The sequence below is a fragment of the Thamnophis sirtalis genome, unplaced genomic scaffold (genome assembly GCF_051295495.1).
Source record: "Thamnophis sirtalis isolate CommonGarterSnake01/CBP01778 unplaced genomic scaffold, rThaSir2_p1.2 scaffold_5, whole genome shotgun sequence".
In the NCBI taxonomy this organism is placed as follows: domain Eukaryota; kingdom Metazoa; phylum Chordata; class Lepidosauria; order Squamata; family Natricidae; genus Thamnophis; species Thamnophis sirtalis.
Window position 1 is genome coordinate 102,424,306 of NW_028261385.1, and position 125,137 is coordinate 102,549,442.

At 41.1% G+C, this 125,137-nt stretch overlaps 2 protein-coding genes across 5 annotated transcripts; both read right to left on the minus strand.

The window, feature by feature from the left end:
* Nucleotides 1-2,531: 2,531 nt before the first annotated feature.
* On the minus strand, nucleotides 2,532-52,494 carry LOC148045506 (stimulated by retinoic acid gene 6 protein-like). 3 transcript variants are annotated; one of them, XM_087716327.1, is made up of 18 exons: nucleotides 51,564-52,494; nucleotides 35,978-36,056; nucleotides 34,756-34,856; nucleotides 32,653-32,783; nucleotides 30,234-30,354; nucleotides 24,650-24,698; nucleotides 22,947-23,072; nucleotides 20,315-20,385; nucleotides 19,077-19,188; nucleotides 16,310-16,442; nucleotides 12,818-12,893; nucleotides 12,090-12,171; nucleotides 6,363-6,411; nucleotides 6,152-6,269; nucleotides 5,427-5,546; nucleotides 4,314-4,477; nucleotides 3,993-4,142; nucleotides 2,532-3,368 (listed from the first exon to the last, which is right to left on the minus strand). In XM_087716327.1, exons 1-18 carry the CDS (start codon nucleotides 51,575-51,577, stop codon nucleotides 3,262-3,264), a joined length of 1,803 nt encoding a protein of 600 aa, XP_087572453.1. In that variant the 5' UTR covers nucleotides 51,578-52,494; the 3' UTR covers nucleotides 2,532-3,261. The 3 variants fall into 3 exon arrangements, with proteins under 3 accessions (XP_087572453.1, XP_087572451.1, XP_087572452.1); XM_087716325.1 differs by lacking the exon at nucleotides 51,564-52,494 and adding an exon at nucleotides 46,742-46,979; XM_087716326.1 differs by lacking the exon at nucleotides 51,564-52,494 and adding an exon at nucleotides 43,969-45,689.
* Nucleotides 52,495-57,595: 5,101 nt separating this feature from the next.
* On the minus strand, nucleotides 57,596-116,605 carry LOC106545793 (stimulated by retinoic acid gene 6 protein-like). Of its 2 annotated transcripts, XM_087716328.1 has the most exons (18): nucleotides 116,436-116,605; nucleotides 105,238-105,313; nucleotides 104,260-104,360; nucleotides 103,210-103,340; nucleotides 91,514-91,634; nucleotides 87,954-87,999; nucleotides 85,647-85,772; nucleotides 72,371-72,441; nucleotides 71,247-71,358; nucleotides 69,970-70,111; nucleotides 65,150-65,225; nucleotides 64,377-64,458; nucleotides 62,798-62,846; nucleotides 62,587-62,704; nucleotides 61,575-61,694; nucleotides 60,529-60,692; nucleotides 60,220-60,369; nucleotides 57,596-59,593 (listed from the first exon to the last, which is right to left on the minus strand). In XM_087716328.1, the coding sequence occupies exons 1-18, from the start codon at nucleotides 116,447-116,449 to the stop codon at nucleotides 59,487-59,489; spliced, it is 1,806 nt and encodes a 601-aa protein (XP_087572454.1). In that variant the 5' UTR covers nucleotides 116,450-116,605; the 3' UTR covers nucleotides 57,596-59,486. The 2 variants fall into 2 exon arrangements, with proteins under 2 accessions (XP_087572454.1, XP_087572455.1); XM_087716329.1 differs by lacking the exon at nucleotides 85,647-85,772.
* Nucleotides 116,606-125,137: the final 8,532 nt, after the last annotated feature.

Consider the following 125,137-nt stretch of genomic DNA (forward strand, 5'->3'; position numbering starts at 1 on the left):
TTTTATGCCATGTTTTTTGTTTATCTTTAGTTAAAGGTTAGTTGATAGTGGAATTTATAATTCCAGGTGGGGAGTGTGCTGTCCCAGTGTGCTGTCCCAACAGTATATAGCTAATTTAGGAATTAAAAGCTGTCTCCTTTAAGAAACTACCTCATGGGAAATGTAGTCCCATAACATGTGACCACATCTGTGCTCCCTGATTGGGCAGTGGGGTACTCTGCCCGGGAAATTGATTTATTACTGGGCACTCACTGAATCGCCATCGGCACTACCAGAAGCAGCTTTGCACCAGCAGCATGGGTTAGAGGAATTAATGTCTTTTTACACTACGTGATGGGACAGATCATGGAAAGTCAGAAGAATCTTAACACTGAACTGTAAGTTTTGCTATTAAGGATGCCTGATAATAAACGTGATCTGAAAGATATGCCCAAGCGTGGAGTTAACTGGCTGCCTGAGCAGAAACTCATTGCCCGGAGCAGAACATCTATGGAGTGGATTGGGGTTGATCTTCAACAGCATCTGAATGGCATATTGAATTTCCCTGATCCTGCTTTACAGCTTCTGTATATAAGAATCATATTATGGCATATGCACATATTCCTTCAAAGTTCACATCTTTAATACAGTGATAGACCTTATAGATCTTATACTGAAGGAGGATGGGGTACACAAGATAAAAAGTATAAAGGATACAACAAAATCTAATTGAAAAGAAAAAACAATGCTAAAATTTATAAAAATAATATATTTTTTAAAAATCTAAAGGGAGGTGTAGAACTATTAGATCAATATGAGGAAACATACAATTTAGTATATGGCCAACTCAATCTATCACAATACAAAGGACTTTTGAATAACTAAATGCTCATTTAGACTAGTGCAAGGCATAGGTCATCTGACAGATTTTAAGCACTGCTGGGGAAAGCCTGGCAACATTTTATTGTTAGCAGGGTTATTATCTGAAAGTAGCAGGGAGCTGTAATTTGGGTATTTATGCAATAATGGTGAGATGAGCCAAGTATGAGTGTGTCTATAGTATCGGCAATTGGAGATGTTCTCTTCCTTCTACAGGGTCAGAATTATAGGAGCCTGTCTCTCTAGGTAGGGGATCTTCCTGTATCGGCTTTCAAGGACATCTGAGGGGAAGGTATGACATTGTGCCAAAATAGGGGCCCTTTGGTGTTTAGGTACTTTGAGGTTAGTTAAGTGTGCCATAAGGGAGGCAGAGTGCATTGGTGCTCAGTGCCTGCTACATACTGTTTAATGAGTGCTTTGGCGTGATCATCTCCCATGCCAAGTAAAAGACCTGGACAGAAGAGCAAAGCTGAGATTTTAGTTGCCAGAGCCTTCTTCCATATGGACTCAAAATCATTCCTCATAATTAATGGAAAATTAATGGCCAAGGAGAAAAGGGTATAATCTGATTCAATTGTTGAGTACGGTCATTCATACTGAACTTTCATGAGGCCTGTCTCCAGCTTCACACTGGTATTACAGACATAGTAGTTGGGGACTTGAACAGTTGTCTTACAAATTTGGATTTAATGGTGCAAAATTGGAGAAGGGACCCAGATATACACATTAGATTTCCTCTCACCCCAAAACATTCTGTCAACGGATGTTCAAAATGTTTATTCTATCTCAAACAGAAAGCTGCCCCCAGTAACATTCATTAAAAGCAGCTTTGGAGAACCAAACTTCCTACTGCTTTCTCTGGAAAGTCTGCTAAACTCAGAAAGTCTCAGCTGTGACCAGGGGGGCATTTGCCCAGGTTCGCCTGGTGTGCCAGTTGCGGTCCTACCTGAATCGGGAGGCCCTCACAACAGTCACTCGAGCCCTTGTGATCTCTAGGCTGGAATACTGCAACATGCTCTACATGGGGCTGCCCTTGAAGAGCACCCAGAGACTTCAGCTAGTCCAGAATGCGGCCGCGCAAGTGATCGTGGGCGCACCACGGTTCGCCCACATAACACCGATCCTCCGTGAGCTGCGCTGGCTACCTGTCGATCTCCGGGTGCACTTCAAGGTCCTACTCACCACCTATAAAGTGCTCCATGGTAGTGGATCTGGCTATTTGAGAGACCGCCTTTTGCCAATTACCTCCCTGCGTCCCATCAGATCGCATAGAGCTGGCCTCCTCCGTATTCCATCCGCCAGTCAGTGCCGACTGGCGACTACTCGGAGGAGAGCCTTCTCTGTTGCGGCTCCGACGCTATGGAACAATCTCCCCGTGGAGATCCGTACCCTCACTACCGTCCAGGCCTTCCGCACAGCCCTCAAGATCTGGCTAGCCCGTCAGGCCTGGGGATAAGTTTTTACTTTTGCCCCTCCCGAATGTCGAGTGAATGTTGTGTTTTACTGTTTAATTTATTCTCATTCACATTTCTTTTTGTATTTGTCCTACACTCCCTTTCCCCTTTTATTGTAAGCCGCCCTGAGTCCCCTCAGGGAAAAGGGCGGCCTATAAATGTATAATAAATACAAAAATACAAATACAAAATAAACAAAATCCCAGCCTGATTTCCAACTTGGGGATACACACAAGCTTTTAAGGCTAATAATTTTTATTCGATATTTTAAGACAAAGATAAAAAAAATACCAAGAATTAATATAAATTATAAAAGAGAGAGGGGAAAGGAAGAAAAGGAGGGAGGAAGGAAGGAAGGAAGGAGACAAAGGTGCAACAATAAAAAATGAACCGAAACAGAAGTGGCTTCCAATTTTCTTTACAGTAATTACAAGCAGCAATACAAAATTACCTCTTAGTTTATGATTACAAGGAGAAAAATGTCTCTTTTTATCATTATCTATTTTTTAATCATCAAAACCATAAATTACAATTTCTTTTCATCTGTTCCAAGCAAAAAAAAAAAAGTTAGGAGTTTCCAATCAATAGTAAACGTTGATGTTGTCTTTTCACTAATTAAGGAAGTTAATTTCGCCATCATTGCAAATTCTGTCATCTTCGCCAACCATTCCTCCGCTGTGGGTTATGCTGAATCTTTTCCTTTTTGCATATATACTAATCACACTGCAGTTATCATAGAGCGGAACTGGGATTGAATACAGTACAGTAACATAATAAATGCTCGCCATGCTGCAAGTGTTCATTTAGGAAACAAATGAATATGTCAGCAAGCCCCTCCTGATCACAACTTGGATCAAACACTAAATTGTTGCTGACCACAGAGGCACCTAGATGCTCTTAGCAGATTGAGCACACATTGTCAAAAAGAGAAAAGATTTGATCCATCCACTTAATAAGAGAGAGGTTTTAGCTTCCGGACTTTTTGGACAGTGGGGTTATTCAGAAGTGTATAGAGCAGGAACCATCTTATCCTGGCTTTGCTAGACAGTCTGGGAACTAAAAAAGGAAAACAACATTAATTTTTGCCATGTTTAGTGGGCCATTGCATTTCAGTTCATCCCTTTTTTGCCAAAGAATTGATCTTAATGCATTTTGGAATTGGGGGGGGGGAATTGCAGTTTATATATTTTTTAACACAAAATATAAAGCTTTGGGGAGAAAGGAAATAGATCAATACATCATCTCTAGAGTCTTGCACAAGTGTTATATCTCACTATCTTAACAACTCCACCCTGCAAAAAAATGCTACACCCTCAGATAAACAAAATTTGGAGGTAGTGATGTCTGAACAGATAACAAATGTCTGAACAGATAACCTTCAGTAAGCTATTCCTGAAATCCAGTGTGCATGATAGCATAGATACCTGAAACGGAAACTTCTAATAAAGTATATGGACATAGTTTTATCTTCATAATAGAAGCCTGTGCAAACTTTCATCAAACCGTTGATGAAATGGAATGTTTAGTTATGGAGCCCACCTTCACGAGTTCTCCAAATGAAAACAATCTGCAGTGTTCAGAGCTTCTTCCCCAGAAGTGAAGATTCTATTTTAACCTGCCCTATATATTCTATATTGCTTAACATCCCAACAGGCCATGTGGCCTCTGATTGAAGCTTACCTATTTCCAAAGGCTTACACACAGAGGAGTATGAATCGGCAGACAGCCTTTTCTCTTTGAGTTTGTCGCAAAGGATTTGGCAGAAGCACACAAGGATGGGGTTTGTGTGATAGTGGTCCAGAAAAAGCATTCCAATCCAAACTGTGTAACCTGTAGAAAAATCATGAATATTTCTTTTTTGCGTGTTAAATGCAGCTTCTTGTTCTCCCATCCCACCCACTCCCTCCAAGGCTTGAAACAAAGATGCTAATGAGTGGAAAATCCAATTCTGTTATGTAAAAGTAAATAAGGTCTCCTCTGCAAAGTACTTCAAATGCTTACCTGCATCACATTGTTCATAACCTTTTGGCATTACTGGCCTATCTATCCGTCCAACCAGCCAGACTCCAAGAATGATGCTGCGGGCAAGTCTCATCAGACAGGAAGTTAAGCCAATGACCACCGAATGGAAGAATAAAAAATAACTGAAGTTTACGAAGACTCTCCTGCAAAACAAGAGGCTACCACTGAGAAGTCTTCATGTTTACTCTCCAACTATGGAGGCAGAAATAGATAAATTTGCTTTTGAACTCAGTCGTGTGCTCTGTTCGAATTTGGAAGCAGATACTTCTCCCAATGAGCTTTTACCAAATAGGAAAATTCAGTAGTTCTACCTAGCGCTCAGTTGAGGAAGTATAATAAGCTGTACTTGTAAAAGTTATAATATTTTACTGAGCCCATGAGAAGATGAATAAGGTTTATTTACAAGTCCCACCAATTGTAGTTGATGAGATACAAACTGGTGTACCAAGATATAATGCAAATATATGAACAAATTTCACTGAATTGCAATTAGTCTATAAATTGCAACATTGGCACAATATTAAAAGATTTTTCTATAGAATAAGATAAACCAATAATCAACAGATAAAGACTAGGATAAAAAGAAAGGTGATGAGAATTATATTGTTAAATCTTCTCTAGTTTTCTCCATGCAATATTCAGCATGAAGAAGCATTTGAACCTGTTTTCTCTATAGCTTGAATCAGCATAATACAAATACCACATAGTTCTTCTGAAACTGTATTTTTGTACTTAATTTTTCTCCATTGATCTTTTAACTTTTTCCTGCCAAGATTATCTCATAGTGACTGACAAATGGCAGAATTAGAGGCTGAATTAGATTAGCTTCCCTGATTAATTATTTCCAAATAATGTTTTTATTTGTGTAAATACGAATCCTGTCTCACATTTTCACATCCCTTCTTTTTTTCCACATCTTTTCCTGGACAGTCATTTTAAAAATAAGGAAAAAAGATACTCTAGAGTATCTTCCAATAGACACTGCTACAATATGTTTATCGGAAGCATCATTGGCTATCAATCCCAGGTGCTGTACAATGGAAAAATTATATTCACAGGATAGCAGTAGATATATCACCCTCTAGCACTGACCTGTTATCAAGAGCCAAAGGCTTTTGACTGTCAGTCGGTGACATTTTTGGCTGGAGAAAAAACCTGGCACCTGTGAGCACCTGCATCTTCTTGATCACTAGGACAATGACAAATGTCAGGCTGAGAGATAGAAAACAAAGAAAACAACATTGCATTTTATAACCAAACTAAACCAATCAAAAAAATATAAATAATATTGAAAGGATTGTGTTTAGCTACCATCCTCTTACTCTGGGATCCAACATTTTTATGTTCATCATTTTGAATCCCTTGGTAATCAATTCTATACAATTTCCAAATTCAAAAGTAAAAAAAAAAGATTAAAGGTGGAATCCTATGAACATAGTACAGAACTTCATATGAAGGAAGGCAAGGTTTTGGGGTCATTTGTACTATGCATTTCTTCCTATCAAACTAACAAATGGTACTTCAAATGATACAACATCTCATTTCTGACTATGAATATTTCTGCAATTGGAGCAGCAGAACAAGGAAAATCACCTGCTCTGTACATATTTTTTGGAGGATGTTCAATTTCCTTCTTTGTTATCCAGCTAATGAGGTGGATGCTGCTCAAAATTCCCCAATCCCACCTAGCCAGATTATCTTCTAGGCTTTGATACTATTCAACAAGAGTTGATTATGTGAATAATGCTCACATTTGCAGCCTGGTCAATTCTGAAAAGCAGGGAGACCAAACTGTTATTGTGACTGCAGGCACTTACATCACAGTTCCCCATTTGTTTAAAAGCTCCATCCATTCGCCATGTATCATGGGTAAAATCAAAATATACATAAGTATCATTCCAAATAACAACTGCGTCAAATGCATGATTAGATATCCTAGAAAAGAAAATTTACAACTGGTTAACAAATGAGGAGAATTAGAAGCTCCCAATAACTTATTCCAATCCTTTTAAGACAGTGTTCACATACCCCACATTATGTATGCAACTTGGAAAGAGATAAACTTTGATAGTGCTACCTGTTGGTATAAAAAGAATAGGAGAACTCAGTTAGGAATTCACAAACATACAAACAAAATATACAATATTTCCAGGAAATCTAAAAGATGTATTTGTAAACCGCAGAACTACTTCTGTATAACTTACACAAACCAATACTGTCAGCATAATGTCTTAGATCAGTCTAAGGGATAGAAAATATGATGCAAAACCCTGAGATGCAACTTCTTTCTACCCATTTATTTTTACCCAAATAAAATTCCAAAAATAGAAGAAATCCACAAAGGAGAAAAATAACCAAAGAAATATGGATGAATTCTGCAGAAAAGCTACTTTCTGCTCTTCTATTTATAGTTCTGTCTTGTATTTGTAACTGACATTATCCTGACAGCTTGGCTCAAGAATGTGCTTTGTTTTGAAAACTAGTTAAAGGCAAAGCGGCTACAATCTATTTGTTTATGGGTTATTAAACTGATTAGATGAAAGGGGCCTGGTGTTGGAGGAGGGCAAACAAATTTCAGATGATTAATTGATTAATAGCTACCCAATGAATTAATCTCCAAAGAGACTTATAAAATGGATACTTTTACACTGGGAGAACTGGTACAATCTAGTGGAAAACCGGCTAGCTCTGAAATATTCCCACTTCCAAGAGCTTGTCAAAAGAAAGCCATGAACAAGTCTCTTGCATTTTCTGAAGAAACAATAATGGAACCAGGCTTTTTTTTTTCAATTTTCTCTATCTTTCCATTTAGGAAGAGGAGCCTTCAGTTCTGGTTGACTACAGTATATGTACATCTTGTGGTATGTTTGAGTTGCATATCGGTATGTTGACCCCTGAAATAAGCACTTATTTTCGGGAAGGTCTTATTATTTTTAAGATGCAGGAGGTGGCGAGCGTGGTCACCTCATGGCTGCTGCTGTTGTATTGCAAAATTGGGCTTATTATCCAGGGAGGTCTTATTTTCAGGGAAACAGGGTATCATATTTGTAATTTAACACCAAGACTAAAAGCACCCATCCAACTTTTTATTACCATTTTCAGGGTTAAACCCTGCCATTTCTTTTATCTGTTTGAACTGTCTTGTTTTCTCCATTTCTCTATTCTAAAAGTATTGGAAAAGACTGAACATTCTGAGAGTTATAGCCACAACAAAAAGAAAAAAAATATTGAGGAGCGGTGATGACGTCGCTACGACATGACATGCAATCTTGGAGCTCCAGGATTGCTGTCGATATCTCTGCTGCTGGATGGTCCTTTTGGACCTAAACCATCCCATGGAGAGGGTTTTAGAGAAGGGCACGTCTTGTTGATCTCAGGGACATTGCAAAGTCCCTGATTGATCCAGGAGAAGCTCTTTTTTCCAGCGAAAGAGAAGCAGCCATTAAAGCTGCAGAAAGTTGGGACAGCCCCTGAATGAAAGAAAAGCAGGAGAGAGAGTGTCGAAATGGTGAGGTAAATTTTTACTATTAGAGAAGAAAACACACAAAAAGACTTAGAGTAAAATTAAAATTGAAGACAGAAGAAGAGAGCAAGCAGTGAATTAAGCCTGTATTAAACTTAGTGTGTTATCTTTTTTTAATTTTGCTTTTTTATGGATGGAACTTTTATAAATGCCTCTTACTTTTTAAATTGGACTGGTTTCTTTGTTCCCTCTTCTTCTATTTTTCCTCTTTTTTTCATATTTGTAGATTATGATTGTCTTTCTTTTCTTTTTACAATGCTCAGCTGGATTGTTTGCTTTTAAGCCCTTTTTTTTCTTTCTTAAGTGCGGAATTTAAAGAGAGAGGTAGAGGCAGAGGAAAAAGAAGCAACACTGCCATCTAGAGACTGGAGGCTTGGAAACATCATTTTTTAAATTTCCTTTGAACATTCAACTCATATCTAATACTTCAAGGCTCTTAATTTTGTTTATTGAAAGAGATAGTGGGAAGAATACGTATTGTTTATGCAGGTGCTCTTCTGGAGTACTGTCAAGAGCTGGACTGGAGTGAAGAGAAAATCTTGACTTGAAAGATTATAGTGAACTTGTTTGAAACTTAACAAAAAAGCTTTGGATGTCTTAGTGGAGTGTTTATAACCTGGAAGAATGGTGCAACATGAAGAATAAAAAGAATTAACATTGCAAATGATTATGTTTGAATACAAATAAGTACAAAAACATTGAAAAGAGGATGGAGAACATAGAACAAAAAACAGACAAAATAGAGAGAAGAGCTGGGAACATTTATCAAATGATGATGAAATTTGAAGATAGAGTTTAAAAAATTGAAGAAAAATATGAACAAAGTGATAAGAAAATTGACAGCAAATTCAGCATGGTTGGAAATGACAGAAGTGGAATGTTGAAAGGAGAGATTAACGAACTGGAACTCTCAAACCCCAAAACATGGAAGAAGAAAGGGGAGAAATTCTGGCAGAAACAATGAGATAAATTTTGTCAGAAGCACGATGATAACCAAAGGCAAGTGGATGGAAGGAACAGATGGAGGGTTTTGAGTCTTTACAAGATATGCAAGGAACAACAAGGTGCCAAGAGAAGTCCACATAAGATTTATCAAGAAAACAATTAGAATACAAATATCACAAATGGCAAGAGATATAGGACTGCACTACTACTGGAAGGATACAGGATGAAGAAATGAAATGTTAGAATAAAAAATAAGTTAAACTGAGTTAAATTTAGAGTATTATGTATAAAATAAAGTAATAATAGTTATAGCTAAATAAATGATTATTAATAATAATAATGCATATATGTATACTAGATTGATAACATGAAATTTTATATAAATTGTAAGTGAGGAATATGGAGAGGATGCTTAAAAGCTTTGTTATAAAAGATAAATAATTCTATATAGAATAGAATATAAAGATGTAATACTATTGACTGAATTCAGGATGATTTAAATGCCATAATATAAATTTATCTTAAATTTAGAATATTTTACATAAAAATCATGCAATAATAGCTATAGTCAAATGAATCTTTAATAACCATAAAAATTGTATACATATATATTAGAATGATGATATGAGTTTTTATGTAAATTGCAAGTGAAGAGTATTGTGAGAAAGCACAAAAGTTTTGTAACCAATTGACACACTGTAAGTCATTAGAGAAGTATTTTTATTTTGTGTGTGTTTACGTCTGTATGTTTTTTGTTTTTCTAAAAATAAAAAAACTTTTTTATTAAAAAAAACCAAAAGAATATTGTTAATAAAAGTTAGCCTAGACCACTTGCCCTGCATACCCAGAGAGTATTTTCCAATGTGATCATCTTGGTGATATGTCCCCAACCACACTGGTTTTCCTAAATCTTTTGATGGCTTTTGTTACTATTGACAGCTTTGAAGTAATTGAACTTGCTAAGATCTGGAGGCCCTTGGTTCTTAATTCTTCAGGCACTATCAAAAGTATACTGAGGGATTTCTGCTCAGGTCTTTGAGTTCTCACTCTGGAACAACCTGCCAAAATTCTGGATGGTCTCCAGAATTTGTTAATATTAAGTAAAAATAGTTCTTATATAGAGCCTTTGGTGACAGGACCATCAGTTGTGGTACAACCTAACAACAACCTTGTACTGCTGAGCTGATGTATTGCAATGCATCAAGTCAGCAGTGCAGGGTTGTTTCAGGTTTCAGTTTCAGTTTTCACTTTATTTGTATGCCGCCCTTTTCCCTGGGGGGACTCAGGGCGGCTCACAGTTCAAGAGGGGGGGGAAGGACAAACAATTTACAACATGAAAACACTACATTATTTAAGAACACAACAGTCATACAATTCGAGTGGGGTTAGAGTCTTTAACCCCAGGCCAGCCGGGACAGCCAGATTTTAAGGGCGGCGCGGAAGGTCTGGAGGGTGGTGAGAGTCCGAATCTCCACGGGGAGTTCGTTCCAGAGGGTTGGAGCAGCCACCGAGAAGGCTCTCCTCCGGGTAGTTGCCACACTGGCTAGCTGATGGAATTCGCAGGAGGCCTAATCTATGCGATCTTATCGGTCTAGTGGAGGTAATTGGCAGTAGGCGGTCTCTCAAGTACCCAGATCCAATACCATGAAGGGCTTTGTAGGTGACAAGTAGCACCTTGAATCGCACCCGGAGATCAACAGGTAGCCAGTGCAGCTCGCGGAGGATAGGTGTTACGTGGGTGAAACGGGGTGCACCCACGATCGCTCGCGCGGCTGCATTCTGGACCAGCTGAAGTCGCCGAATACTCTTCAAGGGCAGCCCCATGTAGAGCATATTGCAGTACTCCAGCCTAGAGGTCAAAAGGGCACGAGTGACTGTTGTGAGGGCCTCCCGGTTCAGGTAGGGACGCAACTGGTGCACCAGGCGAACCTGGGCAAATGCCCCCCTGGTCACAGCTGACAAATGATGTTCAAAAGTCAGCTGTGGGTCCAGGAGGACTCCCAAGTTGCGAACCCTATCTGAGGGGCGTACAATTTGACCCCCCAGCCTGAGAGATGGAACACTTGGCCAATTCGTGGGAGGGAAGCACAGCAGCCACTCGGTCTTTTCTGGATTGAGCACAAGCTTGTTAACCCCCATCCAGTCTCTAACAGCCTCAAGACCCTGGCTCATCACGTCCATCGCTTCATTGAGTTGGCACGGGGCGGACAGATACAACTGTGTATCGTCCGCATACTGGTGGTATTTTATCCCGTGCCGTCGAATGATCTCACCCAGCGGTTTCATGTAGATATTGAAAAGAAGGGGGGACAGGACTGAACCCTGCGGCACCCCATACGTTAGGGGCCTAGGGGTCGATCTCTGCCCTCCGACTAACATCAACTACAACCTGTCCGAGAGGTAAGAGGAGAACCACCGTAAGACAGTGCCTCCTACCCCACCTCTTCCAGCCGTCACAGAAGGATACCATGGTCGATGGTATCGAAGGCCACTGAGAGGTCAAGGAGTACAAGGACAGAGGAATGCCCTCTGTCCCTGGCCCACCAGAGATCATCGGTCAGTGTGACCAAAGCGGTTTCGGTGGAGTAACCAGGCCTGAAACCAGACTGAAAAGGGTCTAGATAATCTGCTTCATCCAAGGTCCGTCGGAGTTGGAGGGCCACCACCTTCTCAACAACCTTCCCTAAGAAAGGGAGTTTGGAGACTGGACGATAGTTTTTAAAAATAGCTGGGTCCAGAGAAGGCTTCTTGAGGAGGGGTCTCACCACCGCCTCCTTAAGAGGCCGTGGAAAGGATCCCTCCAACAAGGAGGCGTTCCTGATTCTCTGGAGCCAGCCTCGTGTTACCTCCCTGCTGGTCGAAACCAGCCAGGAGGGGCACGGATCCAGTAAACAGGTGGAGGCACTCATCGCTCCCATGGCCTTGTCCACTTTATTAGGGGTGACAAGCTGGAACTCATTCCAGAAAGTCTGAGCAAGACCCTCCCTTGGCATCTCTGCTGGTTCTGTCCAAATGGAGTCCAGGTCTGTCCGAATCTGAGCGATTTTGTCCGACAGAAACTGAGCAAACTCCTCAGCTCGACCCTGCAAGGCATCCCCCGTTAAACTTGGTTAAAACAAGGTTCAAATTGCCCCCATTAAAAATCAAAGTGCCCCCCTGTGGGGAGTGGGCCCCACATTGGGAACCACTGGCTTAACCTAAATAAAAGGCCATTTACTGTATGCTTTATTTTGCCTTGTAGACCACAACCCCAATCAGTAGTAATTTTTTGAATGCTGAAAACTCACCACACTTTGAGCAGATGAAACTTTCATAGATTCTGACACAAATAGGTACCTTTTGCCTGCTCTCAACAATTTAATTTGTTTTCTAGAAGCAAAAAAATATAAATATAAATCTATATATACGCATAAAGGCAGACATGTACATACACATATATATACAATACAAACACTTTCATAAAATATATTGATACCTATGAAAAGGAATGAATCAAAAATATGAATGATTTATCTTGAAAGATTGGAGACGTAATGAAGTCTATTAAGGGTAACAAGAAGTTCTGAATGTGAAATAGACCATTATTTAGTAGTACTGGCAGAATTCCAACCAAAAAGGGAACAATGAGCAACATTTGGGAACCATATGTGAATTTTGTAACAAGCAGAAGATGCATATTTCTTCAGCTGGTCATTGAGAAATGTATTAATATGAGAAATAAAATATATTATACATTTCTTGACCAAGATAAAACATATAATTGAGCAAATAGGCTTGAATTATGAAAGTAGAACAATCTTCCCGTTTTCATAATGCTCTTCCCCACACCCATTACTATCCATCGTTATCCATGCTGATATATTAGCTTCTTGTAAATAGTGGAAGACACAGTATGAAAATGATACTATTCATGACTTTTTACAAAAGTGGGAAACAGTGTCATAGATATTTTCAGTCACCTAATCACAGCATCCATGTTACATCGACACAAGAGTTGCATAATCTATATATGTACCTGTAGCAGACTAAGATGTTAAATGCATATCCAATGCATGTGGCAGAAGAAACAACAGTAGTAACAATAGAAATTCCTATAAAACAAACAAATATAATCTTAATTCAGAGATGATGCCCTCAAAATACTTCTCACCACGGTCTAGTGAGGTAGTCATGGTAAAATTCAAAATTTCCAAAGTGTCTATAAACATTCTTCAGTCTCTTTTCAATTTGTTTTTACTGTTACCAAATAATGGTAACATCTGGACACAGGTAAACTGATCAATTTCTTAACTGTCTGTGTCTTTTTGTAATTTTGAAATGTTATAATGTTTTGTTTTTTGTTATTCAGTTTTAGATATAGACTTTATTCACCAATAATAATGTTTAGGGTAGATTATTTAATATTCTGAACAATGCTAGCTAATCAGATGTAGTTTGCCAGCTATTGGGGTAGATCTGGATTCATTCAAATCCAAATCAAATTCTACACTCAGCTGTAGAAACTCACTAGTGTCTGTGGGCCAACTGTCATCTCTCAGTCCAATATATTTCACCTGATGGCAGCATGGGTAATAAAACAAATGGAGGGAACACTAACTACTCCTTAAAGAATGACAGAATATTAATTTAACAAATATAAATAATGTAAATGTTGTTGTAAATGTTTGTGTAGGTCTTCTCATTTGTCTAGACCAAGAGTCTCCAACTTGACAAATTTATCACCATGGGTGGCTGTGGAATTCTGGGAGTTGAAGTTCCCAAGTCTTAAAAGTTGCTCAGTTTGGAGAGCCCTAGTCTACACTATAACATAAATGTGACTTTCTAAACCTGAAACTTTCTAATCTATCTCTAGAATAAAAAAAGGTCTGAACGATGAGAAGAAAAGAAGTCCTGCATCAGTTCCATGGCTATCAGTTCACATTCTGGATCCTAGAGAAGTCAATCAACACATCCCAGGAGCAAACATGGACAAGAGGTTCTTCAACCACTGTTATTCCCTACGGGTTGTTACAGAAATTGGCAAAAAAAAGAGAGATCTCAAATTACAATCCCATGACCACAGGATTTTGCACCAAGTCATAAATGTAAGCCAAGTGCCAATCACCCAAATAATGGTAATATAAGTACAGGGATGATGTGATAGTCATAAGTGTGAGTACAGTTGCAAGTCACTTTTTCCAAGGCCATCGTAACTATGAATGAACAATGATCAAGGACTACCTGTAATCAAAGTCATCCAAAATCATGACTTCCCTTACCTGTTTTCGCACAAAGATAAAAGCAGAGAACAATTCTAACTCTCTTATCATTTCTGTTGCCTTTATTTGCTCTTCTGCTGTTGCTGCAATCATTTCTAAACACTTTACTCATGCTAGAAAGGCCAAACAAACACCTGAGTCTTTTAGGGAATGAAACCTACTAAGGGAAAAAAAAAATCCTGATAAGCTAAAAACTCCTTACAACTCATTTTCAGGTCAATGCTACAGCCATAGGTTTTGAAAGGCAATTATATTTTGCTACCAGAATTGTATCCACATAGAGCTATCTAACAGAGAATAGTATAAGAGTATCTATTACCTCAAACACCAAGGAAATCTGACATAAATAGCTCTGTTGAACATTTGCTAGTCATTGTGTAAGGACAAAAATAAACCAGCCTGATGGCTGTAGCTAAACAGCAGAAATTTCTGGTGCAGGTAAGTACCGTATTTTTCAGAGTATAAGATACACTAAGGTTTTGAGGAAGGTAGGTACGTAGAGGGAGAGGGAGAGAGAGAGAGAAATACAGTAGATAGGGAGGGAGGGAGTAGGTAGGTAAGTAGGTAGATAGAGGGATAGAGAGAGAGAGAGAGATACAGTAGGTAGGTAGAGAGAGAGAGAAAGTAGGTAGGTAGGTAGATGTTTGCAGGTGTAATTGTCCATGTGCTGGAGAAGGAAATCACTGACAATCTGCAGCACCTAACTTTGTTTCTGCTGGCACAGCACTTGATCAATGTAATTCTCATCAATCAGTTAAAGAGCTTTCCAAAAGGAAAAAAGTTTTTGCACTCTGTAAACCTCCCAAAAACCTCCCATTTTTCATGAAAATGGGCCCGTTTTGTTTTTTTTAAAGGCATGAATAGCCTTGGGGGGGCTTGCAGAGTGCTCCTGTGGGGGTGGGGGTGGGCAAAAACTAGTAAAAATTGGCCTGTTTTCCGCAAAAATGGGTCCAGTTTTGGTTAAAAAAAAATTGCATGCATAGCCTTAGGGAGGCTTGTAAAGTGCTGGGGGCGCTGGGGGGGCAAAAACAGCCTGGTTTTTGCTCATTTCTGTCCTCTCCAGCCCCCAGAAGCTCTCTGAAAGCCTCCATAAGGCTATGCATGCAATTTTTGTATACACAGCCATTTTGGTTAGCACCCAGATTTTCAGGCTCGTTTTTGAGGAAAAAAGATGTGTCTTATACTCTGAAAAATATGGTAATTACCTTATACTACTCTATATCTTCTTTCTTTCATCCCTCAATTTTTTAAATATAATTGCCATTTACCTTAAAATATATACAATACATTTTAATTATTCCCTGCCAGCATGGATATTGCAAAAAGAACACATCCTCTTCCTTCCAGCTGGAAAATGCTACCATGTTTCCATGAAAATAAGACAGGGTCTTATTTTCTTTTGACCCCCCAAAATAAGCACTTGGCCTTATTTTTGGGGAGGTCTTATTATTTTTGAGGTGCAGGAGGCAGAAATCATGATCAGCTCATGGCTGCTGTTGTGTTGCAATATTTTTAGGGAGGTCTTATTTTTGGGAAAGGACTCGTTTTAGTGCATGCACTCTAAAGCCCAATTGGGCTTATTATTCGGGGAGGTCTTATTTTCAGGGAAACAGGGTAACACAGTAGGAAATGTGGATGGGAAAACTTAAGGAAAGAAATGTATCTTATTTTGGGGGGTTGTCAATCTCTGACCAGAGCACAGGACTATGAACTTATTTATTTTATTTGTATGAAATTCATATTTTTGCATTCAGAGCCCTTACAGCAGTGGGTATAGAGGGCCAATGGAGAATATAACATCTCCTTATGAGAAGCCATTTTTCTACTCTACTGAAGAAATGTTGGCCTTCTCCTTTTACCTCATTCAACTTAGTAAACCATGCTGGGTTTCAAAAAGCAAGGTGATTCTGCACAAAGGAGAAGTTTCTTTTTTTCTTCAAGTTCAATTTTAGAGATTTGAGGTTCTAGCCCTTCAGAAAGGGCATTTTCTAACCTAGCTGCTCCTCTTCCCATTAAGGAAAGAAAGTATGGATGTACAAGAGCTACTGGCTGTTTTTTTCTTCTTCAAGCAATATCAGGTTTTTGTTTAGGGATAACATTATTAGAAATTTGTCATTCTCTTTTTCAATGTAACTGGTACATTACACCACCCATCAAAAAATAATGCTATTTTATTTATTTTAAATATTTTAAAATAAAATATTCTATTTTCTATTTTTAATATTCTATTTTAAATATTATGCCTTTACCTTCTAAGACACGAATAAACTCTTCAATGACTTGGACCAATGATTCACCTGCCAAAGATTCTTCTAACGTACTAAGCAGGACTCTGAGTAGTTGGATAATTATATTGATCATAATAAATTCAAACCCAATAAACTGGAAGACAAATGAAAGATAATGAGGGATAAAAATGTCTGAAGTGAAAATTATAAGATAATAATAGATAACTTTAGGAACTCCTATTAGGTCAGAATGCATTCACAATTGACCAGTAGACCTTCACACCTACAGTAATTTAAGTTGGGGGAGATCTGTTAGCTAAACCCCTCAACAGGAATAGATCCCATCTGTTAAGGTTCAATAGCAAGGGAGGAATTTGCTGGAGACTTTTTATATTTTTTTTTCTCCCAGAAGCACAGACTCACTATGGACAAAGAAAGAAATAGATCTTAGCTGCCTCCACCCTGTATTTCCCAAATCACAGGAAGGGATGCAGACCTCTAAAAGTAATGAGCAACTTGATTGATTGTCATCACTCTTGATTTTATTTCGTTTATGCTCAGGGCAAATCATGCAAAGCTAGCTTCTTCTCTGAATTCACCATATTAATCATCATCTTAGATGAAATTTCCTTTGTTGATTAAGAGAAAATGTTCCTTTGTTCATACTTCCCATCCTAGAGCCTCATCCTTTCTTCAACTCTAATGTTTATTTTTATTTACTGTTAATATACTCTAAAGACTAGTTTACAAAGATAGTTTGGGTGCCAATTTTTGTTGTACATGTCATGAGACCTATATCTCTCCAGATAGGCTCATTCTGCCCTTGTGGTCCACAACAGGCAGAAAGGGGAAGGCATTGTTTTCCTTTTGCCTTGTTTCTACCATATAACCTGACCAAGGACAGGAAAAGATGTGGCAACACAAGCTAATTGAGGATCATAATTACTGAATCTCCCCAGACTATCGTGGTTGGTGGGCAGGAAGAATCTTTCTATAGGAATTGTTTCTGTGCTACTTCAAGTAAATAACTTGGCTTTGTTGTGTTCACATAGCTTATATTAATACAAGATATAATATTAAAATACAATATAGTTTGTGTCTTAACTATTACATAACGCCAAGTAATGGTGATTGTCAAATACAAGAAATATGATTATTCAGCAAAGCATGTTTAAAACAAATGTTGCTTGGCTTGATGAATGAACTTAATGTACAACAAATAGCATTTCACATGACTACTACAATCTTAGATTAAAGCTCTATGAGAATATATCTAGAAATTAATTTCTAATTGATCTTTCCTTTAACAAATAAAGTTCTATTTCTAGAAGTTTATCCTCTTATTCACCGCTTTCCCAAAATAATATCTATCCCAAAAATAAGCCCTAGCATGTTTTACATATGCTCCTAATATACGCCCTACCCCCCCCCCAAAGAAAAAGCCCTACTTAAGAGCTTGGACAGCCGGCTGGCCACTCATTCAGTCTGGTTGCTCATGGTGTCATGGCCACAAGGCAAAAGGGGATGGAGCTGCCCCACATACCCTGCACTGGCTTACCTCAGAGCCCCCACAGCCAGACCATCTAAGTCCCTACACCTGCCTTGCAGTAGCAGCACTGGCAGCCATGTGCAGCAGAAGCCCATGTGGCCACTGGCCACTTCTTTTGCTTCCTCACTGCTACAACAGAGCAGGAGGCTGAGTGGTGTGCTGCGGCTGTGGGAGCCCTGATGTAAGCGGGAGCCAGGTACATAGGGCAGCTCCACCACCCTGCCTCACCTCATGGCTGTGAGACTGGCACTTCACTCAGCCTCCTGGTCCGTTGTGGCTTTGAGCAAGCAAAAGTGTCCTATAGGCACCCAAACACTTTTTACTTGGAGAACTGACGTGGACTGGAATCTTCATTTCCTTGCAAAAGGGGCGCTTAAAAATAGAGCGGATGACTCCATTGTTAAATCCCCCATTTGCAAGGAAGCAAAGATTCCAGTCTTTGTCAAAGTCTTGGTTTGGGCGAAAAGTGTCCCGGTGGTGGTGGAAAAGAGCAGGATAAAGGCACAGCAAAAACTTTTTATGACCAGAATGAAAATTTCTGAGGTTTGTGATCTCGTGAGAGTTCAAGCACTCAGTTTCTGCAAAAGAGGATAGGTGCTTGAACTCACATAATATTACAGCACCCAGGAGCTTCCATCTCATCTCCTCTCAAGGGCACAGAAATCGCAGCACAAAGGAGATAGATCTTGTAAGGTAAGGGAGTCTGGCATGGCAGGATGGGAGGGGGAAGCATAAGATGGTGGGTTTGGGAGGCCTGTTCCATCACTAGCCCCCTCCCCCCAATGACCTTCCCCACCCTGAGATACCTCATGAGCACTTAACAAACCACACATTTGATTAACCAATGTGTGGGCAGAAAGCAGGGAGTGATGTCACTCAAGGTATGAGATTCACTCCTACAAATCCTTGAGGTACAAATGGAATAGTCAGGCTCCATTACATTTGCAACTCGAGGACTACCTGTATAGCTTCACTTGAGAAGGAGAAGAGGAGAGACTATAGTATAGTATTCTAATATGCCTATATTATCGACTACTTGGGATAATTTAAATATTAGAATTTTGCTCAGCATGCAAAATATAGCATGCATTACAGCTTAGCTTCAAAGATCAATGCCTGTTCTTTGGACTACAGATAACAGCTGATCCCCAGAATGCATTTTAGTTCAAAGATGATTTGATTGGACCAAAAGCAGCAGTGACTTCCTTGCTGAAAGCATCATGCACTGCCTTGCCTTACCATGTAAAGACATAGGAACATAACGACAATTGTGCTGATTATTCTGGTGGGGAATTTAAAGTAGGGGTCCCACTGATATAGCTTTCTCTGAAACCAGTTTTTCTTGGGATTCCTGTTGGTAGATAAAAATATAGGGGTGTTACGTAACAAAAAAAATCAGGTCATTCTCCAAAGCTGCTTTGCATGTGATAGAAGAAAATCAATTTCCTTTATTTCTCTGGATTTAAAATTCTCATTGCTATTTGGCCTAGTTCTATCAATAGAACCCTTATTGTGATGGTCTTTATCCCTCAATGGAGTTGGATTGTAGATGATGGGAATTTATGAATGATAACAAAAACAATGAACAGGATATGGGTGACCAACATGCTCTATTTTTTCCTAAACTATTTTTGCACAGTATCTCCATTTGGGAACTTCCCTCCCACCTTCCAATAAGCAAAGTCAATGGAGAAAATGGTAGGGAAGTTTGCAGGTTGCTCTGGTAAGTCACTTTCATCCTCTCCTTCCATGGGCCACTCATACATATTCACCCACACAGCAAAAGCCACCCCAGGCCTACTGCATTTGCACCACATCTTCCTTGCTTTCTGGCCTGATTTTGGTCCATTTGAGACTCACTCAACAACCTGCAATCCTCATTTAATGATGGCAATGGGAAGTGCTGGATTGTTATTGCTAAGCAATGCAATCATATGATATCATGCTTTACAACCACATGACTCAGTGATGGAAATTCCAATTCCAAATTCCAATTCCAATTCCAAGTCATTAGTTGAGGACTACCTATAAGCAGCATTTTCAAAATATTTCTCTCTTCACCAGAATGCCACCAAGAATCAAAGCTTCAAAACAACACACCACTTTGCCAGCAAGATATTGTGGGTTTTGCTGAGGATCCCAAGGGATCATAGGTTAACAGGTTTATTCTAGGGTAAGCTTTTCAGCAGTACAGCCCATATACTCACAGGTATAGCTGCATCTGATGTCTATACTCAATCAAATCAAATCTTAAACCAGAATACACTTGTTAACCATTTAGAGATCCATTAGAGATTTCAGATGCTTTTCAGCTAATGTTATCATTTTATGGAATATGAGCCTAGCTATTGCTCTATCGGCAGAAGGATTTTGCTCATATTGGTATTAGCCAATTACCTGACACTGGAAAAATAAGAAAAAAGAATTATCAGAATACATTAAAGCAAAAATGTCTCCAAGGATAAAATGATCCTCACCCAAGCACAGGTTTTCTCAGCAATTGCTGGACATACTGCGACTGGTATTCTTCCATAAGAGAATCTTTGTCCTGTATTGTAAATAAAACATCTTTACACATATTCCCAGGAATTACAAACAATGTGTGAGAGAGGGGGGGAGAGACAGAGACAAAGACAGAAACGGAGAGACAGAGAGCACTTTTAGGGATTAAAAAACCCAAATTAGATACATAATATTAACCCAGGTTTATTTCTGCTAATGCATATAAATGACAAAGAGAATGGGTAGACCCACTGCAGATAATGCAATGTGCCTGGTTGAATTGTTTATTCAGAACATATCAAGCCACTTTATGTATCCTATTTTTCAGACTATAAGACGCACTGGTGTATAAGATGCACCACGATTTTGAAGAGGTAAGTAAGAAAAAAAAGTTTTTGTCCTCCCTGGCCCCCAGGAGCACTCTGCAGGCTTCAGCAGGGCTGGGATAAGGCAAAAACACCCCTGTTTTTCACCAAAACGGGGAAATTTTCCCTTCCCCCAGTCCTGCTGAAGCCTGCAAAGTGCTTCTGGGGGGTGGGGGAAGGCAAAAACACCCCTTTTGTGAAAAACGGCCCATTTTTCACCCATTTTTCACAAAAATGGGATGCAGGGCAGGGCTTCAGGAGGCCAAAAATGGCTGTATTCAGTGGGGGGGGGGAAGATGCATCTTATACTCCCAAAAATACAGTCTTATGCTTTTAACTCATATCTCAGGAAATTCATGGAAGTACAGAAGACCTTAAAGCCACAAAAGCAAAAATGGCAGCAACAGAAATCAAGGACACAATGAGCAGAGCTTATTTTAAGAACCCACAGGCTTCTGAGTGTGATTATAAGATCTAATAAAAATATTAGAATGGATGTTTAGCCTGGATTATAACTGTGAGGCCATGCAATAATTTCTGCTAACATCTTTTCTGTTGCTACCATCTGTATTATGGAAGGTTTAATATCAAAAAAGAATAAAGTCATATAAATGTTGCCTGTTTATTCAGGGCATTGTTGAAAGAATGCAGAAGGTGAACATTTTGGAGGAGGAGAGGAGAGGAGATGGGAAAAGGGAGGGGAGAGGAGGAGAGGAGAGAATTTGCCATGTATGATCAGACCACAAGGAATTTGCCTTCAGTGCATAAGCTCACAGTCTATAATAGGTCATAGATCAACAACAATAATTTATAATAGGTCATAGATCATAAATCATAATGATTAATCATAAGTTACAAACAACAATTGATAAATCATAATAAAACAATAGGAGAAGATAGTAGGAAAGATGAGAAGATGAGAAAAGATGAGAAATGAGACAGTGCTGTGGAAATTAAATATTCAGCAGAGTGATGGCACGGTGGGGTGGGGGAAAGGATACAACTATCTTTATATCGGGTTGTATAGTGGTGTCCTGAGGGGAAAAGTTGAAATAGATTATGTCCAAGATGGGAGGGGTCTAATATTTTTTCAGCCCTGTTTCTAGTTTGTGCAGTATACAGATCCTCAATGGAAGACAGGTTGATGGTGATTGTTTTTTCTGCAGTCCTAACGATCCATTGAAATCTGTACCTGTACTGTTTGGTTGCTGTGCCAAACCGGACAATTACTGAGGTACAAATGGCAGACTCAATAATTCTCCTGTGGAACTCTATCAACAGATCCCTAGGCAATCAGAGCTTTCTAAGTTGACGCAGGAAGAACATTCTTTATTGTGCCTTTTTAATGATGGTTCTAATGTTAGGTGTCCATTTCAAATCCTTGGAGATAATAGAAACTAGAAACTTGAAGGTCTCTACTATTGATAGAATGTTGCCTAATATTGTATGAGATGGTCGAATAGGAGAGCTTCTTCTAAAAACTAATACCTGTATCATCTCTACAGTTTGTTACAGCTGCACCACAGGACCAGTTAATTTACCTCTTGTCTGTATGCAGACTCATAAGTCTCAAATGAGACCAATGACTTGTAGATGATAGAGCCACCGGTCTGTGGTCAACCTCCAGAATTTTCCAGCCCACATGAGAAACACTATAAGGCTCAGAAAACTGTCAAGAATTGGGGAGTATGGTTAAATCTTAGAAGACATGAGAATACCTGACTATGGAAATCAGTTATTAAGTCTTCCAAAAATGTGGAAATTTTTGACCCAATTTGATATGTTACCATTTTTATGCTTCCAATGCTGATTTTAGGCAGGGCAATTTTTAGTTATTTTCATTTTATTTTACTGTGATTGTAGATCATCACAACTGTACTTCTCTAGGCAGTTAATAAACCTAAATAAATCCAGAAAACCATAATAACAGTCATTAAAAACAGTGAAACTAGCAGATAGCAGGTGACGCATCATCTCCATTTCCAAAGTCTTGTAGAAGCAACCATCTTTTAACTAATTTAAATGGCCAAAATAGTAAAAAAGGGATATGATTGCCAGACATGTTCTTGTTTCTTAAATCAGTGAGTCTGGTTTAATATTCAGCTTATTTCACAATTCTTTTTCTAGATTTGTCTTTGGTATTCAATTGCATTTAAAGAACTTTCATCTCATTGGAGTTCAATCAAATAATCTAAATAAAGTTATTAAAAGAGAGGACTTCAGTGCTGCTATAAATACTCACATTTTGGTTCTGTACAGATGAATTTCTCACTGCTCTCACAAAAATACAAAGGAAACGTCCTAGCAGAAGGAACAGGAACAGCACGGATGGCCACATCAGAATTGGGTCACTGTACGTTCCAAAATGCTATGCATGGAAAGCAAAATTACCCACAAAGTTGCAGATGAGCCACTCTTCTTCCTTCCCTGTGTACATTCAACTTAAGTTATGCAGTAAATTAATTGTAGTGAATGCTGAAGCTTGTCTTGAGGTTCATACCAGAAATCTTGGGTCTTTAGAGGAAAGACTTTATTCAGTCGCAAAGACCAAGTTTGTTCTAATCTTGTGGTCTAATGGGAAAGATCTTGCCAGTCAGCATATAATAGCAAGATGATGGACTACTGATCTGTCTTCATGTAAACTCAACTATGGAGAACAAATTTACATGCTGGAAGAGTATATTGCAGCTTTGTCAAATCTGGAATCCTCAAGATTTGTTAGATTAAAAACTCCCATATCTTTCAGCCAGCATAAGTGAAGACATGTTATTGGTAGACATGGGAAATTGCAATCCAACTCATGTAGATCCAAGATTGGATCCAGGGAAGGCAAGGATAGGTACATGAACAACTGTACACATTTCAGAGACATTGCTCACTAATACTTCACTAATAGCCAATGGTTGTTTGGTATCAGGAATTCAGTCAGCATTTATGACCTCATTCATTCAGTGAATCCAGTCAAAAACTCACCTGTAGGGAGAAATTTCATGACTTTCCATGACTTCTTCAATGTTATTGCCTCCCTCAGTATACTGAACCCATGTACTTTTTGTTTGAGCACTTGCTCCTTATGCATAAAGGCTTATGGTCCTGGGGGACTTCAACCTGCCTACGCTTGGTGAACGCTCTGATGGGGCGCAGGAGTTCATAGCTTCCATGACAGCCATGGACTTGACCCAAGTAATCCGGGGTTCAACTCACTCAGCGGGTCACACACTTGGCCTCGTATTCCTTTCGGAGCAGTGGAGGCGTGATCTAGAGTTGAGGGGTATTAAGGTCTTGCCCTTGTCATGGTCTGATCACTTCCTATTGAGGCTTGACTTTCGGAAGCCAATCCCCCACTGTAGGGAGGAGGAACCGACTGAATCCATGTACTTTTTGTTTGAGCACTTGCTCCTTATTCATAAAAAGCACAATAGATTTTCTATAGGCCTAACCTTAGCTCACACCACTTTTTCTTTTTTTGCACGGTGCTCAGGGTTTTTTTTTCCAGCAGCAAACCAGTAACCTGCTAAACTTACATTAGATTGATGGACTGAACATCTTAAGTCAGGGGTGTCAAACTCAAGGCCTGTGGACTAGATACAGCCCATGGGGTGCTTAGATTTGGCTAGAGGGCCTGCCTTGGAAATAGTGAAAAACTGGCCCTCGGTGCCTCTGACAGCGAAAACAAGGCTCAGAAGGACCACACATGGTTCACCCAGGCTCCATTTTCAACTGCAACAGCCTCCTGGAGCCCTCTGCCAGTGAAAACTAAGCCCCGTTGAAAACGGAGCCTCAATGAATGACCTCGAGCTGGCCACACTCCATCCCCCAGCCCTTCCCAAGGTCAAACACTACTCAGATGTAGTCCTAAATGAAATTGAGTTTGGCATCCCTGCCTTAAGTGAACCTCCAATTGCCATAATAAAACAGTAATAATTGTCAAAAATAAATACATACAGCTTCATCACCGGGGCAGTCTAAAATGTCGAAGATCGTGGCAACTGCCCTGTAAAATACAAGAAGTTATTAGTTTCATAACTTGGCAGCCAAAGTTATAGAATAGATACATATGGTACATATTTTTACTACTTGTTAAACTAAATCTCTGATGCACCATAGTCAAATCAGATCCAACCTCAACATCATACATCACTTTCATACTGTTTCTTTGATTTCTATATTATTGGTGAAATCTGATTAGAAAATTTCAGGAGTTAACCGCTAATACAATTGGAAAGTTTTGTATGGAAAAGGACATTATTGCATGAAAACAGATCTTCACTGGCAATGGTAAAGTTAAAGGCAATCCATACCCCTTTCTTGACAGGCATGGTGGTTCAGCTGCTTAAAAGACACCAAAGAAGATCTATACCCTAGCACCATGTGACAAAATGAGCTCCCGTCACTTGCGTCAGCTTCTGCCAACCTAGCAGTTCGAACACATGTAAATGCAAGTAGATGAATAGGCACCACTTTGATGGGAAGATAACAGCACTCCATATTTCACTGGATGCTCTGCACTGTGGCATGATGTCATGCTGACCATATGACCATGATAATCTTCTTCAGACAGTGCTGTCTCAATAGCCTGGAAACAAAGATGAATGCTCTCCCCTAAAAATCAACTAACGACTAGCAGAGTAAAATCTTCAGGGAACTCTTTACTATTTTTTTTTATCTTAGAAGCTAGTGTTTCCAATGCAACTTTCATCTCTTAATCCTCACCATTAGATCTCGCTACCTTTTCAGCAATGTAGAAAATAGGGAGATGGTGGAAGAGTTACAATAGTTTATTGCTTTGATTTTTCCCGTGTTCTTAGAAATTTTTTTTTTAGTACATTCCATCCAATATGCTAACTTATTTACTGATATCTGGATATTTGTGTTATAATTATATGATTTGCATATGATCACTACATCTATCTTGATTTTCTTATTGGCAGTATATGTTTGCTATGAACTTAATTTCCCTTTGACTTCTGTACTTCTGTATTTTCACTGATCATCCCAACTGTTTCTATTCTTTGACACCAGGGATACTATGAGCCAGCTGCTTGAGCAGGGTCCACAGTATTGTCTGGGATGCTATACATTCTCTTCATTACTTATTTTCCTTGTTCTGGAAGGTATTCATGTATACCTGGAAGGTATGTATTCAAAAGACAGCAGTATATGTATGTGTATATGTATACATGTGTGTATGTGTATGCATGTGTCTAAATATCTACATGTATATAGCACATGTGTGTGTTATGTATGTGTGTGGGTAGATATATACTTTCGAGAGAAGGCAACAAAATTTCATTTTTAATGTGTGCCAGTGTGCTTATAGTAAAAAATGACAACAAAGGTTATCTTATCTTATCTTATCATCTTATCTTATCTAAAATTAAAGTTGTTAAGACCCCTTGCCTTAATAACTCTTGGCAGTATGAAAAAATTCTCCCTCTCTCTCTCTCTCTCTCACACACACACACTTGCTAAACACATATATTTGCTAAACACACACACAAAACAAATTAACTACAAGGACAATTGCCTTGATTATCAAGATGTCATTCTTCCTGCATATAGGTTCATACTTTTTGAACAGTTTATTTATATATTTTCACATTACATACATAAATGCTTAGTGAACAGCACATTGGGTGGATCAATTTATTTTAATACAATAATACTCTTCCCATTCCTAATTTCTACTTCTATTATCCAACCATTTATAAAGCAAGTCCCATGTTCAAAAATACTCTGTATCTTCTTTTTCTTTTACTTTTAATGTCAATCTATCCATTTCTGGATAATTAATTAATTTTAAAAAATTAATTACATCATCATCTTCTGTGGATGTTTCATTTTTCCAGTATTGTGCATATACAATTCTTGCTGCTAAGACATGTAATATTATATCTAGATTCATACTTTCCAAATATTATACCTAGCAAGAATATTTCTGGATTTTAATAAGTTCATACTTAAATGTTGTGATAGTGACATGACAGCATAATTTTATAGCCAAGTCTTCTAACAACTGCAATCAGGGTTGTAGGTAGAGAATTATGACTATATGTTTATGTATCAGAAGCAGAGTAATAGTAAAGACTTGCTTGAATGCAGAAATTGGAAAGTACTTACACTATATATGCAAGAAAACTCAAATGAAAGACTCAAACTTTGAGAAACTGACTACAAAGTTCTAAATTCAGGCTGCAGGAGTTGGGGTAAATAGGAAAAAAGCCCATACCAATGTTGCCATTTGATCTATAACACAGCCAAGCCAGAAGAAAATGAATTTGACTACCTAAGGACATCCTAATCACATAGGACTAGCCCCATATATTTCATGCATTAAAAATATTTAAGATGTTAGGAGATGGTTAGCATATTTGATTAGGAAGAAACAGAAATCTCGCACTATATTGAAAATACATTATAAAGGGAAGGAAGTGTATCAACAGGATGAGATTCATAAGGCCTTTCCTGAATTTTTTATAGGATTGTACACGAATAATACAAAGTTTAGATATAGATAGATACCTGGACAAAGAAAAAATACCCATAGTTAAACACGAGCAGAGGGAAAAATTGAATCAATCAATAACTTCGGGGGAAATTATCCAAGTAATTAAACAGCTAAAGGCAGGGAAAGCACCGGGTACAGATGGCTTGACAGTGGCTCATTACAAAAATTTACAATTAGAAATGGTAGAACCCCTTAAGGAATTATTTAATAAGATCCAAATGGAAGGGAAGGTACCCCCATCTTGGAAGACAGCCTTCATATCCCTGATACCTAAAGAAGATCAAGATCTTAGTCAACGAAATTATGACTAAGAATAGCAGCAGTGAAAATGAATGTTTTGCCTAAGTTTTTATTTCTTTTTCAAATGATACCAATACTTTAAAAAGATGCAAATTTGCTAGAATGGCAGAAGGGCATTAACAAATTTGTTTGGGCAGGGAAGAAGCCGAGAATAAAACTAAAAATAATGCAAGATGTACATGAGAGAGGAGGTTTGAAATTGCCAAACTTAAAACTACATTATGAAGCAGTAATTTTATCAGAAATCAGTGACTGGATTAATTTAACAGATGATAGAATACTTAATATCGAAGGGCATGATTTGGTATATGGTTGGCATGCTTACTTGCTATATGACAAAAAGGTGGATAAGAATTTTAAAAGACATATTTTAAGGAATGCTCTACTGCGGGTCTGGAAAAAATATCAAAACAGTACAAAAACAGGATGTAACTACATACAGACAGCTTCTCACCCTAGAAAGAGGTGTATTACAATTGAAATCCTTGAGTGCATTAAAAGAGGAAAAGGTAATTCAAACATGGTTTCAGTATGGGCAATTACAGGCCAGATGGAAAAAAGATAAAAAAATTGGCTTTGTGCAAAATGAGGACAATTTACTAAAACAAATTAGGGATCATAGTCAAATGCATATAAAGAGACTATATAATGTATTAATAGAAATGGTTTCGGAAACAGAATTAGTTAAAGATTGCATGATAAAGTGGGCACAAAATTTTGAAGAACCAATAATGTTGTATACATGGGAAAAGATATGGGTAAGAAATGTAAAATTCACGCAAGCACAAAATCTGAGGGAGAACTTTTATAAGATGTTTTATAGATGGCATTTAGATCCTAAAAAACTGGCTTGCATGTATCTGAACTTAACCTAAATGGTGGAGATGTGATTGTGTTGATGCTACATATTACCATATATGGTGGACTTGTAAAAAGGTTAAAGTATTTTGGATAAAAATATGGTGGATTATGCAAAATGTTCTTTAAAAAAGGATAAAGTTTACCCCTCAGTTATTCCTGTTAGGTATAATAACTGACTGTACAGTTATAGAGACTGACTTGATTCTGCATTTAATAACAGCAGCAAGACTGTTGGTGGCGCAATACTGGAAGAAGGAAAATTTGCCTACTATTCAAGAATGGACATTAAAAGTAACAAACCTAGCAGAGATGGCTAAAATATCAGCATATCTCAAGGATCACTCAAATAAGAGATATAAACTGGAGTGGAGAAGATGGATTGAATATATTCAAAATAAATATGAGACTAAGAAATTCCAGATAGTTTATGACTGAAGAAACAAGGAATGATATAATCGGTTTAGAGTTAACCTAGCAAAGAGGAGTTAAAGCTCAAATGAAAGATGATACTAACTTTCTTTAAGTTTATTTTAGAATATCTTTGTTAAAGATTTATACCCTGTATTGGTTCTGGGAAGTGGGGGGGGGAGGTTGAGGGGGCTCAGGTGGGGAGGGCAGGGCAGGTAAACATTTGTAAAAGTTTTTTTCTCTAAAATTTTCAATAAAAAAAATATTTAAGATATTTTCCGCAACTATTGGTTTTGCCACCCCCAATGCCCCACTCCCCACTCATTCTGTTTAATAGCAAATTACTCATTTGACCACAACTAGAGGATCTATTCCTTCCTTCCTTCCTTCCATCCTTCAATACATATATACATACGTACATGCATCCCTCTATCTTCCTCCCTCTTCCTGGCAACTGTGTGGACAATTCCATGCAGTTTTCTTGGCAATATTTTCAGAAGTGATTTACTATAATACTGTAGCATTGAACTAGAATCAATTACCCAATATCACCCTACTGGCTCCATGCCTAAAGAAGACTAGAACTTACGGGTTCATTTTTTCTAGCCCAATATTTTTATTCACCACACCAAACTGGCTCTCCTTTTCCTGAGAGTACTTATTGTTAAGTACATATTGTTACTATTGCAATAAATTAAGTGCTGATTGTTTTGCCCCTCAAATTTAAGGCTGATTTAATATGTAGTGATTCCTTATCTTTAAGAGCAAAGAGGAAAAAATGGTAGGTTGGATTACTGGAAACTTAGCACCTCTAAGGGATTATTTTATATCATCCCCCACCATCAATCTTTAGTTCATAACCCAAAAGCCTTTTGCCCTTTCCTGATTCTCCAGAAAAGGGCTGTTTGATTGTCAAGTTTCAGAGCAGGGAAAGTAAAATGTAGATCTGGAGGTACTAATAGTACCTAAAATAAAATATTAAGGATTCTAGCTTTATAGCAAACAAGAAATCAGAAGAGAGGTTCCACCTATTCCAATTATTTTGCTGAGACCAAAAAAAAGCTTATACATATTTAGGTTTGTAAACTCAGAACAACTCTGGAATTCACATCAAATTCTGAGATTCAGAATTGTTTATTTTAAGGTTTCCTTCCTCTTCTGATTTGTAACTTTTAGAAATTTAGTTATTGGATTTTAAAAACAACTAACCTATGGTTTAGTATCTCTGCTTCACAGTCTATTGTGATTATTTCTGGAAGTTTATTGTGATTATTTCTGGAAGTTATGATCTGGAAGAATGTCCACAGTTCTACTCGCCTGAAAATCATTTCTAGATAATATTTTTAGTATGAAATCACTTTATTGTAATGTCCCCTGTTATACCAAGAATTGGTTCCCACATCTTTTCTGAGAGTCACTCTCATTCATGAGTCTTGTTAAAATTCTGCTTACCAAGCTGCTGTGTAAAGAAATCCCAAGATTGCTCCTACAACTTCATGTTTTGTTAAAAGACAAACAAAGAAAGGGTATGAGGAGATGCCCACTTCAAAAGCTGTGAGGAGGATCCAAAATACTGCAGAAGAAAGGGCATAAATATATATTTATTCTATTGTTCAGCAGTGAATGATTGGTAAACCTGTTATGACAGCCATTGACCAACCAATATGAAAGAACAAAGAACATGGAATTGACAACAGTAATTAGGCAACATGTATTGTTATTAGCTCTTTAAACTTTGCTGAATTTTATGGACTAAAAAACCATTTTTGCATCACTTAGAAAAATGATATATTTTTGTCAAAAAGAAATATTTTAAATAAAAGAAATCTCAGTGCACTTTGAGAATTTTGTTTGTGAATGAGAGTATGATCAAAAAGGGTAACCTTAACTGATAAGTAAATGTTTTTAACCAGATAAAGTTCTCCAGTAATTCCAGCTTTCTGAACGAGTACCATGTTTGGCACAGTCAACAACTTGAAAAATATGACATAGAAATCTGTATCACAGGCTATCTAAAATGGCTGTGTTAGTTATATGGTTTCAACTGGACATGAGCTTTTAGCTACAAATAACTTTAAGGTTGTAAGTATAAATTATGCATCATTCATGAAAGGATAGGATTTTACAGCTGAGGCTGAGCTTAAGGTATTCTGAATTACTTAATCCAAATGAGCACGCCATCTTCTCATAGTTTGAAAAACCACTCTAAATATTTAAAAGTTTTAACTTATTCTATGATATACACATTTAGCTGACATGTTTCATGTTTTGGGAACATTGAAAAATTGGAACAAATTATCTTGAATACTCTAAATAATTGAATATTTCTCACTGTTACCTATCTGTCTCCTGGTGGTATTTTTGAATGTTTGGATATTCCTCAATGTTTATTTTCTGTTTTCTTTCTTTTTAATAATTTGCACATTATTTTGTGACATTGGGGGTGGGAGTCCTAATAAAATTACCAGCCTCCTGTGGCGTGATCATTTAGATTTTATTGATGGTGATCTATACTATCATGAGACTATAGTATATTGCACAATGAGTTGGGACTCATAAACATATGCAATGGACAAGTAACACTTAGATTCATATACACCAAACCATAATATGGTTTAGCTATGGCTTGACATGATGCATAAATCTAGCCAGGATACCTATAAGTCACAGCTTAACATTATATGTGAACTAGCTCAATAGACTTCTTCAGGAAAGCATGGTTAAAAACATTATCCTTATGAGTGAGTGCAATTCTCTGCTCCAAATGTACCTGAAAATGCTAGTGTATAGGCAGACAATGCAGATAAGTATCCACAAGGAGAATAAAATTATATCTTGCTTCTTTCTGCTAAACTCCTTGATCATTTTTATAGGGTTCTAATATATGTGGACTATTAGAGAATTCCTTAGAACACCATAGACGGACAAGAAAACCAGCAAAAGTATCAGCAAAAAAATCAATTTAGAGTTCTCATTCAAGGTGCAAATGACCAGGCTCAAATTATCAAACTTCAGACACATTATGCAAACACCTAGCTCCATAGAGAAGGCTCTGATGCTGGGAAAGGTAGAAGGAAAGAGAATAAGAGGACAATCACTAGCAAAGATCCGTCATAATGGCGATGAGTGCACAGGTGGGAAACTTGAAAGATCAGGCTAGAGACAGATCATCCTAGAGAAGACCTATCTGTCTTGGAGTAAAAAATGACTCGAGGGGACATAATCAATCTATCTATGGACATAACCATATAGCCACCATGAAACACATTTAATTGACAAGAGTCTTTTTCTATTTTTAATATCATTATCACCTATTAGGCTTTAAAACTGAAAGTCAGGAGAGAGGAAACATTGTGTTGGAAGGAAGAATTTGAAGAAAGAAAGTGAAGAAGAAGTAAATTATCCATTCCACTATTTGTTGGTATTTTCCTATCAAGAACTCTCTAACCCACTCCAATTATAAGTTATTTGCTTATACCTATGGTTTGACACGTTGCAGATGTTAGGGCCTTATCTTCAGTCCCAAATAAGAATGCATGATCCTAGAAACATATTTAATGTCATAGCGTTACAAGGAGGAAGGCTTTAAATGGCTGTGTATTTATCCTGGGGACGCCTTGCCTACTCTTACCATCTCTAATGCTGACACTGAAGCTATTTGCCACTGCCTTCATAACTTGTCTTCTTGAAGATCATATTTGGTTCTAAAGTCTAGCCTTCACTGCACTCCTGAATAAACTAATTGTCTGCAATCTGCAATTGTTTGCAAGATAACCTTAGACTGAAAAATAGCTAAACAGAAAAATGGGAGAATACAAAGAGACAGAGTTTCTCTACTATTCTCTTATCACTTGTTAATCATGAGTTTTACCTTTAGCCAATTCAGGAAGTCCCTCTGGAAAGAAGTCTTTATCAAATAGAAACATGACTTTATCAGCAGTAGCACCAAATGCAAATGCCAAAGACCATCGGTTGTTGATTGAGCTGTGAAACTCCATTGGGCTGTAAAAATAATGAAAAAAATTCTTTTAAGACATTGAGACCCTTTCCAAAAAAAAAGATGTTGAGACACTAGAAAAAGTGCAGAGAAGAGCAACCAGGATGATTAGGGGACTGGCGACTAAAACACATGAAGAATGGTTACAGGAATTGGGCATGGCTAGTCTAGTGAAGAGAAGGACTAGGTAGACATGATAGCAGTGTTCCAATATTTGAGAGGCTGCAACAGAGAGGAGAGGGTCAACCTGTTTTCCAAGGCACCTGAAGGCCGGACAAGGAATAATGGATGGAAACTGATCAAGGAGAGATTCAATCTAGAAATAAGCAGGAATTTTCTGACAGTGAGAACAGGCAACCAACTTTCCTTCAGAAGTTGTGGGAGCTTCATCACTGGAGGCTTTCAAGAAGAGACTGGATTGCCATTTGCCAGAAATGGTGTAGGGTCTCCTGCATGGGGGGGGGGGTTGGACTAGATGACCTACTACTGCAATGCGCTCTACATGGGGCAGCCCTTGAAGAGCATTCAGAGACTTCAACTTGTCCAGAATGCAGCCGCACAAGCGATTGTGGGTGTACCTCGATACACCCACGTTACACCTATCCTCCGCGAGCTGCACTGGCTTCCAATCGGTCTCCGGATACGCTTCAAGGTGCTAGTTATTACTTATAAAGCCCTTCATGGTATTGGACCTGGGTACTTGAGAGACCGCCTGCTGCCAATTACCTTCCAAAGACCCATTAGATCGCACAGGGTCGGCCTCCTCCGGGTTCCATCCACCAGCCAATGCCATCTGGCTACAACCCCGGGGAGGGCCTTCTCTGTTGCAGCTCTGGCCCTTTGGAACGAACTCCCCACGGAGATTCGGACCCTCACCTCTCTCCTGGCTTTCCGAAAAGCCGTTAAAACCTGGCTGTGTCGGCAGGCCTGGGGTTGATGAGTTCCCTTCCCCTCTTGACAGGTGTGGTTGTTGGTCGTTTTAAATGTCTATCTTGTATTTGTATGTGCCCCTTCCCGTTTGAGTTGTTCGCCGCCCTGAGTCCCTTTAGGGAATAGGGCAGCATATAAATAAAATCAAACTTCAAACTTCAAACTACAAGGTCCATTCCAACTCGGTTAATCTGTTGAATCTGTTAAACTATAGAGTTAAATAGTTTCCAGTCAATCTTGAACTAATGGAGAATTACACTGGCTTGAAATTACTAATCCCAATAAAGGAAAATATTTGTAGTTCAGAGTTGAAATGAGTTCTTGGTGCTCTCGGATGATAGTGGTACTGATGATGTTACTTTATTTGCATAATGAAACATCTGCAAGAAAATAACCAAACTCAGAGAGTGCCAAGGACACAGAATTACTAATCCTTTATCTTAGCATTGCCTTCCATCCAAGTTAAAGGAAGTCAAAATTTAACAGTTTTTAGGCAACTTGAAGCTCTCCTTGAATGGTGCAGGTATAAGGAAGAAAAGAGTTCTTAAACATTTGTACAGCAATAAAAAGTGGAGTTTATCTTACATCTGATGAACTGGTGATAAGTAAAGGCAAGGTCATAGGGACACTGCAGGAAAAAAATGAGACTCCCTGTCACATGTTTGTGATGTAGTTAGATGCAAAGCAAAGTGTACTATGCCTCTCTAGATGTGCTTGATTACAGTTCCAGTGATGGCTTCCCATCTGATTAGGGTTGATATGAGTCAGATAGAGGTCACAATTGCCTTAGAAAGTGTTTTTCCTTTACCTGCTTCCAATGCCATGCTAAATAAATAAATGCCTGCTTTGGAATAATTAAATGTGGTTTTCATCACAAAATATAAATATGCAAGAGATATTTGACTGAATCACTTTATGTTTTAAGTCAAGGGCCTAAAGGACAGCTTTAGGAAACTTCAATTTCTTGCAGTTTGGGGCTACAAGTCCCCAAACTTGTATGTCACAGACTGCAACTCAGAAATGGCCAGCATGTATTGTCCAACTCACAGCAGTAACCCACAACGTCTTGGACATTTGGGATATCTGTCATCAAACCAGAATCTTTTTGTTCTCTTTTCAAGACATGCCAGAATCAAAATGATGACAACCTGCAGGAACAGGGGAAAAAAAGATTAATATTATGAAGAAGAACTATGATGAACCATAATGATACTAAATCTTCAGTATAGAAGATATTAAGGTGCCCAGCAATTCCAAGCTTGATACATGTTTTATCAGCCAATACAAATCAAAAGTATTTTAGAATTCTGAGCAAGCACTCATCCTTCAAATCTCCTTCCAGATCCACCGAGTAGAATAAGTTTTACTTTGCCTAGTGCCATGATAATTTATCAATTATCATTTCTCTCCTGCTACAGGGTAGGAGAGCTCTGCTTTTCACATCTGTAAACACAAGCACCCATATGTTCCTTTGTAAGTTCGTTCTTGGGACAGTGAACATGTAGATAAATGTAAGCTTTGCCTTGACCTAAAGGCAGCCATCTTCAATCCAAACATGAGAGCCAGTTTGGTCTAGTGGTTAAGGCACCAGACTAGGAAGCAGGAGACCATTGAGCCCCTGATGTAGCCATGAAAGCTAGCTGGTTGATATTGGGCCAGCCCCTTTCTCTTAGCCCAATCCACCTCATAAGAGTTATTGTTGTTGTGGGAAAAATAAGAGGAAGAAGTGGATATGTTCACCATCTTGGTACAATGGTTAGAATACAGTACTGCAGACTACTTCTGCTGACTGTCAGCTGCCAGTTCGAATTTCACCAGGCTCAAGGTTGACTCAGCCTTCCATCCTTCTGAGGTTGATAAAAGAAGGGCCAGATTGTTGGGGGCAATATGCTGACTCTGCAAACCACTTGGAGAGGGTTGTAAAGCACTGTAAAGTGCCTATATAAGTCTAAGTGCTATTGGTATTCCTATCTTTGTAAACATAATAATGGTGGGATATAATAAATAAATAAATAGATAGATAGATAGATAGATAGATAGATAGATAGATAGATAGATAGATAGATAGATAGATAGATAGGCATACATTAAACAATTGCTCCACTCTGCAGCTAGAACTTTTTTTGCTGAGAATAATAGCAGTTGCATCTGGATTACGCATCCAGAGTCTGTCGGCTTTGGAAATGCTTTCTCTAATAAATCTAAGGGTGCACTCATCAATCAGGACAATCTAAGCATCCAATGGCTGTTAGATTATTGGTCTACTTACTGATGGAATAAGCGAAAAATGTAGATAAGTAGATGTTTCAACTGAATGTTTACAAGTATCATTTCCATCCAAATGGTTCCTGTTAAAGACACATGATGAAAAATACAAAATTTGTATCTGTACATTTTATTTTTAAAACTGCAAACTGACATTCATACACAAGGGATTCCAGTTATTAATTTACATTTGTTTTCACTTTATTTACATGAAGCAGATTTATAATAACAATAACATTAAAGGACAAAAGCGTAAGAACTATTCAGCCACTGACCAAAAGGGCATGCAGCTTTCATTAATTCAAGCACTGAAACATGTTTCATGTTAAGAGCCAAATTCTCCCAAAAACCAGAATCAGGGCCTACTCAAAGGATCTGAAAGGATGACCATATCCAAATAGATCAAAGTACCAGTTTGATTCCTAACCTTCCCAAACAAAATGCAAAAAAAGAAAAAGAAATAGGATTCCACTATAATTTTCACATGATTTTTTTTCTTCAAATTACGAGAAACCAAAATATAATAATGCCATTGGAAAGAGAGAAAAAATACTTGTTTCTCATATTGTGCCAAGTCTTGGATTTATTTTTACTGTAGTTTATTGAAAAGTCACATGCCACACTCAGCCATAAACCATGATTTCTAAAGTCTATGGTTGGGATATATTTTATTGCATAGCTAAGCTATAAACCCAGACATTTATAAACCCATGACCTAATTAATGAAACAAACCAGGGGTGGGTTTCAGCCGGTTCGCACCAGTATTGGTGGTTGGTGAAATTTAGCATACGTTCCCGTACCACTTCTTCCGGAGGCCCAGTACCAGAACGCTCCCTCCCCTAACCCCATGCTCACTCCCCCTGCCCATCTGGTCACTACTCACTCGCTCACTCACTCGCCCTGCCCGTCCACACTATGCTTGCCCTGCCCACCCGCTTCCTTTGGCCCCCCCAGCCGAGGCTCTGAGACTGCAGGTGGCCTGGGAGGTGGGGTGGAATGCTGCCCATCTGTCTGCCCCCTCTAGAAGCAACCAGGCAGGCCCTGGGACAGTCAGCAGCCCACACACCACTGCCATGTGACCGCTCTGGGGGTGCAGCACCTGCCCGGATCTGGCTGCAGTCAGCAACAGGACACAAAGGACAGGCCATCCAGCAGAGTGTTCTGAAGTTGGTGAGTTGGCAGGGAGGTTGCATGGGGCTGGAGGCAGCATGGAGGCAGGACATCACAGCCACCCTGGGTGCCTGCAACGGGACATGGCAGCAGCTAGGCGGCTGCTCCTTTGTGCCCGTTGCCAGCAGCAGTTGGCTTTCTCCTGCCAATCCTTCCTCTCCAGGAGTCCGGGAGGGCGCTGGGTCAGTCAGCAACCCATGTGCCACCACCATGTGATGCTCTGGGGTACAGCGAGGAAGGATCACTAGGAAAATGCCAACTGCAGCTGGGAGTGTCCCAAGGTCAGTGGGGTAGCGGGGAGATTGTGCGGGACTGGACTGGAGGCGACAGGAAGGCAGAGGTCGAAGCTATACCCCCGTACCAGTGAAAAAAAGAATATTCTGCCATCCTGGAACTGTGCTGCGGGGTAAGGAAAGCAGGTCTTGGGAGAGACCTTCCGTCCCCTCCAGAGAGCCCATGTCGAAAGAGAGGAGGCGGGCTGGTTTGAATGTGGGCGAGCAGGCAGTTTAGTGGCCAGCCTTCTTTGCTAGTTCAGGTGGGTGGAGAAAGGAGGCATGCAATAGCCAAGGGTGAAGGTGCTCCCCTTCACCCTTGGTGACAGGGGTGCTTTATCACAAGCCTCCTTTCTTTCTCTGCCTGCCTGAATGAGCAAAGAAAGTGCTGGCCCCAAACCACCTGCTCGTCCGCATTCAAACCAGCCCACCCCCTTTTCTCTCCCAGCATGGGTTCTCTGGCGGGGGAGGGAAAGTTCTTTCCAAAGACTGGCTTTTTTCCGGCATGGCGGCGATGGCAAGAAGTGGCTGTCAGTGAAGCTCTAAGCAATGGCTAGAGTCCCGCCACTGCACCGGATTCAGCAAAAGCGGCTCCAGCAACAGCAGGATTGTTGCCATTGCATGCCTCCTTTCTTTCTCCACCCGCCTGAGCAAAGAAGGCAGGTCACTAAACTGCCCGCTCGCCTTCATTCAAACCAGCCTTCCCCCTCCTGTCTTTTGGCAAGGGCTCTCTGGAGGGGGAGGGAAAGTCCCTCCCAAGACCTCGCTTGTCTTGGTGGCATCCCAGAAATAGCAGCTGAGAGAGGAAAGGGTGTTGGTACTTAGCTGATACTCCTATTCTCATAGTGGGGGAGAAGTATCCAGGATGGGTTAACTTCATCCTCGTTGGCTTTAGAAGGCAGGGCTTAGCAGTGAGAAGACGGAGTTTCAGGCTATTCCTGAAATTCCCCTATTCCGAAGGATTTTTGGACGGGTCTTTGGACCCTAGCTGTCCCGGAGATGACAGTGAAAGGTGAGGGGAGACCCAGTGACCTCAGAGACGTTCGCAAAGTCTCTGGGGGGGGCTTGGTATTAACCCCTCCTGCCAATTCCTTTTTGGATTAGCTGTATGCTAACTGAAACTGCAGGTTGCCCCTAAGAATGGTAGAAGTGATGTCATCTGGTAAGCTGATTTTATTATTCAAAGAGAGACGGTCCGCACTAAAAATTTAAGCTAATCGAAACCAAAGAATGGAAGAACTTAGCGGCGAATTGGTCTTTTTTTTTTAATGGATTTATGGCCGGTGGTTACTTTATTTCTTAAACACTTCAAGGAATTCTTCGACATTCCCCCCCTTGACTCTTTCTAAGTGGGTTGTAAAGCTAACCTTCTACTAATTAGCCCTTCACGATCTGACACTTTTATTGCTTGGCTGTGTTTAAGATCAGATAAGAACGCACAGCTTCCAGCGTGTTTTTACTTGCAATTCTAACTACGACACAACATGGCATCGAAATATATTTCTAAGGGCTCACTTCAGATTCTTCTTTCTGCATTTCGAAAGCTGTTTGATTCATTCCAAAAATTTGAAAAAAAAATTGGATTACTTGACTTTAAAATATGAAGGAAAAGGTGAGAACGTTGAATGTTTGAATGTTCCTGAAATACAAGTGGAAAATGTGAGAAATGACGTCTGGTCTATCTCAGAGGAAGAAAGGAATGCCATGCTGGAAAGGGGGGGAGCTATAAAGAAGATTCATTTTAAGAGACAGAGCGCAGGAGAAATGAAAACTCCACCCTTGAGAATTAAAGTCAATTTGAAAAGTTTTACAAGCCTGGGACAACATTATTATCTCATCAGTGACATTCTGAGCAAAAAGGTGCGAAGATATCCCTGTTTGGACTTGCTTATAAAAACATTTGGTAAATTTATTCAACGAATGGCAATAGGATTGAGGAGATTTTGCTATTGGAGAGACATAGGCTGACAGATGGAAGAATACAACTTAAAATTAGCTAAATCTGATTACTCTTATTTGTAATAGATATAGCTGAATAATAATGGATATTGATAGTAATGTATATAATGTGGAGTTGATATGATAAATAATAATTGGATATGAGAAAGGAAGGTTGGAAATACTTTTGGGCTACACATAAATAATAACCTTTATATTACAATATTGTGATAATCACAATAATTATCACTACTAAAAAATAAAATAAAATATATACAGTTAAATATTAATTAATATGGGGAAAATGTTATGATATATGATACAACTACAAAGAAGGGAGAATGATAATAAATTATATTGCATGGAGGATGGAATTCTTGGTATTAAATATTATGGTTATTCAGTTAAAATAGGATATGAGGATTTGATGTCAGTAGAGGATTTTACAAACAAGTAAATGAAATGTCAGCATGTAGTTATGAATTAACTTTTTGGCATAGTTAAGGTTGAAAGACATTTAAATAATTGTAGTTAACTAGAAGTGGAGGTATAATGATGTCAATATGGTAAACATTTGAGTTGAGATATTTGAATTAATATGAACTAATATATATATATATATATATATATATATATATATATATATATATATATATATATATATATATATATATATATATATATATATATATATATATATATATAATATAAACCTGTGGTTTTTTTTTCCTTTTTCCTTTTTTGTTTTTTTCCTCCCTGCCTTGTCTTTTGTTCTTTTTGTCTCCTTTGTTTTTGTCTTTTTTGTTTTTGTTTTTGTTTTTGTTTTTTGTTTTGATTTTTTCTTTTCCCACTGGTGTGGGCATGTATTGTTTAAGATGTTTATTATTATCAATACTTTCAAATAATAATTACAGTCAAATGAAAATGGATATATGACAATGGTGATATGTATGAATATCTGAGTTAAAATACTTGAGTTAATATGAGTTATGTTTGTTGACTGTGGAGGAGATGTACCAAAGTTTATTTGTGACTGACTGATACATTTTCTATAACATGTAAAGAAAGATATTGTACTTGTTTTAAATTGAAATAATAATAATTAAAAAAAAGACTTTAATAAAAAAAACTTCATCCTCGTTGATTGGACTGAGTCCAATAAGCTCTTTAGACCACGCCCTAGTCACTAGGTAATACCCAGTTTCGACAAACAACTCTGTCAGACTCGATGTGCCATCCACTCTTAGACATTGATGTAGTTTCAAACCTTTATTTGTTCATGTATTTCTTTAACACTCTAGATATACAACCAAAACATAACATTTCCAAACATTATAACTCATGGAGGGGCTGGATACTTTCCCCCCACTATAAGAATAGGTGTATCAGGTAAGTACCAATACCTTTTCTCCATAGTGAGGGGAGGAGTATCCAGGATGGGACCTACCAAAGCCCACACGTATCTAGGGAGGGTTCACACCTGTTGTATATATCAATGTAGGTCTATGCTCAACCCTATGCCTGGAGAGACGTCTCTCCCACTTTGTGCACCACCTGCAATACCCTACGTCCAAAAGCTGCCTCCGCCAAAGCGAAGGAGTCCAATTTATAATTCCTCACGAATGGTAAGGGATGTGGCTGTCCTACAGATCTCAGTCAAGGAGGCCCGCGAGGCCCAGGCTGCTGACGTGGCCGCACTTCACATAGAATGTGCCGTAATAGCCTCCAGAGTTTGCAGCCCTCGTGCTTGGTATGCGGTTGTAATACAGGTCCGCAACCACCTGCCTATAGTGGTGGAGGTTACCTTGTTTCCCAGGGACTCCGGCTGGAAGGAAACGAACAAGGCCTCTGACTTTCTGGTTGGCAGGGTTCGTTTGAGGTATATCCTCAGCGCCCTCCTCACATCCAAGGTGTGCCACTTCCTCTCCAAGGGATGAGAGGGGTCCAGACAGAAATTGGGCAATATCAGCTCTTGTGATCGGTGGAAACAAGAGCACACATGGGGTATAAAGGAGGAGTCCAGTCGTAGGACCACTCTGTCCTGGTGGAATACACATAAATCTTCCCTGACAGACAGTCTGAAGTTCAGTCCTTTCTTTGCAAGTTTGTATCCATAGTTCATCTTCTTCAAAATGATTGTCAGTGGTAGCATTGAGAGTATAAAAAGTAGGGTGAAAGGGAATCGCCTCAGAAAATGCCTCATTTAATTTCAACTTCACCCTGTACTTCTTCATTAGCTATAAGCTTCATTTTCCAGAGGTTCATTGAAGTTTCCATCAATTTTTGTATGTTGCTGCTGACGCCAAAGATTTTCAGGCATTTCTTGATTCAGCTATGGGGAACTGAATCAAATGCTTTCTTATAGTCTATCCAAGCCATAAACGGGTTAGTTCGTCTTTTCTTTGAATTCTTTAGGATTAGTTTGTCAATCAGCAGTTGGTCCTTTGTTCCTCTTGAATTTTTGCAGCATCCTTTCTGTTCTACAGGAAGCAAGTTATTTCTTTCCAAGTATCCATAAATTTGGTTTGCAATGATACCAGTAAGGAGCTTGTATGTTGTTGGCAAACAGGTGATTTCAGGATCCTTTTCTTTTTCTTTTTGGATCAAAAATATCCTTCCAGTTGTCATCCAGTGGTCCATCCAGTGGTCTCTGTTCTTTGCCCGGTTCAACTTCAGAGTGACCTACATCCCGAGTGATTTTTGAGCAGTACCAATCCATTCCATTCTTTCCTTTCCCTTTTTGTCCTTCTTCTATCTTCCTTTCCTTTTCCTTTTCCTTTTCCTTTTCCTTTCCTTTTTCTTTTCCTTTTCCGTTTCCGTTTCCTTTTCTTTTTCCTTTCCCTTTTCCTTTCCTTTTCCTTTCCTTCTTTTCCATTTCCTTTCCTTTCTCCTTTCCTTTCTCCTTTCCTTTCTCCTTTCCTTTCTCCTTTCCTTTCCTTATTTCCTTTTCCATTCTTTTTTCTTTTCCCTTTCCTTTCCCTCCCTTCATCCTTTCCTTTCTCCTTTCCCATTTCCTTTCCTTTTTCCTTTCCTTCTTTTCCATTCCCTTTCCTTTCTCTTTTCCTTTCCTTTCCTTTCCTTTCCTTTCTTCTTTCCCATTTCCTTTCCTTCTTTTCCATTCCCTTTCCTTTCTCTTTTCCTTTCCTTTCCTTTCTCCCATTTCCTTTCCTTCTTTTCCATTTCCTTTCCTTTCTCTTTTTATTTCCTTTCTCTTTTCCTTTCCTTTTCTTCTTTCCCATTTCATTTCCTGTCCCTGCCCCTTCCTTCCCTTCCTTCCTTCCTGGGGGTCTGAGGGAGAGGGAGGGGATCCTTTTCCTCCTTGCTCCCCTCCCCAACATCTGCTCTGATGGCAGTTATGGCCAAAAAAAATTCAGGTGCTCAGGCATGAAAATGTGCCGCTCAAACACTATACTTTTATGCACACACTGAAAAAAAATTAGAGGGAACATTGACTCTCACCCAAGGTTCCAGCAACTTCATCAATCACTTTTTCTCTATTAGTAAGAATTAGGATGATGGTAATATAATAAATATCTGAGTTAAGATATTAGAGTTAATATGAATTATATTTGATGATGGTGGAAGAGATGCACAAAAGCCTTTTGTAACCAACTGATACACTTTCTACAGTATGTAAAGAAGGAGGATTTGTATGTTTGCTTTGAAAATAAATATATATTTTTTTAAAAAGAATTAGGTCCAGTAAAATCAGACTAAGTGAGGCACGCAGTTCTCCTGCCTCATAGTAGAGGGCGCTCATTCTTCCTGTGACTCAGCAGCAGCAAAGTAAGTGACAGCCACAGAGTGCAACAACATCAAGGACAACTTTCTTCCCTGGCCATGATCGCCATCGAGACAGAAAGACTTTTAAAACTAAAAGAAGACAATGAAAAATTCTACCAACAAGTTATAGATATTTTTGCTCAGAAGGAGCGGCGGATGGACTTCATTTATAAGTAAAGGTAAGACCCATAATAACTTCACTTTTTTTCTATTAAATGTACTTTTTTGTGTGCTACAGTATGTGTAAAGAATGCTGATATGAGACTTTAAACATAACCTGTTAACTGCTGCCAATCAAATATTGGATAAGATAGTTTGTAGGATTTTAATGTTTGTAAAACTGATTGTGATGACGTCAGTGCCTCACCAGCCATAAACCTCACCGCATGTCACTGCTGCTGAGTTTGTCTTCTAGTTGATATTAGGATAGTTAGTCTCTCATTACTATTGTAGTACGTTTTCTACATACATTTGTTAATTGATGAGCAAAAAGTTCATCTTCTGCTTGGTTGGGTGATCAAGCAGTGTCATTTTTTTTCCTTTTATATTGACCCATATGATTTCAAGGAGGTTTCCATCCTTGGCTTTGTGTATTTCTGTAGAGATGTAGTGATCTTTTATATATAATACAACTCCACCTCCTCTTTTGGTCTGCTTTTTTTAAATAGTTTGCATCCTTTTATCAGTAGATTCCAGTCATGATATTTGCACTACAATGGTCAATCTATTGCAACAAAATGTTGTTATCTGTAATTATGTTACTAATCAAGTTGATTAGAAAGTGTCTAATCTAGCCTTGACTGTAAAGTTAATCCCAACACTTCCCATTACCTTTCTTGACCTCGGCCACTTTGAGATATGTGGACTTCAACTTCCAACATTCCACAGACACCACAGGTCTTGAATATCTTTCTTTTTTTAAAGTTTGGTTCTCCAAATCAATTCCACCTGGATTTCTACTTACCCAGTTCCTATTATAAGTGATTTCAAAGTAACTTTTCATTCCACTTAGAAGCAGGATAAAGTCTGTTTTGCAAAGCATTCCTATGAAAGAATCTTGGAAAGAGGCCAATATTGTTTTACTGCCAAAGGAAGGGCAGGACTTAAAAATCTGCCAAGGTTGAACAACAGTGCCTTCAGCTGCAAAATGTCAAGAAAATCTGTGATTTACTGCTGAGATATGGCTGGAGAATCTGGCACAACTCAACCATAAATAAAAAATGTGGATGTGTTTCTAGACATACAAATGAGAAATCAAAACAAATATATTCCTTTTGGGGAAAGATGAAAATAATTGCATGAGCTTTTATTTAATGTAATAAATTCTGTCCCTAAACAACTGAAGGTTCCTCCCTTGCAGTTCCACCCATGTGAAATGAATATGAGGGGTGGGGCACACAGGGACAAAATAGGAAGTCCTACTTTATCCTTTGCAATTCTGGATGCAGACATAGCAAAATGAGCAGCCTAAAAAAACAGGTCACGTAATGACAGCTCTAAGTTATGATGGGCTTCAAAAAGATGACTTGTGACCTGTCCTCCAAATTATGACTGACACACACACATGGCCACGAATATATGATCACATTGTGGGTGCTTGGCAACCATTTAAACCATTTGCAATGCCTCATTTAAATCATTTGTAACCACAATTTTCAGTGTTTTGGATTTGCAACATTCATTGGATAACCTGGTTCACTTAGGGATCATATGGTTTGCTTAATGACTATACAATTTCCTTACTGACCATAGTAACTTGCTTGATGACCATTGTTAACTCTGCAGCTTAACAACTGCAATAACTTACTGGGCTCAATTGTGGTTGTTAACCGAGGACTAACTGCAGGCAGTAGAAATTGCCATTCTGCAGGCAGCTTATGATGGAAATGACGATTCCTTCAAGGTCAATCCTGCAACTCTGCCTTTTATGGACATCAAGCTTGATTGAGCCTCAATTCCTAATCAACTTTTGGATTTCCTTTTTTTATTATGGTTGGAGAGTTTAGGACTCTTCAGATCAGCTAGATTTTCCTGTATTCATCATGTTAGTCTTTTCCCCCTTAGCAGAAGGCAATGCAAGATAGATGTTTAAACACCTTTGAAATATATGTAGTATTGGATTGTACAGCAAAAGTGTACTCAGAATATAGATTTCAAAAGTTATAATGGATTAAGGGCCCAGATTGATTTGGAAGTGAAGGTAGTCCTTGACATATGGCTATAAATTTCTGTTGCTAAATTAAACAGATAAGTGAAGTTTGCCTCATTTGTGACTTTTCTTGCCTCAGTTGTTAAGTGAATCACTGCATTTGTTAAGTTACTAACACAGTTGTTAAATGAGTCTGGCTCCTCATTAACTTTGCTTGTCAGAAGGTTGCAAAAGGTGATCACATGACCCCGGGACACTGCAATTACCATAAATATCAGTCAGTTGCCAAGTATCTGAATTTTCATTTTTCTGGCCATGGGAATGCTGCAACGGTTGTAACTTTGAAAAATGGTTCATAAGTCACTTTTTCAATGCCATTGTAACTTTGAATGGTCATTAAATGAATTGTTTTAAGTCAAGGACTTCCCTTATAGCTTTGATTTAATTAGAAATAATTATCCCACAAATGATTTTTATCATATGATTTTATGATAAAGGGACCTTGAAGGCTGTACACTAGAGGGAGCCACAGGATAAAGAATGGAGCAGATTTCTATAAATTGTTGTATATTTTTGGCCAATCTGTTGCTTATAAAACAGATAATCTCAATAAAATGGACCAAGCATGTTGTAATGAAGTTACAGATCAAAAATAAGATTCAGCTGATAATTTTGAAATTATTTTGAATATAACTCTGGATTTGGGGATTTAACTGTGATATATGGAGAAAAATATAGACATACAAATTATTCCTTAAAAGGTGGTGCACAACTCTCAGGAAATGGATGAATAGCTATACAAAAGATTTTTGCTAAGGTCTTGGATGATTTTCTAGAAGGGATAAACAAAAGGACACAAGTTATTTATTGAATATACTAAAGCTGTTGTTTTAAACTTTAAATGTTAGTTTTGAAAGACCTATAGCTACAAAAACGAACAAAAAAATTGGGGTTCTTTCTGAAGGGATTAAAAAGTGACACCCTGAAGCATTCAGGGAAGATTTATCAAGTTGGTTTCATTGATCAATTTCAGGGTTAAAAGAGGAAAATAGTTATATCTGGATTCTCTTATATTTAGAGAGGATGAGAAGCTACAGGTAGTCCTTGACTTATAACCATAATTAGGAATTTCTGTTGCTAACTAAGTGGCTGTTGTGAGTTGCACCAGAGTTTATGACTCTTGGCATGGCTATTAAGTTAATGGATATTAAATGAATTCAGCTTTCCCCATTGACTTTGCTTATCAGAAGGGAGGGGGGTGCTACAAATGGTGATTGCATAACCATGGGATTTTTCTTACTAGAAAGCTTAGCAAGTTGATATTATTTATAAACTAAAGAACTATATCAGTGGTGGGTTGCAGGCGGTACGCCCCAGTACAAGCATACCGGTGCCTTCCAGGAGCACTGGGTATCATTCCTGTATGGTGCCCACCCATTCACCCGCCATCCTTACCTGTATTTAAGCTCTTTGGCAGTTCTGTGCATGCTCACGGAGTGTACGGCACTTGCATGACGCTCCGCCAAGCAGCTGGAGCATTGCAGAGGTATCACAGAGTGTCGCGGGAGGTAGGGACGCATGTTCATGTGGTAGCCGCCGGGCCCTGTTGTACTGTACCAGTTGCACCAGGATCCTGAACCTACCACTGAAGTATATATTGTTACATCATATACAGTTGCAAGAAAAAGTATGTGAACCCCTTGGGATTACGTGGAGTTTTGCATGAATTGGTCATAAAATGTGCTCTGAACATCATCTAAGTCACAACAATAGAAAAACACAATCTGCTGAAAATAATACTACACAAACATTAGATGTTGCCATGGTTTAATTGCACATAACATGTAAACATTCACAGTGCAGGGAGGAAAAAGTATGTGAGCCCCTAGCCTAATGACTTCTTCAAAAGGTAATTGGAGCCACGAGTGAGCCAACCTTGACTCCAATCAGTGTGATGATATTGGATGTGTTGCTGACAGCTGTTCTGCCCTTTAAAAACACACACTTATTTGGGGTTTACTGGTTTCAAGAAGCACTGTCTGATGTGAACCATGCCTCACAGAAAAGAGCTCTCAGAAGACCTATGATCAAGAATTGTTGACTTGAATGGAACTGGAAAGGGTTACAAAAGTATCTCCAAAAGCCTTGATGTTCATGTGTCCACGGTAAGACAGACTGTCTACAAATGGAGAAAGTTTAGCACTGTTTGCTACTCTCCCTAGGTGTGGTCGTCCTGTAAAAATGACTGCAAGAGCACAGCGCAGAATGCTTCATGAAGTAAAGAAGAATCCTAGAGGGTCAGCTAAAGACCTACAGAAATCTCTGGCACATGCTAACATTTTTGTTGGCACATCTACAATAAGGAAAATATTAAACAAGAATGGAGGACATGGGAGGACACCACGGAGGAAGCCATTGCTGTCCAAAAAAAATATTGCAGCACATTTGAAGTTTGCAAAAGACCACCTGGATATTCCACAGCACTACTGGCAAAATATACTGTGGACAGATGAAACCAAAATTGAGTTGTTTGGGAAAAACACACAACACTATGTGCGGAGAAAAAAAGTCACAGCACATCAACATCAAAACCTCATCTCCACTGTAAAACATGGCGGAGGGAGCATCATGGTTTGGGGCTGCTTTGCTGCCTCAGGGCCAGGACAAATTATTGTCATTGATGGGAAAATGAATTCCAGAGTTTATCAAGACAGTTTGCAGAAAAACGTACGACCGTCTGTCTGCCAACTGAAGCTCCGCAGAGGATGGGTGATGCAACAGGTCAATGACCCAAAGCATACAAATAAGTCAATACAAAAATGGCTTCAACAGCACAGAATACACCCTCTGGAGTGGCCCAGTCAGAGTCCTGACCTCAACCCGATTGAAATGCTGTGGCATGCCCTTAAGAGAGTGATTCACACCAGACATCCCAAGAATATTGCTACACTGAAACAGTTTTGTGAAGAGGAGTGGTCCAAAATTACTCCAGATCATTGTGCAGGTCTGATCTGCAACTACAGGAAACATTTGGTTGAGGTTATTGCTGCCAAAGGAGGGTCAACCTCCTTATTAAGTCCAACGGTTCACATACTTTTTCCTCCCTGCACTGTGAATGTTTACATGTTATGTGCAATTAAACCATGGCAACATCTAATGTTTGTGTAGTATTATTTTCAGCAGACTGTGGTTTTCTATTGTTGTGACTTAGATGAAGTTCAGAGCACATTTTATGACCAATTCATGCAAAACTCCATGTAATCCCAAGGGGTTCACATACTTTTTCTTGCAACTGTATCTATAGACACTGTAAAAATGTGTATGGTTTAAAAAAGAAACCTAACTCATTATAGAAAAACAAAAATATATGGTGAAGAGACGTGGGGACGGTTTCATATATTTAATAGGTAGAAAGCAATATGAAAAAGAAAAAAGAGGGGAGAAACAGGGTATGGGGAGAGGAAGGCAGAAAAACCTCTATAAACTAAAAATAAAGCAAAATACTTAAATATTGTCTCTCTATCTATTTGATTAAATTTTATTTCCAAGATCTTAAGAAGTAATTATTTGGCAAAATGCCACTATACTTCAAAGTAATTTGGACAGAAGCATTAGATTCAACATTAGATATTACTATATAATTGTTTCTGCTTAGCTCACCAGATGAACTCATGTGGAATCATGATTTCTTGTAGCACTGCCTGCCCTGTGGAATAACATCCCTCTGAAAATATGTGAATCAGCACACTTCCTGTTAGCCTTTGGTAAGGCCCTTAACACCAGGCTGTTCCCCAAGGCACTTGGGCCAGAAACTGAAATGAGCTCAGCTGCTTAATACTAGTTTTTATAAACTGAGATTACTGTTCTGACCTTGAGCTTTGTGGTCTGGATTGTTAAAGTGTTGTTTTAACAGGGAAAACCACCTAGAGTCACTGCTGTCAGATGTATAGCTAGATCAATGATTGGTTGCTTGATTGATTGGTTGACTGATTTATCTAACTAACCAACTTTACAGCTCCAGTATATTAGTTGGAGTATTCGCATACTTATTTCAAGGTGCAGAAATGGCATTCATTATGTAAGTGGCACAATCAAGCTTTCAGCAAAATACTATGGCAGAGCAATCAATGGAGATAATTTGCATTGGAGGGGATCTATGAGTAAAAGTGGCACAGAGCTACTTCTCATTGCAAAACAAACAGGGCTTGGTTCACGCATTAAACTCAAACATATACTTTAGAATTGGGCAATACAGCTGAATGGCTCATGACTTGTTTCCTAGCCTATCAAACTTCCTCAGTCCTATCTGAACATCAACTAAACCCTTCCACATAACAATTTTCACTTTCACTGGCAATAATAATAATAATAATAATAATAATAATAATAGCAGAAGGTTTTTTAATCTGATTCTCAGGGAGAAAAGAGGCATTTTGGCAGTTCCTCATTTCTTCCATCAAAGATGTTTTTTTCTGTCTATTCAATTATATGTGAGAGGTTGTCCATGTATGAGTGTACAGCTGTGATGGGGGGAAATATGGGTATTTTATTTTATTAAGAAAATTTACATAGCCGCCCAACTCAGGATAGGTGACCCTGGGAGGCTTACATTTATTTAAGAAAATCTACTGCATAACAAAACCCAGGGCGGTGTAGTGGTTAGAGTGCAGTACTTCAGGCTACTTCTGCTGATCACCAACAGCCAGCAGTTTGGCAGATCGAATCTGTAAACTGCTTAGAGAGGGCTGTAAAGCTCTATGGAGCTGTATATAAGTTTAAGTGCTATCGCTAATGCTACATGTAGTCTTCAACGTACAACAATTGTTTTAGGGACCATTCAAAGTTGCAGTGTCACTGAAAAAAGTGCTTTATGGCCATTTTTCATACTTGCGACAATTGCAGCATTCCCATGGCCACCTTTTCAAAATTTAGATGGTTGGAAACTGGCTCATACTTATGACTGGTGCTGCAGTGTCCTGGGGTCGTGTGATCAGCTTTTTCAACCTTCTGACAAGCAAAGTCACTTAAAAACCTTGTTGCTAACTTAATATCTGAAGTTGTTCACTTAACAGCTGTTGCAAGGAATGTTGTAAAACTAACTTATCATTAACAAATGTTTCATATAGGATCATAAATGTTGGGCTCAATTGTGGTCGTAACTCAAGAACTACCCGTACCCTTCTTTCACAGCATAATTTTCATGGGCTTCAATGAGTTTGGTGCAATGCATCACTTATTATCCTTAAATTATCCTGGTTTTGCTATTGGATAACTTGTTTTTCAAACTCTTTCTTCTAAAAATTACTCTTTTGTAAATCTTTTAATCAGCTTGAGGATCTTGTGAATTGTATTTGGAGCCAGACTGGGGGGGGGGCACTGTTTTAACCCTGGTGAAGCTAAATTTAAGCCTGCTTCATCAAGGGCTAAGAATGGAATTAAGGCAATCAAGAGGCCCAACAGAAAAGGAGAGGGGAAAAAACAGGGTGCCAGAGCCTATTCATGCTCTGGCTGCTGCAAATGCGCCAAGGCCCAACCCTAGGATTTTCCTGGAAGATAGTCAAACTTAAAATAGAGATAGTAGTAGTGCATCGAATGTCACACTAAGATAGTGCTGTATTTTGATAGTGGGGGAAAACTCCAAGTCTCTGACAGCCCTTCTCCATTTTTCCTAAAAAAAAAAAAAAAAAACCATCTGTACCCTCCATTAGGGGGAAACACAGGAAAGAGTTAAAAGCCTCTCCCCTCCCCTGAATTGTTTCAATTACCCGCAAGCGGCGGGGGGGGGGGAGAGACAAGCAGAGAGACAGACAGGGAGAAAAGCAACATCCTCCCCTCCGCTTTTATTTCGGTAAGGACGTGCTGACCGTTTAACTAGATCTCAACTACACACCCTTTGTGGATTTGGGAGGCAGCTATTTTGTTTCCCCTCGCTTTTCTCTTTAACCTCCCCCCGTCCCACAAATTCGTTCTTTAACCGGGACGGGAGGCCGTGAATGAGGCGTTTCTTGCTTCAGATGCACAAGTGGCCTTAAAGCGCGTTGCCCCCCGCCCCTCAGCCGCGAACCCGACAGCAGAGCGAAGCCCCCCCCCCCCCCCGCCTTCAATGTCCCGGCCGCGGGGACTCAACCCAAGAGATACAAAGGAGCAGATTTGCAAAGGGGCGGCTGAAACTCGCGACGCGGTTCTCCTTCCCAGCTTTTCTCACTAACGGACAACCGCCCCAACTTTTGGAGTTTACTCCCCCTCCAGATCTGCCTCGGTCGCACCGTCCACTTACGCGTCGTCGGCCATGGTCTTGCAGAAAAAGGCTGGAAGAGGAGATGCACGATTGCAAAGGGAGACGCGGACCGCTTTTCTAAAGTTGGGTTAAGGGAGCCACGCTTATAAATCCGAAGTTGGTGCGCTCCCTGCCTAGCTAGCAACTTCAAGCTCTTGCTGCCTTCTTGACGTTCAAATGGTCGCTTCGGGCGGAGTTCCAGTCAGCCGAAAGAAGCTAGCGGGGCGTAGTCGGGTATCTTTGATGGAAGCGATTTCCTCTTCCCTCCGCCCGCTGCGATTTCAACGCAAGTTGATCCCCGGAGGGAATCGTGGGAAGGTCTGGCTGCTTCTCCACGGGCGCAGAAACGCTCCCGCACCGTTTTTCGGCCTCCAGATGTACCCGGCTGCAACACCCCATCATCCCCCAGCCACGTACAAATCGTTGTGGACGTTCTCGGCAGGACGGACAAATTTTTATTTTATTTGTTTATTTAGCGGATCTAACTAAAAATCAAAACATACGCACACAGTCTCATTCCAGCGCGCTAAAATAAAGATTGCAGAACTATAACAAAACCATTAAAAAAAAAAATGTTTCTACTGGAAGGAAGAGGGATGGGCTTTAAGCAGGAATTTCAAACATCTTTTTTTAATTGCTTTTAAATATAATAACAGAAAAAGGAACATAACACAAATAACAATTTTTAAAAAGTGAAAAAATAGGAAAAATGCAAAGTATACCATAAGAGTAATAATTCTGTATAGACGTATCTAAATATTATTAAAGTACATATATACAGTATTTATTTCTAACACATTTGTATATCATTCATCTTTAATCTACAGTGTCAATGAGTTCCATATTTCATATTTGTCCATACAAAGTCTACATCTACAAGCTATCTGTTGATAGGTGGCAAGTGTAATCAAGTTTTCATTCAGTGAATGGACCATATGTTTATCTTTCCAATGCTACAGTATCAGTCTTTTGGCCATAGCAGGGGCAAGGAGTATCCATTTACATTATTCCAGTTCTCAAATTCCATGTAATAGGAATATTTTGAAATTTTAACATTTGTTGCATACTTATATTTTTATAACCTACTATTTTCCCAAAATAGGACATTGTAAAAACATGCGCCTTAAAAAAAGCATTATCCTTATTACATCTCCAATAAAATGCTTCCTTAGATCTTTAAATATTATTTTTGTTATGTAAGTCATACTTTACAAACTAACTAAACTCACCCCACAAAACATCTTAAACAAAAAAGAGTCAGGAGTCCAAGAAGAAGAAAAAACAATATATAGTGTAAGAATTATTTTTTATTTTTTATTATAACTTTTTTATTATAAATACATAAACAAGACAAAACATAAATGAAAACAACAAAGGAACAAAAGTTTCAACATACAGCAGTTCTGTATTAGTATGTCTTTATAATTGATGTTTTCCTTCCTATATATTCATATCTTACATTCGTGGTCCCCTTGTTTTTTAATTATTTGTGTATACTATTTCATACTTATATATACTTGACTGTTTATAACAAAATATCACTTTACATATATTTTACATTCTATACTTGCTGTCACTTAGATCTTAACAGATCTTGGCTATATCTTATCCTATAGTGTAAGAATTCTTAATAGCCACTATGTAAACATATTGGCAGAAGACTAAGAATGCATGTATGAATACCAGCAGAAGATACAATGAAAACACTTTAAGCAGATGGATAGATCCAACCATAGTTTCAATTGGAAAACTGAGCATCTTAGACCAAGCTAAATCCAAAAATGCTAGGGAGTTCCTGCAAGCTTGGCATTTAGACAAATCAGAATCAATAGAAATAAACCATGTTTTCACCCCATTCCAAAGAGACGAAAAAACAAAGGAGGAAACAAAAAGAGGGGAACACATTCCCCACAGCAGCCAACACCCAGAGGATGAATATGGACCAAACACTCAAGGAGAAAACAGCACCCTAATCAAGGAACTATCTAGGAGAAATCCACATAGCACTGATAGTGTTACCTAGTTAGGTAATGAAACGTCTGCAAGCAAACAACAAAGCTAAGAGAATACCAAGAACTCTACAGAAAATAATCTTGCAGTCGGATCTTTCCCATTCCTGCTATGATTGACAGTATTTTTGTCAGTAGTACACAAAAGAGCAAACAGCAAAGATGTAGAAATCAATAAACCACTTTGTTTATTCTTTGTTGTGCACTTAGAATCAGGACATCAGCAAGTCAAAACAGAGACTTGGCAGAGATCAAAAATGTATGTACACATATTCAGAAATGTCACCTCTTTTTCAATCAGAAATGCTGAAGTGACAGGAAAATGTACAATCCACCACAGACAAGCTTCCTCTGTCGAATGCTCCTTGGTCAAGAAGAAAGGAAGGAAAAGAAAACTCTGTGAAGATTAAACTTATCATCAGCAAAATGTTTTTGTTTTACTTTTGCTCAGAAGCCTCATTAAAGAATTACCTAAAATCAAGCCTGGCCTATCCTCTTGCTAAATCAATTAGCCACTTCAAGAAACCCATTTGTCACATCATTATTTTTCAATAATGGATTATTAGACTCTTAGGCTATACAATTCGTAAGCACTACAGGACACCACACTGCAAAATATATTAGGATATTTGGTAACACATTGAAGTGCAGAAGAGAATCACCTCATATGAACTTTCTCTCTGTTCCTTGCCAGCTTTCTTTCACTAGAGGCACCCTCCAGTCTGTGAACTATTTTATCTGTACAACAGCAACTCCACTGAATTACAGTTGGAGAGCCACAGATAAATCAAGAAGTAAATCTCATGGCTTCTAGTGAAAAGCGCATATACACTCACTGTTACATACTGTACAAGATGTACTTTGCACAGATGGTAAATTGTTCCAGATTTGTTTTAGACAGGGCATAGGAAAAGAAGAAATAGGGAAAAAAGAAAATTACTAGCTGCATTTTTTCTACTTTACATACAGTAATCTTATTTTCTTGGGGAAAGATAAAGGATATTTAATCAGATTTGCCCTCAAAAGGGGCAACTCTGAAAGGATACAAAAGGATACAAAATTTTCATTGTTTCTGTTTATAACTTTGTATTACAACGAAAGATTAAAGAGCAGGAAATAGAAAATGATTCAATTTAAAAAATCTGAAGGACAGGGTTTTTTGAAATAAAAAATGATCCTTTCTAATAAAGGAAGTATGGTCACTATAAATCTATAAATCTTTCCTAACATCGGGTCGTCTTGATGTTTTGCATTCTAGTTAATATAATTCTTAGTCAACCTGATTGTGGATTGTTTAATGGAATACCTCATAGGATTGCAGCCATTGTCTTTCCTAACACAATTATCTCCCATTTAGCAGTGGAAGAAGTTTTTGATTGCTTTTCAGAACTGTCTGTCAATGATAGCCCGCCTCTCCCTTTTCATGTTTGATGGTATACTAACTGAATACCCGTGCTCCGCTATGAAACTATGTGATTGGGCTTGATAAGGTTCGCCTGGTGCACCAATTGCGTCCCTACCTGAACCGGGAGGCACTCCGAACAGTCACTCATGCCCTCGTGACCTCAAGTCTGGACTACTCCAATGCGGTCTACATGGGGCAGCCCTTGAAGAGCATTCGGAGACTTCAGCTCAGTACACCCACGTTACACCTATCCTCCACAAGCTGCACTGGTTACCGATTGGTCTCCGGATACACTTCAAGGTGCTAGTCGTCACTTATAAAGCCCTTCATGGTATTGGACCTGGGTACTTGAGAGACCGCCTGCTGCCAATTACCCCCAAAGGCCCATTAGATTTTGAATTTGAATGTTTATTTATAGGCCGCCCTTTTCCCTGGGGGGACAGGGCGGCTTACAACTCATGGGGAGGGGATACAAATAATGACACATAAGAACAATACATAATTAAAAAGAACACAACATTCATACCATTCGGGTGGGGGTGGTTAAATCTTTAGCCCCAGGCCTGACGGGATAGCCAGATTTTAAGGGCTGTGCGGAAGGTCTGGAGGGTGGTGAGGGTACGAATCTCCCCGGGGAGATCGTTCCAAAGGGTCGGAGCTACTACCGAGAAGGCTCTCCTCCGCATAGTTGCCAATCGACACTGACTGGCAGATGGGATTCGGAGGAGGCCTAATCTGTGTGATCTAATTGGTCGCGAGGAAGTAATTGGCAGGAGGCGGTCTCTCAAGTATCCAGATCCACTACCATGAAGGGCTTTATGGGTGGCAAGTAGCACCTTGAAGCACACCCGGAAATCAACAGGTAGCCAGCGCAGCTCGCGGAGGATAGGTGTTATGTGGGTGAACCGAGGTTCACCCACAATCGCTCGCGCGGCCACATTCTGGACTAGCTGAACTCGCCGGATGCTCTTCAAGGGCAGCCCCATGTAGAGCACGTTGCAGTACTCCAGCCTAGAGGTCACAAGGGCACGAGTGACTGTTGTGAGGGCCTCCCGATTCAGGTAGGGTCGCAACTGGCGCACCAGGTGAACCTGGGCAAATGCCCCCCTGGTCGCAGCTGACAAATGGTGGTCAAAGGTCAGCTGTGGGTCCAGGAGGACTCCCAAGTTGCGAACCCTGTCTGAGGGGTGTAGTGTTTGACCCCCCAGCCTGAGAGATGGAACACTTGCCAAATTATTGGGAGGGAAACACAACAGCCACTCGGTCTTATCCGGGTTGAGCACAAGCTTGTTAGCCCTCATCCAGTCCCTAACAGCTTCAAGGCCCCGGTTCATCACGTCCACCGCTTCATTGAGTTGGCACGGGGCGGACAGATACAACTGGGTATCGTCCGCATATTGATGGTATCTTATCCCGTGCCGCCGAATGATCTCACCCAGCGGTTTCATGTAGATGTTGAATAGTAGTGGTGATAAGACCGAACCCTGCGGCACCCCATATGTTAGGGACCTAGGGGTCGATCTCTCGATATAACAGTTCTAAGATCTATCTTCCCTTGCATCTAACTTTGGCACAGATATGTATTTTTTTCCCTTCCTTTCTTTCCTTTCTTTCTTCCTTTCTTTCTTTCCTACATCTCTATTATATTTTTATTTCATTCCCAGAACATGAATGAGACAGGAATAAGTCATGTTTTTGTATATTGGTATTAAACAGCATTTTCTCTTTAATTGTATACCATCCAAAGATAACATCAACGTGTGTACAGTAAGTTGGGCTTTCTCATTCACGATCTTTCCCTTGATGTCTGAATAGTTTTCTGCAAATTCAAAGATGGGTACAGATCCCTTCATCTCAGAGGAGGGCCTATTTTAGTTTATAGTTATATATTTATTTCTTATCAACTATCCAATTATCTTACATGGGGGGAAAAACCATTCTATCACCTCACAGATTGGCTGTTGAAATTAGCTGCTGTAGGCAAATAACAATAGCAATAGCCCTTAGATTTACCCTGTTCCCCGAAAATAAGACCTCTCCGGATAATAAGCCCAATCAGGCTTTTGAGCGCATGCTCTAAAATAAGCCCTTCCCTGGAAATATTGCAACACAGCAGCGGCCATGAGGCGACCATGCTTGCTGCCTCCTGTATCTCAAAAATAATGAGACCTCCTCCAAAATAAGCCCAATTTCGGGGATCAAAAGAAAATAAGACCCTCTCACAGTGCTTTACCTCTCTTAAGTGGTTTACAGAGTCAGCATATTGCCCCCAGCAATCTGGGTCCTCATTTTACTGACCTTGAAAGGATAGAAGGCTGAGTCAATCATGAGCAAGTGAGAACGGAACTGCCGAACTACAGGCAGCCAGCAGTCAGCAGAAGTGGCCTGCAGTACTGCATTCTAACCACTGTGCCATCACGGCAAATAACCTCTATTTAGGAAGTTTCTGCATTCTAAAGAAACTCCTGAAGGACATCTTCCATTATCCATGATTACTAGACATGTCTATGGAGTGGATTGGGGTTGATCTTCAACAGCATCTGAATGGCATATTGAATTTCCCTGATCCTGCTTTACAGCTTCTGTATATAAGAATCATATTATGGCATATGCACATATTCCTTCAAAGTTCAAATCTTTAATACAGTGATAGACCTTATAGATCTTATACTGAAGGAGGATGGGGTACACAAGATAAAAAGTACAAAGGATACAACAAAATCTAATTGAAAAGAAAAAACAATGCTAAAATTTATAAAAATAATATATTTTTAAAAAATCTAAAGGGAGGTGTAGAACTATTAGATCAATATGAGGAAACATACAATTTAGTATATGGCCAACTCAATCTATCACAATACAAAGCACTTTTGAATAACTAAATGCTCATTTAGACTAGTGCAAGGCATAGGTCATCTGACAGATTTTAAGCACTGCTGGGGAAAGCCTGGCAACATTTTATTGTTAGCAGGGTTATTATCTGAAAGTAGCAGGGAGCTGTAATTTGGGTATTTATGCAATAATGGTGAGATGAGCCAAGTATGAGTGTGTCTATAGTATCAGCAATTGGAGATGTTCTCTTTCTTCTACAGGGTCAGAATTATAGGAGCCTGTCTCTCTAGGTAGGGGATCTTCCTGTATCGGCTTTCAAGGACACCTGAGGGGAAGGTATGACATTGTGCCAGAATAGGGGCCCTTTGGTGTTTAGGTACTTTGAGGTTAGTTAAGTGTGCCATAAAGGAGGCAGAGTGCACTGGCGCTCAGTGCCTGCTACATACTGTTTAATGAGTGCTTTGGCGTGATTATCTCCCATGCCAAGTAAAAGACCTGGACAGAAGAGCAAAGCTGAGATTTTAGTTGCCAGAGCCTTCTTCCATATGGACTCAAAATCATTCCTCATAATTAATGGAAAATTAATGGCCAAGGAGAAAAGGGTATAATCTGATTCAATTGTTGAGTACGGTCATTCATACTGAACTTTCATGAGGCCTGTCTCCAGCTTCACACTGGTATTACAGACATAGTAGTTGGGGACTTGAACAGTGGTCTTACAAATTTGGATTTAATGGTGCAAAATTGGAGAAGGGACCCAGATAGAGATACACATTTGGTTTCCTCTCACCCCAAAACATTCTGTCAACGGATGTTCAAAATGTTTATTCTATCTCAAACAGAAAGCTGCCCCCAGTAACATTCATTAAAAGCAGCTTTGGAGAACCAGAATTCCTACTGCTTTCTCTGGAAAGTCTGCTAAACAAAATCCCAGCCTGATTTCCAACTTGGGGATACACACAAGCTATTAAAGCAAATAATTTTAATAGATATTTTAAGACAAAGATAAAAAATTACCAAGAATTAATATAAATTATAAAAGAGAGAGGGGAAAGGAAGAAAGGGAGGGAGGAAGGAAGGAAGGAAGGAGACAAAGGTGCAACAATAAAAAATGAACTGAAACAGAAGTGGCTTCCAATTTTCTTTACAGTAATTACAAGCAGCAATACAAAATTACCTCTTAGTTTATGATTACAAGGAAAAAATGTCTCTTTTTATCATTATCTATTTTTTTAATCATCAAAACCATAAATTACAATTTCTTTTCATCTGTTCCAAGCAAAAAAAAAAAAAAGTTAGGCGTTTCCAATCAATAGTAAACGTTGATGTTGTCTTTTCACTAATTAAGGAAGTTAATTTCGCCATCATTGCAAATTCTGTCATCTTCGCCAACCATTCCTCCGCTGTGGGTTATGCTGAATCTTTTCCTTTTTGCACATATACTAATCACACTGCAGTTATCATAGAGCGGAACTGGGCTTGAATACAGTACAGTAACATAATAAATGCTCGCCATGCTGCAAGTGTTCATTTAGGAAACAAATGAATATGTCAGCAAGCCCCTCCTGATCACAACTTGGATCAAACACTAAATTGTTGCTGACCACAGAGGCACCTATATGCTCTTAGCATATTGAGCACACATTGTCAAAAAGAGAAAAGATTTGATCCATCCACTTAATAAGAGAGAGGTTTTAGCTTCCGGATTTTTTGGACGGTGGGGTTATTCAGAAGTGTATAGAGCAGGAGCCATCTTATCCTGGCTTTGCTAGACAGTCTGGGAACTAAAAAAGGAAACCAGCATTAATTTTTGCCATGTTTAGCGGGCCATTGCATTTCAGTTCATCCCTTTTTTGCCAAAGAATTGATCTTAATGCATTTTGGAATGCATTGGGGGGGAAATTGCAGTTTATGTATTTTTTAATACAAAATATAAAGCTTTGGGGAGGAAGGAAATAGATCAATACATCATCTCTAGAGTCTTGCACAATTGTTATATCTCACTATCTTAACAACTCCACTTTGCAAAAAAATGCTACACCCTCAGATAAACAAAATCTGGAGGTAGTGATGTCTGAACAGATAACAAATGTCTGAACAGATAACCTTCAGTAAGCTATTCCTGAAATCCAGTGTGCATGATAGCAAAGATACCTGAAACGGAAACTTCTAATAAAGTATATGGACATAGTTTTATCTTCATAATAGAAGCCTGTGCAAACTTTCATCAAACAGTTGATGAAATGGAATGTTTAGTTATGGAGTCCACCTTCACAAGTTCTCCAAATGAAAACAATCTGCAGTGTTCAGAGCTTCTTCCCCAGAAGTGAAGATTCTATTTTAACCTGCCCTATATATTCTATATTGCTTAACATCCCAACAGGCCATGTGGCCTCTGATTGAAGCTTACCTATTTCCAAAGGCTTACACATAGAGGAGTATGAATCGGCAGACAGCCTTTTCTCTTTGAGTTTGTCGCAAAGGATTTGGCAGAAGCACACAAGGATGGGGTTTGTGTGATAGTGGTCCAGAAAAAGCATTCCAATCCAAACTGTGTAACCTGTAGAAAAATCATGAATATTTCTTTTTTGCGCTTCTTGTTCTCCCATCCCACCCACTCCCTCCAAGGCTTGAAACAAAGATGCTAATGAGTGGAAAATCCAATTCTGTTATGTAAAAGTAAATAAGGTCTCCTCTGCAAAGTACTTCAAATGCTTACCTGCATCACATTGTTCATAACCTTTTGGCATTACTGGCCTATCTATCCGTCCAACCAGCCAGACTCCAAGAATGATGCTGCGGGCAAGTCTCATCAGACAGGAAGCTAAACCCACGACCACCGAATGGAAGAATAAAAAATAACTGAAGTTTACGAAGCCTCTCCTGCAAAACAAGAGAAATCTCATGTTTACTCTCCAACTATGGAGGAAGAAACAGATAATTTGCTTTTAAACTCAGTCATTAGCTATGCTAGGATTTGGAGGCAGATACTTCTCCCAATGGGGTTTTACCCAAAATTTAGTAGTTCTACCTAGCGCTCAGTTGAGGAAGTATAATAAGTTGTACTTGTAAAAGTTATAATACTTTACTGAGCCTATGAGAAAATGAATAAGATTATTTACAAGTCTCACCAATGAGATAAATGCAAACACCTAAACATATTTCATTGAATTGAAATTAGTCTATAAATTGCAACAATAGCACAATATTAAAAGATTTTCAGTAGAATAAGATATAAGACTAGGATGAAAGGAAAGGAAGTGAGGAGAATTATATTGTTAAATCTTTCCTAGTTTTCTTCATGCAATATTCAACATAAAAAAGCATTTGAACCTGTTTTCTCTATAGCTTAAAAAGCATAATACAAATTCCAAATAGTTCTTCTGAACCTGTATTTTTGTACTTAACCTATTCCCATTGATCTTTTTCCCACCAAAATGACTAGTGACTAACAAGTCATAGTGACTAACAAACGGCAAAATTAGAAGGTGAATTCGATTAGCTTCCCTGAGTAATTGCTTCCAAATAAGGCTTTTATTTGTTCAAATATGAATACTTTTTGCATCCCATCTTTATCTCACATCTGTTTTGAACAGTTATTTTAAAAATAAGTAAAAAACCTGCAGAACTATATAATACCTTCCAAAAGACACTGCTAAAAAATGTTTACCTGGAAGCTTCCATGCCTATCAAACCCAGGTGCCGTGCAATGGAGAAAATTATATTCATAGAATAGCTGTAGGCATATCACACTCTAGCACTGACCTGTTATCAAGTGCAAAAGGCTTTTGACTGTCAGTCGGTGACATTTTCGGCTGGAGAAAAAACCTGGCGCCTGCAAGCACTTGTATCTTCTTGATCACTAGGACAATGACAAATGTCAGGCTGAGAGATAGAAAACAAAGAAAACAACACTGCATTTTATAATCAAGCTAAACCAATATATATTTCAATATATATGAAAGGATTGTGTTTTGCTACCATCCTCTTACTCTGGAATCCAACATTTTTATGTTCATCATTATGAATTCCTTGGTAATCAATTCTATCCAATTTTCAAATTCAAAAGTATAAAAAAAGATTAAAGGTGGAATCCTATGAACATAGTATAGCACTACATATGCAGGCACAGTTTTTTGTGTTGTTCGTACTGTGCGTTTCTTCCTATCAAACCAGTGGTGGGTTCCGGATCCCATTGCAACCGGTACACGCAGCGCGTGCATGCATCCTTACCTCTTGTGATGCCTCTGCGAGCCTCTGCGATGCTCCAGCTACTCGGCGGAGTGTCACGCAGGTGCCGTGTGCTCCGTGCACATGCGCAGAAGCGCCGAAGAGCTCAAATACAGGTAAGGAGCTTGGGAGGGCGGGTGGGCCCTCTGGAGCACTGTACCACAACGGTACCCAGTGCTCCGGGCAGGCACCCGTACTGGGGCATACCGCCTGCAACCCACCACTGTATCAAACAGACAAATTGGTACTTCAAATAATATAACATCTCATTTCTGACTTATAATGTTTCTGTAATCAGAACAGCAGAACAAGGAACTACCTGATCTATAAATATTTTTGAGGATGTATAAATTCCTTCTTAATCCATGCAATGAGAGGGATGATGCAGTAGTTGCTTAAAATTCCCCAATCCCAACCAGCCAGATTGACTTCTAGGCTTTCATAATGTTTAACATGGGCTGATTATGTGGATAATGCCCACATTTTCAGCCTAGTAAATTCTGAAAGGCAGGGAGACCAAACTGTTATTGTGACTGCAGGCACTTACATTGTAGTTCCCCATTTGTTTAAAAGCTCCATCCATTTGCCATTTTTCATAGGTAAAATCAAAATATACGTAACTATCATTCCAAATAACCACTGCACCAAGTGCATGATTAGGTATCCTAGAAAAGAAAATTTGCAACTGGTCAACAAAAGGGGAGAATTAGAAGTCCCCAGTAACTTATTCCAACCCTTTTAAGACAGTGTTCACATACCCCACATTATGTATGCAACTTGGAAAGAGATAAACTTTGACAGTGCTACCTGTTGGTGTAAAAAGAATAGGAGAGCTCAGTTAGGAATTCACAAACATACAAACAAAATATACAATATTTCGAGGAAAATCTACATGCTATATTTGTATAACTACAGAACTATATCTGTATAAGTACAGAAAGCAATTCTGTCAGCATAATGCCTTAGATCAGACTGAGGGAAAGAAAATAAGATGCTGAACCCTCAAATGCAACTTCTTTCTACCCATTTATTTTTACCAAATAAAATTTCAAATTAGAAGAAATCCCAAAAAGAGAAAGATGACCAACGAAATATGGATGAATGACACCCTGCAGGAAAGCTAGTTTTCTCTTCTTCTATAGCCCTGTCATGTATTTGTTCTTGACATTATCCTGATATCTTGGCTCAAGAATGTTTGGTTTTGAAAACCAGTTAAACACAGAGCAGCAGCAATCTATTAATTTATAGGTTATTATTAAATTGATTACAAGAAAGGGACTTGGTATCAGAGGAGGGCAAACAAATTTAAAATGTACACTTCTTAGATTCCTGTCATATTTGTAGTTTTACACCAAGCCTAAAAGCACTCATCCAATTCTTTCCTCTTTTCAGGGTTAAAGCCTGCCATTTCATTTATTTCCTCGAACAGTCTTGTTTTCTCCATTTCTCCATCCTAAAAAGTATTGGAAAAGACTGAACATCCTAAGAATTATAGTCACAACAACAAGTGTGTGAGCTTATGTTAGAAGCAAAGTGCAGCCTGTCCCTTTCAAGCGATCAAATGTCGCTTGAGTAAAGGACGCACATCCCATGCTGAAGACTTGGGATGGAGTGTTTTTGGGACGTGCATCTGTGCTGAGCTTGAGAAAAGGGCGACAGGCAAGAAAATCCTCCTCCCCATTTTCCTACCGATCACCAAAAAATGAATGATCCTTGCAATCCTGGGATATGCTGAAGGCTTTTCCCAAGCTCAGCACAAACACACATCCCAAAAAACCTCCATCACAAACCTTCAGTGTTGCAATCCTGGGATGTGCGTTCTTTTCTCTTGGCGAAATAAGTAGGGGACATTCACCCATGCATCCCACATCCAGAAGCGGCTCAGGGATCTTGCAGGAAAAATCAAAGTCATGCCTGATGTGCCCCCTTTTGGATCAAAACTATCTGGCATGAGTGACTGGTAACTTCAGAATTATATTATTACTTGGTCTAGAAATTGCAGTGGTTGAAAACTCTGGCAGAGCAGGTGATAAACAGTGCTTTCCAGCAATACCACCTCCATATCAAATTAGTTGCACTGGTTATGAGCTACACTTTGCACTTTATGAGCTAGTCTTTGAACTCAGTGCATCCTGCTCATTATACGTGTAAACATTAACATGATTTGGCCATGACTACCACATTTTTGGCTAATCTCAAAAACTACTTTTGCTTTCTACCATGCGTATTTTCCAGTGCTTAACCTAAATAAAAGATCATTATAATTATTTATGCTATATTTTGTCTTATATCCCACAATCCCAATCAGTAGTTCTTTTTTGAGTGCTGAAAACTCACCACACTTTGAGAAGATGACACTTTCATAGATTCTGACACAAGTAGGTGCTTTTTGCCTGCCCTCAATAGTTTAATATGTTTTCTAGGAGGGAAAGAAATATAAATATAAATGCATAGATGTATGGATGTACACATGTACATATACAAATACACATATGCAAACACTTCCATAAAATTATTTATATCTATAAAAAAGCAATTAATCAAAAACATGAATGATTTGTATTAAAAGATTGGAGACTTAGTGAAGTCTATAAGGGTAACCAGAAGTTCTGAATGTGAAATAGACCAGTATTTGGTAGTATTGGCAGAATTCTAATCAAAAGGGAACAATGAGTAACATTTGGGAATCGTGTAAATTTTGTGCCAAGCAGAAAATGCATGTTTCTTTTTTTTACTTCTTCAGGTCATTGAAAAATGTATTAATATGAGAAATAAAATGTATTCTAAATTTCCTGATTAACAGAAAATGTATAATTGAACAAATAGGCTTCAATTATGAAACACTTTGCATAGAACATGGAGGTGAAGGTTGGTTGTTGAATGAAAACACCATTTCATAATGGTGTTCCCCACACCCATCAATATACACTATTAGGCATGCTGATAAGCTATTACCTTCGTAAATAGAAGGAAAACAGTGTGAATAATGGTACTATTTATGGCTTTCCACAAAACCTGGCAACAGCATCCAGGCCAATGAGACTTGGATATTTTCAATCATCTAATCACAGCATCAATGTTACATCTAGACAAGATTTCTATATCTGTACCTGTAGCAGACTAAGATGTTAAACACATATCCAACACATGTGACAGAAGCAATTATAGTAGTAGCAATCCAAATTCCTATAAAACAAACAACATAATCTTAATTCAGAGATGATTCCCTCCAAATACTCCTCACCATAGTCAGGAATAGTCAAGTAAAATACAATATTATTTAATCTCTTTTCTCTTTGTTTCTTCTTTTTACATTGAGACATAAACTCTTTAATTTCCTAACGCCTGCATCTTTTCGGAATTTTGAAATGTTATAATGTTTTGTTTTTCATTATCTAGTTATAGATCTAGGCTTTATTCATCAATGCTAATGTTTAGGGTAGATCTAAATATCTGACATTCTAAATAATTCTAGCTAGTCAGATGTGGTTTGTCAGCTATTGGGGTAGAACTGGGCACATTCAAATCCAATTCAGCTGCAGAAACTGGTGTCTATGGACCTACTCTCATCTCTAGACCAATCTATTTCATGTGATTACAGTGTGTGGGGAATAAGTCAAAAGGAGAAAACACTAATTACTTCTTAAAGAATGACAGAATATTAATATAACAAACATATTAAATGTAAATGCTGTTGTAAATGTTTTTATATGTCTTCTCGTTTATCTAAACCAGGAGTTTCCAAACTTGGCAACTTTAATTTTAACAATATGGGTGGCTGCAGAATTTTGGGAGTTGAAGTCCCCAAGTCTTTATGTAAACTGGTTTGGTGACTCCTGGTCTACACTACAACATAAATGTGACTTTTTAAACCTGAAACTCCCTAATCAATCTTTAGAATAAGGAAAGGCCTGAACAATAAGAAAAGATGTCTTTGGTCAGTTCCATGGCTATCAGTCCATATTCTGAATCCCAGAAAGATCAATCAACGCTTCCCAGAATCAAGCATCGACAAGAGCTTCTTCACCCACTTTATTCTCTAGGAGTCGATGCAGAAATTGGCAAAAAAAAAAAGGTCTCAAATTGCAATCTCATGACTATGAACTCTGCAACCTGTCATAACATAACTGTGAGTACAGGTTGCAAGTCACTTTTTCCAAGCCCATTGTAACTATGAACGCACAGTGGTCAGAAACTATCTTTAATCATCAAAGCCATTCAAAACCATGCCTTCCCTTCCCTGTTTTCATGTGAAGCTAAAAACAGGGAATTATTCTTACTCTCTTACCATTTCTATTACCTTTATTTTCTTCTGCTGATGCAACCATTTCAAACATCTTATTCATGCTAGAAAGGCCAAAGACCTTAATCTTTTAGGGGTGCAAGGAATGAAATTTGCTAAGGGGAAAAACACTCCTGATCAGCTAGAGGTTACTGCTTATTTTCAGGTCAATACTACAGCCATAAGGTTTAAAAAGCAATTATAGTTTGCTCCCAGAACTGCATCCACATAGGGCTATCTAACAGAGAAAATAAAAGGATCTATTACCTAAGGTGACCAGATGTCCTGCATCTGGCGGGACATGCACGCCTTCCCATAATTTTTCCTGTGTCCCGGGCCATTCTCAAAAAACCCTGCTTTATTTTGGCGCTCACAGTTCACTCGCTCCCCTGCCCATCAGCTGCTAGCTCGCTCACTCGTTCTGTTCTACACTAAAAATCTAAGCCAGCCCAGCCTGCCGCTCACTGATTGGCCTGGACTCCAGCCAATCAGTGAGCTGGCTGGGATGGGAAACTTTTAAGCATGCGGCGTGCTTAAAATTTTCCATCCCAGCCAGCTCACTGATTGGCTGGAGTCCGCTTAGCTTAGCACGCTGCGCGAGTCTCCATTTCATTTCGTCTTTTGCTTGCTGCTTAACTGGTGAGTAATGTTACCGGTGGGAATCGGGAGGCGCTAGGGGGAGGAGATGGCCCTCCTCTCTGTCTTCCCCTTTGTGGAGTTTCCCTGTGTCTCCCAGGTCACGCCGGTCCCCTCTCAAAAGGATTCGTCCCGCTTCCTCCTCTTCTTCTTCCTCCACCTTCTCCTCGTCCCCATCCATGGTGGCAGTCACAGGATGGGGCGGCGTCGAGAGAGAGCAATTTCTGTCCCGCGAGGAGACGCCCACCGAGCTGCAGGTCCCCCTGCCGCCGCCTTCTTTCCCTCGTGGTTGCTTCCCTTCTTTCGACTTGTGGTCGCTTCCCACTGCAGCACAGGCGCCAACAGCGGCGCCTCACTTCCCACCGCAGCACAGGCACTGCCAGCAGTGGCAGAAGCTCGGGTCAGTGACCACAAGTCGCTTCCCACCGCAGCACAGGCGCCGCCAGCCGCGGCAGAAGCTCCAGGCTGGCTGGAGCTTCTGCCGCTGCTGGCGGCGCCTTGCTTCCCACCGCAGCACAGGTGCCTCCCCTTCCTCCTTCCCTCCCACTCGGACTCCTCTTCCCACCCCCGCCGCCTCGGCTTGGAAGGGCCGGGAGAGTGAGAGAGAGAGAGAACAGGGGAATCTCTCGGGGCTCGCCGGAGCGCTGCTCCTTTCCCAGAACGAGGGCAGCGCGGGGAAGACGATCCGGCAGAGGAACCTTCCGAAGTGGCCCTTATTTCGTGCTATTCCACACCCAGCGTTGGGGCACCGAGACAAAGCGCCCGAGGAGAGAGAAGAAGGGGGGAGAGAAAACTGGGTGCCTGAGCCCTTTCGCCACAGCCCTATGCAGCGGGGAAAGAGAGGTCACTCCCAGTGGAGCGTCGCCCCCCGCTCGCTGCTTCTGCCGCAGCCACACCAAGCCGAGATAGGATTCGGGGTTTTGACAGATGCCCGTTTCCCCCCCCCCCCACGGCTCCCTCCGGCCGGAGAGCCATGTAGATCCCTTGTAGGGGGAGGGGAGGGAGGGGAGGGGAAGAGGCTCCATGGGTGGGGGAGGGGAGGGGAGGGGAGGAAAATGGGGAATGCTGTGGAGGTCAAGGAGATGAAGAAGACCTTCATTGTGCCAGCCATCAAACCCTTCGATCACTACGATTTCGCCGCTGCCAGTTGCAAGGAGTGGGAAGGAGAGGAAAGAGGGAGGGAGGGAGGAAGGAAAAGAAGAAAGGAGTGTGGGAGAAGATGGAAGGAGAAAAGATGGATGGAAGGAGAAAGAATGGAAGGAGAAGGAGGAAGATGGAAGAAGAAAGGAAGAAAAAGAAGAAGGGAGGGAGAAAAGAGGGACGGAGGTAGGAAGAAAAGGGGTAGAGGGGGAAGAGAGGGAAAGAGCAGAAAGACAAAGAGGATGAATTTGATAGGCTAGAGGAAGGAGGAAGGAAGGAAGAAAGAAAAAGGGAGGGAGAGAGGAAAGAAGAAAAGATGGAACTAGAAAGGAAAGAAGGGAGGGAGGAAGGAAAGGGGAAGACAGGGAAAGAGCAGAAAGACACAGAAGGTGAAGGCAGAAGGAAGGAAGAACGAAGAAATAGGAAGGAGGGAAGGTGAAAGGATGGAAGGAGGAAGGAACAGAAGCGAAGAGGAAGAGAGAAATGGAAAGAGCAGAAAGACAGAGAAGGTAGATAGGCAAAAGAAATGAAGCTGAAAGAATGGAAGGAGGAAGGAAGAGAAAAGGAGGAAGGGAATGAGTGAGGAAAGAAGAGAGGATGGAAGGAGAAAGAAGGAAGAGAGGGAAAGAGCAGAAGACGGATAAGGTGAAGGTAGATAAGCAAGAGGAATGAAGGAAGAAGTGAGGTGACTCGAGGAGGGGGAAAACATTTAGTGACCAAAGTTACAATGGCATTCAAAAAAGTGACTGATGACCATTTTTCACACTTAGCGACCATTGCAGCATCCTCATGGTCACGTGATCAAAATTTTGTTTGGCAACAGATTCATATGTATGCTGGTTTCAGTGTCCTGGGGTGACCTTTTGACAAAATATAAAATTGTTAATCAAGACACACACCCCACCCCACCCCCAGTCAATGGTGTCCCTCTTTACCAATCTGAAAATCTGGTCACCTTACTATTACCTCAAAGACCAAGGAAATCCAATGAAAAGAGATTTTTGCTAGTCATCTAGCAAGAACAAAAAGAAATCACCCTAATTGCTGCACCTAAACAGCAAAAATTTCTAGTACCAGTGAGTAATTATCTCATACTATACTCTATCTTCCTGCTTTCACCCACAACCTTTTTAAGTTCTATTCATCTTAAAATACTATATACATTTTAATAATTCCTGATACCATGAATATTGAAAAGAAGAATTCATCATCTATCTTCCAGATGGAAAATGCTCATACAGTGGGAAATCTGGATGGGAAAACTTTTAAGAGATTAATTTATCTTATATTTGGGGGGCTGTCTATCTCTAACCAGAGCATAGGACTATGAACTTGTTGTTTTGTATGACATTCACATTTTATACAAAAACACACACACTTAGAAATAATGATTGTGTAACATAGTCTACCTGTTCATCAACTGAAGCCTCTGGGAAGGAGGACAAGTGGAGAATATAACATCTCCTCCTGAGAAGTCATTGGATGACAGCAATTTTTCTACTCTACTAAAAAATGGTGGCCTTCTCCTTTTACCTCATTCGACTTAACAAACCATGTTGGGTTCCAAAAAGCAAGGTGATTCTGCACAAAGGAGAAGTTTCTTTTTTTCTTCAAGTTCAATTTTAGAGATTTGAGGTTCTAGCCCTTCAGAAACGGCATTTTCCAACCTAGCTGCTCCTCCTCCCATTAAGGAAACAAAGTACGGATGTACAAGAGCTACTGGCTGTTTTTTTTTCTTATTCAAGCAATATCAGTTTTTTTTCTTTAGGGACAACATTATTAGAAATTTGTCATTCTCTTTTTCAATGCAATTGGTACACTATACCACCCATGAAAAAGTAATGTTATATTCACAAAATATTATGCCTTTACCTTCAAAGATATGAATAAACTCTTCAAAGCCTTGAGTCCACGTTTCATTTTCTGAACCTGGAATACTTGTTTTTAAGAACTGAAAGATTGTTTTGAGCAAGGTCACTAAGAAACTGATGACAATATATTCTGTCACAATAAACTGGGAGAGAAATGAAAGATATTGATGAATAAAAAAGTCTGAAGTGAAAATTATAGGACAATATAAGATAATAAGAGATACCTTTAGGGACTCCCATTAGCTCAGAATGCATTCACAATTGACCTGTAGACCTTCACACTTACAGTAATTTAAATTGCGGAGATCTGTTTGCTAAATCCCTCAACATTCGAAGTCTGAAGAGGTCTCCATGGTCATGTGGCCAGCATGACTAAACACCAAAGGCACATGGAATGCTGTTATCATCCCACCAAGATGATCCCGATTTTTCTACTTGCATTTTTACATGCTTTTGGACTGTTAGGTTGGCAGAAGCTGGGAGAAGTAACGGGAGCTCACTCCGCTATGCGGCGTTAGGTATTTGAACCGCCGAACTGCCAACCATTCTGATCAACAAGCTCAGCATCTTAATATATATATATATTATTTACATATATTATTTGCCCATAGTGAGTCTGTGCTTCTGGGAGGATATATATATTGCATTGCACTACAATGCTATTTGTCAACATTGTTATACAATGTATTGAACTAAAACAATCCTAGATTAAAGCTATATGAGAATTTGTCTAGAAACTAATTTCTAATTGATCTTTCCTTTAATAAATTACATTCTCCTATTTCCAGGAGTTCATCCTGTTGCCTTTGAAAATATTCTATTTTAAAGCCTAATTGGTGAGAGGGAATTAAATTGCACATGAGTGTGTCTCAAATACATGTTTCTAAGAGCACATGAAGGTGTTGGGGGCCCTGTCATCACCTTTTGGTGCAGGTCCCATTGTACTTTCCCAGAATCAGTTAAACCCTTGAGTCAAAATAGGTACAATTCACATGAATAAACATATAGCTTCACTTGAAAAGAACAAGAGGAGAGAATAAAATGTAATATTCTCATATACCTACATTAACAATAACTTGGGATAAATTAAATATTAGAATTTTGCTCAGCGTGCAAAACGTAGCATGCATTACAGCTTAGCTTCAATAATCAATGCCTGTTCTTTAGACTACAAATAACAGCTGATCCCCAGAATGCTTTCAGTTCAAAGGTGATTTGATTGGACCAAAAGCAGCAGTGACTTCCTTGTAAAAAGCATCACACGTGACCCTGCCTTACCATGTAAAGACATATGAACATAACAACAATTGTGCTGATTATTCTGCCAGGGAATTTAAAGTAGGGGTCCCATTGATATAATTTTCTCTGAAACCAGTTTTTCTGGGGATTCCTGTTGGTAGATAAAAATATAGGGGTTTTAAGTAACAAAAAAATCAGCTGTTTTGCATGTCACAGAAAAAAGCCTTTTCTTTCTCTAAATTTGAAACTCTTGTCATTACTTTGCTTACTTCTATGAACAGAACCCTTATTGTGAGGGCCTTTATCCATCTATGTGGCTGGATTGTAGACGATGGGGATTTATGAATGAGAACAAAAACAATGAATAGGATATGGGTGATCAATGCTCTCCCCCCCCCCCCCGCCAACTACTTTTGCACAGTTATCTCCATTTGTGAACTTTCCTGCCAGCTTCCCACAAGCAAAGTCAATGAGGAAGCTGGTAGGAAGGTTATAGGTTGATCTGGTAAGTAACTCACATTGTCCCCTTCACAGGCCACTCCTACATAGTCACTATCCCACCAAAAGCAACACCAGTTATTTGCTGCTGGTCTAATTTTGGTCCACTTGAGACTCACTTAATAACCTAATTTAATGCTGGCAACGAGGAGTGCTGGATTGTTGATGCTAAGCAATGCAATCACATGATATCATGTTTTACAACATGACTCAGTGATGATTCCAGTCCCAATTGCTGTCATTAATTGAGGACTACCTATAAACAGTATTGTCAAAATATTTCTCTCTTCATCAGAATGTCACCAAGAATCAAAGCATCAAAACATGACACTTTGTCAGCAAGATATTATGGGTTTTACTGAGGCTCCTGAGGGTTCAAAGGTTAACATGTTTATTCTAGGGTAAGCTTTTCAGCAGTACAGTCCATATTCCCACATGCATACATGCATCTGATGGCTGTACTCAATCAAACTTTAAGCCATGGTTAACCATTAGGGATTCATGAGATTCCAGATGCTTTACTTATCATTTTATGGAATGTGAGCTCATATTAGGATTTTGCTCATATTAGTATTAGCCTAATACCAAAAAAAGCCTATTAGTCTAGTACTGAAAAAAAGAAAAAAGAATTGTCAGAATATATCAAAGAAAAAATGTCTCCTCACCCAAGCACAGGCTTTCTCAGCAACTGCTGAACATACTGCAACTGGTATTCTTCTACAAAAGAATCTTTTTCCTATATTGTAAATAAAGTGTCTTTACAAATCAGGAATTACAAACCTAGCATATGTGCATATATGTGTGTTTATTTTAAGGGACACCCCCCCCCCCCAAATTAGACACATAATATTATTCCATATTTCTGCTACTGCATATAATGGACAAAGATTTGCATGGTTAGACCACTGCAAATAATGCAATGTGCCTAGTTGAATTGTTATTCAGAGCATATCAAGGGACTTAACACACTTCTTATGCTTTTAACTGAGACTTTAGGAAAGTGTCGTGGAAGTAGACCTTAAAACAAAAGCCAAGATGGCAGCAATGGAAATCAAGGACAGAAAGGACGTTGGTCTTACCTGAATGTCCATTTTCTGAGCGGAGGAGGGAATGGTCACACGTGGGTTTTATCACAGCCTGATTGGTCCAAGACTGAGAGGAAATCTATAAATACTGGTGCCTGTCCACTGTTAGCCCAGATTCTCGAACATGAACGGTACAACTGAAAGACAAGAAAACAACAACACAACAAACCCCGGGAACCCCCTGGGCCCTCCCCTTGGCCCCAAATGACAGAACTCAGGGCGGGTTGTGACCATTCCCTCCTCCCCTCAGAAAATAGACATTCAGGTAAGACCAACGTCCTTTTTCCAGAGTGGGAGGAGGGAATGGTCACACGTGGGACATACCCAAGCTAAAGTCCCAGGGAGGGAGAACAGAAACGCTAGGGCCCAAGGGGAGCCTAAGCCGCCACCCCCTGTAGGACCCTACGACCGAAGGACGCGTCCGCAGACGCGAAAGCATCCAGACGATAATGCCGGATGAAAGAGGTTGGAGAAGCCCAGGTAGCCGCATGGCAGATGTCTTCAAACGGGGCCGTCGTGGCCCACGCTGCCGAGGTCGCTGCGCTCCTGGTAGAGTGTGCCGTGATGCCTGACGGAACCGGTCGCCCTGAGGCCACGTAGGCCTCTGAGATGGCCTGACGCAGCCAACGGCCGATAGTAGCCGAAGACACCCTCAAACCCAGCGCCCCAGGTAGGAAGGAGACGAACAAGGCCTCCGACTTGCAGAAATCCCTGGTCCGCCGGAGGTAGATCCGCAGGGCACGACGGACATCCAGTCGATGCCAAAGATGCTCCCTATCATTGGACGGACCCGGGCAGAAGTCGGGCAGGACGATCTCCTGAGCCCTGTGAAAGGGGGTATTTACTTTCGGGACGAATGCTGGGTCAAGTCGAAGGACCACTCTGTCCTGGTGAAAATGACAGAGGTCGTCCTTGGAAGACAGGGCGCCCAGCTCGGATATACGCTGGGCGGAAGTGATGGCCACCAGGAAGACCACCTTCAGCGATAAGAAGCGCAAGTGCACCGAGTGGAGGGGCTCAAACGGAGCTCCCATTAAGGCCTTGAGGACTAGAGGAAGATCCCACATGGGGAATCTATGAACGGGGGGAGGCCTAAGATTAGCCACCCCTTTGAGGAAAAGCTTGACCAGGGGAGACTGGGAAAGGGAAGAAGACCCCGCCCCCCCCCAAGACCGAGGACAGAGCAGCCACTTGGCGACGTAAGGTGTTTTGCGAAAGCCCGTCCTCCAGACCTTTCTGAAGGAAATCCAAGACGTTGGGAATGGTGGCCCTATCGGGAGAAATGCTCCTGAGGGAACACCAGCGGACGAAGGCCGCCCAGGTGGAGTTATAAATGCGGGTCGTCGAGGGGCGACGGGCCGCCTCGATGGTGCAGATGACCCCGGAAGACAGATGAGCCCCCCTCAGAAGCCACCATTCAAGAGCCACGCGGTCAGCTGGAGCCACTGAAGCTCTGGGTGAATCAGGGCCCCCTGTCGTAAGACCACTTCCCCCTGCGGAATCCTCCACAGGGGAGCCACCGACAGCTGAACCAGGTCCACGAACCAGGGCCTCCTGGGCCAAAACGTGGCCACCAGAATGACCAAGGCCCCTTCCGCCACCACCTTCCTGACGGCCCCCGGGATGAGTGGAATGGGGGGAAAGGCATCCGTGCCCTCCGCCGAGCTGGACTGGAAGCGGGTGAAGAACCGCGGGAGCTGGGAGTTCTCGGGAAACGCAAACAGGTCCACCTGAGGGGACCCGAACCGTTGACAGATCTTCCGGAACAGCGACGGGTGGAGTTGCCACTCGCCGTTGTCCAGAGTCGCTCGACTGAGCCAGTCCACCTGGACATTGGAGAGCCCCGAGATGTGCTCCGCCACCAGAGACTGCAGGTGTTTCTCCGCCCATGACCCCAACTGCAGAGCCTCCAGCCAGAGAGCTCTCGAGTGGGTCCCACCCTGACGATTGATGTGTGCCTTGGTGGCCACACTGTCTGTCAGGAGGAGAACATGGCTCCCTTCCACCGAGGAGCGGAAATGACTCAGGGCCAGTCGCGCAGCCTTCAGTTCCAGCCAATTGATGTTGTGGCAGAGGTCCGTGGCCGTCCATCTGCCCTGCGCCATCCGAGAGCCCACCAGGGCCCCCCCACGCGAACAGACTTGCGTCCGTGGTGACGGTCACCCTGTTCGGCTCCCAGAAACAACACCCCCGCTGGATGGCCAGGGAAAGCCACCACGCCAGGGAGGCACGGACTCCCGCCGAGATGCAGAGAGCCCGAAGGGAGTTGCTCATTCGTCCCCTCTGAAAGGAGATGAGTTCCCACTGAAGGGGCCGGAGATGAAGCCTGGCCCACGGAACAATCCCTATGCAAGAGACCATCTTGCCTAATAACTGTGACAGAGAGAGGATGGAAGTGAACCGCTTTGTGCGAACGCCCTCCGCCAGCCGACGAAGGCTTACCTGCCTCTCCTGAGACAGGCGCACCTCCCCCAACCTGGAATCTATGACTGTCCCCAGATGCAGAATGCGAGTGGAGGGAGTAAGATGGCTCTTGTCGAAGTTTACCGAGAACCCCAGGGCCTGAAGGCTCCGAATGGTAAGACGAAGATCTGAGACAGCCTGAGACAGGGATCCCGCCTGAACTAAGACATTGTCTAAATAACATTGGAGCCAAACCGGCACCAATCGAAGATGGGCCGCTAGAGCAGCCAGGACCTTTGTAAAGGTCCGCGGGGCCAAGGCCAGGCCAAAGGGAAGAGCCCTGTACTGGTAATGGCGGGACCCGTGAGAGAACCTCAAGAACCGGCGATGAGCGGGCAGGATGGGAATGTGAAGATAGGCCTCCGTGAGATCCACGGAGGCCAGGAAATCGCCTTTTCTGATACCCTGTAGGATAGACTTGAACGATGACATTTTGAATCGCCTGTAAACCAGGAACCTGTTCAGGCGCTTGAGGTCCAGAATTGCTCTCCAGCTCTCCGGGACCACAAAGAGATTTGAGTAGTGGCCCAGGCCCTGTTCCCCTGCGGGAACCGCCTCCACCGCCTGAATTTCGAAGAGGTGGGCGATCGCCTGACCCATCAGGCGGCGGCGCTCCCAACTCCGGGACGGAGGGAATGACCGGAAGAGGTTTGGAGGAGTGGAGAGAAATTCTAACCTGAGCCCGTAACGAACTGTGGCTCGGACCCAGGCGTCCGACGTGATGTCGTCCCACCGGTCTGCATAAAGAGCGAGGCGGCCGCCGATGGGATGACTCGGGTTCGAGTCACTTCCCTCTGCGGTAGGGACGGCCGCCTCCTCCACAAAAGGGCCGAGCCTGGCCCTGGAATCGACTCCTGTCCTGAAAGGGCTGCCCCGAGAACTGCCTGTCAGAAGAGAAAGAAGTGAAGCGCTGGTTATAGCCGTAGCTAGGAGCCCTATACCGTTGCCTACAGAAGGGACGCGACTTGTTCTCCGCCTTCTTAGCCGTGGAGGGAAGGACCTTCTTCTTGTCCTTATCCTCCACTAGGATGCGAGTAAGGGCCTCCCCGAAAAGATCAGGCCCTTTGAAGGGGGCAGCCGCCAAATCCCACTTCGCCTTGTTGTCCATTTGCCAGTGGCGCAACCACAGGAGCCTACGGGAGGTGACAGAGGTGGCCAGGGCGCTAGAAGCAAACTTGACCGTATCCAAGGTTGTGTCAGCTGAGAACTGACACGCTGCTAAGATCTTGACCAGATCCTGATGGATCCGGTCTTCCTGTATGGGGATGCGCTCCTGAAGCTTCTTGAGCCACATGACCGTGGCACGATTAAAGTAGGAAGCCGAGGCCGCCGCCTTAATAGCCCACGCTGTGGTGTTGAAGTTCTTCCGCAAGGTAAGCTCTGCACGCTTATCCTCCGGCTTCATCTTATCCGCCGCATCGCCCGACACCACCGGGGAGGAGGACACCAAAGCGGCCACAGGGGTGTCAACCGTCGGGAGCTGAATGGCCTGAGCAAAGGTCTGCTCCACATTATAATGCCGATGGTCAGTACTGCCTGGAGAAGATAAATTGGAAGGCCTAGCCCACTGGTCAGTCAGCACCTCTAAAAACAAGGGAGGGGCAGGAATCTCCTCCTTGTTGGTGGCCTTGGCAGAGAACATGACCATGTCGGGATCCCTAGGGGGGGCACTGAGGGATCCCCAGTTCCGACTTTGGTGGTGTGCCTCGCCTTATCCAAGAGAATTTTAAACATGGCGGGCATAAAGAGGACCTTGGAAGAAGGCTCCTCCGAAACGGTGGTATTCTCATCATCCGAGAATCCCATCTCCTGGGGTAACTCCCCGCCCCCCAGGAAAGAAGCCTCACTGACCATGGAAGGAGAGGAAGCCCGAAACTGAGCCCTGCTCAGCCCCCCATGTCTAGAATAAAGGGAGCCTTTGTCTCACTGGGCAATGCCCCGAGTGATGGCTGCAGAAATAAGACGTTTAATCCCTTCAGGAAGATTATCCACATCCTCCACATCCCCATAAGTAGAAGCAGGGCCCTGAGGAGCTAACCTTTGGGGGGAACAGGGGCCTCTTGACGTACCCTCCAGAGGATTGTCTATGGGGGATGGAGAGCGCCCCCTCCTGGAGTAGGCCCGAGACCTACCAGGGGAGCTATATGAAGAAGCCGGGCTAAAAACCCTAAGGGGGGACCTGTCTGAAATAGGCCCAAGAGGGGACCTGGATCTGTCCCTAGATAAAGGCTTGGAGGACTGGGCCTGCCTTTCTGCCCTGGCAAAGGTCTTTTCCAGCGCCCTATGGCGCCTTGCCTCATCCCTAGTGGATGACCTAGATGGGTATCTAGAAGAAAGGGATCTCTGAGGGGGAGCCCCCCCCACCTCCTGATCCAAGGCCTCATCACTCCCAGTTGGGCCTGCCACTTGCCCCTGGGGAATCTCCGCTCCCTCATCCATGCCCCACTCACGTGTCCAACGAAAGGAGCAGGAAACCGGCCTCTAAAGTCCCACCTGAGACCAGGGCCTTAAGCCTGTGGGGAGACCTATGCTCAAGGCCTCGCACTAGGCCGCACTAGGCCCGAAGAGAAGGCAAGGCCTCGTGCACGTGGCAGACCCAAAAATGGCCACCGGAACTCCGTGCGCGGGAGAAAAAGGCTGCAATCGATCACCAGCAGCCCAGCCAGGCGTTTCCAGCCGGCGCCTCTTTAAATGCGAGCGGGGAGAGCCGCACGGCACCCACACACGCTCCCCTCACCCCCGCTCTGTCCCCACGGCAATCAAATGAAAGAGCCAGCAGCGCGGCCGCCGCCCAGAGCAATCAGCTGTAAGGCGGGCTGCTCGCGCGGTCCTCGAGGCTCCGAAGCTGCTTCTAACGCGTCTGCTGCAAAACGGCTGCTTCTAAGCAGCCTAAAAGGAGCTGGCACCCCCGCACCTCCGGGGGTCAGGCTGAGGCTCCTGGCCTGCGGGGGGGAGACTATCGCCCCACTGGGCCCTCCCCCAGCCGCCCGAGGCAGAGATCTGTCCCTTGGGGCCGCAGCAGTAGAATTTAGAATTTGAAAGGATTTAAAGTGCCCAATTAGCCAAATAGAATCAGATTGCAAGGAAAACTTACCCTAAAAGAAATCCAACTGACTAAACTACTCTAACAGACTTGGACCAGACTGAGAGAGAATCTGGGCTAACAGTGGACAGGCACCAGTATTTATAGATTTCCTCTCAGTCTTGGACCAATCAGGCTGTGATAAAACCCACGTGTGACCATTCCCTCCTCCCACTCTGGAAAATGAGTGGAGATCTTTTTAAGAACCCACAAGTTTCTGGATGTGATTATATCACCTAATAAAAACAATGGAATGGATAATACTGGATTATAACTGTGGAAGCCCTTGCAATAACTGGTGTCTCATCTTTTCTGCTGCTTCACAGTGTTTGCTACGATCTGTGTTATGCCCATCTGCTTAGGGCACTGTTGTTAAGTGAGGACTATTTGCAGTTTCTGTAGGAATGTACTGTATGTTTGGCATGTTGGTGTCTCAACAATGCAATGTATTTTGATGGTCACCCTATTGTTCTCAGTGTTTGTTTGACGAGATTGTTCCCGCTTAGGTGGCGGTCATCAGCCATTATTAATGGTAGTAACCTGAAGGAGAAGAACTGGAGTTTTAAGCAGTAATTTGACATTAACCTAATTTTGGGCATCTCAATTTCTAACCTAACAAGGGCATTGGCAGCACTTCAGGGTGCACCAAGACGAATCCTTGAAAATTAAGCCTGGTGTGCCTCAAGATAGTTTTTCTCAGCATACAGCCTCAACATTAAGACCAGTGTTATGGAGAAGGCGGGGCTTAGCAGTGAGAAGACGGAGTTTCAGGCTATTCCTGAAATTCCCCTATTCCGAAGGAAATTGGATGGTCTGTTTCGGACCCAAGCTGTCCCGGAGAAACAGTGAAAGGTTGGAGGAGATCCAGTGACCCCAGAGATGTTCGCCAAGTCTCTGGGGGGCTTGGAATTTAACCTCCTTTGCCAGTTCCTTCTGGTTACCCTATTTCTTAAATGTTTTAAATGCTACTTACATGGATAAAGGAAAGATTACTTCAACATCTCCTCTGACTCTCTTTAAGTGGGCTGTAAACCAATTTACTATAATTTGGCTCCTTACAATTTGACACTTTTATTGCTTGGCTGTGTTGGTCTAAGATCAGATCAAATCAGATTGCACAGCTCCCAGCTTGTTTTTACTTGCAAGTACCTTAAAGCCTCTAAAGGAAGAAATATTAGCTGCGTCATAAACATGGTGTCTATGCATGTTTCAAATGATTCATTTCAAATGATTTTCTCCATGTTTCAAAAGTTGTCTGACACGTATGATAGATTTGAAAAAAAGCTGGACTATTTGTTGTTTTTAACATCAAAATATGAAGAAAAAAGTGAGAACGTTGAATGTTTGAATGTTCCTGAAATACAAATGAAGAATGTCAGAAATGAAGTTTCTCAACTTGCTGACACGCCGGGCATCTGGTTTACTTCGGAGGGAGAAAGAGATGCAACGTTTGAAAGGGGGGCAGCCATACAGAAGATTTATTTCAAAAGACAGAGCGCAGGAGGAATGAGAAGCATTAAAGAATTTATACTTTATGAAACATCATTTGCAGAATTTCTGATACCACCACTGAGAATTAAAGACAAGCTGAAAAGTGCAACAAGCGTAGGACAACGATATTATATCAGAAGCATCTTAAGCAAAAAGGTGCGAAGATATTCCTGTTTGGACTTGCTTATAAAGACGTTTGGTGAACTTGTTCCATGAATGGCAATAGGATTAAGGAGGTTTTGTTATTGAAGAGACACAGGCTGATAGATGGAAGAATACAATTCAAAATTAGCTAAACCTAATTACTCTTATTTGTAATAGACATAGCTGAATAATAATTGATATTGATAGTAATGTATATAATGTGGAGTTGATATGATAAATAATAATTGGATATGAGAAGGGAAGGTTGGAAATATTTTTGGACCATATACAAAGGTTATTAATCACAATAATTATCACTATTAAAAAATAAAATAAAACTATATACAGCTAAATGTTAACTAATATGGGGAAAATGTTACGATATACGATATAATTACATAAAGAAGGGAGAATGATAATAAACTATATGCATGGAAGATGGAATTTTTGGTATTAAATATTATGGATGTTCAGCTAAAACAGGATATGAGGATTTGATGTTAATAGAGGATTTTACAAACAAGTAAATGAAATGCTAGCATGTGGTTATGGATTAAATCTTTGGCATAGTTAAGGATGAAGGATGTTTAAATAACTGCAGTCAACTAAAAGTGGAGGTATAATGTTGTCAATATGGTAAACATTTGAGTTAAGATATTTGAATTAATATGAATTAATGGAAGAGATGCACCAAAACATGTTGTAACCAGCTGATATACTTTTTTATAATATATACCTGTTTTTTTTCTCTCTTTTTTCTTCTTTTGTTTTTCCTTTTTTTCCCTGCCTTGTTTTTTGTTCTTTTTGTCTTCTCTGTGTTTTGGTTTTTTCTTTTCCCACTGGTGTGGGCATGTGTTGTTTAAGTAACAAAATTAAAAAAAAAATTTTAATAAGAATAAAATGACAATTGTTAGTACTAGTATTATGAAAATGACTATGTTTAATGTTACTATTGTATTTTTATTAGAAGATATATTAAGAAGTAAATGTAGAGCTTTACAATGTTTTAAATGTTCGATGTATTATAACATATGGAAGAATGCTGCACAGAAATATTTGTACCCAGATGACAAATTGCTTATGGAAAGATGGAATGTTTATATTTTTTTAAATTGAAAATAAATAAATAAAAATTTAAGAAAAAAGAAAATGTTGGCAATGCAAAAAAAAAACAAAAAACAATACAAGACCAGTGTTATAATCTGGAACAATTTCAGAGTAGCTGGAATTAATTAATCTTTGTTGCCTGGAGAATTAGATAAAAGGTCTCTCAAAAGAAAAGGATTAATTTCACAGGAAAAGATTATTACAATTAGATGAACAGGGAACACTGTTGAGTGCAAAATGTGTACTTATTGTAGGAGATGACCAGGCTGTGCCCAAGGGAAGAAGCATCAAATGCATCATTGGTCTTGAATCCCTTCATATCCACGAGAGATTTAAGTCTACCTCACCCTAAACTCCATTGACTCTTATAAGCAATGACTTCCCCGGATGCTTCCCTAGTTAGCTCTTCAGATGTCAGCAGTTAAAGGCATGTCCAGAGGGGAACTGGTAAATAGTTCCAAGCAGCCATCTGAGAGAGGTTTGAAACAAACACATTTTCAGCAGGACAGCTCAGAGGCTTCTGGTGGAGAAAATATGCAGCTGGAGCCAATCATTGATGAGGAAGAGGAACTGCCTGGTGCACCTGATCCAAGAATACATAGGGCAGAGAAAAGGCAGGAGCGGAGGAGGTCAGCCAGATTACTCGTGATGAGAAAGCCTCGCCCTTCTTGAAAGACTACACCAGAAAATGGCTATTTAGCACAGCAGAGAGAGGGTCATGCAGGGCACAACATGTTCATTTCCTAGTTATGTATTTACTAGTCGTTGTGATTCTTGCCTTGCTTTGAATTGACAACGTGCCTTGACTTGGATTGTGTCTTGTGAACTCTGGACTGTGAACCCTCTTGTATTGTGGATTTAATTTTGCATGTTGTGTTTATTTTGGTTGGGAAACGTTCAAGCACATTGTGGACTAATTGGCATTGTTCTGTGGACTAGCGTTGGTCTCCTTGTGGCTGAACTTAATTTGAACAGTTCTGGGTTTTTGGTGAAAGAAGTTGTGGGGGAATATTAATAAACCCACTAAACCATAGTTACGTGTGTGCGAGTGAGAGAGCAGGATAGCACATTTATCTACCACCAATTTGGTTTGTTAATAGTTCAGATTCTTATAGAGAGCTTAAGCTTGTAATAAGCTTATAAATTCATTTAACTGTCTGGACTCCTTATTTCCCATGCTTGATATAGATTAAGTTAGCCGCAAGGCTATTATTGATGCTTGTTATAAAATATAACTATATAAGTATATAAATATAAAATATGGGTTAACACAAGCATTATTCCCTTGATTATTCTAGATATTTCTTTATTCCTATCATTTGCATACTTACAATGATGTTTGCAATGTAAGCATAGGATAGAAAAGCATAGAGCTATTATTGTTTAGAGATAATCAATGTAATGATTTATTATAAGATTGAGATTATTTTATATTTCAACCACACAATGGCAAAACTTTGCACCTACTTGTTACTGAAACACATTCTTTCAAGACTTAATCGTAAGCACTTCAATGTTTTCTTCTAAACTATTCAACTTTTGCACTCATGTGCAAAAGGCACTTCTGGGTTGAAAGGATTAGCCAATGACATCCCACTGTCCTGGGGACACCCAGTTCAGGACTCTTTTCATGACCCCAGTAGGAGCTGGAGTGAAGGACAACAGCTCAGCCCTGCCCACAGCAGCACTCAAGTCTTAAATGCAGGCTTGCTAACCTGCCCAGTGTCCCAACCATTTGAGCCACCATGCTCCAATTATTCCGCTGAGATTAATGTTGATACTTACTTGCTATATCTATTAATAGCTTATAATATTGAAAAGTTTTATTTTTATTTATTTATATCCTGCCTTTATTATTTTTATGAAAACTTAAGGTGGTGAACATGCCTAATACTCCTTCCTCATCCTATTTTCCCTACAACAACATTGTGAGCAGGGTGGGCTGAGATAAAGTGACTGGCTCAGAGACCCCCAACCAGCTTTCATGCCTAAAGCAAATCATGAACTCACAGTCTCTTAGTTTCTAGCCTGGCACTTTAATCACTAGGCCAAATTGGCTGTTTGATATATTAAAAGGCTTATTAATTTCAGGGTCATTTTTATGATTCACCTTTTATAATAAACAATGGTTTATTGGTTTGCAAATCTTAAAACCATCAGATATAATCAAGATAGACTCACCAATTTTCCTTAGGGTAGGTTATATTGTCTGCAGCAGTGTTTCCCAAGCTTGGCAACATTAAGATATGTGAACCAGTGTGGGATTCAATTTTTTTTACTGCTGGTTCTGTGGGTGTGGCTTGGTGGGTATGGCATGTCTTGGCAGGCATGGCTTGGTGGGCATGGCAGGGGAAGGATACTGTAAAATCTCCATTCCCACCAGACCCCAGGGGAAGATTACTGCAAAATCCCCATTTGCTCCTGATCAGCTGGGACTTGGGAAGAAGAGAATAGATGGGAGCGGGGCCAGTCAGAGGTGGCATTTACCGGTTTTCAAAATTTCCGCTGCCAGTTCTCCAGAACTGGTCAGAACTTGCTGAATACCATCTCTGATGTGAACTTCAACTCCCAGAATTTTCCAGTCAGCATAAGAAACACTGATCTATAAGGCTGGGGAAACTGTCAAGAATTGGGGAGTATGATCAAATCTTAGAAGACATGATGATACCTGATTATGAAAGTCAGCTATTAAATCTTCCAAAATGTGGAAGTTGTCGACCAAATTTGACCATTTTTATCCTTAAAATACTGATTTTAGGCAGGAGAAATTTGTATTACTTTAACTTTAGTTAAATTGGTAACTTTACAACAGGTAATTAACCACTACTCCTCTAGACAGTTAATAAAGCCTAAATAAAGCCATAATAACGTTTATTAAAAACAATGAAACTAGCCAATAGCCAAACATGTGGCAGATGTAGCATAATCTCCATTTTCAAAGTGTTGTAGAAACAACAATTTTAACTGCTTTTAAATGGTTAAAATAGTGTGTAGCGGGGACGTGCAGTCACTAGAGGCAGGGGAGGCGGGGCCTCACCAGTCTCCTGAGGGAAAGGAAGAATTTTAAATAATTTTTTAAAAATAATTAAAGCCAGGGTAGTTGCTACCAGATTCAAAGTCACAGTGGCTTGGTGTCTGCTCTCAGTGTTAACTATGGGAGGAGGCCAGAGAACTCGGGGCCTCTTTTGCCTAAGGAATTGTTCGCCTTTTAAAAGTTAAGGAGGAGTTAAAAACATACCCAAAAGAGGCAGTGATTCTCCCGCCTCCTGATCGGGGAGCAGCGAATCATGCCTTAAGAGCATGCTTACGTTGATCACACTTACGTTGGGCGGACAAGAGGAGAGTTGAGAGAGTTTCCACAGCTGGAAAAGGTGGATCGGACGGAGGGAGGGGGGGATTCAAATTTATTGTAATTTAATTTGTAATTTAATAAAAAAATGAATTTTTTATTGTGAGGTTTGTGTGTGCGTTTTTTTTTCTTTCTTCACAGCGGTGGGGTCGGAGGAGGCAGGGGGGCGAGGCGGCGAAGCACGGAAGCGGCAGGGACGTTCTCGCCGCTGTGTTTCAACAGGCCAGGCATCTCGCATTTATGTCCGCCATAAACGTGAGACACCTGGCCTGTTGGACACAGTGGTGGTGGGGGGAGGAATTGGCTAGGTGGGCTGGCTGGCTGGGGAGGGGAGACCCCTTTAAAGCCCAGCATCGAGCGGGGAGGAGGAGGAGGAGAGCGGTGAGTCGAGGCAGGGAGCAGGTCGGGCGGGGGTGCGTGGGCTGACTGCAGGCTGGGGCAGCAGGATTGTTCGTATGAAGAGGCGGGGGGGCAAGGCGGTGGAACGCGACGGCGGCAAGAAGCATCTCAGATGGAGCCAGGACACCCGGAAGGCAAGCCGGCACTTAAAGGCATGCTGAAGTGCCGGCTTGCCTTCCGGGTGTCCCGGCTCCATCTGAGATGCTTCTCGCCGCCGTCACGTTCCACCGCCTTGCCCCTCCCCCGCCTCCTCCGACAAACAATCCTGATGGCCCGGCCTGCAGCCAGCCCAGCACCGAGCGGGGACGAGGAGGAGGAGGAGAGCGGTGAGTCCAGGCAGGGAGCAGGTGGGGCGAGGGGTGGGTGGGCTGGCTGCAGGCCGGGGCAGCAGGATTGTTCATCGGAGAAGGCGGGGGGGCAAGGCGGTGGAGCGCGACGGCGGCGAGAAGCAACACCCCCACCACTGTGTCCGACAGGTGTCTCACGTTTATGTCCGCCATAAATGCGAGACGCCTGTCAGACACAGTGCCGGGGACGTTGCTTCTCGCCGCTGCTGCAGTCTTGCCTCACCAACGGTAACCGTCACCGCACGTCACTGGTGTGTAGGAAAGGCATATGGTTGCCAGACATGTTCTTATTTCTTAAATCAGTGATTTAATATTTAATATTCTGCTTATTTTGCTATTCTTTTTCAAGTTTTGTCTTTGGTATTCAATTGTTTGAATACCAAAGTTTAAAGAACTTTTATCTCATTGGAGTACAATCAAATAAACTAAATGAAGTTATTAAAAGAGGATATCAGTGCTGACGTAAATACTCACATTTTGCTCCTTTACAGATGAATTTCTCACTGCTTTCACAAAATTAAAAATAAAACATCCTAGCAGAAGGAACAGGAACAGCACGGATGGCCACATCACAATTATGCCAGGGTGTTTTCCCACAACCTATACATGGAAAGCAGAATTATCAACTAAGTTGCAGATGATCCACTCTTCTTCCTTCCCTGTATAAATTTGACTTAATTTATGCAGTAAATTAATTGTGAATGCTGAAGCTTATCATGAGTTCATATCAGAAATCTTGGGTCTTTAGGACACAATTAAGTGACAAAGGCCTAATTTATTCTAATCTTATAGACCAGTGATGGCGAACCTTTTTGGCATCAAGTGCCCAAACCGGAATGGGCGTGCATGTACAGACCAGCTGGCCGGTGCACAAGCTGACCAGTGGTCTTTGGGTTTCTGGTACATGCATGAGTGCTGGCCAGCTGGTCTTTGATTTGATTTTGATTTGATTTGTTTATTATTTATAGGCCGCCCTTTTCCCTGAGGGGACTCAGGGCGGCTTACAATTTGTGGGGAGGGGAATACAAGACAAGACATGAGACAATACATAAGTAAAAATAGAACACAACATTCATTCATCATTCGGGTGGGGACGGATTAGAATCTTTATCCCCAGGCCTGACGGGATAGCCAGGCCTTGAGGGCTGTGTGGAAGGTCTGGACGGTGGTGAGGGTGCGAATCTCCACGGGGAGATCGTTCCAAAGGGTCGGAGCTACTACTGAAAAGGCTCTCCTCCGCGTAGTTGCCAGTCGACACTGACTGGCGGATGGAACTCGGAGGAGGCCTAATCTGTGTGATCTAATAGGTCGTAGGGAGGTAATTGGCAGGAGGCGGTCTCTCAAGTACTCAGATCCACTACCATGGAGGGCTTTATGGGTGGTAAGTAGCACCTTGAAGCGCACCCGGAGATCAACAGGTAGACAGCGCAGCTCGCGGAGGATAGGTGTTATGTGGGCGAACCGCGGTGCGCCCACAATCACTCGCGCGGCCGCATTCTGGACTAGCTGAAGTCGCCGGATGCTCTTCAAGGGCAGCCCCATGTAGAGTGCATGTGCATGCCAGAGCACCGGAAACCCGAAGACCAACTGGCCAGAGCACATGCCTGGTTTTGGGCACTTTTGGGGCTGTTTTCAGGCCATTTTCAGGCAGTTTTTGGCCCAGAAAATGGCCAAGAAAATGGCCAAGAAATAGGACATTTTTCAGGCTGTTTTGGGGCCATTTTCAGGCTGTTTGGGGGGGCATTTTTTGGTGCTCAGGTGCCTGTGAAGACAAGCTGGCCGGCATGCATGTGTGTGCTGGAAACCAGAAGACCAGCTGGTGATGGTACGTGTGCCCACAGAGAGGGGTCTATGTGCCACCTCTGGCATGCGTGCCATAGGTTCACCATCATGGTTATAGTCTAATGGGAAAGATCCTGCCAGTCAGCATAGATAATAGGAAGCAGATGGACCAATGATCTGTCTTTATGTAAACTCAGCTATGGTTTACATGCTGGAAGGATATGGAGCAGCTTTGTCAAATCTTGAATCCAGGGTTAGATTAAAAACTCCCATTTCTTTCAGCCAACGTAAGAGAAGACATACTACTGGTACATAGATGTTGGAAGTTGTAATCCAACTCATGTAGATCCAAAGTTCTTCACTATTAGCCACTGAGGATTTGATTAATGGTTGTTTGGTATCAGGAATTCAGTCAGAATTTATGATCTCATTCATTTGCTGAATCCTGTCAAAAACTCACCTGCAGGGATAGATTTCATGACTTTCTACCACTTTGTCAATGTTATTGCCTCCCTAAGTATACTGAATCCATGTACTTTTTGTTTGGTCACTTGCTCCTCATGCACAGAAAGCACAATAGATTTTCTATAGGGGTAACCTTAACTTACATTTTTTGTGCATGGTGCTCAAAGCTCACATGGAATTTTCTTCCAGCAGCTAACCAGACTAGTTAAACTTTCATTAGATTAATGCACTGTACACCTCAAGTGAATCTGCAATTTAGGGGTGAAGTTCAGCAGGTTCTGACAGGTTCTGGAGAACGGAAATTTTGCATAGACCGGAGAACCAGCAAATATCTCTTTTTTACAATATCCTTCACCTGTTGTGCGGTGGGAATGAGAATGTTGCAAAATCCTTCCCCCGGGAGTGGGGAGGTAATGGGGATTTTGCAGTATCCTTCCCCTGCCACGTCCACCAAGCCACACCCACAGAACCGGTAGTAAAAAAAGGAATTTCACCATACTAAAACAGTAATAATTGTCAAAAATATATACTTACATCATACTCAGGGCACTCTATAATGTCTAAGATCATAACAACTGTCCTGTAAAATATATGGAGTTATTAGTTTCCTAAATTGGCAGTAGAAGCTATAGAATACTTACATACATACATATTTATACTACTTGTTAAGCCAAATTTCTGACGAACTGAATTCAAATCAGATCTAACATCAGAATCATTCATCACTTTCCCACCGTTTCTTTAATTTTTATATTATTGGTGAAATCTGACTGGAAAATTTCAGGAATTAACTTCTAATACAATTGAAGTGTTCTGTTTGGAAAAGGATATTCTTTCATGAATGCAGATCTTCATTGGCAATAGTAAAGTTCTTACATTAAAGACTTCCTTAGCGGATGCTTCCAATATAACTTTCATCTCTTAATCCCCACCCCCATTAGACCTTGCTATCTTTACAGCAATTTAGAAAATAGGGAGATGCTGAAAGAGCTAATAGTTTATTGCATTGATTTTCCCATGTTCTCAGAAAACATTTTCCTTAATACATTCTATTCAATTTGCTAAATCATTTACTAATATCTGGATATTTGTGTTATAATTAATATGCTTTGGATATGATCACTGCAACTATCTTGATTTTCTTAGTGGCAGTATATATTTGTTATAAACATAGGAGAATCAGAGGTGGGTTCCTACCGGTTCAGACCAGTTTGGCCAAGTAGGTAGTAGGTACTGCCTACTCGGCCTGCCACGCCCCCGAACTGGTTCTATTGGCTCTATCGGCAGCACCTATAGCAGCACCATCTTTTTTTTTTGCTTCTGCACATGCGCAGAAGCAATTTTTATAGTACTGCACATGTGCGCATAGCGCGCATTCCCGCAGCCCATTGCTGAGCAAACCAGCAGTAGCGGCAGCGGGAACCCACCTCGGAGGAGAATGTGTAAATTCATGCCATGCAGATTTGCACCTATAAACATAGATTTGGGGCACTTCCACACAACACCATTTTCACTACTCATCCCAACTGTTAAAGTCCTCTGACATCAGGGATACTATGAGCCAACTGGTAGTCTCTCTAGATAAATAACATGGGAGTCCAAATCAGGAGTGTATGACTCCTTGCTTTAATAACTCTTAGTGATGTGCAAAATTCTCTCTCCCCTCCCTCCCTCCCTCCCTCTCTCTCTCTCTCTCTCACACACACACACACTTCAATATGTGCTATGTGTACTTCTCTGACCCTTTTGCAAAACAAATGAAGTACTAGGCAGGTAGCTACTAAGTGTCTTGATTACCAAGATGTCATTCTTCCTGCATACTTGAATATTGTGATAGTGATATGGTAGCATAATTTTACAGTCAGGTCTTCTAATAGCTGCAACTATAGTTGAAGATGTAGAAAGTGTGACTACATGCTTGTGTATCAAAAACAGAGTAATAATAAAGACTTGCTTGAACCCAGAGATTGGAAAGTGCTTAGAATACATATAGAAGTCTGGACAGACAGAAAGGCAACAGACTAGCTGAGGTAAAAGGAACAGCCTTTATTGCAACGGAACAATGATCAAGGTAACTACAAAACAATTCAGCACCCTGCTCTGCTTGACAGCTATTTATACAAGAACTGTAAAGCACAGCAGCCAATAGAACAAGAATAAAAGCCTGCTTCCAGCCTGGCGCGTCTTAGCCAATAGGTGCGATTTGGTTGCTGAGCTGTCAGTCATAGGTCAAGGACTTGCGGCCTGTCGTAAATCGATTACTTAAGACCAGTCACAAGTCGAGGACCTTACAATACATATGCAGGAAAATTCAAACAAAAGACTCAAAGATTGAGAAATTGACTACAGAGTTCTAAATTCCGACTGCAGGACATGGGGGAAGATAAAGAGTTCCATAAATAGGAAAAAAACACACCACAGATCTATATCACAGCCAAGCCAGAAGAAAATGAGTTTGAGGAGAACCTAACCATATAGGACTAGCCCATATATTTTATGAATTGTATTTAAGATGTCATTCGACTATTGGCTTTGTCATCCACAATGCCCCAATTGCCTTCATTCTATTTAATAGCAGGACTTCTAAGTACCGTAGCAGCAAGCTATTCACTTGACCACATCTAGAGGATCTATTCCTTCCTTGCTTCCTTCCTTCCTTCCTTCCTTCCTTCCTTCTTTCCTTCCTTCCCTCCCTTCCTTCTTCCCTTCTTTCCTTCCTTCCCTCCCTCCCTTCCCTTCCTTCTTCCCTTCCTTCCTTCCTTCCGTACACACACACACTCCATCTCTCTCCCTCCCTTCTGGCAACTATGTGGACAATTCCATGAACTTTTCTTAGCAATATTTTTGGAAGTGATTTACTATAATGCTGTAGCACTGAACTAGTGTCACTTGCCCAAAATTACCCTAATGGCTCCACGCCTAAGGAAGACTAGAACTTACGGGTTCCTTTTTTCTAGCCCAGTGCTTTTATTCCCCATACCTTTTCATGTCTTATTGTTAAGTACATATTGTAACTATTATAAAAATTAAGTGCTGATGACTTTGCTTCTCAAATTTAAGTTGATTAAATATGTGGTGATTCCTTATCTTCAAGAGCAAAGAGAAAGAAAATGGTAGGTGTGACTATCAGAAAACTTAGACCCTTTAAAGGGTTATCTTACATCATCCCCCACCATGAATGTTTAGTTCATAACCTGAAAGCTGTTTGCCCTTTCCTGATTCTCCAAAATGGGGCACTGTGATTCTCAGGTTTCAGGGCAGGGAAAGTAAAATGTAGATCTGGAAGTCTCTAAAATAAATCATTAAGGATTTTACCTTTGTAGCAAACAAGAAAGCAGCATAGTTGTTCCATCTATTCCAGTTATTTTGCTGAGATAAAAAAAAGCTTATGCATATTTAGATCTGTAACGACTATAAACTGAGAACAACTCTGAAGCTCACATCAAATTCTGAGATTCAGAATTGTTTATTTCAAGGTTTCCTTCCCCCTCTAATTTGTAAAATTTAGAAATTTAGTTATTGGATTTTTTAAAAAGCTAACCTATGCTTTAATATCTCTGCTTCAAAGTTTATTGGGATTATTTCTGGAAGTTATGATCTGGAAGAATGTTCACAGTTCTACTCGCCTGAAAATTATCTATTATTTCTAGATAATATTTTAGTATGAAATTCTAGATAATATTTTTAGTATGAAAAAATAATATCACTTTATTGTAATTTTTCTTTTTAGACTGTTACCTTCTGGCAGAAGATACAGAACAATTAAAACTATTAATTAACAAATGTCTTCTGAATAGCTTTTATCCCACAGCTATAATTGCACTCAACAATGAACTCAAGGGCCACCATCAGTGAGCTATTGGACAGCACTACTTGGTCTGTTGTGTGGATGCTTGGGTGGTTTAGAGGCAGATAATTTGGGGGGGGGGGGTGTTTGGAGATTATTATGTGTGTTGGGCTTGGTCTCTGGATGTTATGTGAATTTTGTTGTATGTGTATATTGTGTATATGCGTACAATGACAATAAAGTAAAGTATATCAAGAATTGATCCCCACTCACTCTCATTCATGAGTCTTATTAAAATTCTGCTTACCAAGCTGCTGTGTAAAGAAATCCCAAGACTGTTCCTACAACTTTATATTTTGTTAAAAGACAGACAAATAAAGGGTATGACGAGATGCCCACTTCAAGAGCCATGAGGAGGATCCAAAATACTGCAGAAGAAAAGACATAAATATATCTTTATTCTATTGTTGAGCAGTGAATAACTGAGAAACTTTTTTATAACAGGCACTGACCAACCAATATGAAACAACAAGGCAATGGAGTTAACAACAATATTAGCTCTTTAAACGTTGCTGAATGTTATAGACTACAAAATCATTTTTGCATCATTTAGAGAAACTTATGTATTTTTGTCAGAAAATAAATATTTCAAATAAAAGAAATCTCAGTGCGCTAGGAGAATTTTGTTAATGGGCTTATGAGGTAAAAGTAGACATTTTTGTAACACTGATAACATAAAAATCATACACTGTGGTTTCAAGGCTCCAGTGCCTGAAGAATAAGCCACTTAAGGAATATTCCTAAATCTCATCATGAGCAGTATGAGGAGAGTGTTAAGTTATAGTCATAAAGTTCATATGGAGATATAAATTGGGCTGGTCTTAAGTATACAGGTTGATGATTTGTGTAAACTTCTCTAGGGGGAGGAGATCTGTAGCATTTGGCGTTCTGTAGCTAATATCCATCACCTTTACTTCGCATTCTCTAATCTCAGTCTCAAGAGAACTTCTCTAGAGCAATCATCACCATTCCATTTTTGACAGAGTGATATTTCCATTTTGAACTGAAGCTGACTATTAATCAGACCAGATCCACTTAACAAAGAACAACCTTAAATGATAAGTAAATGTTTTTAACCAGATAATGTTCTCCAGTAATTCCCGCTTTTTTCAATGAGTATCATGTCTGGCACAGTCAACAACTTGAAAAATATGACATAGAAATCTGCATCACAGGCTATCTAAAATGGCTATCTTAGTTATATGGTTTCAACTGGATATGAGCTTTAAGGTACAAATAATTTTAGTGTTGCAGGTATAAACTACCATATTTTTTGGAGTATAAGATGTAGGAGCCAGGGCTGTCCATAACAGGCTAGGTAAATTAGCTAGGATCAAAGGATAGAATAAAAGCTATCTGAATTAAGAATCCTAGTGGAAATTTGCCATAGCCATATCAAAGAAACAGTCCTGAAGGAATTTCAGATAAGATTCATTCCGGGTGTTTATCTGTTATCACAGGAATGAGAAACATTGCACCAAAGACATCTTTCTGACCTAATTTACTTTGCAAGCCTCATGTAACAAAAACCTGTTACTCCCTGCTGTGATTTACAACTCTCTATCTCCTTTTCAATGCCATTCAGCTGTAAATCTTTTGTTCCCCTTCCTGCCCTCCCTTTTGCCAGGATGTGATTTGTAGAATACTGTGAACTCTTTTGTTAGTTTATTTGTGCCATTTGTTGATTATATATGTCCTTTGATACATTCCCTTCTGATGACGATGTAATTAGCTTTCCTCTAATAAAAGGCACTCTGAAGGAACAGAGAATTTGCCACTTTGCCCAGACAGTAGCCTTTGTGTCTTATTGGGGAACCGTCTAAGGAATTGGATCGCAAAGTGGACCGCTGGTTGAAGGGACCCCCGCAATCCTTGCGGGCGCTGTCTCTTCAATAAGACACACATTTTTCCTCAAAAAAGAGGCTGAAAATCTGGGTGCATCTTATACATCGAATACAGCATTTTTTGCCTCCCGAAGCCCTGCCCCCTTCACCAAAATGGCTGTGCATCCCCTTACGGAGGCTTTCAGAGAGCTCCTGGGGGCTGGGGAGGGCAGAAATGAGCAAAAAATGGGCCATCTCCCCCCTCCAGCCCCCAGCAGCACTCTATAAGCCTCCATAAGGGTAGGCATGCAATTTTTTTGACAAAAAACAGGCCTGTTTTCGTGGAAAATGGGCCATTTTTTGCTTGTTTTGAAGGAGCACTCTGCAAGCCCCCTCCTCCCCGGCTATTTATGCCTTTTTTAAAAAGAAACAGGCCTGTTTCTGCAAAAAACAGGTGTTTTGGGGAGATTTGCAAAGAGCAAAAACTTTTTTTTTCCTTTTGGAAAACTGATTGATGAGAATTACATTGATCAAATGTTGTGCCAGCAGAAACAAAGTTAGGTGTTGCAGATTTTCAGTTGTTCTTACCTGAACTGCATATCTCAAAGGTGGCGTGGGAGTACTCACAACTGGGTATTAACAGAGCCCTTTTGCCCGGAGACTGAGGTAAATCTTGAGGCCACACCTCCACTCCTCCTCCTGACTTTCCCAGATTAACCGATGGGAAGGAAGGGACAGAGAAACACACACACACATCCTTCTGCTCGGTCCCTGACTGATCAAAACTGAACTAGCTCAGGCCCCTAGTGCGGGGTGCCCTAACAGGTGGGAAGTGATTACTCCCACGCCACCTTCGAGACATGCAGTTCAGGTAAGACCAACTGACAATCTCCAAAGTGAGGCGTGGAAGGAGTCACAACTGGGACATACCAAAGCTAGATGTCCTTGGGAGGGAATCACTGGGCCTGAGCTCCCCCGAGAGTCCAGGACTCCCTGAAGAACCCTCCTCCTGAAGGCCTCCTCCATGGAGGCGTATGCATCCAGCTGGTAGTGCCTGATGAAGGGAAAGGACCAGGCGGCAGCTCTGCAGATCTCCTCAATGGGGGCCTGGGTGGCCCAGGCCGCTGAGGTGGCAGCACTTCTGGTGGAGTGGGCGGTGATGCCCTTTGGAACCTGGAGTCCTTGTGCCTCGTAGGCCTTGGAGAGCCTTGGAACGCGTGCCCCCCTGCTTGTTCACGTGGGCCTTGGCTGCCACATTGTCCGTCAGGACCAGAACATGTTCGTCGGACACTGTTGCCTTGAAGTGTAGCAGAGCCGGTTCCACCACAAAACCGCGATGCCCTTATCCGCGCCAACATAAGTGTGGAGGCAAATCCACGGCGTCCGAAGCGCTAAGAAAAAAACGACCCTACCGCCGCGACAACAGCGCGGTGACAGAAGGGCGTTCTACATGCTTCGTTCTTTGCCTCCAAAGGTAGCCCTCCTCCTCTAGCTGACAGCGGCAGCAGGCACAGGGCAAAGCGGGCTGCCCAGCAGCAGCAGCCCGCGGTAAGGGTCCAGCTCAGCCGCGGGGGGCAGCAGGAAGCGGAGGAGGACGCGGCAGCGGCTGAGGCTCTCCCGGGCCGGCGAAGTGGGCTTGCCCGGCGGAGGCAGGCTGCCCTCTTCTTCCTCAACAACATCTCCTTGGACGGGCGGCCTCCGCCGCCGGCGCCTCCCCCGGAGGAAGAGGCAGGGCGGGCGGCGGCTGAGGCTCTCCCGGGGCCGGCGAAGCGGGTTTGCCCGGTGGCAGCGGCCACCCATCCAAGGAGATGTTGTTGAGGAAGAAGAGGGCGGCCTGCCTCTGCCGGGCAAGCCCACTTCGCCGGCCCCGGGAGAGCCTCAGCCGCTGCCGCTGCTGCGTCCTCCTCCACCACCAGCGTCGGCGGCCCTGCTCGGGCCCCCCGCGGGCTTCCTGCTGCCCCCCGTGGCTGTGCTGGACCCTTCCCGCAGGCTGCTGCTGCTGCTGGGCAGCCCGCTTTGCCCCGTGCCCACTGCCGCTGTCAGCTGGAGGAGGAGGGCTACCTTTGGAGGCAAAGAACGCCCTTCTGTCGCCGCGCTGTTGTCCCCGCGGTGATGATGTTGCGACTTTAGGGACACGATTTAATCTCCGCTATTTTGCGTAGCACAGTTTTGTCGTGCCACGGCAGAGCCAGATGGATGGCTCTGAGCTCCAGCCAGTTGATGTTGTTGCACAGGTCCATTGGGGTCCAGCGGCCCTGGGTTATTTGGGACTCCAAGTGTGCTCCCCAGCCGAATAGGTTCCCGTCCGTCGTGAGCACCTTCCTTGCTGGCTCTCTGAAAAGGGACCCTCTGCCTAGAGCTGGAGACAGCCACCAATGGAACGAGAGGAGCACCTGGGGTGTCACGAGAACCTTAAAGCTTGCGTTGCTCATCCCACCTCTCTGGTGCGGGAGCAGGAACCACTGCAGCTCTCTGGCATGGAGGTGGGCCCAGGGCACAATCCCTATGTATGAGATGAATTTCCCGAGAAGTCTGGAAAGAAGAACTACAGGGACAGAACGAGACTTACGGATCTCCTGAACCAGCTGAACAATGCTGTCCCTACGCTCCCGGGAGAGGAATACCTCACCCGCCACAGAATCTAACTCTAGGTGCTGGAGTCTGGTGGAGGGAACTAGATGGCTCTTCTTGAGGTTAATTGAGAACCCCAGAGTGTCGATGGTGAGGCCCAGGTCCTGCTCAGCCCTAGCCGGAGACCTGGCCAGTACGAGGATATAGCAATAGCAATAGCAATAGCAGTAGACTTATATACCGCTTCATAGGGCTTTCAGCCCTCTCTAAGCGGTTTACAGAGAGTCAGCATATTGCCCCCAACAATCTGGGTCCTCATTTTACCCACCTTGGAAGGATGGAAGGCTCAGTCAACCCTGAGCCGGTGAGATTTGAACCGCTGAACTGCTGATCTAGCAGTAGCCTGCAGTGCTGCATTTAACCACTGCGCCACCTTGGCTCTTTTCATCAAGGTAACAATGAAGCCAAACAGGGATGGAACAAAGGTGACCCACGGCCATGGCCACTACCTTGGTAAAGCTCCCTGGGTTGGGGAAAGAAGCTGGTTTAACCCACTGGTACTTAAGCACCTCTAAGAACAGGTCTGGGGTAGGAATCTCCTCCTTCTCCACCTGGGGCCTGTGGAAGAGCCCCTTCTTGTTCCCCCCGCTCGTGCCAGGGGTGGCAACAGCTGGGCTTGGCTCTGGATTGTTGTCCAGATCTGCCATGGCCTTGACCTTACATAATAAGGAGCTAAACAAGGAGGGAGGGAAAAGACCGGTGATATTGGGCGCCTCAGGGACCTGGGCATCCTCGTCCACCGAAAACCCAATGTCCTTCAATTCCCCCTCCTCTAGATCCAAGCCCTCGCTGGCAGTGGAGGGAGAGGATGACCTGGTCTCTCTTGGGGCAGGTGACCTGAAATGGTCCTGGTGACCTCTGGGGTTACCCTGGGAAGTCTTTCTTCTGGAACCCTGGGACTGGTGCTTCATCCCTATGGCTGTCCTCTGTGCTATGGCTCTGGCTAGAACCTCCTGAAAGCTCTCAGGAAAGTTTGGGAGGGAGGGATGAATATCTGGGGGTTGTAAAAAATCCACTGAGCCTGGCACCTGGAAGGGCTAGGAACTCTGCACCCAAAGGGATCTCCCCGTGCCCCAGAAGGGTGGGCAGATGATAAAGGGGGCGATAGGGAACTGTGCCCTCTGTTAGAGCCCACTGGGGATCCTGGGGAATCATGCTGGGCCTCCTCCAGCGTGGGAAAACTGCTGATCTGGAGGGCGATGGACTGATGGCATCCCTAATCCTCCTCTTGGAAGCCCTGGTGACCTGCACCTCCTTGCCAGAGGTCTTCCTCCTCGCGGCCCTGGAGGTGCTCTTCTTGGCGAAGGACCTCTCTCTAGTGACTGGGGGAACTCCCCTGGAGGTCCCCTTGCCTGGGTCCGACTCCCCTGGGGATCTAGGGCCCACTGCTCCCCCGCTCCTTGCCGCCTCTGCCATTCTACTCACAGTTGTGTTCACCACCTCCTCCTTCCTACTGGCCTCAGCTCGACTGCACGTCCTGCCGCTTTAAGGCTCCGTGCCCTCCCGAGCTTGCTGCCAATCCGCGGCCCGAGCACTGGCCCACCGCCAAACTCTGGACCCTCTCCGGATTACCCTTGATGCCTGGATCTCCTTGGACCTCGCAGCTAGGTAAGAGCTTCTCCCCCCCCCCCGCAACCGTCCGGCTCGGGGCTTGTGCTAGTGAAGCGGCAAGGCTCTAGGCTAGCAGCAGGCGAAGCACTGATGAGGAGAGATGATCCAAACAAAGGAATTAGTCTGTTGAAAAGATCTTCGAAGTGAAGGGAGAGTCAGGAAAAATATTCCTTCTGGGCCAAAGACAGAGGTTAATCTGGGAAAGTCAGGAGGAGGAGCAGAGGAGTGGCCTCAAGATTTACCTCAGTCTCTGGACAAAAGGGCTGTGTTAATACTCAGTTGTGACTCCTCCCATGCTTCACTTTGGAGACTGTTAGCAATTTCCTTCTCCAGCACATGGATAAATACACCTGGAAACATCTACCTACCTACTCTCTCCCTACCTACCTACTGTATTCCTCTCTCTCTCCCTCCCTCTCTCTCTCTCTCTCTCTCTCTCTCCCTCTATCTATCTATCTACCTACCTATTAACTCTCTCTCTCTCCCTCTCTACTGTATTTCTCTCTCTTTCTATTTCTCTCTCTCTCTCTCTGGATCATGAAGAAAGCTAGGGAGTTCCAGAAAAACATCTACTTCTGCTTCATTGACTATGCTAAAGTCTTTGATTATGTGGATCACAACAAATTGTGGCAAGTTCTTAAAGAGATGGGAGTAACAGACTATCTTATTTATCTCCTGAGAAACCTATATGCGGATCAAGAAGCAACAGTGAGAACTGGACATGGAACCATTGATTGGTTCAAAATTGGGAAAGGAGTCCAGAAAGGCTGTATACTGTCACCCTGCCTATTTAACTTATGTGCAGAGCACATAATGAGAAAGGTAGGGCTAATTGAATCAAAAGTTGCAATTAAAATTGCTGGGAGAAATATCAACAATGTCAGATATACAGATGATACCACTCTAATGGCAGAAAGCGAAGAGGAACTAAAGAGCCTCTTGATATGAGTGAAGAAGGAGAGTGCAAAAGTTGGCTTGAAACTCAACATTAAGAAAACTAAGATCAAGGCATCTGGCCCTCTCAGTTCCTGGCAAATAGATGAGGAAGAAATGGTAGTAGTGACAAATTTTATTTTCCTGGACTCCAAGATCACTGCAAATGGGGACTGCAGCCAAGAAATTAAAAGACATTTGCTCCTGGGGAGGAAAGCTATGGCAAATCTAGACAGCATACTAAAAAGCAGAGACATCGCCCTGCCAACAAAAGTTCGTATAGTCAAGGCTATGGTTTTCCCAGTTGCAATGCATGACTGTGAAAGTTGGACCATAAAAAAGGCTGAGCGCCAAAGAATTGAGGCCTTTGAACTATGGTTCTGGAGAAGACTCCTGTGAATCCCTTGGACTGTAAGGCGATCAAACCGCCAGTCCTAGAGGAGATCAACTTTGACTCCTCTTTAGAAGGCAGATGAAGATGAGAAGGAAGGACTCACTGGAGAAGAGCCTAATGCTGGGAAAAATAGAGGGCAAAAGAAGAAGGAGATGACAGAGAATGAGGTGGCTGGATGGAGTCACCGAAGTAGTAGGCATGAGCTTAAATGGACTCCCGAGAATGGTAGAGGACAGGAAGGCCTGGAGGAACCTTGCACACGACTTCGCAACTAACAACAACAACAACGCAGAGTTCTGTAGCACTTGAAAACCTCCTTGACCTCTCGGCGGCTTTCGATACCATCGACCATGGTATCCTTCTGCGACGACTGCGGGAGGTGGGGGTGGGAGGCACTGTTTTGCAGTGGTTCTCCTCCTACCTCTCGGACAGGTCGCAGTCGGTGTTGGTAGGGGGGCAGAGATCGTCCCTGAGGCCCCTAAAATATGGGGTGCCGCAGGGCTCGGTCTTATCCCCCCCTACTATTTAACATATACATGAAACCGCTGGGCGAGATCATTCGGAGGCACGGGATAAAATACCATCAATATGCGGACGATACGCAATTGTATCTGTCCGCCCCGTGCCAACTCAATGAAGCGGTGGATGTGATGAACCAGGGTCTGGAGGCCGTTAGGAACTGGATGAGCGCTAACAAACTGGTACTCAACCCGGAGAAGACCGAGTGGCTGACAAGACCGAGTGGCTGTTGTGTTTCCCTCCCAACAATTTGGCTAATGTTCCATCTATCAGGCTGGGGGGTCAAATTTTATACCCCTCAGATAGGGTTCGTAACTTAGGAGTCCTCCTGGATCCACAGCTGACTCTCGATCATCACCTGTCGGCTGTGACCAGGGGGGCATTTGCCCAGGTTCGCCTGGTCCGCCAGTTACGACCCTACCTGAATCGGGAGGCTCTCACAACAGTCACTCGAGCCCTTGTGATCTCTAGGCTGGAATACTGCAATGTGCTCTACATGGGGTTGCCCCTGAAGTGCATCCGGCGACTGCAGTTAGTCCAGAATGCAGCCGCGCGAGTGATAGTGGGCGCACCGCGGTTCACCCACGTTACACCCATCCTCCGCGAGCTGCACTGGCTACCTGTCGATCTCCGGGTGCACTTCAGGGTACTGATGACCACCTTTAAAGCACTCCATGGTAGTGGATCTGGGTACTTGAGAGACCGCCTTCTGCCGATTACCTCCCTCCGACCGATTAGATCGCACAGACTGGGCCTCCTCCGAATTCCATCCGCCAGTCAATGTCGACTGGCGACTACACGGAGGAGAGCCTTTTCTGTTGCAGCTCCGACCCTGTGGAACGATCTCCCCGTCGAGATACGTACCCTCACCACCGTCCAGGCCTTCTGCGCAGCCCTCAAGACCTGGCTCTCCCAACAGGCCTGGGGATAAGTCCTTAATTTGCCCCACCCGAGTGTTGAATGTAGAATGCATGTTGTGTTTTTACTACTTATCTTGTTTTTATATCGTTTATTGTGTATTGTACCCCCTCCCTATTGGTTGTAAGCCGCCCTGAGTCCCCTCAGGGAAAAGGGCGGCCTATAAATTTTAATAAAATACAAATACAAAATACAAAACCTGCATAATCTTTTGGGACCTGGGGGGGGGGGATTCCTAATAAACTTACAAGCCCCCTAAGGAGTGATCATCTAAACTTTATTGATAGTGATCTGGTTACATGGGAAGGTATTATATTGGCACAAGGAGTTGAGACTCATAAACATATGCAATGGACAAGTAGCATTTAGATTCATATAATACACCAAACCATAATATGGCTTATCTATGGCTTGATGTGATGCAGAGCTTAACATTATAGGTGAACTAGCTGAATAAACTTCTTCAGGAAAACATGGTTAAAAACATTAGCATTATGTGTGAGGGCAATTCTCTGCTCCAAACGTACCTTAAAGTGCTAGTGCATAGGCAAAGGAGACTACAATTATATCTTACTTCCTGTGCCTTCTGCAAATCTCCTTGATCATTTTTATAGGGTTCTAATATATGTGGACTATTAGAGAATTCCTTAGAACACCATAGCTGGATCCAGCTGTTCTTAACAACTATCGACCAGTCTCCAACCTCCCTTTTGTAGGGAAAGTTGTCGAGAAGGTGGTGGCCTTCCAGCTCCAACGGTCCTTGGAGGAAGCAAGTTATCTCGACCCCTTCCAGTCAGGCTTCAGACCCGGTTACAGCACAGAAACCGCTTTGGTCGCATTGACCGATGATCTCTGGAGAGCCAGAGACCGAGGCCATGCCTCCATCCTGGTTCTCCTCGACCTCTCGGCGGCTTTCGATACCATCGACCATGGTATCCTTCTGCGACGACTGCGGGAGGTGGGGGTGGGAGGCACTGTTTTGCAGTGGTTCTCCTCCTACCTCTCGGACAGGTCGCAGTCGGTGTTAGTGGGGGGGCAGAGATCGACCCCTAGGCCCCTAACATATGGGGTGCCGCAGGGTTCGGTCTTATCCCCCCTACTATTTAACATCTACATGAAACCGCTGGGTGAGATCATTCGGAGGCACGGGATAAAATACCATCAATATGCGGACGATACTCAGTTGTATCTGTCCGCCCCGTGCCAACTCAATGAAGCGGTGGACGTGATGAGCCGGGGTCTTGAGGCCGTTATGGACTGGATGAGGGCTAACAAGCTTGTACTCAACCCGGAGAAGACCGAGTGGCTGTTGTGTTTCCCTCCCAATAATTCGATCAGTGTTCCATCGCTCAGGCTGGGGGGTCACATTTTATACCCCTCAGAGAGGGTTCGCAACTTGGGAGTCCTCCTGGATTCACAGTTGACTTTCGACCACCATCTGACGGCTGTGACCAGGGGGGCATTTGCCCAGGTTCGCCTGGTACGCCAGTTGCGACCCTACCTGAATCGGGAGGCCCTCAAAACAGTCACTCGGGCCCTTGTGACCTCTAGGCTGGAATACTGCAATGTGCTCTACATGGGGCTGCCCTTGAAGAGCATCCGGCGACTTCAGCTAGTCCAGAACGCGGCCGCGCGAGTGATTGTGGGTGCACCTCGGTTCGCCCCCATAACACCTATCCTCCGCGAGCTGCGCTGGCTACCTGTTGATCTCCGGGTGTGCTTCAAGGTGCTACTCACCACCTATAAAGCCCTCCATGGTAGTGGATCTGCGTACTTGAGAGACCGCCTTCTGCCAATTACCTCCCTGCGACCAATTAGATCACATAGATTAGGCTTCCTCCGAGTACCATCTGCCAGTCAGTGTTGACTGGCAACCACACGGAGGAGAGCCTTTTCAGTAGTAGCTCTGACCCTTTGGAACGATCTCCCCGTGGAGATTCGTACCCTCACCACCGTCCAGACCTTCCGCACAGCCCTTAAGACCTGGCTAGCCCGTCAGGCCTGGGGATAAAGATAATCTGTCCCCACCCGAATGATGAATGAATGTTGTTTACTATTTTTACTTTTATGTACTGTTTTGTGTCTATTGTCTGTACCTTCCCTTCCCCATTTTATGTAAGCCGCCCTGAGTCCCCTCAGGGAAAAGGGCGGCCTATAAATACTAATAAATACCAAAATACCAAATACCATAGACAGACAAGAAAGCCAGCAAAAGGATCAGCAAGCAAATAAATGTCGAGTTCACATTCAAGGTGCAAATGACCAGGCTCAAATTATCCTACTTCAGACACATTATGCAAAGACCTAGCTTCTTAGAGAAGCTGGAAAAGGTAGAAGGAAAGAGAATAAGAGGACAACCAGTAGCAAAGAGGATCGTAATGGTGATGAGTGCACAGTTGGGAGACCTGAGAGACCAAGTTAGGGACAGATCATCATAGAAAAGATCTATCTACTGTATGTGACCACTTGGGAGTCAAAAATGATTTGAGAGGACATAATCAATGAACATAACCATATAGTCACCATGAAACATATTTAATTGACAAGTCGTTTTCTACTTTTACTATCATTATTGCCTATTAGGCTTTAAACCTGAAAGTCAGCAGAGAAGAAACATTATTTTAGGAGGAGGAATTTAAAGAAGGAAAGTTAAGAAGGAGAAGTAATGTACTCTTCCCACTATTTTTGGCATTTCCCTATCATGAACCCCATAAGCCACTCCAATTATATATTATTTGCTTACAGCTATGGCTTGATATGTTGGAGATGTTCGGACCTTATCTTCAGTCACAAATAAGAATGCATCTCCTTGAAACATATTTAATGTTTCAAGGAGGAGGATTTTAAATTGCTATGTATTTATACTGGAAAGGCTTTGCCTATTCTTACTATATCTCTAATGCTGACACTGAAGCTATTTGCCACTGTCTTCATAATCTGTCCACTTGAAGATCATGTCTGGTCTAAAGTCTAGCCCTCACTATACTCCTGAATAAACTAATTATCTGCAAGATAACCTTAGACTGAAAAATAGCTAAACAGAAAAAATGGGAGAATACAAAGAGACAGAGTTTCTCTAATGCTCTCTTATCACTTGTTAATCATGAATTTTACCTCTAGCCCATCCAGGAAGTCCCTCTGGAAAGTACTCTTTCTGAAATAGAAACATGACTTTATCAGCAGTAGCACCAAATGCAAATCCCAAAGACCATCGGTTGTTGATTGAGCAATCAGTGTCCATTGGGCTGTAAAATAAAGAAAAAAAGACATTGAGATCCTTTCCAAACTATAGAGGTATAATAATTTCCAGTCAATCTTGAACTAGCAGAGAATTACACTGGCATGATGCTATTAATCCCAATATAGCTGAATATTTGTAGCTCAGAGTTGAAATGAAGGTGCTCTCTGACCTTGGTTGTTTTCTTGCAGATGTTTCATTATCCAAACTAGGTAGCATCATCATGGCTAGTGGTACTGGAAGATGTTACCTAGTTTGGGTAATGAAATATCTGCAAGAAAATAAACAAGCTCAGAGTGTCCGAAGGACACTGAATTGTTATACCTTTATTTTAGCTCCATTGTTTCTGTCTCCAGTTATTGCCTTCCCTCCAGGTTAAAGGAAGTCAAAGCTTAACAGTTTCTATGGAACTTGAAGCTCTTGTTGAATGGCATCGGTATGTGGAAGAAAACTGTGCTTAAAAATTTGTACAGCAACAAAAAAGTGGAGTTCATCTTACATCGGATGAAGCAACAATCCAGGGACACTGCAGGAAAAAAGTGTCTCTGTCACTTGTTTGTGCTGTAGATGGGTGCAAGCAATGTGTACTATGGTCCTTCAAATGTGCTGGATTACAGTTCCAGTGATGGCTTCCCATCTGACTAGGATTGATGAGTCAGACTAGAGGTCACAATTGCCTTAGAAAGTGTTTTTTCTTTACCTGCTTTCGATGCCATGCTAAATAAATAAATTGTCTGCTTTGGAACAATTAACACTGTTTTTCATCACGAAATATAAATATGCAAGAGATATTTGGCTGAATCATTTTCTTTTTTATGTCAAGGACCTAAAGGATACTTAGGCAGCTGCAGTTTCTGCCTCCAAAAGGCTACAAGTCCCCAAAGGACTGCTACTTGGGAATGACCAGCAAATATTGTCCAACTCACATCAGTAACCCACAGTGTCTTGGACATTTGGGACATTTGTCATCAAACCAAAATCTTTTTGTTCTCTTTTCAAGACAGGCCAGGATCAAAATGATGACAACCTGCAGGAACAGGGAAAAAAAGTGTATATCATGAACCAAAATGAAGGCATCAATAAATCTTCAATATAAAAAGTATTAAGATACCCAACAATTCAGAGATTATATGTTTCACCAATCAATGTAAATCAAAACTAGGTCAGAATTCTGAGCAAGTAGTCATCCTGCAAATCTCCTTCCAGATCCACCCAGTAGAATAAGTATTATCTTGCCTAGTGCCTTGGATAGATAGAGAATTAAGGGCTTTGATAAATCAATTATCATTTTTCCCTTGCACCTGCTGTAGGGTGGGAGAGCTCTGCTTTTCACATTTGTAAACACAAGCATCCATATGCGCTTTTGTAAGCATGTTCTTGGGCCAGTGAAGCATGTAGATAAATGCAAGTTTTGCCTTATCCCAAAGGCAGCCATCTTCAATCCAGTACTTACATATGTGAGAGCCAGTTAGATCAAGTGGTTAAGGCACCAGGCTAAAATGTAAAAGACATGAGTTCAAGTCCTACCGTAGCCATGAAAGCCAGCTGGTTGGCAAAGGGCCAGTTCCCCTTTCTCAGCCTAACCCACCTTACAGGGTTGTCATTGTGAGGAAAATAGGAGGGGGGGAATTGGATATGTTGGCCATTTGAGTTTTTTATAAAAATAATAAAGGTGGGATACAAATAAATAAATAGACATAGACATTCATTAAAATACAGCTCCTCTCATCTGCAGCCAGATCTTTTTTGCTGAGAATAATGGGAATTGCATGTGGATTACACATCCAGAGGCTGCCAGCTTTGAAAATGCATCTAAATTGGCTTCCTCCAATGAATCTTAGGGTGCACTCATCAATCAGGAGAGTCCAAGTAGTCAATGATTATCAGATTATTGGTCTACTTACTGATGGAATCAGCGAATAATGTAGAAAAACGCCCGATTGAATTGAACTTTTACAAGTCTCATTTATTTGGCTATTCCTGTTAAAGACAGATGATGAAAAATACAAGATTTTTATTTGTATGTTTCATTTTTAAAACATAAACTGCTATTCATATACAAGCAACCCCAGATTTTAATTTACATTTTATTTTAGTATAATTTTTACTTTATTTACAGTTCATGAAGTGAATACATAGTAACGATAACATTATAGAACAAAAGTATAGGAAATATTCAGCCACTGAACAAAAGGGCATGCAAGTTCCTTTAATTCAAGAACTGAAACAGTTTGTGTCAAAGGCCAAATTCCCCAAAAGACCACAACCAGTGCATACTCAGAAGATCTGAAAAGATGAACATATCCAAACAGAATAAAGTACCAGTTTAGTTCCTAAACAGCCCACAAACAAAATGCAAAAAAAAAGGGGGGGAAGAGGGTTCCACTATAATTTTCATATGATTTTTTCTTCAAACCACAAGAAACTGAAATGTGACAATGCCATTGGAAAGAGCTAAAGAAAAGAAAAGTAATTGGTTTCTCATATTGTGCCAAGTTTTGGATTTATTTTTACTGTGGTTTATTGAAAGGTCACATGCAACACTAAGCCATAAATCATGATCTCCAAACGCTATGGTTGGAAACATATTTAAACATCACATTTCATAGCTAAGCTATAAATCCAGATGAAAAATGCTAAAGAAAGAAACTAAAGGCTTTATTTTAGCGGCACAAGAAAAAGGTTTGCTTCAAGGCAAAATTTCAACATGTAACAAAGAACTGCAAATGTTGCATTTGTAGTAAAGTAAAAAAGATGAAACATTTGACAATTTGATCAGTCGCAACAACAAAATTTCACAAACTGACTACAAGCAGTATCATGACCTAATTATTTATTGCCAAATGTTTGGGTTTAAATGTAGTAAAATCTACTAGAAACATCAAGTTCAGGAGGTTTGGGGAAACTGGTGGATCCACAAAATAGACAAATAGTAAATGAAGAAGATAAAGTGCTCTGTGTCTTTAGAATTCAAACATTCAGACCAGTGATGGGATTCAAAATTTTTTACTACCAGTTCTGTGGGGGTGGCTTGGTGGTAATGGCAGGGGAAGGATACTGCAAAATCTCTATTCCCTCCCCACTCCAGGGGAAGGTTCCTGCAAAATCCCCATTTCCTCCCAATCAGCTGGGACTCAGGAGGCAGAGAATAGATGGGGTGGGGCCAGTCAGGGGTGGTATTTACCGGTTCTTCGAACTTCTCAAAATTTCCGCTATTGGTTCTCCAGAACTGGTCAGAACCTGTTGAATACCACCTCTGATTAGACATCTGCCACATGACACCACAGAGTTAACAATTGTTGATAAGAAAATAAATGTTATACTACTTGGAATCAGCAGAAGAGAAGAGAAAGAACTAGAGAAAATCACAAAATACTAAGACTTGCAAATAGAACTACTGTGGCAAAAAGCATGAATCCCCTGGGTGCGATCCCTAAACATCTGGAGGACCACTTGATCACCATCAGCATTGACAAAATCAACACCAGTCAATTGCAAAATGCAGCCTTTCTTGGAACATCCTGGGACAATAGTGTTAATACATCAAACAGCATCTGCCTATCCCAGATCCTTGGGATGGACTCAATAGGTGGACACAAATATCAATTTCAGTCTAAATATCTGACTGTATGACCAACAAAAATAACAACAACAAATAGTTGTCCATGGAAGGTCTATTTATTCATCAGATAGCTGTCATGATAAGCATACACTCATTTATTAGAAATTTATTCCAAGCCTTGGGCTGACTAAACCAACCTTAATAATAATAGTCCCCTAGTGAGGCACTACTTTACAGTGGATCTGGTGTTTGGATGTTCTGAGAAAGATGAGACCTATGCCAGAGATTCAACCATACTGGACAGGTTTCATCCAGGAGCCAGTCAAAGAATGCCTTTCCCATAAACAGTATGGTGAAATGTAACTCAGAGAAATCTATACTGATTGGTCACTGTCCAGGTCAACTCATGGATGGATGGATGGATGGATGGATGGATGGATGGATGGATGGATGGATGGATGGATTGCTGCCCATTCCACTTTCACCTGCCACCAATAAGTTTGATATAACTTTTCTGGACATAATGTCTTAAATTCAAAAGAAGACACATTTTCCATTCCTTGCCCTAATCCATATGATATGAGCTTGTTCAATTAGTATTTTATTTTGGCTTCACAGGGACAAAATAATTAGTGAGTTATTAAAAAGTTCATCGCTGTTGAATGGAGTGAATATGCTTTTGACTTATAAACTATAAAAACTGGAATTTAGGAAAGGAATGGATTTATTTATGCAAGTAGAAAAACAGCCATTCCATATTTACAATCTTGGATTTTAGATATGAATTTCTGATTTGAACTTCCTTTAATATAATGGAAATACACTATATTGCCAAGATTGAACTATTTAAAAACAGATTATATCTCACCTTTTATATTTACAGGCAGTACTTGACATATGATAATTGGGGCAAGAATCCCCATTGCTAAACAAGGCAGTTTTAAGTGAGTAGCCTTTATTTTACATCATCTTTTGCCACAGTTGTTAAGCATATTACTGCACAGTTGTTATATAAAATGTGCAATCATTAAGTGTATCCAACTCCCCCCCCCCCCCCACTGACTTTGCTTATTGGAAGCCAACTGGGAAAGTTGCAATGGGCAATCTCATGACTCCAGGATGTTGCAACCTGTGTAAATACTTGGTGGTTGCCAAGCACTCAAATTTTGATCACAGGATGATGGGGACACTGTGAGAGTCATAAGTGCAAGGACTGGTAGCAAGTCACTTTTTTCAGTGCCATTATATGAGGACGATCCGTAATAGTTTTTGTACATAAAACAAAAATGCCAACAGAAAAAAAGGAAAACTTTTCATACTGACTTTGAAATCTCCAGGAGGAATGTAGTTTAATTCAGAATGTAGGAAGCATACTGCAGGAGTACGATGTTATTTTTATTTGCAACATGTAAAGTATGAGGTTGGCATAGCAGGCTTTAGCAATTCCCAGAGATTATCATTGTATAATGACCACTAGACTTCAGGGCCACTAATCACTGCAGTTGTTAAGTGGATCATGTGGTCATGAAGTGAATCCAGCTTCCTCCACTAATTCAAAAGGTTGAGCTGAAGAAGCTGAATCAGTAGATTCCAGTCATGATATTTGCACTACAATGGTCAATCTATTGCAACAAAATGTTATCTGTAATTACGTTACTAATCAAGTTGATTAGAAAGAGTCTAATCTAGCCTTGACTGTAAAGTTAATCCCAACACTTCCCGTTACCTTTCTTGACCTCAGCCACTTTAAGATGTGTGAACTTCAACTTCCAACATTCCACAGACACCAGGGTCTTGAATATCTTTTTTTTAAAGTGTGGTTCTCCAAATCAATTCCACCTGGATTTCTACTTACCCAGTTCCTATTATAAGTGATTTCAAAATAACTTTTCATGCCACTTAGAAGCAGGATGAAATCTGTTTTGCAAAGCGTTCCTATGACAAAATCTTGGAAAGGCCAATATTGTTTTACTGCCAAAGGAAGGGCAGGACCTGAAAATTGCATCTTAAACATCTTAAATTTGCCAAGGTTGACCATCAGTGCCTTCAGCTGCAAAATGTCAAGAAAATCTGTGATTTACTGCTGAGATATGGCTGGAGAATCTGGCACAACTCAACCATAAATAGAAAATGTGGATGTGTTTCTAGACATACAAATAAGAAATCAAAACAAATATATTCCTTTTGTGGAAAGATGAAAATAATTGTGTGAGCTTTTATTTAATGTAGTAAATTCTGTCCCTAAACAACTGAAGGTTTCTACCTTGCAGCTCCCACACACCTGAAATGAATATGAGGGGTGGGGCACATAGGGACAAACTAGGAAGTCCTACTTTATCCTTTGCAATTCTGGAAAGAAACAGTTTTGCGTGCAGACAAAATGGGCAGCCTAAATAAACAGGACACGTAATGACAGCTCTAAGTTATGATGGGCTTCAAAAAAAGTGACTTGTGACCTGTCCTCCAAATTATGACTGACACACACATGGCCATGGATATATGATCACATTTTGGGTGCTTGGCAACTGGCCCCCCATTTAAACCATTTGCAGTGCATCATTGTTATGTAACCACAATTTTCAGTGTTTTGGATTTGCAACATTCATTCGATATACTGGTTCACTTGGGGATCATATGGTTTGCTTAATGACTATATGATTTGCTTACTGACCACAGTAACTTGCTTAATGACCATTGTTAACTCTGCAGCTTAACAACTTACAACCAAAATTCTGGGCTCAATTGTGGTTGTTAACCGAGGACTAACTGCAGGCAGTAGAAATTGCCATTCTGCAGGCAGCTTATGATGGGAATGACAATTCCTTCACGGTGAATCCTGCAACTCTGCCTTTTTATGGACATCAAGCTTGATTGAGCCTCGATTCCTAATCAACTTTTGGATTTCCTTTTTTTTTATTATGGTTGGAGAGTTGAGGACTCTTCAGATCAGCTAGATTTTCCTGTATTCATCATGTTAGTCACTTCCCCCTTAGCAGAAGGCAATGCAAGATAGATGTTTAAACACCTTTGAAATATATGTAGTATTGGATTGTACAGCAAAAGTGTACTCAGAATATAGATTTCAAAAGTTATAATGGATTAATGGCCCAGATTGATTTGGAAGTAAAGGTAATCCTTGACATATGGCTACAAATTTCTCTAAATGAAACAGGTAAGTGAATTTTGCCTCATTTCACGACCTTTCTTGTCACAGTTGTTAAGTAAATCACTGCATTTGTTAAGTTACTATCATGGTTGTTAAATGAGTCTGGCTCCTCATTAACTTTGCTCATCAGAAGTTTCCAAAAGGTGATCACATGACCCCGGGACACTGCAACCACCGTAAATATGAGTCAGTTGCCAAACATCTGAATTTTGATCAAATGGCCATGGGAATTCTGCAACGGTCGTAACTTTGAAAAATGGTCATGTCACTTTTTTCAGTGCCATTGTAACTTTGAATGGTCACTAAATGAACTGTTGTAAGTCAAGGACTTCCTTTATAAAAGTAAAGGTTCCCCTCGCACATATGTGCTAGTTTCATTCCTGACTCTAGATTTCCCGAAATCTCAATTTCAAAGCGAAAGAGCCAGAACTGTCCCAAGATGTCTCCATGGTCCTGTGGCCGGCATGACTAAACGTGGAAAATGCACTGAACACTGTTACCTTCCCACCAAAGTTCCTATTTTTCTACTTGCATTTTTACAAGCTTTCAAACTGCTAGGTTGGAAGAAGCTGGGACAAGTAACAGGAGCTCACTCTGTTATGCGGCACTAAGGATTCAAACCGCTGAACTGCTGACCTTTCTAATTGACAGGTTCAGTGTCTTAGCCACTGAGCCACCACGTCCCTACTTTCTTTATAGCTTTGATTTAATTAAAAATAATTATCCCACAAATGAGAAAATGTCTCTTTTGGGATTTTTATGATAAAGGGATCTTGAAAGCTGTACACTAGAGGGAGCCACAGGACAAAGAATGGAGCAGATTTCTATAATTTGTTGCATATTTTTGGCCAATTTGTTTTTTGTTTTTTAAATAGATAATCTCAATAAAATGGACCGAGCATGTTGTAATGAAGTTACAGATCAAAAATAAGCTGCAGCTGATAATTTTGAAATTATTTTGAATTTAACTCTGGATTTGGGGATTTAACTGTGATATATGGAGAAAAATATAGACATACAAATAATTCCCTAAAGGTGGTGCACAACTCTCAGGAAATGGATGAATAGCTATACAAAAGATTTTTGCTATGATCTTGGATGATTTTCTAGAAGGGATAAACAAAAGGATGAAAGTTACTTATTGAATATACTAAATCCGTTGTTTTAAACTTTAAATCTGTTAGTTTTGAAAGACCTATAGCTACAAAAACGAACAAAAAACTAACTTGGGGTTCTTTCTGAAGAGATTAAAAAGTGACGCCCTGAAGCATTCAGGGAAGATTTATCAAGTTTGTTTCTTTGATCAATTTCAGGGTTAAAAGAGGAAAATAGTTATATTGGGATTCCCTTATATTTAGAGAGAATGAGAAGCTACAGGTAGTCCTTGACTTATTACCATAATTAGGAATTTATGTTGCTAACTAAGGTTGTTGTTGTGAGTTGTACCAGAGTTTATGCCCTTTGCCATGGTTATTAAGTGAATTATGGTAGTTGTTAAGTGAATCACATGGATATTAAATGAATGCAGCTTTCCTCATTGACTTTGCTTATCAAAAGGGGGAGGTTTTACATACGGTGATCACATGACCATGGGATTTTTCTTAATAGAACCCTTAGCAAATTTTGTTATTTATTAACTAAAGAACAATATATGTTACATCATAAACCTATAGACACTGTAAAATATGTATAGTTTAAAAAAGAAACCTAACCCATTATAGAAAAACAAAGCTATATGGTGAAGAGATGGGGGGGGGACCTCATATATTTAATTGGTAGAAAGCAACATGAAAAAGAAAAAAGAGAGGGGGAAAACAGGCTATGAGGAAAAAACAAAATAAATTAAAAATAAAGCAAAATACCTAAATATTCTATGTCTAACTATCTATATTATTAGATTTCATATTTTATTGCTGAGATCTTAAGAAGTAATTATTTGTCAAAATGCCACTATATTCAGTGACGGGTTCCGGATCCTGTTCCAACTGGTACAGTGGGAATGAGCCCGGCATCACCCATATGGACACGCATGGCATGCACACACATGCACGCAGCAGGTGCATGTGTCATATCTGCCTCCGACACTTCCACAACGCTCCAGCTGCTCGGCGGAGCGTCACATAGGCGCCACAGGCACCATGCACGTGCATGGAAGCACCAAAGGCTTAAAGGACAGGTAAAGAGCTCGGGCGGGTTGCTGGGCCCTCCGGAGCACCATACCGGAATGGTACCCAGTGCTACAGGCAGGCTCCGGTACACTCATACCAGGGTGTACCGCCTGCAACCCACTACTGACTGTACTTCAAAGCCATTTGGCAAGGAGCATTAGGTTGGTAGGTTGGTTGGTTGGTTGGTTGGTTGGTCGGTCTAACTACCAATTTGATGGCTCCAGTATTTTATTTGGAATATTCACATACTTATTTCAAGGTGCAGAAATGTCATTTATTATGTAAGTGGCACAATCAAGCTTTCAGAAAGATACAATGGCAGAGCAACCAAAAGGATTTGCATTGGAGGGGATCTATGACTAAGGGTGGCACAGAGCTACTTCTTATTGCAAAACAAACAAGGCTTGGTTCACGCATTAAACTCAAACATATACTTTAGAACTTGGCAATACAGCTGAATGGCTCATGACTTGTTTCCTGGCCTTTCAAATTTTCTCAGTCCTACCTGAATATCAACTAAACAAATTCATTCCTCTTCAACATAACAATACAGCTGAACGGCTCATGACTTGTTTCCTGGCCTTTCAAATTTCCTCAGTCCTACCTGAATATCAACTAAACAAATTCATTCCTCTTCAACATAACAGATTTCACTTTCGCTGACAATGCTAATAATACCAGAGGGCTTTTTAATCTGATTCTCAGGGAGAAAAAAGGCATTTTGGCAGTTCCTCATTTCTTCCATCAAAGATGATTTTTCTATCTATTCAGTTATGTGTGAGAAGTTGTCCGTGTATGTGTGTACAGCTGTGCGGGGTAGAAATATGTATATTTTATTTTATTAAGAAAAATGTACATAGCCACCCAACTCAGGATAGGTAACTCTGGGAGGCTTACATTTTAAACAAATCTACTGCATAATAAAACCCATAATAAAACCCTTACTCCACCACCCATGGCAGCAACAAATCAACCAATGTATCGGCTCCATTTCTATTGCAGCTTGAACTAGTCAGTCCTTCCCTATTTGAGGCCATCATTTTAGAATAGGAATTGACTTTTCCAAGATGGAATCTCAGATCATGCTGTTTGTTTGATTTTGGTTTAAATGAGATAGCAAAGCCAGCTATTACAATTTAGTAGCTGAAGTATATGGATTTATGTGATGTATGAATCCAACTAGTCGATACTTGTTTATTTTAATTTTTGGCAACAGGACTTATATAGTAACAGCAGATTAGTCGCTTTTCTATGATTCCCTGGCACAAGTTTTTGGGTGGATTGTTTTCTGTCCTAAATATTTTATAAATATTGGTCATTCTGTGTGTCTATTAAACAACCTTGTATTCAATCCCTAGATATTGAAATCTGTTAATAAATTCAATTTCGTTCTCAAAGATGCACAACCTGCTATTTGATCCATTATTCAGGACACCAGGACTTGGTCAACAAAGGGTGGTTAAAAGAATAAATAGCTTAACTTAGCTAGTATAAATCTGGACGATACACTGAGAAAAAAAATATCAAGCTCTATGTATTCATTGTGTAGCAATCATATTTTAAATAAAAAGATAATTTGGGGGTGTCTTATCAAGAGGCACGGTGCGCAGTGGTTAGAATGCAGAACTGCAGGCTACTTCTGCTGATCACCGACTGCCAGCCGTTTGGCAGATCAAATTTCATCAGGCTCAAGGTTGACTCAGCCTTGCAGGCTTCCGAGGTCGGTAAAATGAGGAGCCAGATTGTTGGGGGCAATAGACTGACATTGCAAACTGCTTGGAGCAGGCTGTAAAGCTCTATGAAACAGTATATAAGTTTAAGTGCTATTGCTAATGCTATGTGTAGTCATCAATTTATAACAGTTCATTTAGGGACCATTCAAAGTTCAATTTTTCACACTTTTAATGATTGCAGCATCCTCGTGGCCACTTTTTCAAAATTTAGATGGTTGGCAACTGGTTCATACTTATGACTGGTGTTGCAGTGTCCTGGGGTCATGCGATCAACTTTTGCAACCTTCTGACAAGCAAAGTCAATGGGGAAGCCAGATTCACATTAAAAACATGTTCCTAACTTAATATCTGAAGTGATTCACTTAACAACTGTTGCAAGAAAGGTTATAAAACTCACTTAACAAATGTTTCACTTGGGAACATATATGTTGAGCTCTATTGTGATCGTATTGTGGATGATTAAACAACATATAGATCTGAAACCAGAAATATTTTTGTTGGGTATAATGCCGGAGAGTTATGATAAAGGGACTATATATTTAGTTCTGTATGTATTGACAGCAGCACGGATTGTATTTGCACAATATTGGAAAAATGAGAACACTCCATCAGATGAGGATGTTTTTCGGAAAATATTAGACTGTGCAAAGATGGATAGATTGAGTTTACAAATAAAAGACAAAGACACAGAATATTACTTGACATGGAATAGATTTTATAAGTGGTTAGAGATAAGAGGTAGAAATTAGATGAAGAATAATTATTGCTATGTATGAATTAAATATAAAGATGGTTTTTAATTATAAATATGCCAATATAATTAATAGAATTAAGAATAAGCTAATAGAAAGAGAAATTGAGCCAAAACTATTCTATTATATTATTACAATTGTTCCTAGTGTATGTGTTAATATTTTGTTTTGTTCTGTGTTTTTCTTTGGTAAATGATATACCCTGATAATACGCTGTATTCAAAATGTTTATGAATAAAACAATGTGGTTGTGTCTCAAGAACTACCTGTACCCTTTTTTCACAGCATAATTTTCATGGGCTTTTAATGAGTTTGGTGCGATGCATCCCCTATTACCCTGTTTCCCTGAAAATAAGACCTCCCTGGATAATAAGCCCAATCGGGCTTTTGAGTGCATGCACTAAAATAAGCCCTCCCTGAAAATATTGCAACACAGCAGCAGCCATGAGGTGACCACGCTCGCTGCCTCCTGCACCTCAAAAATAATAAGACCTCCCTGGAAATAAGTGCTTATTTCGAGGGTCAAAAGAAAATAAGACCCTGTCTTATTTTCCGGGAAACACGGTATCCTTAAATTATCCTGGTTTTGCTAATTGTGTAATTTGTTTTTCAAACTCTTTCTTCCAAAAAGTATTCTTTGTAAATCTTCTGTTTTAGACTTAAGCAGCTTGTGGATCTCTTCGGTTGTATCTGGAACAGTGACATGCGGTGATGTTCATGGCCAGTGAGGCAAGTGGACAAAAGCCGCCCTATGTCTGCCAGCACCGGGATTTTGGCAGGGCTTTCGGAAAGCCCCGCTGCCGCGCCCGCCATAGAGCGGGCGCGGAACCAGACTGGGGAGACGACGACAATAGTACTTTAACCATGGTAAAGCTAAATTTAAGCCTGCCTCATTATGAGCTAAGAATGGAATAAAGCCCCACCAGAAAAAGAAAAGAAAAAAAAAGGTGTGCCAGAGCCTATTCATGCTCCAGCTGCTGCGAATGGCCAAAGGCCCAACCCTAGGGTTTTCCTGGAAGGTAGTCAAACGACCTGGCCTGACTTCAAATACAGATAGGATCAGCGCATCGAATTTCACACTAGAGAGCGCTGCTTTTTTCATAGTGGGGGGGGGGGAACCTCCAAGTCTCTTTCTGACAGCCCTTCTCCATCTTTCCTTTAAAAATCCTATTCCCTCCATTAGGGAGAAAGTTAGGAAAGAAGTAAAAGCTTCTCCCCTTCCCCTAAATTGTTTCAATTACAGGCAAGGTATGGAGAGGAGAGAGAGACAGACACACGGAGAGAGAAGCAACAGTAGTGAATATCCTCCCGTCCGCTTTTATTTCGTAATTGCGCGCTCACCGTTTAGCCAGATCTCAATCTCAACTCTACATCCTTTGGAGATTTAAGAGGCGGCTATTTCTCCCCCCCACCCCCGCTTTTCTCTCTAACCTCTCTCATCCTCAACTTCGTTTTTTAACCGGGACGGGAGGCCATGGGATGAGGTGTTTCTTGTTTCCGCCTTATAGCTCTGCCCCCACCCTCAGCCCCGAACCCGACAACAGAACGAAACTTCTTCAATATCCGGGCCGCGCGAACTCAACCCAAGAGATACAAAGAAGCAGATTTGCAAAGGGGCGGCTGCAACTCGCAGCGCGGTTTTCCGTCCCAGCTTTTCCCACTAACGGACAACCGTTCCAACTTTTTGGGTTTAACCACCACCGGTCGCACCGTCCACTTACGCGTCGTCGGCCATAGTTTTGCAGAAAAAGGCTGGACGAGGAGATGCAGGATTGCAAAGGGAGACGCGGACCGCTTTTCTAAAGTTGGATTAAGGGAGCCACGCAAAGTCCGAAATTGTTGCGCTCTCTGCCTAGCAACTGCGTTCCTGACCTTCATATAGTCGCTTCGGGCGGAGTTCCAGTCAGCCGAAAGAAGCTAGCTGGGCGTAGTCGAGCATCTTCGATGAAAACGATTTCCTCTTCCCTCCGCCCGCTGCGATTTCAACGCGAGATGATCCCCGGGGGGGGGGGAAATCCCACGGGCACAGTTCCCGCACCGTCTTTCGGGGGGAGGGATCCCTCCTGCAGATACACCTTCCCCAGCAAGAGGCCTCCAGGTGTGTCAGGCTGCAACATCATCATTCCCAGCCACGTACAAATCGTGGATGGTCTCGGCAGAACGGACTTTTTTTTTTAACTTAGCGGGTCTAACTAAAAATCAAAACATATGCATTCAGTCTCATTCTGCATTTAATAAAGATTTCAGAACGATAACAATAAATCTCAATTTTTAAAAAAACTGTTTCTGCTGGAAGGAAGAGGGACGGGCTCTAAGCAGGAATTTCAACCATCTTTTTAAATTGTTTTTAAAAATAACAGAAAAAGGAATGTAACACAAATGCAAGTTTTGAAAAAACCTTTTAAAAAGTGAAAAAAATAGAAAAAATGCCAAGTATATCATAAGGTCTGTGTAAACCTATGTAAATATTAAATGACATATATATTTATTTCTAACACATTTGTATATAATTCATCTTTAACCTATGGTATAAATGAGTTCCATATTTCATATTCGTACATACAAAGTCTACATCTAGAGGCAATCTGTTTTGAATAAACTCTAAAATCACCTAACTTCTTTGATGTTATTGGATGGGGCACTGAAGATACTAAGATCCTGAGCCATAAAGGGCTTTAAAAGTTATAATCACTTTGAATTTCACTAGGAACAACAGGTAATCAATGCAGTTCTCAAAATAGACTTGTTATGTAGTGATGCCGGCCACATGACCACGGAGACGTCTTTGGACAGCGCTGGCTCTGGCTTTGAATCAGAGATGAGCACGGCCCCCTAGAGTCGGGAACAATAGCACATATGTGCGAGGGGAACCTTTACCTTTTTATGAGTAAATGAACTACTGCCCATAACTACTCAAGTCATTGCATTTTGGATCAATTGTAGCCTCCCAAAGGTAGCTCCAAGTAGAGTATACTGCAATAATCAAAACAAGTCTTGATCAAGGAATAAGTGATTATAAACAGGGCACCTTGGGCCAAGAAAAAGCATAACTAGTGCACAAGATAGAACAGTATAAAGACTTCTAACTATGGTTAGTAAAAGTACAGTAGATATTTTGGACATAGGAAGGAAAGAAGCAAAATAGAAATGTTTGAAATCTACTTATTTGAAACAGATTTATGTGACCACCCATGTTAAGCTAATAACTCTGGGCATTTTCATGTTGTTTTCATGTACAAAAATAAAGTTCCCTGACTTTTTTCCACTGTTTATCCATCGGTCCTATGAGGAAAACTTCAGGGACACCATGAATTCCAGTTCCACTTTAGGCATGAAAATAGCTGGATGAGCTTGGGCCAGTCCTTCTCCCTCTGCCTTAGAAAGCAAATTGTGGCAAACCACTACTAGGAAAAAAAACTTGCCAAAAAAACTGCAGTATTTCTATTATTTTCCTAAATACCTTATTTCTATACACCCACAGAATGAGTTGAGAAAAACAATGTTAAGGCCAGAAAGATTATAAATTCTGGCAAATGCCATAATGGATTAGATTCTGTACAATTCTTGTTACTGTGTAGTGTGGAAGCAGCAGAATAGATCACTTTGCCTCTCCCCTCTTCCCAAATAGAGGATGAACAGGAAAAAATACGGCCAAGAACATTTTTAGGTGTGGAACTGAATTAACTGAGGTTATTTGTTCAAAGGGTTGGAGAATAAGAACTGAAACAACAGTGGCACAAGCTTTTTTCAATTGTACTTAGTAAATATTGTATTTTCAGCTCTTAAGTTCCTTTTATTTCAAATAAAAAGACAACATAGAAACCAAATACATCTGCTTAGACAGGGCAGTGAGGAATCTCATGAGAGTTTACTTATTTATTTAACCAATTTATGAATTGGTTAAAGAATGAATTATATAGGATTTATATCCATCTCATAAACAGTAAATGACATTGGGCAACTCAAAAATTAAAAACCACCACTATACGAAACAAAATATGGTGGCTAGGTCTGCTTCTGCTAGTGGTGCTGCTGGATGCTGTCCAACAGCCAGGGTGGTGCTGAGCTGAATACAGATCAAACTCATATCAGGACCAGGTAACAGGCTGGTCAGTCAGGCTTTTTTGTTGTAACCTATGAAACTACAGCCATCCCTGTCAAAAAGCAGGCAGAATCCAGGTGCTGTGTTTGATCGTGCAAGATGGTGTTCGTTGATGTGAAAAGTGGAACCTTCCCCTGCAGAAAAAATATTAGGGAGAGGGAGGAGGAGGAGGGGGAGGAAGAAGAAGAAGAAGTGGAGGAAGAGGAAGAAGAAGAATCCAGATTAAAATTCATAATCAGTAGCATTTATAAGACATACATCATGAATAATAATACAAGTACAGTATCGAGAGACTCCACACTGTACCAATTTCCCAAGTATAGTGATACTGATAATATGAATTAGAAATGCAAAAAATGTGTTCCGTGTTCTGATGGGGTATTCCTAAATGCCTGAAAATTTGTAGAGTCCTAGATCCTAGATCAGACACATACAATTCCCAATCACCATTCAACATTTGACAATCCTAACCCACCCCACAATACGTGCTGCAGTATCACCATATCTTTATTTTTGTTCAAAAAGAAACTGGGTGGGGTGGAATTTTGTTTGGATTCACAAGAAATAGGGGCTTTTTCCCAGACAGCCAAGTGGAGCTTAGAACCTCTGGTATGCAGGAAAAGGGTGAAGGTGAACCCCTCCTAGCAGTTCATAGAGTATGAGTATGGCAAATTTCCCTTTTATGTTTAAAGGGAAACAACAATTAAAAAAAAAACCTGTTCAGCAATAAGTCCACGTGTCATTCTTGGTTCTTTGAGCCTGACAGAGATAAAATGGAAGAGATGTGATCATAGGGAAACTCTTATCTACACTGAACTGAAATGCATAAACCTATGTTTCCCATCTATATTAGGGATTTTAGAGAACTTCCAAATGCAGCCTGCCCAATCCTAATTTTTTTCTTTTATTATGTAGAAGTACTATTTCCAGATTTCCTATTAAAAACATGTTTTTTGCCATAGTGGCTTAATACAACCAAAAAGCAAAAGAGGATGAAAGTTATCTTAAGTTCTAAAACAATCTTAAAACAAGCAGACATATACTCATTACGACCCATACGACTAAATGCTGGGTCAAGATAAGCAATGCATGGGGTGGGGATAATTATTGCAATTATTTCAAAGGTGAACCTCATCTTCTACTGGAATGATCAGGCAAGGCCAAATACACCATCTTTTTATAATGAATGTAATTTGAGTGTAATATACTGTACTATTCTCTTGTGTTTCTGTACAGATATAAAAAACTATGGGGATAGTTTTATTTTTATCTACTCAATGTGTTTGTATGTTGTTGTTTGTTAAAGAAGAAAATAAGACATACATAACAGTTCTAAGATACAAGGAGAGAATATAATGGACCCCAGGTAAGTATGGCTGAAATAGTTAAGCTTCATAACACTAAAGAAACAAACAAAGGCATAAAGAAATCTACTAGGATAATGAAATACTATAGGTAGTCCTCAATTTACAATTAAAATAAGGTCCTGAATGTCAGTTAAGTCATTGCTGTCATAAGTTGAAGCACCATTTGACCAGATTTAATTTTATAACTGTTTTTATGACAATCATTGAGCAAGTTACTGTGATTATTAAGCAAACTGTATGCTTATTAAGCAAAACATTTGGTTGTAAGTGCAAATCCATTTTATCCAATAGATTTTTTTTTTTTTTTTGCTGGAAAATAGCAAAAAAAATGGGCCATTGCAACCAGTCATAAATTCAAGTTGGCTGCCAAGCATCCAAAATACAATCACCGGACCATGAGGTAGTTCGGTGGTTGTAATTTTGAGAATGGGTTGTAAATAACTTTGAGAACTGTTGGAAGAAATGTCCTTCTGGGTTCAGTTCCAAGTGGGGAAAAAGACACTGAAAACATGGAGGCTGCTTGGAAAGATGGTTTAATGGTGGACAGGACCACATGGGAGTTCCTGAACAGAAAATGGGGATCACATGCTTCCAGATGTTGAGTGAAGAAGAAAGGAGAGAAAAAAGGGGGCTTGTTGAGAGTTCCTGGGTTTTAAATACTCTCTGTTTGGCTCCACCTTTCTGTTTCCTGTTCCTGTGTAAGAAAAGAAATGTATTCTGATCGGTTGTCAGACTCCCAGGGGTGAGGGGTCTTAGCTAACTTTGTAGTTTGTGTGTCTTTTGAGTCCCAAGCTTGGTTGAGTTCCCAGATGCCATGTGGAGAGTTTCCATGGAAGGCTAATCATACATCTGTTATGTAAAGTAGACTAACTCAGTGCCCCTAATGGCCCATTGACGAAGGTGTGGGCTATTAAGAGTAGCTCTGTTTCCTGCCTAAAAACATGTTTCTCCATTTCTTATCCAGGGAAATATAATATTCTGCCTTTTCAATATTTCCCAGGATATTTCATTTTTCTAGGAGAGGGGTGGGTGCTAACTTCCTACAGTACATTATAACTTTCAATGGCTATTAAACAACTGGTTGTACATCAAAGACAATCTATACCAGGAAAACAGCTTGAGCAATGTGAATAATTTTTCAGAAGAGTGAATGACTGAATGAATCTCAGCAGAAAAGGAAATAATGGACAGAAGTTTGTTAGATCTGAGATCCAATCTAAAAAGGAGACATTTTCTGACAGGGAGAACAATTGATCAATGGAGTTGTGGGTGCTCACTCCATCACTGAAGGTTTTCAAAAACAGACTGGGCAACCATTTGAATAGTATAAGGCAGGGATGTCAAACTGGCCGCCCGCAAGCCAGATGTGTCACGCATACGCCACGTTCACCCCAGTTCTGTGAATGGGGGGAAAAAATCACGAAACGTCACGTGATGGCAACATGACACCATGAGTTTGACATCCGTGGGATAAGGTCTTCTGCCTTGAGCAGGAGGGGTTAGATTAGAGGACCTCCAAGCCTTTCAGCCTTGAGATTCTGTGTTCAGATGTCAACTTATTCTGTAGGCTGCAGCTCTGGCTTCTACCCAAGTATTAAGAATGCAGGAACTTTTAAAAATTATTTGGCCACCCTAATCAGATGTCCCAGCAGAAAGAATTCAGCAGCCGGGTAGAGCCCAGCATTATGTACTCCTTCCATAATTGAAAAAAGGGTTTTCTAATTGAAAAAAGGTGGCCTTTCTAAATTCACCCACATTCAGAAATGTCACCTTTTTTTCCCAATCAGAAATGCTGACGTGGCAGTCAAATATACAACCCACCACAGACAAGCTTTCCCTGTTGAATGCTCCTTGTTCAAGAAGAAAGGGAGGAAATGAAACTGCGATAATTAAACCTATCATCTGCAAAATGTGTTTGTTTTTGCTCAGAAGCCTCATTAAAGAATTAGCTAAAAGCAAGTCTGGCCCATCTTCTTTGCATTACAAAGAAAAATTAAGCAAGACACAGAAAACGATTCATTTTTAAAAACCTGAAGGGCAGAGTTTTTTGAAATAAAAGATTGTCCTTTCTAATAAAGAAAACATGGTCACTTTAAATCTATAGCTATCTTTTCTAACATCGGGCCGTCTTGATGTTTTGCATTCTAGTTAACATAATTCTTAGTCAACCTGATTGTGGGTTGTTAAAGGAATACAGTATAGAATTGCAGCCGCTCTAATTGTCCTAACACAATTACCTTATCTCCCATTCAGCAATGGAATAACCTTTTGATTGCTTTTCGGAACTGTCCGTCAATGATAGCCCGCCTCTACCTTTTCATGTTTTAGGGTATATAAGACCACTGAGGCCGGAAGTGGCTTTATCGTTGGCTTTGAGGTAGGTATGATTTAAAAATGGCTAACCTGAGTTGCTTTCTCTCCCCCCCCCCCCCCGAAATGTGGTTTAAAGTTGGTCTTTCTCTTTTTCCTTTTAAGTGACTCTGCAAAGCAAAACTAATATATTTTTGCGAAGAGTTGGTCCCAGGCTTGATAGTTGAATGGAAATTCCTCATTCAGAGATAATCAATTGCTCTGGGTGCTTTTGAATAGCAAATGCTGGGCGTTGGTGGAAGAGGTTAATTGTTCTTATGACTTGGTTTTAGATTTTGTTAAAATATTTGCTTTTGTCAGATGTGGAATATTGGCCTTGTGCAGCATGGATGTTACACTGTTCAACAATGCAACAATAAAAAAAAACTCCTGAACCAACATAACTTTGCTATACTTTAAGACAAGAGGTATTTCCCAGAAACTTAATTTAATTGAGTTTCTTAAAAGGGACCATATTTGGTTGTGTCCTGATGGGTTTTTTTTTCTTGTTTTGCAGAAATATTTGGTTTATCCTTAAAATAGTGCCTGAAATAGTGGCTAGATTGCTATTGTACTAAGAAATTAGCAGAGCCACACCCAGTTTCACCGGCATTTCCTGATTAGATTATTTGGGAGGGGGTGGGAGGTTGCAAGTCCACAAACCTCAAGGGTTCCCAGCACGACAACTTTATTAGAATAGAATGGCTTTAGTTTCCATCAATGGAAGAAATCCTTGGTCTACAAAATTGAAAGGGTGGAGCTGTTTATCATTCCCCTAAGGGAAAGCAGAAATACCAGTTTAAATCAAATCGGTTATCACCCTAGAGTTCTCTGCAATTCTTTGCTCGGATTACAGTGGCAAAGGAAGGGCCCTGCTAGAGAATTAACTGACCTCCATAAAGGTCTTTCCAATTTGAATTTAAAACTGCAATGAAATGCATACATCTGTGAATACAGCCAGGCTTTGACTTACAGCAGTTCATTTAGTTCAACAGCACCGAAAAAGTTGACTTGCCTGTTTTCCACACTTATGACCGTTGCAGCATCCCCATGGCCACATGATTTATATTTGATTGTGTGACAACTGACTCACATTTATGTCGGTTGCACTGTCCCAGAGCTTTTGCAATCATTTGAAAAGCGAAGTCAGTGGGGAAACCAGGTTCACTTAACTGTGTTTCTAATTTAAGAAATGGTGATACACTTAACAAAATTGACAAGAAAAGTAAGAAAATGAGGCAAAACTCATGTAACAAATTTCTCACTTAAGGTAACTTTGGGGTTCAATTGTGGTAAGTGGAAGACTACCTGTAATGCTCAGAAATGCAAACTATTTCTGATTACTTTGAAAGACAGTTATGCTGCATTAAGCTGATAATCATAGAATCAGGGTTGAAATATTTGTTTTGCTGAGGGGGGATAGTCTTGGAAACAGGTTGTTCCAAAAGTGTTTTTTCCCCCCCTTTTCTATAGATCAGGAGCACTGGTGGGTTGCACTTACTGTCACTACCAGTTTGCTGATTGTGCACACGCGCATTCCATTTGTGCACACACCTGACTCGTGCTGTGCATGTGTGCGCAATCAACCGCCCCTGCAGCAACCAGCTGATTGTCGGGGCTCACGCAGGCACCACATGCTGTGCAAGTGTGCACAATTTGCCTTTTGCCATAAAAACAAGTATAGGGCCTGGGTGGGCGGGCCAAATGAGCCACCGTACTGGTTCGCTCCCAGATGCTCTGGGCCACTACCAATATTGCCGAACCGTGCCAAACTGCCAGCAATCCACCTCTGATCAGGGGTCTCCAAAACTGGCAAGTTTAAGACTTGTGGACTTCAACTCCCAGAATCCCCTAGCCAGCATTGCTAGTTGAGGAATTCTGGCAGTTGAAGCCCACAAGTCTTAAAATTGCCAGGTTGGACACCCCTGCCATAAATGATAGAGAGCTTTTGTCAAAAACACCTGAACCATTAACTTGTAAATCATAATCAAAACCTGAATAATTTATATAAACCATAGTTAGCTAGTTGGCAAAAAGTGCAAGAATAAATATAGCTTGTCAGCCCAAAAGAAACATCACATTACAGTACAGCTTAAATGTATGAAAACAGATATTCTCTATAATAGACAATCTTTTTGCTCTCACCGCTGAAGCCTGCTCTGAGATCTCCAGATGTCCTTGTGATTGTAAATAGATCAAGTTTGGAATAAACTCTGGTTAAATACAGGTAGAGGGTAGGGTCGGTATGTTTATTTAGCTGGCCTTCTGCAAAAGCTGCTAAAATTGTGTGTAATGTAATTGGATGTATTAGTGTGATGACTGAATCAGATCTTGTCTTTCTGTAGTGCTGGCCGCTCTTCCTCATTATTGTCATCATGTATTCTCCTGGAGCAGAGTTAATGCCTGTAAGGATTATAGATGATCAAGAGGTAGGTGGACAATACTGAAAGAAGCAAGGATACCAATTTAGGGTCAAACTGTACGTGACAGGGATAGAACAAAGCATGGGTTTTCTAATCTAATTCATAGAATTATTTTCAAAGAGCTGCAGGCTCACAGGCTCCTATTTTAGTCACAGTAAAACTATCAAGGAACTAAAGAAAAT

Bases quoted from the DNA above. Each gene is read 5' to 3' on its own strand.
- LOC148045506 (XM_087716325.1), bottom strand. From the start codon at position 46,872: ATGAACATGCGTCCCTACCTCCCGCGACACTCTGTGATACCTCTGCAA. The intron at 30,355-32,652 runs GTAAAACTCATG...TTTCTTCTGCAG, and splicing joins ACTTCCTGAATTGGCTAAAG to TATTTTGGATCCTCCTCACA. The intron at 19,189-20,314 runs GTGAGGATCATT...ATCTACCAACAG, and splicing joins CTGAGAAAACCTGTGCTTGG to GAATCCCAAGAAAAACTGGT.
- LOC106545793 (XM_087716328.1), bottom strand. The intron at 88,000-91,513 runs GTAAGCAGAATT...TATATTTTACAG, and splicing joins TTTCTTTACACAGCAGCTTG to GACAGTTGTTATGATCTTAG. The intron at 65,226-69,969 runs GTAAAGGCATAA...TTTGTTTTATAG, and splicing joins GTTTATTCATATCTTTGAAG to GAATTTGGATTGCTACTACT.